Here is a 144,179-nt window from a genome sequence, read left to right on the forward strand (position 1 = left end):
TAGCCTCAACGAAACCACCATTTGTTTGGCTCACCTGTCAAACAGATAATCCCTCAGCATTGTGAAAACTTCTTTCTGAACTACACTGCAGATTTCAGTTCCATCTTCTGCTCTTCTCTGCCTGTGCAATCCATGTGTATGCCACGGGGGTGGGGCGGCAGCAACAGGACCTTGCAGTGGAAACCCAGAGTGGGGATCCTTATCTTAAGTTTAAAAAGAGAGTGTCTTTCACATCATTCAGAAATTACCTTCAGGCTTGACCCGCCCTCTCTCTCATGTCCAGATTCTGAGTCATGTTTGGGTGTGTTTGGTTCAATATTGCTTTGAAGAAAAATTGAAAAGAACTTCAGTAATAGGCTCCATTGCACCTGCAATGCAGTTATCAGTCCTGCCCCTTTAAAACTCCAGCAGGATGGAAGTGAGGTTTTGTTCTCGTTCAGGAATTGCGTGTTATATCATGGAATTCACCCTGCAGGCCAAGAGGAATTGTGGTGAGCTGAAACCACACCTCAAACTCTGCTTGTACCACAGACAGGACACCTTGGCTTTGGACAGCCTGGTGAGAGGGACAGGAAAACACAGTCCCAGAGGACACCCACTGAGGCTTCCAAGTGTATGATCCTTTTAGAACAGGTACACAAGTATCTACATAGATGATGCCCTGCTACAGTGGGCAACTGAATTACATGGGTGAAACCTACAGATAACATGCCCCCAACTCAGCCTGTCTAGAGGCCACAGGAGGGACTCTCTGCAAACATTAGAACTCTCCATGGCCTTCCCAAGCTTACAAAAATTAAATCCATTTAAAGCCTTACTTCCACCAAGGATCCCCTGAAAACTAGAGGCCTCCAGTGGAAAAAGTCTATAGCTGCTGAGAGCTGCTCCATTCCAACATGCTGAACAAAATATCTTTGTCAGCTACAGCTGCCCTCAGCCCCAATCCATCCTGTTATTAGATGCTGAGCTCCCTGCAGGTTTTGTAAAGGCAACAAAAGTTCTTAAAAGACAGAGGGCCTACAAGGCTTGGTAACCAATGGAAACCATAACGAGGTAATGGCGTGCCCCTTCTAGGACCTACTACATCTGGAGAAACTCAGGAGGGGCCCAGAACACAGCTGCAGAACAGTATCATCTTTGACATTACCAAATCCAACCTCTCTCTCAGATCATTCCAGATCCAGCTCATCCAATGCAGAGGCTGCCTGGCTGGGTGGTGAAAACAGAGCCATCCCACTCTGATGGTAATTGCAGGAGGTGTTAAGGACTTGGATTTCTTAATCTAAAACAAAAAGGCTCATTTGTTTTCCAATAAACGGCTTTAAAAATAAAGTACACATTCCTTTCTCTGAAAAACAAACTTCAAACACTGCCTAAAGCAGAACTACAGCTACAGGCACCGTCTCCTCATTGCAGTCAGTCCTAATTCACATTAGCAGTAGATTTCCTTTCCACGCACAAGACGACTCCTAGAATAGGCATCCACAAGCCTGCATCTCCGTTCAGAAGGCGCACATGGCAAAAACGAATGCCGTAATACTCCGCAAGGTCTGCACACCCAGCTTATAGTGGTCTGGTGACTCTACATCAGCCATTCTTCCTCCTTTGGTTAATTTTTTTAACACACTCCCCTCCCCCACTTTCCATTCACTACCCCCTCCCCCCAGTTATTTTTCCTTTTACTCCAAAGTGATAGTATACAATAGTGACAACTTAAATGCACTTCACAGAACAGATACGCTGCACCACAGGCGCGAATCACAATGACTAATGTGGAACGGATAGATTTGAGGCTCATACAGTAAGCAATCCAAACAAGCTGTGTTGCCCAACACCCCATGCTTCCAGCCAGGGTAAAAGATCACATGAATTCCTAATAGACCCACCTGATCCAGAGGACATCTTCAGCTGGGACATTTTGTTTGGACTACGCAGAAGATCTGTTGTATCACAAAGCCCACAATCACCTAAAATACTGTGTTGCTCAAAATGGAGCTAAGCATAAGGTACAAAAATAAAGCAAACTATGTGATTTACTATATATTTGTCTATATTTATATATGGATGAAGAAGTGGAGAACTCTAAACGCAACACAATTCAAAAATACTATCTCTGCTCCTGCTGTTTGATTCTCTCCACCTCCAACAGCCCCCCTCTCTAGCCTCCCGGATATTTTGGATGCATATTAATAAAGTACTTTCTTTTAAATACTTTTTATTTATTTCCCTTCCCCTTTAAAATAGAAAGTAAATATATATTTATATAGTTGTATATACACAATGCTGTTTTCAATACACAAAGATCACATATTTATGGGGTCATACAGACACTGACCTGTCAAGCTGGTTTAATTGTCGCCTGGTGTTTCAGAAACAACAGGGGACATACTTGCAGTTTCAGGCCCCAAGATCAACTTCTCCAAGGGAGATGTATAGCCCCTACAGGTCCGTTTACTCCTCAAGGGAGTTTTATCCTGTGACCTCAAGAGGAATGGAAAAGAAGCCCTCCTGCTTTGTGAGAGAGACCTTGGTTTTGGTCACTCAAAATCTTGGGCCAAACTCTACTCCTCTTGTTTACACCCAGGGGTAAATTGGGTTGCATGGTGGCACTGGGAAGCCAGATTTCAGCTTCAACTCTATTAATTTTTTTTAAAACTTATCACCAAAAGCATGCTTGCAACATCTCCCCAAGACTCAGACCAACCCACATCCTTCTCCCACCTCCTTCTCCCTACTTAAAGTCCTAAGCCATGCATTTATCAAACCCCCAGAGCCCTTAGTATTTGGGTTGGGGATGACCTCTCAGTTGCACGTGTCCTGAGGTTACCAAGCAGAACTGGGTGAGATACGTATTGCCATATAAAAGACGAGGAACAGAGACTCAGGCATTGAGAAGTCTACCCGGTTAAAACACAAGAGGGGGAAAAAATCCATCTCTGAAAAGATCACTGATAAGGACAGAAGAACAAACTGACGGAGAATGTTCTCCACATTGGAATGTATCCTGCAGAGAGGGCAAGGAAAAACTGAACTCACTTCCTAGGTTCCCCATCTCTCATCCAAATCTAACTGCCTCAAGCCCCTTTCTCGGAAAGCAGGATAAGGCTTTATGAGCATCCCCTGGACACTAATAATTCCATACAGGGATCTTTTTCCTACCACAAAAGTGAAATAGAGAGTGTGTGTGTGTGTGTGTGTGTGTGTGTGTGTGTATCCGCTAGTGCAAATTAAATTTAACTCTCCAGTTTACATAAATTGTGTGTGTGTGTGTGTGTGTGTGTGTATCCGCTAGTGAAAATTAAATTTAACTCTCCAGTTTACATAAATTGTGTGTGTGTGTGTGTGTGTGTGTGTGTGTGTGTGTGTATCCGCTAGTGCAAATTAAATTTAACTCTCCAGTTTACATAAATCTCTTGCAAGTGTAAGTCTTGCCAAACCACTGTTTAGTTTGAGGGCACACAGTCTTACACACCGAGGCCATCACTGCTTTCTCAGCTGTAATGAGTCTTTAATGCATTGTATTTACCATCAGCACTTTTGAAACATTAGTGAATTTAACTTCACAACCTTCCCTGTGAGGCACCATACCCGTCTGAGAGATGGGTAAATAGAGGTACAGAACAGGGAAGTGACTCACAAGATAATAAAAAGCAAGTCAACAGTGGAGATGGGAACTCAATCCTGATTCCCAGTCTTCCTGTTAAGACCACCCCTCCTCTGCTTCACCATGCATTCACCCTCTTGCAGAGCACCGAGAAAAACGTGCGCAGTGAATTCCCTCCAAAACCCTGCATGTGACAACTGACCACCCACAAAACAGTGAAACTGACTGCACACAAAGTGCTGACAAATCACTTCAGTTACTCGTCACCTTCATGGTGACCTATAACAATAGTAAGTATGACATTTCCAGATGACAATGTGATTTGGAAGTTGATAGTGACCCTTTCAAATACACCGTTCAAGAGTCTTGGAGAGCACACACACACAGTTCTAAACTCTGCTCTAGATTATGCAGGTGTAAATCTGCAGTAATGAAGTCAGCTGAGTTATTCTGAATTTATAAAGGTTTAAGCGAGAACAGAATTTAGCTAATTTTTTAATGCAAAAAACCTTGCACTCTCTAGTTTACACACACACACAATGCAAACTTCACTTTTCATGAAACAATTCATGCTTCCTCCTTTACGGATACAGTGTATGCTACTTTTGGATAGACCAGTGAGCATGACATTTACTGCTGCCTTTTTGGAGAGGTAAGGGGTGAACTAGTCCACAAGCTAGGGTGACGGGCCATTCAAAAACTTGCAGAAATACACCACCACCATGTTGTAATAGCATCACATCACTCTGGCACAGTGCATTGCACCAGTTCGGCATTTTGCTGCAATGGCACAAATGTTACAGCAAGGACAAATTTCTCAAATATAACACCACAGCTTGCAAGTGATGGCCTTGGGTGATGTTAGCAGTGGAAGTCTTGTGCTCAGCATCCGAGACTCTAAAACCACACGAACTCCCTCCGCTGCCCCTACCCCAAATAAGAACCCTGCATGACAGGGTATTTTATAGGGGTTTCATCTTTCCCTGAAGTTTCTGGCATAAAAGTCACTATGGGAGGGAATTAGTTTCAACTGAGCATTGGTGCAATCTGGCATGGAAAATGCTACACTTCTCAAATCAAGGAATAAAAGAAATAGGTTTTCATCTATCTCCTCAGAAGCAAGTTTCTGAAAAGAGCAGGTTTCACTTCTCATAAGTGACCAGAGAGTAAAATCAATCTGGATTTTATATTAGAGGACTTGAGTGTGTGTGTTTTTAAAAACGCTAAAAAAAGTCAGAACAAATGAGGTGCCATACTACATAGCAAAGCATTCGTTGTAGAGAGGATTTTTATATACATGCCTTTCCTGATCCTCCCCATGCGTCTACATGCTTCCTGTCTACAGCACTTCCTGTGCCCAGCAATTTTGGCAATCCAGTTTGAGAGATGCTCAGACACAGGCCCTCTACCCAAGGATGTAGGATGATCAGGAGACCACGTAAGCAGAGACATGGGGAAACAGACCTGGTATAGGCAAGTGTAAGTTCACTGAAGTCAATGGGAGTTGCACCTAGTTACTGAACCCCTGGAAATCTGTTCTCACACAGACTGGTATAAGCCTGGAGTAACTCCAGTCAAGTCAATGAATTAACACTAGTGTTAACGCAGAGTGAGATCAGAATTCAACTCTTGTTATCCATTCAATGGACATCAAAACAGTGAACAACAGAACTATTATTCATTACCCCTTCCCCAACACAACACAATTCCTGACAAAATGACTTCAACGCACGTCACAGGGAGCACACTCAGATCTTAACATGCAGCTGGCAGCAAGATATTCTCGATTCTCCTTGTATTGTAAGTATATCTGTTTAACACCACAGCCATCACCCCCGCTCGTGCACACACTGGGGTTAGCAATACAGACACGCAACTCTTTTCACGTCTCTCACACACAGATCCTGAGTGTGTACAACATGTTCATCTGCATACGTGCATGCATGCATCACAAAGCAGGACAGGCTGCTTTCAAAGATATCCTGAGGCCTCCTGGGGCATTGGCTTGGGCACCAGTGGCAGCTCACAGCCCTGCTGAAGAGTTAGCCCTTGCCGGCCTACAGGAAGCAAAGCCACCCCTGACTCCTGTGTTAAGAGCAGAAACTGAAATAAGCTGCCATTTTGTATTGCTAAGTGAGAAACTGCACTGACAGTCCACTTTCCAGCACAGCCACACGGAGAGATGGGTGGCACAAGTAATCAGTTCCTGGCACATACTGTTCCTGGTCACACGGAGACCTAGTAATGAGGTCTCTGAGGATTGCACAGTAAATGCTGTGGGTGTTCCATGCTCCAAATCACCCTTAGTTCAGATGCGAGGTAGCAAACAAGTGAGAACCCTCTCAGCCTAGCGACCCTGGGACTCTGTCCTGCTGGGATCACTTAATGCACTTCAAAACTATCACACGTCTGTGAGGAAACAAAGGCTCTGCCTGAGCAGCCACCGACTTGCCCTGCTCACTCCCCGTCTCACTGTTCAATGGCCCTCTCTCCCTGCCTGAGACTATAAGCAAGGCAAAGACCCAAAACAGCGAGTGAAGGTGTAGGTCTCTGTGGACGCAACAGAAAGGTGCCTCATGGGGCCAGGGGCCCAATGACTTTTAGTACAAGTGGCTGCTTAGCCTCAGTTCCTTCTCAGGCCAGATGGGGCCTGGGTTAAATGCCTTTTTCAAGCAGCTCCTCGCCCCGCTCCTTGGGCCAGCTAGCTTCAATGCAGCCCATTGCTGCCATCTTGGTTCCATGATTCGGTGATTTAAATTATTTGCAATGGCTAGAGAAAGAAGAACAGCCCGTCCTGATTTGGGGATAGAGGAACAAAATGAAGGTCAGGCCCTTGTGATATGGAGTAGCTGGGAGGGACTCTCCATGTCTTGTCTCTGTTCCTATCCCCTGCCCAGAATCTTAGTGCTTCTCCCCGCTTTCCTCCCTCTCCTTATCCCCAACCTCCCCCCATACAAAACATCTAACATCCTCCCCATCACCCTCAGCGTCCCCTTTACATGCAGATATATCAGAATCCTGTGCATCTACATCTACCTCTTCTCCTATGTTTCTCTATCTATTTATACAGCACTTATGTACATCTCTTTTTCAGTTCTTCAGAAATGTTCCTTTCTATACAAGGATCAACTCTCAGCTCTGGGCTGGAGTGACTGGTGAACCCCAAGAGGTTCACAAGAAGTGAGGAAACAGAGAAAGTTGGAGTTGATTGGTCCAGCCTCACTGGGAAAGTACTTCTGCAGCCTCCAAATCCCAGTATAGACAGGCCTGAGCCATCACGTTTGGACTTGGATCCGAACTTCTCGAAGTTCAGATGTGTTTGGATCCAAGGATTTGGTTCTTGCCTACCACTAAAACGAAAGGGACAGGTCACCTACGTGCATCTACGTGTGCGGTGTACTCGCAGAGGATGATACTGCGTCCTTTTGCTGATGACTCCTAGCCAAAAGCAATGGACAGTTGTTGACTCGGGCTGGGGTTAGTTACGTTTCCCAGCAGCTAACACTGAGCATTAAAATCCACCGCACCAACAGCAGCTGCCAAATCAAAGTAGTGCTCATGAGCCCTCACCATTTAGATAAAGAGTGCAGATAAGAGGGAGCCGCCCAAGCTGCTACAAACAGCATCTGTTAAATGAGCCAGGAAGTTTTACTAGTTTTTGCCTCTCCTATCTGGACTGTCAGGCCAGAAGTGTTGGATTTCTGCACTAGCGATTGCCAGGAAAAATTAATTCCGAAGGTAATCATCCTAAATTGGGCTCATCGGCCTGGCTCCCACCCGCCCCCCCCCCCCCCAACTTGCTCAGTGAAAGCTTCCACCAGCCAGATGGAAGGGCAAATGGGAAAGCAAAAGAAACTGCCACCAATAAACAGACCCAGCTCACATAGCAATGTCTGAAAACTCATTTTGGAGGGACTCCTCTCCTCATGGTTATTGAAGACTAACTCCTTCCACTGGAGGTTCTGTCCCTGAATGTCAGGACAGCCAGCAAGGATGATCCAGGGGGATCTCAGCTACCTCATGGGGACATAGGACAAAAAAGTTGAAGAAATACAAATTCTAACAGTTGTAACAAATATTAGTTTTCTAAAACCCCAACCAATCCACTCAGGCTGATGCTGTCCAGGGAGCAACTCTAAAACAGCAGCAGCATGAGACTCAAATGTGCTGGAGAAAACTAACCACGTCCATGTTCTCTCTCCATCCACTCGCCTCCTTAATCTCTCTGACCCCTTAAAGCCTTGGGGTGGGGAGGGACTTCTCTCTCCTCCTTTCCCAATAGTAAGTAGCAATTACAAAAATAGTTTGTGTCTCAAAGAGCAAGTTCAGAAGGAAAGCAAAGTCACCGGGCATAAAACACATCCGCGTCTGGAGAACCGGCCATATGTACCCCTGGGGTAACAGCACTGACTGCAGCGGACTTAAAGAGATGGATGTACCCACATATATTCACTGAGGGGAATGTAGTAAACCGCTTTAGGAGATGTCAAATCCCCATGTAGGTGTGCTTACTAATCCCTTACACCAACACCACAGCCGCTACAGTGGTGCAGCTCAGCACACCTCAGATAATACATTAAGCTGTGCATTACATATTCATTAGATAGCCATCAATTAACTCTCTGAAACTAGTTATTAAAATCAAGCTTCTGCTTTTATGAGACTGTCATTAGACCTCAATATACAGGGACAGTTTCCCAAACGTACATTTTTTAAGATAAATTTCTTTTTATAGTTATATAGTTTACTGAAGTTAATGGAGGGACTCCAAATTTACACGTGTGAATTGGGGACCATAATCTCACCATTTAGGGCCTCTGAAATCCAATTTCTTCAAGAATGTACCTGAACAAATGCCATGATTTTTGCTTATTGCCCAGACAATCTTGCACCTTCTTGATACATTGTACTAAGTTGGAAAAATCCTGCTCCATCTCTATAATGAATTTGGTATTACAGTTTAGGCTCTCTGCCAAGCCGACAGGGGCTGGAACAAGAGGAGGAGAGAATGACCCTCTGGCAGACTTAGGAGTGGTACTGGTGAGCTCTGTCCTTCAGCCCTCCTTGGCCAGCCCCATCAAATGTACATCACAACAGCCTCACCAAATATGCATTTTTAGTGCATCTTATCCTCAAAGGACTTTACTAATAGTAACTAATGAATCCCCACCACAGTCCTGTGAGGTAGGTAAAATATTATTGTCCCCATTTTACAGTTGGAGAAACTGAAGCAGAGAGGTGAAGTGACTGGCCCACTGCCACAGAGAGCCAGCAAGTGGCAGTGATGGGAACAGAAATCCTGACTCCCAGTACTATGCTCAAACCAGGCCTTTCAGTTCCATTTCATAAGGGATAACTTCACTTACCAAGCCTACATTACCTATGCAGTTCAGTAGCTATCACAACACAATTTCCTGTGATCTGCATGCATGCCTGACTCAGCTTTTCCTCCACACCTAACTAGAAACAGGATCATCATCTCCAATTCCCCCTGAAAGTATGTCTGAATCACAGTCCAGTGCCACGGAAATAAACTGAGACATCACAAACAGACATAGCGCCTTCAACATACTGAGAACTGCCTCCAAAACTCACAGCAGGAGAATGGAAGTAAATGACCAAGGAGGTATTCCAGTTGCTGTTCAGGTAGCAAGCTCCATACACTGGAAAATTGTCATGGATTCCCATAACCAGGACTCCCTGTATTAGAGAAAAGATGATCCAAGAAACCTGGGAGTAAAAGACAAGGTGCTCAATTCTGCATCTGGGGGCAGCGTATAAACACCCAAATCCACTTACTAAGTCTCCCTCCTCACACCAGTTCATTTTGCTTATAAACGTAAGATGTTCTCAACAAAGAACAGATTTGCAAGGCAAATCTGAGTTTCAAAGAGTTAGGCCTAAATTTTTCAAAACAAATCTGCAGGGCTGGCTGGAATGCCATACGATGCCTGCGCTCTGATGAGGTCAGGAGGACCCCCCCGCCAACTTTTACACAGCAGTTTAGTCCATTCTTCTCTTTTCTCAGAGGGGAACAACTAGCCCTTTGCAGAAAAAACTGTTACATCAGGCCATTCAGGTGCAATCATGGGAGATTACACATTTGCTTAACAAAATAAAGTGAAGGAGGAAGTTCTGCTTGGCTGCTCCTCCCCCAGTTTTAAAAGGAAGTCTAAGGTATAGTCATATTTAAATACTACTACTACTACTACTATTAAAGTCATAATCAAACTTTTCCTGCTTCAGTCAGTTGGTTCTGTACTTACACGGCTGACACTCGTATATATCTCCAGTACAACTTCACTGTCAATTTGCAGAAATAGTAGCAGTGCCACCTGCACTCCCATCCCCCACATATTGCTGCCCATGTCCTCAATCACCACACCTAGCTGCAATAGGAAAAGTTGCCAAATTTTTTTTTACATGACAACTGAGATTATGTGGAAATGGAGCTGAAGGATTGTGATGAGGAGCATTCTTACACAGAAAAATTCTACACAGCAGGAAAACCAAACTTCGCAAAAGGTGCAAAAAAAATATATGGATTTGATGTTATGATCTTGTAGTATTTACATTCTTGACAAAGCAGGAGTGCTCTGTAGAGCCAGATGAAAAACATTCCTGCTGTCGGCGGTGCCTCACTGTTCCCAAGAAACTTTGTTGCCTGGGATTTCCAGGAAAGCCAATAAAAAGGTGCTATTTCCATGGGGGATGGCCATAATTTTACTGATGAAACAGCAAAAATTTCTTACTAGGACAGGTTTACAGAAAAGGAATTTGGCCCAGGAATTTTTCTGCCATGTTAATTAAAAAGCTGGTGTTTGCAGCGGACCAAGAACAAGGCAAAGTGTTTTCAACGGGGTGGAAACGGGAGAACGGCTGGCATCCTTTGGCATGGCTCAACCATCCCAGGCTGCCAAGGTGAAGAGACCCCCTCCCGTGTAGGCCATCGAAGCCAGATGGTTGTGAAAGTAGTTTCCAGAATGAAAGGAGAGGATATTTGCTGTAGCATAGGCAACATTTGCTATAGTTGAAGGGAGCTAGTATTTTCTCCCTTCTTGCCCGGCACCTCCCCCTTCCCCAAATATCAACCATAATAGTAGCTAAGGTCAAAGAGACTGGGAGGAGGCAGCTGTAAAGGTTAACTAATAGTTTGAAAAAGCAGAGATGCTTCCACGAAGCTCACTGGTTGGATTTCCCTTTCCAGGGTCCTATATGGCTCACAGAGCTGAAAGAGATGGAGGGCAGAAGCTTCAGGTCTCTAATGGTTGAAGACCATGGAAAGCAGGGGGCTCTCTGCTCAAAGTATCTGCAAAAGAAACAGACCTGTAGAAGACTGACCAAGCAAGCTGGCGTATTCTGCCAATCATCTCTGCACCTAAGTCCTCTAGGGCTACGTAAGTCAGGACAGTGAGAGGGTCTTGGAGACAGTCATCCCAAGAGACCCAAGATACTGCCCTGTTAATATGAAGAGCTACCACGATTAACCCAGAAAGTGCTCAAAAAGTCAACATCCTGCTCCTTGCTTTGTAACCGTCCATGCAAAAGAAAGAAGGGTCTTTGCAAGCGAAGTGAAGTTTGCCCTGTACAGAGAGTCAGGAGAAGGCCTACGCACCTCATCAAAATAGAGCTTCAAGGAGACTTAAGTGGTGCGTAGATATTGTGCTACACCTCTGCACAGGGACCAATTTCACCCATACATAGCAAGCAGTAGTTAACAGCCTACCTCTGTGCAGTGCCACCAACAGGAGGGCGTCCAGAGTCTTGACACATTAGCATACGTGGGTACATACACGTGGGTACACACCCACAGATTGGGAACCTTGCAGGCCGAGGTTCCTGGAAGATTTTGAGGCAGTATCTACTGCTTCCTTCCCCACTGACAAAGTCTTTCTAAAAAACAGCTGTCCTGTTGGACTGGGGCTAGAAATTAGTTTGTTTTTTTCTCCGGCACTAATATGGGCTCAGTTTTCACACCTTGTGTGGAAGTGACATGAAATCCAATCCAGGCCTAGTTAAGTCTAGGGCAACCCTTTAAAAACACAGTAACCAAAGAAATACCCATTCAGTCCACAGGCAGAGTTGGTTTCTCACCTAGCCAGAGCCACCAACTGTAAACATGTCAAAATGCCCCAATCTGCACTCGAGATTCGGATTGTACTCAGAGTATCCTCCTCTCCCTTGTGAGCAAATTTGTCTCATTTTGGATGGCATTTTTTAAGTTGGAGAAAAAAACACTGTTTATCACAGAGTTCTCTCTGATGTAGTTTGAACCTCATCAGGATTTTGAGGTTTGACAGTGTTCAGTAATTTTTATTGTTGTTTCTGAACATCTGAGGAGACTGGAAACAAAAACCGTAACAAAACAAATCGTCTTGGGATATTTCTAAATTTCACCAAAACAGCTTGACTCACTGATATTGCTTGATCTAAACTGTTCATTTTTACAAAGCATCTGAAACTCTTGGATGCTTCTCTAAACCACTGAGCCCTTTGAGGTTCAACCATTAGCAAGAATAATAGTCAAAGCATGTGTTAACCATAGCAAGACTGGTGAAAATGTTGTGGCCATCCCACTTGAAAAAAATCAACCTTGGGAAGTATACAAGTGAAAATCCTGTGCCTTGGAGATTCTGTGCAAAGAAGTACCTAGGTCCTCCCACGATTCACCTGAGACCTTCTACATCCTGAATTCACTTAAAGCAAAAACACCCATGTGAAATACTTTAAGTGTAATTGTTTTATTCCCAGGCAGGCTACGATCTTAGCACTCCAGCACAAGGGAATACATACATGAAGACCTGGATGCACTGTTTGATCTTGCCACTTAGAAAGTGCCAAAATATAGGAATATAATAATACTTCACATTTATATAGCACTTTTGATCTGTAGACTTCTAGGTGCTTTACAAAGGAGCATAAGTATCATTATCTCCATTTTACAGTTGAGGAACCTGAGGCACAGAGTGGTTAAGTGACTTGCCCAAGGCCACATGAGTCAGTGGCAGAACCAGGAATAGAACCCAGGGATCCTGCCTCCTAGCCTCACATTCCATTCACTACACCAGAGTTGCCCCTCGTATATAGACCAATGCAATCCAGAGAGAAACTGATGGACAAATGAATCAGTCAAACTAATCTGAGTAGAAAACACACTCTGGTGAAGAACTGGAATGGCATTGGTAAAAGGAGGAGACTGTAACTCCTCAGACTGAATCCTGGGAGTGTTAAAACCCAATGCATCTATCACATTCATTCTAAAACTGGGGTGGAGGTGGAAAACGGGAGGGGACATATCAGCGACGTATTTAGAATGGATGCAAGGTGACAGAATTTGTTTCTATTGCTTGCAGCTAGAAGCAATTATTCCTCCGGGGACCAAAAGTTACCTTCCAAAAGCTCGCCCTCAGGCGTTGTTGTGTATGCCCTGTTTACATTAATCAGTGGGGCAATGGACTGGAAGATGCAGACTGAAGTTCACACTTTTTTGTGGGGGGGTACACCAGTTGAACCATTTCAATTCACACTCTACACAGGAAAAAGAAACCTGTTCTCTCTCCTCACTTTGCAGCAAAGGTTAAAAAATGCAAACACTCCTATAGTGAGATCTTGTATTCTAAGACTTCATTAATTTTACAAAGTGAAGTACAGAACATTACTAATAATAAATTGGCAATCTAACCCCCCTCCTCAAAGTTGACAAAGTCTTGTTTGAGATGGAAGATCCTTCGATATAAATTCCACCTTCCACCCCGATCTTTGCAGGTCTGCAAAGAGATGTTACCATAAATTAACAAGGTTTTGAGAGTGTGCATGTACGGGACCTTGCACGATTCCACACATCTACTTATTTTGGAGTTTGAGGGAGGCAGGGGCTGGACAGAAGTAAAAGATCATTTGTGTTTTTGTTACCCATCATCCTCAGGCAAAAAGGTGGAGAGGCAATGAGATTTTGCACTGGTAAAGTTTTTTGGGATTATTTTAGAATAATGCATTACAAAATTATCAGATTAACTGGGTCATCAGTTCCAATCTGGATTGTTCTGTGTCACTTATTTGTTTTCTGTGGAATCCAAATGATTCCTGTGAATTCAGGCCATTTGCTTACTTCCATGTTCCTACCTAAATACACACTGTATAAATATACATTGTAATCTGCACATTTTTTTTTAATCTATACATACTTTTGGAAACCAGGATGTAAAATCTCATCCCTCTTCTAGCACTCATAAAACTGAAGCCATAGCAGAGAGGGGGGGATTCGAGGGACAATAGATTCTTATGACAACACTGAGTTTGAATCCTTCTCACTCTGAGCCCTGCAAACCCCAACCTCACCTTTTCCTGTTCCAAATGGCAGGGGAGGGTGAGGCGAGGGTATTTTCCCCTCCATCTCTAATCTGGGATATTCCTCCCTGCCACCCCCACGGTCTGCACTAAATGGAAGGTGTCCTATGAAGGGGAGAGCCTCTCCCAGTGGCCAAAGACTGGATGTTAGGTTCCCTGGATGTGATACCAAACATTCAGTTTGTTGGTATGAGAACCCAGGCTGAAGCTCACACCCCATCTCTCCCCACATGTGTCTGTAGCTCATGAGATCTCCTCTCCCTCCTCCCCCCTCTCTTTGAACCTTCTCTGGCTGGCGCTATGCTAAAGTAAGGTGGCATGCCCGCCAGAATCATCGTGGTCCACGCTGTTGAGAATAGCTGTCTGGTCCTCAGGGAGCTGCCGGTGGCAAAGGTCATCCTTCAACGCAGAGAGGCGAGCGAAGGGATCCTGACGAGAGTGTCTCTTTTTCTTGCGGAGGGAGACCGCTTCGTCAGGCCACAGTACCTGAGAGTTGGGAAGTTGCTGAACCTGGGAGGCAGAACCATCTGAAGAGGAAGAGGGAAGGAGAAAGACAAGAGGATTAGTGATCTATAAAAATGCCATGAGCCGACATGGTGCTTTACAGAGTGTGTAAAACAAATGCCTGGACCCGGCCCTGAGAAGCTCACAGTCTAAATCAGGATAACGTACCAACCTCGGTGGTTTGGCTGGGGAGAAGGTTAACATAGGACGCTCAGCTGACGGAGGAGGGTTTTTGAAGGGATTTAATGGAGAATAGGAAGAGGAAGGTTGTTCTAAGTGTAGGGGACAGTGCAAGGGAAGGCACATAGCTTAGCGGGGGGGTAGGAGACAAAGGGAAGATTCAGGACAGAGGACCTGAGGAAAAGATAGGGGGCAGGAGGAAATGACAGCAGAGATGTAGGTGGAGAGATGCAGGAGGATCTTGAAATTAAATAGACAGAGCCACGAAAGGCATTGGAAGAAGGGTCATTCCAGGGCTCTCCAGATAATTTCAGGACTACAAAGGGAAGTTATCCCCTTCCTCTTCTGGGCTAAGATCTGGACTAACATCCCAAGGAAAAAAAAAAGAACAGGAAATGGGGCCTTCCATTTTACAGCTGAAAGGAGCAGGGAAGCCCCTGTTGGCCTCATGGAAAAAGAGCCTGCTTCCTTTGTAAGGAATTGTTGAGCAAGAGAATAAAACATAGGTTTTATAGTAGCTCAACAGAGACCTTCAGACCACGGGCCTGAATCAATTCCCATTAGAGTCAGAGACTTTAATGAGCGTTGGATCAGGCTTCAAACAGAGGATGGACAGGGAGACTAGTGGGGAGTCTTGTGATCCTCACACTCACTGGATTGTTTTCTGGATTTTGAGGAGCCCTTGGATGACTTTTTGGGCTTCTTTATCCGCTGGTATTTCAGAGCTTCGAGCCTCTCAGGTGCAGCAGCGTTCCCGGATGGAGATGGACGTTCTCTAGAAAGGAAAAGCAGACACGTGCCATCAGTGGCCCCCTGTCACACTCTGGCCAGAAGAATTCTTGGGTGGGGAGGGACCGGTCATCCTCTGCCACGGGAAGGAAAATGTGAGGAATCCTGGGCCGATGGAATAAGGTCAGCCGGCTGCACTGGAGCTAAATACGATGCTGGTGGAAACATGACACCATCTACTCACTGCCCTAGGGACAGCTGTAGTTTCCCCCACACACACACATACATACTTCCTGTCCACTGTTTCCCTCCCTCTCATTCCATGGATGAATGTAGGTCAGGCAGAAACAGGCAAAGTTTATAGAGAGGTGTTAGGCTCCAGCCCTGGTTGTTCCTGTGGACAGAATCAAATGCCTGCTGATGGCTAAGCTGTGGAGGAATTGAAAGAGCCACACTAAGACAACCGGTACCGAGGCTCACGTCTTAAAAATGCATTTGTTTCTGTAATTTCAAAACCATTAAAGTAGGTAGAAAGGGGCAGATCCTATGTCCGACAAGGCACTTCTGGGAACCCGCGTCAAGCCCCTTTAAAGGGAGGGAAAGCAAAAGGCGTATGGAAACAGGACAGCGGCACCCATGTTACCGTTATGCGCATCGCCAGCTATGGCAACAGTGGCCCAGACAGACAGAACGCAAGCGGTGACCCTTCCCTTCCCCAACCCCACAGCAAAAACAGGACCAAACGGCAAACAGAAACACGAAGCGTTTACAAGCCAGCATTGCTGGGGCTGGCAAGTTAGTACCCCCTTCCAGGATCACGGCTCTGAGCCACAACACACAATAAAATAAGAGTTGATGATAGGTTCTGTTTAATCTTTTGACGCCAGGCTTCGGATTTTCTTCCCCAGTAGGATAAGACAAACCAGGACTTTGAAATTAAAGTACTTCCAAGAGATTATCGGGGGGTGGGGGGGGCCAGTTTCCCCAGCCTATTTCACTGATTTATTGTATGGCTGGTTTATTCTTCCACCAAAGCCTGTTACAAGGTAAATATTTTCTCTAGAATTTGGTGCATGGGAAACGGGCTCTTTGCCTAAGGTTTATTTTGTGTGCACTTCTTTCTAGTCTGCTAGTCCTTCCCTGACTAGAAATTGGAAGCCAGGACACTGGGGCCAGGTGAGTATAGGAAAACCCTTCCCTCTGGACGAAGTCTGTCCAACTATATGTTTTCCAGTTTTCACCAAGTCTTTATTAACTTTCCCATACCTTTCCCCTGCCAGTTCTAGATTGAGGCACCTCTCCGCCAAAACTGAAAGTTTGCTATCCATCAAAGAAAGAGTCTGAGTCTTGACAGTTCAGGCCAGACTACAGACAAGGGCTGTACTGGAGCCTTCACACAGCTCAGTTGTGACCTGCAGTTCTCTTCAGCCTTGGAGCCCCTTGTTCTAGCGGAGTGCCACAGTCCTGACTAGCAGGCAGAGTGCCAAAGAGTGTGAGGGGGGGAGTGTTGAGATATGAGCACGTGCCCATAAGTGAGTAGGCCAGGTCCACAAAGTAGTTTTCACTGTGAGATCAAGCCAATACTTAAACCAAGCTCTTCTGAGATTTAATCCATTGAGCCTCCAATATATTCACACCTTTTGAAGTAGGAGACGACATTCTTTGGTATCATTACTGACTCACCACTGATCAAACTGTCTCAAAATACTGTACTTGCTAAGAGAGGGGTAGCTCGTAACATTTCCTGAATTCCCAGGCTCTCCTCGTCCTGGTAGTGTTATCAAATGTCAGCTTATCCCCCCATTTCCTGCTATAAGCCAGGTAAATGCTACGGTCAGACAAAAAAGTCTGTTGTTCTGCATCTCCCGAGGATGCACAAAGGTTGACCACACTTCACAGAAAGTTCTGAGAGGAAGAGGAAAATAAAGGCAACAATTATTTCCTGAGTGGCAGTTTCAAAGAGTTAGCACCAGCAAGGAATACTGCAATTAGACCTTCCGCACATCAACTGGAGGGTTCAAAGAAAGAGAGATTGGGCAATGGGAGCAAGAATGGGGTGTCTACGTGTCAGATCATGTACACTTCAGTAACACTCCCCTTAAAGGGTTAATCTGAACCCAAATAGCAGCTGGTCTTCTGTTCATACTTCACTGCATTTGAGATTAACCAAGAGTAGTCCAGCACTCTGGGATTCTCATTTGCTCCCATCAACTCCCCTGTGCTCATCGTCAAGGCAGCAGAAGAAACTGAGATGAAACCGATAAGCGTGGAGTTGATGGAAGATGACATGTTCAGAGAGGCAAAACTCACTTTTACATGCCTGCTGCATGGCAACCTATGGTGAAAAAGTGGGGGAATTCTAGTTTTCCCATACAAAGAGATGGAGAGAGCAAACAGGGCAGGCTGGAGCACCAGAAGCAAAACAAGATTTGGACAAAGACAATGATTACCTTGGCCAGTGCATTTCCCACAGATAAATGTGCCATCAATGGAGAAAATATGCAAGGACCTAAAGCTGGTCCGGTTTGCCTGACAGTCTGTGGGGAATCTACACTGCTAAGGGCCCTAAACCGAAGACACTCTCTTTCACTCGGATTGCAGTGTGAACTCTCCTCTACTGGCCATCTGGAGCCCTCACAGAGATAAATCCAATACACAGAAGATTCTTCCTGTCCAATGTGGAGCATTAATCAAGAAACCAGCCCCTGATCCAACAGCAGGTCAGGAAGAGGAGGATTTGCCTTTCCTTTCAATGCTCACAAAGAGAAAAGCAAACTACAAAACACACACTCAGTTAAGTTAAGGTTTAGGTCTTAACCCTGAATTTAAGACGCCTGAAATTGCATGCGTTCTTGGAAAGCACAAGAACTTGCAAGATACATGAAACCCTATCCTGCGTTGCAATCAGATCAGGTCTGGGGAGGACTGAAAGAAGCGGGGGTTGGAGTAGATACTTGGATTCTATTCTCTGCTCAGTCACTGAAAGAGCTTGGCCAAGTAACTTATCCCTCAATGTGTCTCCATTTCCTCATCTGCAAAATAAAGATAATGCCTACTGCACAGGGGGTTTTGTGAGGCTTAAAAATATTGCAACATGCCCTGATACAAGACATCACAGAGGAGTTAGGTATCTGTGGGCCGAACTCAGGGCATTCCATCCATTTAGCTGTGAAAATCTGGATGTGGAAATTCTTCTTTATCCTCATCCTGTTCAGCTGGTGGCATCTCATTGTAGTCAACATTTGTTAAAGGAAGGAAATCTGAGTGTTTCATATATACAGAACCGGGCGTCCCATTACTCAATGCCACGTCCCTCATTGCATTTTGGGGGTAAGGCCACAGTGGCATGGTGAGAGACTTTAGGCTGGGACAAGACAAGCTGACGTGGCAAGTGGCTTTTGTAGCAGAAGGTGCTTAGCTAGAATACTGCAGGCTGATGACTTCCAAGGTTTTTAAAGACACTGATATGACTGGCAAAGTTTCTTGATTTTGCTAACAGCACTGAGAAGCGTATGGAACGTAATGAGTAATTTGATTGAGCAGCTGGGAAACAGCAAATGCAACTGACGCTGTAAGGTTCAGGATACAAAACAGCTTCAATTAAATATTCGCCGCTCAAACACCGACGTCCAGATTTGACTAACGTGCAAAGAGACAGATCTTCAAGACCATGTCTGATGGAACAGCTGAAACTCCCCACAAAGCAGGCAGCATTAACTTCAGCAGAGGACACAACACCTTTTTTAGAAAAGCTACAATTCCCTCCTGTTGGAGCCAAGTGAGACTTTCACCCTCCTAAGATGGGCTAGATTTAGGATGTGTAAGAGTGATGGGGCTACAGTTAAATTCCTCTCAGGAAGCCAACGTTTGCCTCCAATGGTGAATACAGGGTTATAGCTTAATTTTAGAAGCTGGCGTCCCCATAACATCTCGCTATTTGGTGTACTTTGATGAGCTACACATTATTTTGTGCCGCTGAACAACAACTGGTACAGGCAATGCTAACGGTTGCCCTCCTCTGCACCCAGCTTACACACACATTACTCCATGCCTGATTACACTGAGTTTTCAGTTTTAGGTCAATGGGATACAAGCAAGTGCATGGCTGCTATCTGCAGGCAGCTACTGAGTGAACTTCTCCAAATGGTTCTGACAATGCAACTCAACCCTGACCAAGAGTGACCCATTATTCCAGTCCTGGTCTTCCACCACAAGGTGAAACAGCTTCTGCTCTTTAAATCCTGAGCCGAGAAGCAGTTCTAACTTGCAGCACCTATTCCACTGCTGGTCCCCACTGCCATACAACTATATCGATACCGCTCAGCGTTGAGCTGTAGCAGCCTCTGCCACTTCTGCCACATGCCTCTTCTAAGAAGGTATTAGCAATTGTGACATTTATGATGCTAGAAAAATGCCCACTAGAGATTAGGATGAAACTCCATCAAACTCATTTCCATTTGTTCTCTAAAATAGAACTTCCCAATCCCCCATTTCCAGCCACACAAAGCCAGTGCACTAAACCCATGTTTCACCATAAATAGAGTTTGATCTCAGGTGTCACAGATGTAAAGAGTGGACAATGGCAGAGGAAAGGACAGGTACTAGCCAACAGATTTATAGCCTCTCCACCACTCTTTCTTTCTGCAGTCAACTCCATCTCTCCTGTTGTGATTGTTTCTAAGACCAGCAAAAGACCTCTCACTCCTCCTGCCCGTTCCATAGTGTTTTGGGCAGAAGCCTATGCACAAAACCCATCCAGAATACACCACATGTGATGCAGAGGAACCTGTCCCTGCATTCATTCACTCTGGACCGCTGAGTCATAATAGGGCAAGGTAGCTTTAAAAACGTAGCAGGTATTTTCTACAAGGTTCTGAAGTGAACTCAGATCCCAGACTCTACAAAGCATCAGGTTTGGGTCAGAAGAACTAATGGAGAAGTTCTGTTTTCAATTTACCCACACTTCCAGATAAGCGCGAGTCAGAACCATATGGACAGAAAGTTACTGAAGGCGCCTCACAGTTATTGAGGGAGTGCACAAAGCACAATATCTAGAAGAGAAGAGCGAGTTACAAAGCTTGCATGCCTCACCACTCCTCCTTAGCGGAGCTAAAACAAGAGTCTCCGGTATCCATAGCAAGAAGGGCTTTATCCCTAGGTTAAAAGAGCAGCTCCACTAGTCCAACCCAGCAAAAAATCTCTGCTGTTCTTTAAATGCCTTTGTATGTAGGAGGTTAGAAGAGTGGCAGATGAAGCCTAGGGAAGAACTGCAACCTATCTCCATCAGAATGGGAAGCCAAGTCACAAACGGAGGCAGAAAGATCCCAGGGTGCAATATAACAGTTTCTCCTCACCACACACGTCTTCCCTGACTCTCTTCCCTTGAACAAATGGGCAGAGAACTTTAGCAACGGCTTGACAACTAAAGGTCTGGTCTGAAACCATCTAGACAGCCTATATCCCACAGGTTCAAATCCTGGCCAGGTTTACTCCATCCTACACCCTTATAAACTCCATTGATCAATATGGGGTTCTTTCATGCAAGTAAATATTACAAGCTAAGATCGGTTGTGTGCTGCATGGACGCTAAAGATCCCATGAGCCTTTTCTTAGGAGTAGGAGTTTCCTCTTCCCCTCCAGTCTTGTGCGGGATTGACTTCTGCCTCCATCCTAGAGGATGCTGTGGGTGTATCACTTGGGATCAGCTTAGGAGCCTTCAAAATCAAAAGATGCTGGAGAACATATAAGTCACACTCCCTTTCCAAAGAGCTGCTGCCAAGCTACGACCACCACAAGGAGATAAGAAGGAATTGACAACAGCAGGGAGCACACTGAAAAATGGCATCCCGTCTATAGGTCTGCAGACAACACAACTCATCTATACAACGGACTTCACCATGCTGACAGGAGAGGAATAAGGAAGAAAGAAGAAAAGAAGGGTGGGAGAGGAGAGGACAGGAAGAAGAAAAAAGATCAGAGGGGAAAAAAGATGATAAATGAAATCAGGAGTGAGAAAATAAAGAGAAAAATAAAATAAAATAAAATAAAAAAAACAAAAAAATCACTCAGACAAGAGGACTCAACTTCTCCAAGCGAGATTGGGTGTGAAACGCATGCAGAGGATCAGCACATGGACAGTCTTTAAAGGGGAACCTACTTGTTTCAAACTGAACCAGAGGAGTCATTGTCCTCCCCCCACTGGGGGTGGGGCAGCTTCCTCACCCATGGAATGGACATGGTTTTGCCACCTGCACCTAGGAGGCATCAGAGGCTTTGAGTACCAGGTACTGACTGTGCTGTCCAAAGGGAAGAGAGGAGCTGGGGTTGCCAGCACACAACAGCCTAGGATGCAGAGGTAGCACAGGCGCTCGCCTGCCTTCCCTGTGGTTTTTGGGTTTCCTACTGCAGTGAGATGACAGAACCAACTCTTCCCAGTTAAGAGACGTTCACGGCACATTGAATTCAATTAAAAGAAAAGGGAAAGTTACTAGTGCTAATTTGATCATGGTATAAATTACCCACACCCTTAAATAAAACTTGCTTGCCTTTCACACAGCAAGAGATATTTCAAAAGCCTTCCCACTCCAGCCATGCCAGGGGAATATAAACCAACACTGCATGCAGAGAGTCACTTGTATGCCTCTATTTGCCCACAACGGCCTGTCCTATCCAGCCTGATCTGCATGCATTCCCACAGCAGAGATCCCATTCATACTGCTAGCAGTGCCCGGCTACTGATGGGTAAGTCACCACAGAGCTCAAACCACATCTCCCCACCCCCTCTCTGTTCTTATTATTGCAGCATAAAACCTGGCTGGTCTGGTATAAAATTCCCGTGCCCCTGATCCACTGACAATTTTACAACCCTAAATCATAAAGAAATTACTTGGCTGTGCTGTTTATGGGATTCCTTTCTTATTAGCGTGCAGGATTTATTATCCCTCTACCTTCCCCATTCAAGATAATGGCTCGCTCCCTCCTCTAGCTGAAGGAGAACCTGACAGTGAACCCAGGTTCGACTACAATGTATTCTGCGCCCAAGTCCCAGAGTAAGATGCATTTCAGTCCCTGGTCATTGGGCCTTTGCTGACCGACATTTTTGTGGCTTGGCTGCTGTTGAGGTCTTTTCTAGGCATGCATGAACATCTCGGCCTGGAATCGGCGCGAGAAGAGGATTGAAAAGGTTTCAGGTCTGCCACAGGTACCTAGAGTGCAGTGTGAGGTCTGGGACAGAAAGTTTCCAGGGCTAAAAAGAACACCCTGAAAGGAGGATCTCCCTCTCGGTGGTTATGAAGCTCTCTGGAAAGGACTGAAGCCATCTGGTTGGCAGCTATGAGGGTAATGCTCCAAAAGGAGACAGCAGTAAAGATGCCACTGCTCCCTCTATCAGTTGCGCACTCTGCACTCTCTCCCAATCCAGATAGGTCTCAGTGCGACAGACCCACCAGTCCGACACCTCATTCTCTCCCCTGGTTGAATGTCCAAGTCTATTGCCCTCCCACTCCCCGCAACACAACCTCCAGACATCCCCATCTGTCTCCCTGATCACAATTCTCAGAGAGAGCTAGGAGGATTGTATCCCTTTGGGTATTACTTCCAGCTTTTGCTAAGCTGTAACACTACACCCAGCAGGTCTCTTATCCAGTCACACGGGCACATGCTTGGGCTAGACGCTGGATCTTTCACTTTGATAAGCAGCACAGGCACAGCAGCTGTGAATTTCTGGGAATCTGCTCCTCTATGGGTGCATGCAGGCTCTCAGATAGTGGAAATAAAAGTAGGCCTGGGACACTACATCCCTGGCAGCCAATGCAGTTGGTATTGGCCTGCGTGTCACTTCAGGTGACCTTCACTTCTGATCTTCAGAGCTAGTACTTGGTAACATCTAGCTTAGAGCACAAAAGGACTCAGTGAAAGGAAGAGGAGGAAGCTCAACCACTACAAAGGAGTCTGGAAACAAGTTCCTTTTTCTCTCTTCCATTTCTGTTCCAGGACCTCGCTATATCTGTGAAACTGCCCCCAGAAAGTCTCCATGAGGTGTTTTCCTGGAAAAATCTTGCAAGATTTGCTTAATTCACTGTAATCATAGTTGGGTTTGAAGCCAACATGCAAGATTTCATTGATAAAATTTCAGAGAGAGGCGAGGCTTCTATTGTAATTGAATTATTACAGTTCAAAACAAAAAGATTTAACACCGATGAGCTGAAGATATGCAGCGTACCACTGAAAACTGCAAAAGGAAAAAAAAAAAAAAACAGAACTTCTCCGGTTTAATACAATTTAGAAATCTTGGGAATGGAAGGGAGGGGGGAACGCTCGGCTGTTAATATCGGAGAAGTATTTTGAAATTGGGTTCTCTTTACTGAATTCATGGAATGAGATCGTGGTCCTAGATAACTGTTTGCTAGCTGCTGTCAAACTGAAAGCTACTATTAGGTGTTGCTGAACACATGCCCATTTCGTATTGTTAGTCTCTTATTTGTATCCATGTGATATCTTAAGATTTAATTGTCTACTAACACTGAACATTTATATAACACTTTCACAGACCATTTCTCACCACTCATCTGGGTAGGTATTACTATCCCCACTGCCAGAGGAGGAAAGTGGAAGCATAGACGGGTGAAGTGACTTGCCCAAGGTCATGTGAGTCAGTGGCAGAGCTGCTATTAGAACCTACATGTTCCTGGCTCCCAAACCTGTTCAATCCATCAGACCATGCATCTCCCTACAGAATACAGAACGAGGAGCTGTCTCCCCTCCTCACCAGGCTTTAGGATGACCAAATAGCAAGTGTGAATAATTGAGACACGAGGTGGAGGGTAACAGGAGCCTATATAAGAAAAAGCCCCCAAAAATCAGTACTGTCCTTATAAAATCGGGACATCTGGTCACCCTACCAGGCTTGTTCCCACAAAAGTAACAGCCATACCAAGTCTTTCTACTTGTATCCTGACTGTGGATAGGCACCTGTGAACCCGTGAGAGCACTGAGGCACTGCTGAGTGGGAAAACCCAAAAGCCACAGAGAACATGTGTGCAAAGGTTTTGTCCCAGTATTTTACAATTCCTTATTCCCCTTTAAAGGAGGAGATGGGATTGGAAAAGCCCCTTCCATGCCCCGCTCCCCGCCACCCTCCAACAGCCCCACGCCATCCTTTCGGACATGGATCACCCTTACCTATTGAGCTGAGGAGAAGCTTGTCTCGACAACACTGCCCAGATAGCTGAGATTAATCAAAAACAAAGCAGTTAACATCCGCAGGAGCCGAGCTCCGCAACACATCAGCACGTCAAAAAACGCCAAAAGGAGAAGTATTGGGGAAAGAAAAACAAACAAAAACTCCAAACGAAACAAGGCTGGAAACAAAGGGGAGAAAGAAATAGAAAAGAAAGAAAGATCAACAAAGCGGATGAAAACACTGCATAAAAGCGCAGACAGTGCTCTAACACAGGACAATTCTGTGACTTCCCTATACTTGCGGGGCCTCATTAAGGTGTCCTGGCTATATTAGATTGGTTGGAGACACACACACACACATATATATATATTCACACAAAGATGATATAATATATATATATTTTAAAGCCACAAGAGAATTGATTTGAGGTTGATTTTGTTACTACGGAGCCCCCTTCAGTATAAGCACCCCTCTCTGACTCATTCACCCAGTCTCCAGAAACCAGCAATCAACAAACGGGCTGAATGGGCTAATTGGGTTTCTAAGGATTTAAAGCTTCCAGGTACCAGAGAGAAGTAGTGAAATGCAAGGGGCACCGCAGGGTGAAAAGCCAGGCTCCCGCCCCCAAACCTTGCTCTTTTCCTGATGTGACACTAACCTCCTATACCTCAGCCAATGCTGGTTACACATGTTTGGACATCTCCTTTCCTCCTTGCCTGCCCCAGCTCCTCTCTCCACTGAGCTTAATAGTTTACTTCAAGCCATTGATTCCCGAGCTCCACGAGTTGAGGGATCAAGAGGTTAAACTCCACTACTTGAAAAATAGAATTTAAAACAAAAGACAAAAGGGATGGAAGGAAAACATCTACAGGATCTAAGGTGCTGCGAAAGAGACGAGGGAAAGAAGAAAAAGAGGCAGAGACGGAGTGAAAGAGAAGAAAAACAGGAAGACGCTTTGCCTGGCGCAACCCTGGTACCTGGAAAACCAGCCGCTGGAGTTTAGTGCAGCAGCCTCGCTCTTGGGGGCAGAAAATACCAGCAGCTTCCTGATTTCCATTCAGGTGAATTTCTTCTCCTGACATGCTGTTCATGGGACTAAGTCCTTGCACCCTCTCCCCGCCTAAGTCTTGGGGCTGCAGCATCGCTTTTGGAGATGGAGCGGCAAGGTGACCTTTGTGGCCATCTCTGTGGGTCATTATGGTCACTAGACTTTGTGGGGAAGGGCAGAAAGAAGCCAGAGAGCCAGGTACACACTGAATGTTCCAGGAAAGTCAAGAGCCAGGAAATAAGAAAAGAAACTGCCGGTGACCCTTGGTCACTTACCCAACAAGCACAGGTAACGAGACCCCTAATCTAGTTCCTTAATGGACAGGCCCTTTTCCACACATCTGAAGACATAGACACTCCCAATCCCAAAGAGACTTGCGAGGAATAGAGCAGCTGTTGGAGATAATGCACCATGAATGACCGACTGTTCCTCTGCCTATTTAATCTACTAACATGAGCAGTGTCCTAACGGTGCCAGTAGCGAGAGCCTCTTCAGAGCAGGGTCCTACCAATGACAACTGGAAGTCACCTCCAAAAGGGATGCTGCAGCATGTCCAGACCACCCCTATGATTTCAGATGATGATGATGATCATGATGATGATGGGGGGAGGGAGTTGGAGGAAATGGGTGAGGTGGGGTGGGGAAGGAAAGGCAGATAAAGGGAAGCTAAAGGATTCATACACTTACCCCGAAGTGGATAATGTTGTCTGTGTAGGCTCAGGTCTGAGAATCTCCTCCCCAGCCCTCCTCGGAGAGGGAATTTGTCCAAAAACATCCATACTGTCCCCGGGAAGGGAGGGGCACTGAGAGGAGGGGTAGCCAGTGGCCAAAGAGGTGAAGGCCATGGCAGGTCGGTAGCTGGGGCTTTCTCCCCTGCTGCTTTGAGCCGGGGAGCCGATCGACGGGGTGGACTTGCGGGAGAAGCTGACTGCTGCGGGGGGCTGCAGGGTGATCTCCGAAATCTCCGCTTGCTGGATGAGACCCGGTCGCGGTCTGGCACGTGCAGTCAGCTCGGGGGAGCTGTTGCGGGAGCTGAGGGGGCTTTGGGTCAGAGGGGAAAGCCTCGAAGGTTGTAGCACCACCTGATGTAAACTGGGCTCAGCCCTCCTGACTTGCCGAGGGCTAGGCCGAGGTCTGGGTTGGGGCTCATACCACCTGGTGTCCAGGCCAAATGTGCTTGTGCCACTGTGGCTGACTGACTCGGATGGTTCATGGTAAGGCAACACGGGTATGCCCATACCTTGACTGGTATGTCTTAGCTGCCCTTGACTCGCCATAGGTTGCATAGGTTTGTCCTGCCATTTGGTAGTGGTGGGCACAGAGGGTTGGCTTCTGCCAGGTGGCTTGCCAGTCCAACTCTTTGGTGCCTCCAGGGGCAGAATGCCAGGGTAGGATGCAGGGACTTGGAGGGAGGAAGGGGGCAGGCCCCTAGGAAGACAGGCCGTCAGCTGCACACACTCTGCCACCTCGCACTGGTGGAGCTGTTGAGGGAATATCATGGGAGAGGCCTCCAGGCTGCTGAAAGGGAACTCAGCCCTGCCCCATGGCTCAGGAGACCGGCCCCCTGTTGGCGTCTGAGTCAGGGGCAACGTGCTGTTGGAAGCATTTTCTCCATTCTCCTCAGGGATGGTGGGGTGTCCAAAGGGCCCCTCAGGGTGCAGAGGAGGGGAGGACATGACAGAGCTGAGAGGGCTGACCTCTGGCATGTAGAAGGGCGGAGGGTCCATCTCCCCAGGACTGCTGCTGCTGAGGTAACCGTAAAATTGGCTGTGGTGGAAAGGCCTCGGGGCTGGCGGTCTGGCCTGACCAGTGGCCTGCAGGTGGCTCTCCAGAGCACCTGTGCCCTCCAAGCCCCTGTGGAATCTGGGGCTGTACGCTGGTGGCTGAAGGTAAGATTCCTGGCTGGAAGAGAGAGGGGTCAGCTGAGATTTGAGGGCTGCCACAGATGAGGGCACAATGGGGTCGTCATTCTCTTCGTCTGACTGGCGAAACTCAGGGTACATGTCTGTCTCCTCCACAAAGGGAAAGCCCTCTATCCGGCGGGTCTTGAGCGAGGGCTCCATCTCTGAGGGGTCCATGACAAAGCGGCCATCAGGCCCACGGCTGATGAGCTCAATGGGGGTAGTAGCCTCGGCTTCAGCCTCAGCCTTGGAGACACTGTACTTCTTGCTGCTAATGGCCCTCTTGGTCTTCTTGTAAAGGGACAACTCCTTCTCCTTGCTGGGGCTCAGCATACGCTTGCCCTGCTGGCCTTGGTCATCAGAGGACTCCGAGGGGGGACGGAGTGTGCGGATGCTCTCGGGACTCACTTTACCGGAAGACAACCTGGACCACAGGGGAGAGAAACCAAAAAAAGGGGGTGGTGGTCATGGGGAGAGGAGAAAATCTGGGGCTTGCGCAGCAAGATCACAGGCCAGTTGGGCACAAAAAGAAAAAGCCTTAATTGTTCCCAGAAAAGGGAGGCCTGGAAGAATTTAGTGTGGGCATTCTTATGATGGCAGATGCTGGGCAGAGGCATGTGTAAGAAGACTAAAAACAGGTGGCCACTACTTCTCTCCTCCCCACCCCCACCCCCCGACTCTGCCAAACAAACAGAGAAATGTTTCATCTTCTCTCATCCCCCTCTCAAGCAGGCAATCCACTGCTATTTCTTGCAATTAGCTCCACAGACCCATAAGACTGAATGAAAACAGGTCCAGAGCTTAGCTTTGGCTAAGTACCCAAGGGTTTGTATGTTCATTTGAATTTTCTGAGCCTCTTGCAAAACTAGGCTGGGAAACTTCTCAGTAAGATGTTCTCCCTTGTGTGATTTCATTTCTAGTGCTTCATATTACAGTTGGGGAAGAACAGCACAAGAACATACCTCTTCTGGAATTTGGCAGCTTCTGATACCAGCTCACAAAATGAGAAGAAAAAATACTTATGATTTTCCCCCAACCCTGGAGTGTAAGGATTAAGGCTTGAAAAGGGAAGAAAGAGGCAGCTTCTCAGAAAAGTTTACCATCACCCCTTCCACCCCCACCACACATGCACAGAGAAGTCTTTGGACAAACACGATTAGACACACAGATTCAGCAGATCCAATTGAGATAATGGAGGCAAGGAAATTGAAAAGTGTGGTCTTCTCAGTGAAATGGAAGAGCCCACAGGAGGGAGGCGGGGCAGAGGACATCAGCAGAACAAGATAAAAAATACCAAGTGTCAGGGTCAGCACAGGTCTCTTGCATGATGCTCCTGAAGCTACCACATGAGGATCAGAGGCCAGACTATTACACTCACACCAAAGATACCCCCTGTCTCTATCTACCCTTGCTGGCTGATGCACTGAGTACTGCTGATGGTCTCTGGAAGGAGTTGAGAGCAGTGGAACACAGTGATCCAGGGTCTTTAATGGAGTGTGGGGAGGAAGATAAAATGGGGGAATCTTCAAGTCAAAAAGAGTTGCTCGTAGAACTCTAAATTTCCCAGTTAAAAAACAAAGGTGAAATATTCTTAGATATAGTGAAACTTGTTGTAAGGATCCACCACTTCTTTTAAGTAGCCACTGAAAAATTGCCAGTATAAGGCTAACAGCCCATTGAACTGCATTAGTAGGAGCATTGCCAGCAGATGGAAGGAAGTGATTATTCCCCTCTATTCGGCACTGGCGAGGCCACACCTGGAGTACTGCGTCCACTTTTGGGCTCCCCACTACAGAAGGGATGTGGACAAATTGGAGAGAGTCCAGAGGAGGGCAACAAAAATGATCGGGAGGCTGGGGCACATGACTTACAAAGAGAGGCTGAGGGAACAGGGTTTGTTTAGTCTGCAGGAGACAAGTGAGGGTGGATTTGACAGCAGCCTTCAAATACCTGATGGGGGGTTCCAAAGAGGATAGAGCTCGGCTGTTCTCAGTGGTGGCAGATGACAGAACAAGGAGCAATGGTCTCAAGTTGCAGTGGGGGAGGTATATGTTGGATATTAGGAAAAACTATTTCACTTGGAGGGTGGTGAAGCACTGGAACAGGTTACCTAGGGTGGTGGTGGAATCTCTAACTTTGGAGCGTTTTTTGTTTTCTTTTGTTTTTTTATGGACTCAGCCCGACAAAGCCCTGGCTGGGATGATTTAGTTGGAGTTGGTCCTACTTTGAGCAGGGGGTTGGACTAGATGACCTCCTGAAGTCTCTTCCAACCCTAATCTTTTATGAATCTAAGAATTCCACCTCAAAATAAAAAGTCCAGCACTACTCCCTTGGGAAAGCTCATGACAGGCTTCATTCTTAACTCCTTCCTCTGCTTCTGCTCTGAAGCCAGGCAGTCTCTTGCAGCCTATTCTGTTCCAAAGACTTAAGGAACACCAAAAGCACCAGACCCCAGGATCAGCAGATTTGAGACACTCAACATCAGATATTTTCATTTCCTGCGAGCAGCATCCCTACAAAAAGTGTCTCCAAAACTACCAGACAGAACACAGCCTGAGTGGCACCTCTAAGGCGGAGATACTTACGGAGACTCCAGACTCTTCCTGCAGTGGGTTATCGAGAGAGGAGGGTCTGGAAAAGAATAAAAGGGGGAGTGAAGAGAAACCACTAAAGAGGCGCAACTAGGCAGAAAGAGGAAACAAAAATCTTACAATCAACAGCAAGAAAAAAAAAAAAAGACACTTGCCAAAGGGAAAATTTTGGTTGTTCTAGTGCTTTAATAGTCGCAGACAACAAACAACTCCAGATAGTTTCCTATCCATTCTGTTATCACCAAATCATACACACTAGAGATAAAACAAAAACAAACAAGCAAACAAAAAAAAAAAGTGTCCGCCCTCCACATCCCCAGCCCATGTAAATTTCCCTGTGGGGCACCACTGTCCCAGTTTATACAACTTAAGTGATGAGGCTTCCACCACTTCCTTTGGGTGATTCTCTATAGTAGGGGTGGCCAAAACTTACTGACCCTTGGAGCTGGATACAATAAATCTTCAGACATTTGAGAGCCGCAAAACACTCAACCTGCCCCGTGGGGTGGCACCTGCTGGGGAGGCGCACCTGGCTGAAGCCCTGAGCCCTGACACCCCTCCCACCCCATGGATGCTAAAGCCCCGAGACCCCCTGCCCCTGCCCCTCCCCTGCAGGACAGAAGAAGTCCCAAACTTTCTTCCCCAGTCTGGTCAGCGGAGAATGTGGGGGGAGCACTGCAAGCTACACTTTAACTGTAAAAGAGCCATGACTTGGCCACTCCTGCTCTATAATCTAAAATGCAACAGTTCTCACGCTATATGATCCATGAAACACCAGTGATATGAGCAGCCGTTTTTGGTGGCCCTCAAAAGGAAGTGACTTGAAAACCAAGCACTGGAGGGCTGTGGGAAAGGAAGAGTCTGCAAGGAGGTTCTCTCCCCAAGAATGAAAAATCCCCAAACCTAAAACTCACTGGCCTAACAGATATCACCATTAGGAAGGTCCCCCTGCCATGTCAGCCTAGGAACCTGTCTCAGTTTCATCTTCATCCCCACCCTGCCTCTACCATTTCTGATCATAAGATGTTTCAGACCACGGCAGAGGCTCCAGTATAGCCAGAACGCATCTCTTCCCTCATGCTGCTCTAGAACACAAGCACTTTCTTCTTCTCCTCTCGCAACGGTGAGATATTGGGGTTCTCTCAAAGCGAGCCTCTAGACCTCAGCACACATCTGACACTTGTCAATTATTTAACCCATCTGCTCCGATCAGAGGTGAGAAATAGGTGGGAAAGGAAGGGCCAGGATCCAAACAGTCACAGCTGAAGGATAAAGTAAGGGCCAGCTTCACCTGAAGATGCTCGAGAGAGACCGACAGGGAAGAGGACCACAAAATGCCACAGAGGGAAAATACAAAGTAGCAGGGCTCACCTTTCTTGCGCTTGAGCTTGCGTTTGCGTTGTTTGTTGACAAAGCAGGCAGTTAGTGTGCTGAAGAGGATGGCAGCAGCCAGAAAGCAGATTGTGGCAACAATGCCCGCCAGCACAGGTCGGGCCAAACCATCCTCTGTCAAGTCAGGTGGGGGGAATATGTCTGCAGAAAAACGGGAATCCTCTGAGTTATAAAAGAAACTGTTCTCCGCAACCAGGGGCCTCACCACTGTTTGGAAAGTGAGGTTTGCACAGGGCATATAAACGAGGTGCAGAATTGGACAGTTCAGGGAACTGGTGTTCAGGTTCAGAGCCTTTCCCAACTAGGTTACTGGTTTAAATCAAGCTCAGAGTGGTGGTGAGTAAACATTTTGTTACTCTCAGATGCCTGGGAGGTGGCCTATGAGATGGGTCTCAGCCCAGAGCCTAAAAGTAACAAAGACATATCCACATCACAAAAAAGCATCATCGCTATTGGCAATCTACTTAACTGGAGAGCAGTTATACCATCGGCAGTAGTAGTGGAAGCTTTGCAGGGATCGCCTCTAGGAGTGAAAGGGGAATTCAGTCCCTGTGTCCCCGTTCAGTCCTTTGTCTTTCTGAGGAGACTACCAACAAGGAGACCAAATGTGATGGTAGTTCTCCCCCCGGCCCCCTGTTCTCATATCATGCACATCACTATGGTGTGCAAGTGCCCCAGAATTAACGTGCACACCTGCCTATTGGATATGCACTGAGACCCACACTATCAGTACTCACAGGCCACTAAACAGTTATCCAACAACGTTCAGCGTTTGCTGATTTGGCAGGATTGGAATCAGCAAACTTAACATTAGCTTATTTATAAGTGTGTGTACATAATTACTGGGAAGAGATTTTACATGATTTATGCTAACTACTTGATCTATCCACTTAGTTGTTCATATCAGTGTTTGTAAACCTGTCACTAGCACCAGCTTGTACACCTTTTGGGGCTCAGACAGTAGTAACTGACATTGTGTAATTACATCTGGCCATAAGCGGAGGTCAGCTACACACACCAGAGCTAGCAAATTCAGGCAGACAAACTACAAAAGAGGAATCTAATGTTAAAAAATCCAAAGTCAAGTATGCAACTTGCATCCAGCAAAGTGCCTCTGCATAACACCACTTGAGGGCAGTGCTAGCCTGCATTTGTCCTGTACCCAGCACAATTGAGATTTCATTGGTCTCATATCATGAGCTGATGTAATTTAGGTTCCCATAATTCTTATTTCCATCTCTCCTTTCCTGGATTATATTTCCTTGCTTCACAACTTGCTATTTTTTATATGGTAGGTTCTCCTGTAGACCCTGAAATATTCTTCTGTGCTGTGGTGTATGCAGGGCTGCATTGTGCTTTCTTGTGCTGCTGTGTGTTACAGTCCCTTTTGTGGAGCTACAACACTTTTGTTTTTACTCCCTGGTGCAGTATCACACTGCCATGTATGCAGCTTTCTTTTTCATGTCAATGATGCATATTTCTTGGGTTGGAGCACTGTTCTCAGTGCATGTGGCAGAACTGTGGTGTACTGGGGCTCCCTGGTTTGGACTGTGCTCTGTTATTTGGTACCATATTGTGCTCTGTTACAGTATATAACACCATGTTTTGCATGGGAGTTGCAGAATACTCCATTTCTTGTGATGTCAGAGGACCCTCAATTCCCAAAGTATCTGGCAGGATCAGACCCTGCATCTCACCACACTGCAATATTGCCTTCCCATGTTGCGCTCTGTGTTTAAGTTGTCTGGGGCTGGAAGGACACTTACCTGTACTGGAGACACCTGCAATGTTACTAGGCTCACTGATGAGGTCCTGCATGACAGCCAGAACTCGGAACTCATACCAGGTGTCCTACAGCACCAAACACAACAACATGAGCCACTAGTCCAGAAGCTTCCTTCAGCAATTTAGCATACCAAAGCAAATCAGGCACCAGGATGCCTTCTCCAGACCAAATAATGGGAATCCTCAATATTGTTCTACAGGGACTGCCCTTCCCCTGGGCTGATAAGGGAATTGGTTCTTCACTGGGTCTAGACTTTGGGACACCAAATTAGCCCCTACTGTGGAAATAAGTGACAGACATCCTAAAAGTATTCACCAAATGCTCTTCCAGGGCTGCAGTACAGATGGTGCACAATCAGTAAGCCAGGACAAGGGCCAATCCATTATAAAAACTAAAGTGTGCTCAGGCCACCTCTTACCTGAGACAAATCCTTGGCAAAAAAGTCATTGTCACTCCCCAAGATGGCATCGTCCAATATCTCCCACCTCTCCGCTACGCGGAACTCCATGATGTAATGGTCAATTGGAAAGCTGTGATTGGCTGGAGGAAGCCACGACAACAGGACTCCTTGCTGTGTCCGATTGGCTGTTAGGCACCTCGGTGGGGTAACCAGCACCAGTGGCTCTGGAGTTGTTACAGGGAATGCTGAAGACACACAGGACAGGGAGGGGATGGGGCAGAGAAAGCATTCCGTGAAGTCAAGAAAAAAAGTTCTACAACTGGCTACTTTCTCCTGTTCACTGCAGTGTGCACATGTTCCCTTCTCTTCTCTCATCCTTCCTCTGCAGATCCAACACCACCTGCAGCTGTGCTGGTTAGGATTTAAGCCTCAAGAGCTGTGACTCCACAGGCCTCAAGGCATACACCAACCCCCTGCAAGATTCACAGGAAAGGACCGCAGAAAGGAAGAGCACTAAGACCATTTTAATACTTTTTTGTAAGCACTGGCCATTGGCTGCTGTCTGAGACTGGGTGACGGACTAGAGGGACTCTGGTTTGATCCACTATGGCAGTTCCTACTGCTCTGCAACCATAGGTTTAAAGACATGCAGCTGCACAGGTAGCATCAACAAGGTCTCTTCTCTGAAAGATGCCAAGAAGTCTTTATGAGAAAAGGAACAGCCGCAGATACAAGGAAGCTAAGAAGAAAGAGGGATACGGTCTCAAAGTCCACTCATTCCTGGACCTTTTTGAGACCACCCACAAAAGAACCAGCGGGAATGGTGATTTCGTGCTGTGACCTGGACTGAGACAGGGTGTACGTTAGAACTGGTTAGTGCCAATGAGTTTTGGTTACTACCAGTCTGGGCTGCATGTGAAACAGAGACCTGGAGGTAAACGGTATTGAGGTATGGGACTCCTGAGCCAATAAGTCACCACTCAAGACAAAATTTCAACATTTATCTCTGCAATCTGGTGAAACCTGTGGTGCTTGATGACTAAGCCATGGGGCATATTGGTACTTGCCTGGGCAATGTCACTGGCACCGTTAACATGAGAGCAAGCCTACTGAATGTGACCAAAGGACCCTGCCTCATCTCACCACTCATCTCCATTCTCTTCATATCCAGGGACTCTGAGCTCCTTTATTATCCTCATGCTGTCTCAACTCACCTAGCGTGTTCACAGTGACCACCTCACTGAAGGCGCTCGTACCCAGTTTGTTCTGAGCCAAGACACTGAACTGGTAGGCGGTCTCTGGTTCCAGGGTGTCCACCAGCAACCAACTAGGACCAGTTGGTACCGGAAGAGACAGCCAGTCATGGGGTCCAAACTGTGCTCTCTTCATCCTGGCAAGAGAGAAGACAAACAACTCAAGTGGAGGTGCTTTTGAGAGAAAGTGTGAATGAATGAAAAGAAAGAGGACGGACAGAGAGAGCCAACCCCTTAAGCAATAATGGAACTACCCTGAACGAGGGGCTGGGTTTCACATACCAGCAATATGTGTGGACAAGGTGGTAAGATCGTGACGCCTACAGAAGTGAGTTGCCTTGAAATTGGGTCAGAGAAGAGAGACTGGGACAAAAGACATTTGCTAGGCCAAGGGGCTCTCTACACCCAGTTAGAAAAACACTTTTATTTATAGCGACACTCTTGTCAGCCCTCCCTCATTACATCAGGCCCTTAACAAAAAGCCCTTACAGTCTGATGATGGCCACAAATAGCACCTTCTCTCCCTGCTCTCTGTGGGTATTCAGAGTCAAATCCTGATTACTAGTCCTGACACAAGGACATTTTGTTACTTTTTATTCCTGTTGTTGCTGCCACAGCTATGGCAGAGAGAAGTGGAGTCTAGTCTGGCTCACACATCAGCAGCAAAATTAACCAAGTTCCCAATGCAGAGCAACTCCCCCCACCCTCAGTGCAACCCCATTGAGACCTGGAGCTAAATTGTGATAACCAGTACATATGAGCAAACCAGCAATCACTCCAAAGAAACCAACAGTGACACTGTGGATTTATGCTGAGGTGAAGAAGAGCAGAATTTTACAGACAATTAGCCAGATTCTCACTTAAACCAAGGCCCCTTTATGCTGCCGAAGCAATGTAAAAGTTTAAAAGTGAGAGGGAATTTTATTTACATTTCTGAGCAGTGTAAAGGAGCCTTAGCACAAATTAGAATCAATCCTAATGGGTTTAAGCAGGTATTATGAGAACAGAAAGGGTCCTCGACAACCTTCAGAACTGGTGATTAAGGATATGCCAGTTTGGGGCCAGGAGAATCAGTCAAGCTGGGATCTGATATCAGGATTACAGGGCTGGCAATGGTAGTTAGTGGGAACCCTTTACTCTCCCCTGCGAAAACAAAACCAAACTCTACACCTTTTCACTTGGAAACGAGTTAAAGTGTTTGAGACAAATAAGAAACATCTGGATGCAATTTTTAGAGTTATTTTTCAGACAGAACGGCACACTTTCGGTGCTATGTCATTTAATAAGAATAGCTACACTTTAAGAACATAGAGGGCAAATTCTCTGAAGTAAATGGAGTTGGATTAGTGGAGGATTTGGGCACAGGTCTTTATGTCCCATATTTCTTTCCCTTGATCTTTTTTTACCCTCTGATGGTGGCTACCGTGGCCACCCAGAGGACAGAGATTGCAGTCGCAATCCTCACAAAGACTTCCTCTGACTCAAAAACACATGGCTTTTTAAACTGTCAACATCTGACTGCCATAGCCACATAATAGAAGATCCAGAAATCCAGCCAGAAGAGCAAAGAAAAGGGGCAATTTTAATGTATCTAGGGAGATGGCAAGAATGACGAAGCTCATTCAGTCTGGGAAGATAGGGGCCTCTTGTTTCTCAGCCTGCACCTACCTCCTTCAACCACTATTGCTCTAGCTCCTCTATCCCCATAGTTCACTGGTAGCAGGCATCCTAGCATGTCTCCACAAAGGAAAGCTTCTGCCAGTGGATGGTATCATCCACAAAAAATAGGAACCTACCTGTACAGTAACTATTGTTCCTTGAGATGTACTGTGTATGTATACATTCCAGTGTGGGTGTACATACAAGCAATGCATTTGAAGCAGAGGGTTTTGCCAGCCGTACCCTTACGTGGCACATGCACCCCATTCACCCCTTGCACCAAGCCAGGGGCATAAGAGGGGTGTGGTTGCTGCCTCCCTTTGTGTTTCTTCAAACCACCAGTAAGCTGAAAAACAAAGTAACAGGGAATGGGGGTGGAGGGAGTTGAGGAGTATGTGCACGCAACACATCTTGAAGAGCAACAGTTACTGTACATATGAGTGAACATTTTTTCTCCTTCGAGTGATTGTGTACATATACATTTCATGGTAGGAGACTCACCAACAATTGCTATACAGGTGGAGGGACTTCAGACTACTCGAAGACAAACCACAACATCGACTTGTCGAATCTGGCACCATCCCAAGAGGCTTGAGTAACAGCTTAGTGCCCAGAGAAGTGACCATGTTCCGGCTTTACAAATACCCGCTATAGGGGTGTAACTCAAGAAGGCTGACAAAACGGAATAAGCCCTAGTGGAGTGGGCTGTTGTCTCTCCTCAAATTTCAGGAGAGACTTCTGCCAGATCATAGAGAAGCTTGATACAGTGCGAAATTCAGCGTGAAATACGCTGGGCTGTAACAGATTCTTGCTGAGGAACCTAGGCATACCTGTCTGCTGACTTCACAAAGGATGGGACAGAGACAGGTGTCTGCCAAAGGGTCTTCGTAGGTTCTAGTAAAGCTTCATTATTGGAAAGGTCAACCTTTTCAGGAGTGGTAGTTTGCAAAACATCTAATAGCGTGTGAGGATTGTCTTGCACAAGCTCTGCTTGTGTTACCAAAGACATGGCCACTCCCCTAACTAGATCTCGAAAAACTTAACATCCTCAGGAGAAGGTGATGCTGACTTTGGAGATACTGCCTCATCTAGAGAAGAGGAAGAGATATAGGTAGGGAACAGCTAAACTCTCCTTCCCTGTCTCCTCTTCGTCTGTGCGTTCCATTAAAGAGAGGTTGTAGGCTTAGAGAAGCGTCAACCCTAGGCACTATAGGAATAGGAGAAAGTGACTTTCTTCTGGATTGAATAACCAACAAGGTATCTAGATATTTTAAGAGCAGGCTAAGGGGCCAAAAGAAGCCAGGGTGGACAGTCTAGTTTGCTGTAGAATATTTTATATATATTTATTTTATAGAGAGAATTACAATGTACACAACACATGTAAAGCCACTAGGCTAGTCATCTGGGCAAGCCTACAAAGCAGGAGATAAGGTATGAGGAGAAGACAGATAATGCTGCAACAGAAGAAGAAAGGAAGAATGAAACTATGGAAGTGTCCAAGTGGGGAACAAAGTCACATGCACAAAGGAACTCATCATACACCAGAACCAAAAAGAGTGCTGCGGAGAAATCAGAGTGGATAGAAAGTCTTTCCTGTTTAACGAAACTACCTTAAAAAACTACAGCTCCCAGAATCCTGTGTCACACCAGCAGTTGGTATTGACGCAGGGAAGAAGCTGCTGTCAAAAATGTTTGTCTCATTCAGGTCTCCCTGCGGCATTTAACGCCACTGCCTTCACGCATTCCCTCCCACTGGCTCCTTATTGATGCCTGGCCCAGGCCTCTAAGCTATCCATCTCAGCAAGGCAGCTAAGTAACTGGAACGGCATGACACAGGAGGGGTGTTGGTTATAAATTCAGCACTGATCACTATCAAAGCATGGGGAAAGCTCTTCCTTTAAGATACTGCACAGACACAAGCAGCATGCTTGAGCTACCCAGCGGCTGTCCCATGGACTCTCTCCAAATGTCTCTGTGGAGCTGGACTTGCATTCACAGCACTCACTGACAACTAGAGAAGAAAGGCGGAAGGGCTGAAATGGAGTCCGGGCTACACATGGGACTAGTGTGTGATCCCCCTACTAGAGATATATTCGGAAGGTGCTGATATATTTACAAGCACTTTAAGGTCCTTGGATGAAATGCACTCTATAGGAGGGAAGGAAAGTTAATAATAAACGAGGGTTTGTTTTTTTTTTTTTAATTCCATTCTCCTTTCTCAGACCCATCAGGACAGCTAATAAAAGCAGAAGTAAATGACACCTTTTTTAGAAAGAGCAGCAGCCTCAGAGTCATGGCCAGTCCTCCTCTTACCCACACAGATTGTAACATCCACGACTGCATGTGAGCTCCTGGCCTCTGCATTAGCCTACAATGCCAAAGCCCCAGGCCAGGTCTCGCTCCCATGGAAGGTGCTGTTCAAACCCACATAATACTATCCTAAAGCCACACAACACACCACAAAGTCTCACTGAAATGTAGTTCCAAACATGGTGCACTTGGCAGGATGGAATTAACTTTTCAGCTCCCTGGAGCTTTATTCTGGTTTGTTCGTTGGAAGAGAAATTGCCGTTTTTGACAGAGTGGGTGAAATTTATAATCAAAGCATCCCAGGACAGCCAAAAGGGTGGGATATGGAACACTGTCAACACGGGGAGCTCAGCATAACAGGAGAAAACGTTAAGTTAGAAGGATGGTAGCAGCTGCCAACAAGGACAAAGCTGAGAAATAGGAGACTCCAAAGGGCTTGATCTGCAGGAAATGTCATTTTGAGGAGGGTCATAAATACAGCAGAGAGAAGAATGCATAACCTTTGCCTGGATTTCCAGTCTGTGAAGGAGAGGAGGGCTCGCATTGGTAAGTGGACACTATGAAAGAGCAGTAGCTCTGCAGCAGACAAGCCTGCTTTGGCTTTATCTCACCAATCCATCTGGCACCATATCCCACAGGGTCTCCCTGGCTGACATGTAGGGTGACCAGATGTCCCTATAAAATCGAGACAGTCCTGATTTTCGGGTCTTTTCTTGCATAGATTCCTATTACCCCCACCGCCGTCCCGATTTTTCACACTTGCTGTCTGGTCACCCTACTGACACGTCCCATGAGCAGCTCATACTCAGAGGGATGACCTTCTACAAGGAAAGTGGGCTCCTCCTCCTCTACCCAGCTGTAGTTCCCACACCACATCGGACCTATGGGCCATCACCACTGTGCAGTCCTTACACAAGGTTTGGGGTAATATCCCCCTACTTACACTTTCCCCTTCCATTGTTTTTTTTACTTAAGTCTCATTTTGTTTGGGATCTCAAAAGCAGATGGGGGATCCTGGCTTCTCAGGAAGTCGGCAAAGAATCAGTAAAGGAAGCTGGCAGCAAACAGCAGCAGCTGACATCCTCCTACAAGGTGAGACGTGTTTCAAAAGGAAGGAGGTTTAATCATTCCTTCTCAAGGACATTTTAATCAGAGGCAGTTGTGTGAATTCTGCACTCTAAGCTCATTCTCTTGCTTGTTCGGATCTCTTTTCCTCCCTCGTCTCTCTCTATCCCCTTTCTTTTGTCCCCCCATGCTACTGCCCAGCCCCCACTTTTCGAGCTCTGGTACATTGCTCTGTCTCAAGCAGAGCAGAATTTATCATGGGAAGCATGCATCCAATCTACACTCTATCAGAAGACTCCATCTGGCTACATTAAGAAAAGAAAGAATGAACGAACAAACGGGGGGGGTGAGGGTGGGAGGGCAAGGGAGGGAAGAGAAGAAAACCATGGCTGAAACAGAGAAGGTCATCATCACCTTTACGTTTCAGATTTCAGTTGACAGAGATCCTGAGAAGGAACAGAGGGCGAATAAGCTCAGCATCCAAATGAGAGACTGGCCTGTGCTGCAGCCTACCACGATTCTCATGACACCGGTAGACTGCAGAAGCATCTCCACAGTCCACTCCCCATGGGGAAAAGGAAGGCTGGCTTAAAGAGCAACGCTACTAGGGGGGCAGGGGGAGGGCTACTTCATTCACAAGTTGGGAGTGTGAATCTCTGACACTTATGCATGAGTCACACCACCATAAGCAGCCAGGTGCATGAATCCTGGTGCTACCATGCAGGTCCTTCTACGCCAGGAAGCTGTAAATTGAATGCTGGCACTAATCCCTTTACTGTGGGCCTCCTTGTGCTGGGATGCTGGATGTGTGAATCTTGGCACTACTGCTTAACGTGTCAATCCAGAAATACTCAAAAGCTATCAGAATTTGGTGTTTACTCTGGACAGGTGTTAAGCAGCTTTTTAAATCTAGCAACCATCAACTGTTATGGCCAATTATTATTATAAAACAGAACACTACTGACAATTCAGGTAGAAAATCAGAGTCCCTTTTGTTGCATCATTTGTTTCCATTAAGCAACTGTCTTCTCCCTTAGAGGTCTTCGATCCTTCGCAGAGCCAGTGGGAGCAGGAAATGGCCTTCACCCTTAGTGTCTCTCCATAGGCAGAAGTGCTTTTAATCTCAGAACGTAGGGTCCGATCCTGCTCCATTGAGGCCAGCTGGAATTCCATCTTTGACTTCAATGGGAACAGGATCGTACGTTGTGGATGTGCCAGTGGGAGTAGGATGCAGCCCCCTTTCATACAGCTGTGGTGGCTCAGCAGGGCTAAGAGGACTAAAAATGTAACGAAAACCCACTTGCCTCACTGAAGTCGGCAAATAGGAGACATATTCTGTGCATGTCCTCAGTGGTATTATTAAAAAGCTGGGAATGGGTGACAGGGGATGGATCACTTGATGATTACCGGTTCTGTTCATCCCCTCTGGGTCACTTGGCATTGGCCACTGTCAGAAAACAGGACACTGGGCTAGATGGACCTTTGGTCTGACCCCGTCTGGCCATTCTTTTGTTCTAGGACTCTGAATACCCGCAAGCAATTGTGGAGTGAAGAGGTGAACTTTTGATATAGTCACTTACTTGAGAGTATACTTTAAAGACTCTATATTTTCTCTCAGTGATTTGGCTGTTAAGCATTCAAAACAGGATTTTCAGTACATCTTTAACAAGGTGCAGGTGGGAATAACATGAAACACACAGGTGGGAATTAATGTAAAAATGTATTTCCCCTCTAATATAAGCAGAGTACGTTTTCAGGGCTGACAGAAGGACCAATGAATGGCGGACCTAGAGCCTTCTACAACAGAAACACATGCAAGGGCAAGAGGGTTGACAACTGTACGTGTCAAGACTTGTACACTTGTCTCTCAGATCCATTGGCAGCAGTGATAGGAAGGGCGGGGGGAGAGAGTGTCCACCAGGATGAACCCTCAACTAAGCAGCAGCAGAGCATTCAGCAAAAAATTATCAGAACCCCCCGCCCCCACTCCCATCAGGTCCCCACACTTCAATTGTTCTGGGTCACCAGGGCTCCACAGAGCACGTATGTCTCAGAGGATGTAAATGGGTGTAGCCCCATTCAAAACAAAGGAGCTACACAAATTTACACTGGCTCGGAATCTGACTCCATGCTTTTCACAGCCACCCTGGCCATGGGAAGCTCCCCTCACCCACCCTTGCTTAGAAATAGCAATGCCCACACCTGGCTCCAAGTTCTGGCTGAGGAGAAAGGAAATGAAGCAGAGAGCAAAGCATGCTGGGATGACTCACAGAGGGCCGTACCAAACTGAGAATGTCTGCTCGTATCCACCATCATAGCCAGGCTCCCAGGAGACGTTGGCAGAGGTCATGGAGACCATGACATGCACACTGCCCGGGGCATGAGGGCTTGTGCCTGAAGGTAGAGAGAAACTGAGTGTAAGAGGCAAAGCAGAGAAATACATATATGCATACGTCGGGCCAGTCACCAGAACACCCAGAAGAATGGTAGCCCTTGGACTGCAGAATTTATGGTTGTTTAAAGACACAACAGGAACCTAGAGAAATGGGAGCTTATTCTTAGAAGTGGAAGGACATTTTCCCCTGCCTCTGTGCGCTTAGAGAGAGACTTAAAAACTTTACTTTCAGGAGGCAAGAGGTGTCCCATTGGAGAATGCATTCAGATAGGTCAGTGGTGCAGACCACTTCTGTCTGTATAGGTGGTCTGATAATGCAGAAAAGGGGCCCATTCCAAGCACCAGCTTCTCCCAGCAGAAAGCATTATTAGGAAACATCAGTAGCTGTGTGTGCCCAGCACACCTGTCACATTGAGTCTTCCCAGCAGGCAAGTCCATTAATTAGAGTAACCACAGAGGAACATACTTTAGTATCTGGGAGCTAACAGGATTAAGAAACCCTCAAGATTTAACCCAATTGTCTTCTAACCATGCCGCGGCAGGGGAGGACACACTTAGCCAGCGAGGAGGGGAGCCCTTCAATCTGCCTCAGGACGTGACCATAATAAGAAAGGACAGAGATTTAAAAACAGCACCACTGGAGTGTGAAATTGAAGGAAAACATTGCTCTTCTTTTCATGAGAAGCGTCCCCGAATAGTGCTTATCATAGACAGAAAACATGAACCTCTCCTGACACAGAGAAGCACACCCCTGCCTCCAAATTATCCAACAACCAATCCATTCACAAGCTGAAAGTCCAGGTAATCGACTCGCAAACAAAGGATACGTCTATACTACATATTCATGTGTGACTGTAGCCCACCAGGGATCCTGGGTATGTGCTTGGGTTACTAACCCGCACTCAAATCCATGTTGCTGTACCTTCAGTCACGTTACCTGCAGTAGCTAGATTCAAGTTAGCACCGGTATACCTACCCACGCTACAATTACACCTTAAAATTGCAGTGTCGATGCACCCAATGCCATCAGGGAGCCAGCTGCTGGAGATGCAGGGCTCAGATCAATTCAGAACACAAAGGAGGGTAGGGAAGGCTAGGAGAGGAATCCAAAGCTGGTTTTCCCCATCCTCCCTCCCCACAGTCATGGATAATGTCCTATATGGAGGGCACCTGAAGGGACTAGTGTTGTCCTTCCCTCTCTAACCTCATCCCTCCCACTCAGCATCTTTTCCCACCCCTCAGCTGCTCCTCTGTTTCCCCCTCCATCCCCAACCTCCTTTATTCCAGCTCAGTCCTTTCCTTCCATGATCCCTTTGCCTGCTTATCCCCTTGCATGGCCTTCGCTCTCCCACCTTCTTGACCACACCTGCTCCTTTCATTCTATTTCATCAGACTCCACCCTTCCCTATTCCCCTTCAGTTATCCCCTCTTGCCATGCCCTCCCAAGCCCCCTATCTCTGGCCCATCAGCCTTTGGCCTTCTCCTACCTATGACTGTAAGGTGAGTGCTGGCAGTAATGCTTGTGACTACGTTGGTAGCGATGCACTCCCACTCCCCATGGTCATCCTTGCTGAGGGATCGGAACTGCAGGCTGCCACCTGGAAGGGTGTTGTGCTTGCTTCTACTGGGCTTCCCTACCTTGAGCAAAGAACAGAGAGAGCAGAGGGGAAGAAAAAAAACAACAACTCAGAAGAGCATTGCAAGGCAGTGGCATGAGGTAACTCTGTTAGCTAGGCTCTACGGGCGAGACCCACAGAATAACAGCCGGGAATCAAGAGGCTCCAGCACTTGGGGCTGGCTACAAAGATCGGCAGATGGCAGCACGTTTACGGATTTTAAGTTAAACATGCCAGTTAAAATGGCAGGATAATTAGACATAATGCATGCAGAACAGAGCTCTGTTTACAACTTGGCTACATAAGCATAAACACACAGACATACACACACCACGGACCTCAGAGGAGATTCAACCTGGGAGGTTCAGCATCCAAAGCACAAGTCTCTCTAGCACTTGAGATAAAAGAGAACTCCTTTAGCTGCAAGTAGCAGGCTATTGTTGTCTCTGGTGCCAGCCACTAGAAGAAGATATGATCACACGCACTAAGCCAGAGTTTTAATGTCAGTGAGGGTGAGTGATATGGACTTTTGATTGCTCCTGTTGACACTTTCAGAACCCTAAAATGAGTAACCACTTCGTGTCCACTGGAGTCTGCAAATGCACCATTAAGAACAAACCTGCCCCATTTTAAAAATGTGATTCTCTACCTTTTACCTGGTTCTAAGTTTCCAGACTAGAGGTCAAATTTGTCTCAGTTGCAATGGTACAACTGAGCAGAGTATATGTCTGTATACGAATGCTTTAAATAATACTCTGATTTACCCTTAGAAAGTAAATTGTAACCACACCACAGCGTTCTTCAGTAAAGGTTCAAAAGGACATTTCACAAATAAGGCTACCAAGGTGTGATGCAGTAGGGACTGTCTGGGTGGGGAGTGGGAGAGCAGGGGAGGACTTTAGGGGATGGACAATGCCAGGGCCTGTAACCTGAGCTAGGTAAGGGAGGGGAAAGGTCAACACCTTTGCCCGGGAAGGGGATAAAGGAAGGGGGTGGCAGGAGAGAAGCAGTTTGAGTTTGGGCTTGGGGCTGGATGGGCGGAATTCAGGGTATCCTAGCTAGGATCCAAGCACCCTGAAAGCCCAGAAGGACTCGATGGAGGGGTCCTGACTGTGCCTGCAAGCCCTGCTATAACCTGTGTTCCTGTTGTCCAATAAACCTTCTGTTTTACTGGCTGGCTAAGAGTCACTGTGGGTCCCAGGAAGAGGGGTGCAGGACTGGACTCTCCACACTCCGTGACAACTGGTGGTAGCGGTGGGATATACTGCACCCCGTGGACGGCGCTTCCTGCAGTAAGTGACTGGGGAGCAGTAAAACGAAGGGGTGATTAACCCCTGGGAGTGTGTGCCCAGTGAGAAGGACTTTGCAGTAACAGGGTCTCCCGGGGGATTGCAGCGAGCGATCCCAGGGGCGGAGGAGTCTGCAGCTCGACCCTGGCAGAGAGGTGGTGACCTCAAGAAGGGCTGGTGCACTAGGGGTCTCCCAGGAAACCGTGGGGAGCGGTGAGCACCCCGACCTGTGAGTGGCCAGCAGGAAGATGTATGCCAAGCAGGCGCAAGTGTAACCTGGTGGAGCTGTGCAAGCAGAGGGGGTTGCGCCCAGGGAGACGCACCAAGGACCAGCTGATTGCCCAGCTGGAGCAGGGAGACCGCATGAATGAACGGAGCCCTGTCTCTGAGGGAAGCAGCCAGGCAGATGCAGCGCAGGCACCAGGGTCTGTCCCCACTGGGAGTGGTCAGCTGGCGGACGAGGGCTTCCTGAGACCTCCCCTTCCTAGGCCTAGGGGAAGGGCGGGGAGGAGCCCAGTGTATACCGAGGGCACCGTGACACCCCCGGCCAGCAGAGGATCCTCCCGGCAAAGCTCACCCCCCAGCAGGGGATCCTCCCGGCGACGCTCGGCATCCGTGGAGCGGATGCGGCTGGAATATGAAAGGGAGCTGAGACGGGAGGAGCTCGGGTTAAAGAGGCAAGAGCTGGAGGAGAAGGCGAAACAGTGTAAACATGAGGAGAACCAGCGTAAACATGAGCGGGAGGAGAAGGAGAAACAGCGTAAACATGAGCTGGACCTGGCCCAGCTGAGGAGCAGTGAGGCCCCGGCTGCGGTGAGTGAGGGGGGACCCAAGCATACAAAGAGCTTTGATAAGCACTTGCTGCCTCGGCGTAAGGAGGGGGAGGACATAGATACCTTCCTGACGGCCTTTGAGAATGCCTGCGAGCTGCACAGGGTTGACCCTGCGGAGAGGATCGCAGTTCTCACCCCCTTACTGGACTCCACAGCCGTGGAGGTGTACAGCCGACTGAAAAGGGCGGAGGCAGGGGACTATGAACTGTTCAAACAGGCCCTGCTCCGCGAGTTTGGGCTGACTCCTGAGATGTACCGGAAAAAGTTCCGGAGCCAGCGTAAAACCCGTGAGGTCACATACCTACAACTGGTCAACCGGGCGCAGGGGTATGCCCGCAAGTGGACAGCTGGGGCCCAAGCTAAAGAGGACCTGCTTGACCTATGCATACTGGAGCACCTGTACGAGCAGTGCCCATCCGACTTGAGGCTGTGGTTGATGGACCAGAAGCCGGAGAACCCACAGCACGCAGGCCAGCTGGCCGACCAATTTGTGGACAGTCGGGCAGGGGAGAGTCTCAAAGGAGCAGGCCTGCCTCAATGCAGAGAGAGAGTCATCATGGGACCTCCCAAAGAGGGCCTATGGAGAACCCCCCCAAAAGGGGAACATCCAGCGTCAGGTCCCTCCGACCCACTCAAGGGGACCCACGAGACATGGGCTGCTATCACTGTGGCCAACGAGGCCACATACGGGCCCAGTGCCCCAAGCTCAGGGACAGACCAAGCAGACCCAACCCGCAGAGGGTGGACTGGGTAAAAACCCAATCGGAGGAGGGGCTACATTCCCAGGAAAGGGGGGCTGGCAACATACCACCTGTGGATGCTCCAGGCTCCAGGTTTTTGGTTTACCGGGTGGGCGCGGGGCTGCCCCTCCGGAAAGAGTGCATTGTTTCCCTGGAGGTAGATGGGAGGAAGGTCACTGGGTACTGGGACACGGGTGCAGAGGTGACGCTGGCCCGGCCCGAGGTGGTGGCCTCAGATCGGATGGTGCCCGACACCTACCTGACCCTGATGGGCGTGGGCGGGACCCCACTCAAGGTGCCCGTGGCAAGGGTACACCTGAAATGGGGGGCCAAGGAGGGCCCCAAGGATGTGGGGGTACACCGATATTTGCCCACGGATGTGTTAATGGGAGAGGACCTCGAGGACTGGCCTAGTAACACCCAGAGTGCCCTGGTCGTGACTCGTAGTCAGAGTCGGCAAAGGGCACTGCACCCCGACAACGGGGAAGGTACTCGACCCGAGGTGCAGGACCCTAACCCAGGGAGTGGGGAACGCCCAGGGGCACGGTTCACAGAGGCTGCGGCCTCAGACCCAGCCAGCAAGAGAGAGCCGGTCCCCATCCCTGTCCCAGCTGCTGAGTTCCAGGCCGAGTTGCAGAAAGATCCCTCCTTGCGGAAGCACCGGGACCGGGTTGACCTTGGTGCAGTACAGACCATGAGGAGAGGTTGCAAGGAGAGGTTCCTGTGGGAGAAGAGGTTCCTGTACCGAGAATGGGCTCCCCTAGGTGAAGCAGAGTCATGGGGGATCAGGAGGCAGCTGGTGGTTCCCCAGAAGTTCCGTCACAAGCTGCTGTACCTTGCCCATGACATCCCTCTCGCAGGGCACCAGGGAATCCAGCGCACCAGGCAGAGGCTGCTACAGAACTTTTACTGGCCTGGGGTCTTTACAGATGTCCGACAGTACTGCCAATCCTGTGACCCCTGCCAGAGGGTGGGGAAGGCCTGGGACAAGGGGAAAGCGGCTTTGAGGCCTTTACCCATCATAGAAGAACCTTTCCAGAAGGTGGCCATGGACATAGGGGACCCCTCAGCAAGACGACCCGGTCAGGGAAGAAATACATCCTGGTGGTGGTGGATTTTGCCACTCGCTACCCCGAGGCGGTGGCCTTGTCCTCTATTGAAGCAGACACAGTGGCAGATGCACTGCTGACAATTTTCAGCCGGGTGGGGTTCCCCAAGGAGGTCTTAACGGACCAGGGGTCCAACTTCATGTCGGCCCTGCTCCGGTCCTTATGGCAGAAATGTGGGGTCCAGCACAACTGGGCCTCAGCGTATCACCCTCAGTCCAACGGGCTGGTGGAAAGGTTCAACGGGACGCTGAAGATGATGCTAAAAACATGTATGAACCAGCACCTGCAGGATTGGGATAAGTACTTACCTCATCTGCTGTTCGCGTACAGGGAGGTACTCCAGGAATCTACCGGGTTTTCACATTTCGAACTGTTGTATGGAAGGCGGGTAAGGGGGCCCCTAGACCTGATGAGGGATGAATGGGAGGGAAAGGCCGCTCCCGAGGGAGAGTCAGTGGTGGAGTATGTCCTGACCTTCCGGGAAAGACTGGCCGAGCTCATGGGCCTGGCCAGGGAGAATCTGGCCCGAGCCCAGAGGAGGCAGAAGGTCTGGTATGACCGCACGGCACGGGCCCGTGCCTTTGCCACCAGGGATCAGGTGATGGTTCTCATCCCCGTGAGGAGAAACAAACTCCAGGCCGCCTGGGAAGGGACCTTCAAGGTTATCAAGCAACTGAATGAGGTAAACTATGTGGAGGAGCTGTCAAACCGGGCACATCACCGACGGGTGTACCATGTGAACATGATGAAACCATACTATGACAGGGGGAATGTGGTGTTGGCCGTGTGTGGACATTGGGAGGGGCAGGGAGATGACCCCTTAGTGGATCTATTCCCTGGGACAAAAGCTGGTTCCCCCCTGGAGGCGATTCCCCTCTCTGATCAGCTGACCCCAGCCCAGCACGCTGAGATCAGGGGGGTGCTGCATCTATACCGACAGCTGTTTTCCAACCAGCCTGGACGCACTAATTTGACTGTCCACCGGGTGGAGACCGGGTCACATCCCCCTATAAGATGCTCCCCTTTTCGGGTCACTGGTAAAACTGCCCAGGATCTTGAAAGAGAGGTCAGGGACATGCTGGCTTTGGGGGTGATCCAGCCGTCTTCCAGCCCTTGGACCTCGCCAGTGGTGCTGGTCCCCAAGAAGGATGGGTCAATCCGGTTCTGTGTGGACTATCGAAAGCTCAATGCCATCACCGTATCTGATGCCTACCCTATGCCCAGGCCTGACGAGCTCCTAGACAAGCTGGGAGGTGCTCAGTACCTCACCACTATTGATCTTACCAAAGGCTACTGGCAAGTGCCGCTGGACGCAGATGCCAGGCTGAAATCGGCCTTTATCACCCCTCCGAGGCTCTATGAGTTTCTGACCCTGCCCTTCGGCCTCAAGGGAGCACCGGCCACTTTCCAGCGCCTGGTGGATCAGCTACTGAGGGGGATGGAGAGTTTTGCCGTGGCGTATATTGACGACATCTGCGTCTTCAGCCAGACCTGGGAGGACCACATGTCCCAGGTTAAACAAGTCCTGGACCGACTCCGAAAGGCTGGGTTAACAGCAAAGGCTGAGAAGTGCAAGGTGGGGATGGCTGAAGTATCTTACCTGGGCCATCGGGTGGGGAGCGGCTGCCTGAAGCCGGAACCAGCCAAGGTGGAGATGATCAGAGACTGGCCTGCTCCCAAAACCAAAAAGCAGGTCCAGGCCTTTATTGGGATGGCGGGGTACTATCGAAGGTTCGTGTCCCACTTTAGTGCCATTGTCATAAACAGATAGCTAAGGGTTAATGTCTCTTTCACCTGAAGCACCTGACCAGAGGACCAATCAGGAAACCGGATTTTTTCAACTTTGGGTAGAGGGAATTTTGTGTCTGAGTCTTTGTTTTCTGTCTGCCTGCTTTCTCTGAGCTTTGGAGAAGTAGTTTCTACTTTCTAGTCTTCTGTTTCTAAGTGTAAGGACAAAGAGATCAGATAGTAAGTTATATGGTTTCTTTTCTTTGGTATTTGCATGAATATAAGTGCTGGAGTGCTTTGATTTGTATTCTTTTTGAATAAGGCTGTTTATTCAATATTCTTTTAAGCAATCGACCCTGTATTTTATCACCTTAATACAGAGAGACCATTTGTATGTATTTTTCTTTCTTTTTATATAAAGCTTTCTTTTAAGACCTGTTGAAGTTTTTTCTTTACTTCAGGGAAATTGAGTCTGTACTCACCAGGGAATTGGTGGGAGGAAGAAATCAGGGGGCGATCTGTGTGTTGGATTTGCTAGCCTAATTTTGCATTCCCTCTGGGGGAATAGGAAAGTGCTTTTGGTTTCCAGGACTGGGAACAGAGAGGGGGAGTCACTCTGTGTAGTTTCACAGAGCTTGTGTCTGTGTATCTCTCCAGGAGCACCTGGAGGGGGGGAAGGGAAAAAGGATTATTTCCCTTTGTTGTAAGACTCAAGGGATTTGGGTCTTGGGGTCCCCAGGGAAGGTTTTTCAGGGAGACCAGAGTGCCCCAAAACACTCTAATTTTTTGGGTGGTGGCAGCAAGTACCAGGTCCAAGCTGGTAGCTAAGCCTGGAGGTTTTCATGCTAACCCCCATATTTTGGACGCTAAGGTCCAAATCTGGGACTAAGGTTATGACAGCCATAGCCACCCCCATCACTGAACTGTGCAAAAAGAGGAAGCCAGACAAGGTGATCTGGACTGAGCAGTGTCAGGAGGCTTTCCGGGTGCTGAAGGAGACTCTGGTTAGTGGCCCCGTTCTGGCAAACTCAGATTTTGACAAACCCTTTATGGTGTTCAACGATGCCTCAGACACGGGACTTGGGGCGGTGTTAATGCAGGAGGATGAAAACGGGGAGACACACCCCATCATGTCCCTGAGTAAGAAACTGCTACCCGGGGAACAAAGCTACGCGGCCATCGAGAAGGAATGCCTGGCCATGGTGTGGGCCCTTAAGAAACTGGAGCCATATCTCTTTGGGCGACACTTCACCCTGTACACCGACCACTCTCCCCTGACCTGGCTGCACCAGATGAAAGGAGCCAACGCCAAGCTCCTGAGGTGGGGCCTGCTCCTGCAGGACTATGACATGGACATGGTCCATGTGAAGGGAAGTGCCAACCTGACAGCGGATGCGTGTCCCGGAGAGGGGGCCCTAAACTTCCCCAGGTCACTGGGCAGAGTGACCCTGCTCAGTTCAATCTTGAAGCGGGGAGAGATGTGATGCAGTAGGGACTGTCTGTGTGGGGAGTGGGAGAGCAGGGGAGGACTTTAGGGGATGGACAATGCCAGGGCCTGTAACCTGAGCTAGGTAAGGGAGGGGAAAGGTCAACACCTTTGCCCGGGAAGGGGATAAAGGAAGGGAGTGGCAGGAGGGAAGCAGTTTGAGTTTGGGCTTGGGGCTGTGTGGGCGGAATTCAGGGTATCCTAGCTAGGATCCAAGCACCCTGAAAGCCCAGAAGGACTTGATGGAGGGGTCCTGACTGTGCCTGCAAGCCCTGCTGTAACCTGTGTTCCTGTTGTCCAATAAACCTTCTGTTTTACTGGCTGGCTAAGAGCCACTGTGGGTCCCAGGAAGAGGAGTGCAGGACTGGACTCCCCACACTCCGTGACACAAGGCTGGAACCATTCGTGAAAAAAAGTCTAGGTGCTTTTTGTTTGGTTTTAAATGGAGAAAAAAAGGTGACTCTCTCTCTTTTGATGGCCGAGATGCTGGGTTACATAACCAGTGACATTCACACCCATAAACTCAAGTTGTACAAATCCTAAACTGCTTCCAAGTCCTCATTCTCCACAATGTGTGCATTGCTTTTCTGTGGATTTCTTGTGCATAGCTTTTTTGGGATTTACTGGCCTTCTTTGTAATGTTATCTTTCAACACCTGTAAAAGGGTAGATTTTTTTTGGGGGGGGGGGCGGGTTGGGGGGAGGACCAGGGAGATCAACCACCCCAAGTAGCTACTAATGCTGAATCCAAGGCCTTCAGTGGCTTCGCCACAGAAGCCAGGTTTGAGTTGGCAGGAGCTTTCATGAGCCTGTACTGTATGTGAGGGCCTTTGGTTTTATGTTTTCTGGTGGAACTCAGGTAAGTCCAGACTAGTCCTGACTGAAAGCACCAGAGGATGACATACCCAGGAAAAATCAAGGCAAAAGAAACAGAAAAACATATGGGGCAGAAGGGGAGGTGTTGAAAAGCAGGAAAAATAAAAAAGAGCATTAAAAGAAATGAAGGAGAAAGGAAATAAGATGGACAGGAAGATGCAAATGTTGTAGAGCAGTGAGCAAATCACTTCAATTTCTCATTTTCTTACCCGTATCCATTGAGGTTTGCACTTGGGCTACTTTATTATCTTCTGCCTCGAACCCAGAAAAATCAAGGGTGATGCCAGCTGTGCATGGTCTTCCACTGTGAGCCAGCACACCCTTGCACTGACTGCCCCAACATGACTAAGCTAGATGTGGCTTAATGCTTGGGAAATCCCAGCCTTGTGCATCATATATGCAAGGCTGGAGAGCTCCACAAAACAGCAGCAAACAGAAGAAAGAGCAGTAAAAGGATGAAAGGCCTGGGGAGAAAGTCCTGCAGTCGGGACAAAGACCTAAGCAGGTCCCACTGGTTTGACTGTTTTTCTATAAGGAGAATGGAGACTTGAGGGAAGGGGCACACTGGGTAGCATGGGGGGGACCTGGGAAGCCCACAATGAGTGACTATATTGAACGCCGAGGAATGACTTTTGGTGCTACTGGTAAACAAGAAGCTTGTGTATTTGGGCAGAAGATCCAATCCAAAGGATGGAACTCTCCATCCCTAGCTGCCAGACTGTACAGAAGAAGGGGGAAAAAGGCTGCCCTTCAGGCCAAAATCCACCGGGATATCACAGCCGCTGTCACAGAGCCATCCCATGACTTGCCAGTTCAAGAGCCCTGAATTAAAGCAGGATATCGAGACATTATTATGCCAATGCAGGCCGCATTAAGGGGCACTTGGGGACACAACTGAGATCAAAAAAAGATTTGGAATGGAAAGAAATATTTGTGCACCCTCCGGAGGTGTTAAAGTAACAGGCTGATTCCTCACAAAGAAGAACGCACGTGCAGGAAAATGCCCCAGGCTGCAGAATATACATTCCATGAGGAAACCAAAGCAGCTGCAGGACTGCACTAAAAAAAGCCTCGTAGCTTCCACCGAGTGAGGGACACTTTCAAAAATGCAGCCACGGGGGAACCCCTGCCCTACTGTTGCCAATGCTCCATCTGCTGATGCAACCAACACAGCACAGTCCCAGTCTAGCACCCCAGGAGGGTTATTCCATCCTGCAGGTGACGACCCCAGCAGAAAGGATGGGGATCCTTCGGTGGGTGTTCCTGAAGTTGATACCAGTGTGCAGCAGCCAGAGGAAGGGCGTGGGGGCTTGCTCAGCTTTGCAGATGCTGCTGTGAAGGTTTCATGGTATTAAACACTTGTCAGGAGCTGGGTTTCCCCCACCCACTTGCGGGACAGGACAGCAGTGGTGCAGCCCGAAGCAAAGCAGCTGTACCTGCAGTTTGTTCTTACCGGGACAGAGTGTGGCTTTTCTGTCTGCAATATTCATCAAAAGCCAAAGGCACTGCAGATTTGTCTGGCAGGCCGGGTACCTTTCTCCAAGCGATGACAGGAAAGGGGTCTCCTGCAGCAGCACAAGGGATCAACAGCTCCCTCCCTGCCTCTTGTCTGTACTCCCAGCCTGGTAGCACCGTGAAATAGGGTGGGTCCTACAGTGGAGGGAAAACTCAAGTAACCGTCACCAAACACAACTGGCATGTGTACACACAACTGCTTCTTGAAGATCTACTCACAAATCAAGTTAAGAGCTAGTGGGGCTTCATCAGGGCAGAATGATTTAAATAACCTGTTTTGGTTTTTTTTTAATTCATTGATTTAAAATCAGGTTGGGGCTTTGCAAAACGAATTGAAAATGTGTGCTTCAGCAAAATAAGCTTACAGCAAGTTATAAATGCTGGGGAAGTTTCTAGAGGAACATTCTGCTGGGTATTATCTCTGAGTTGTACATAACTAAATTGTACATAAATAAAAATATTGGACATTAAGGCCTTGAACTTGCAAACATGTAAGCAGCTATGTAACTAATTTTTTCTTTACGTTGAAAGCTTTAACAGGTTTACAAATCATTGCCAGTTAAACATCAAAATAAAATGTTAACTATTACAACACTGAGCTTGTCTTTTTGTTTAAAAAAAAAGATTATGTGGGAACTTTACTCCCAAGAACAGTCTCGTAGACTTCATTGGGAATACTAACGTGCTTCAAATTAAGCACGTGCATAAGTATTTGCAGCACTGAGGGCTAAAATTGTATTTTTTTATAAAATCTTAAAATGGTAAAAATCTTTGCTTCGATTGTGACTTTTTTGGACTCACTGTCTTAGCAAATTTCTTGTGATTTTAAAAAACCCACAAACCAAAATTTTCAAAAATAGGAGCCTAAGCCCATATTTATGCACCTAATGTGGGGTTTTCAAAAACATCTAAGTGACTTAGGAGCACAAGTCCCACTGACTTTAAACTATAAACCCTGATGGAGACGTATAACCCATTTCAATCACTGAAGCTTTCTTAACTTGCAAAAGTTCAATATATAGGAAGGTAGTGCGGGTCACAAATCTAGCACAGGCTATTTGCTAATCAATTTTGTGTTTGAGCTTGTGTTTTTCACACAGTGCAACCATTACTGAGGAGACATGCTTATTTTTTTTCAGCACACATGAGCACTTGAAGTATGAAACTTTGTAGAAAAAAAGTCTATGTAAAAATCTGAAACTCTACTAACTATTCGAAAGCTAGCTAAAGTACAAACCACCCACTGCAGCAACTAAAGACTATACAATGGAAAGAACTAGTGACATGTAATTTTTTAAAAAATAATTTCAATATAAAAAAACTTCATTCTTAAAAAAAATAAATGATTTTTATCCATCCTGCTTGTTATAAAACACATGCATGTGCATCAATCCCCAACACCACCCCAGAGAACTCTTCTTTGGCATGATAATTCCATCATTTAAGAAACTACCAAAAGTTTTCTGATTGCAAGGAATCGAACAGGTATGTTACCTTCAGTACCAGTCGGGCAGGGGGGGACTGGCCCATCGTACCCAGGGCATTATAAGGCACACAGGTATAAGTGCCGAGAGCTTCCTCTGTTACCTCCTCTATTCGGATTGACCCGTCTTCCAGCAGGTTCCAGCCAGAATACTGCAAGGCCAAGAGATATGGAATTACCATGAGGCCAATAGAAGTTATTGCTATCCATGATCCCCAAACATCCCCTGAATGTTGCCTGCAATGCTTCTGCAAGCTGTCCAAATCTTATTACAAATAAATATGAGAATGGATTAATGAGTCCCTGTAATTTCTGGACTGGAGATCCTGTGTGTTGACTGAGACCCTTTAGTCTCTTTTCTGCTCTCATCTTGCAACACCTTCAAATATAGCACAGCTGCTAATGATAGCTCTGTATCAAATGGGATCCCCTCTGCAGATCAGTAAAATGAGACTTTCATGGTCAGGAGTTTGAACCTCTGTTCCCTGGCTGCAGAGTTTATACCACTCTAGGACTTTTTCTTTTTCAGCTCCTTGAATTTCTCTCTAGATTATGAAAAACCCACTAAGATGCCAACCAGATGATTAGGATAGTTTCTTCTGGCCCATTTGGACTAGATTAGCATAAATGGTCTCCCTTCTGGACTTAATCTGTGAATCAACCACATGTCCCCTCGAGTCTGCCACAAAGCCAGGCTACTCAAAGAGCATAAAAACCACCTTTAGAAGCCAATATACTGCAATGGAACATCCAGATCATGCAAATATTCTTCAAAGCATTCCAGAGCTCCTTAACCTCTATAGCTTCCTACCTCTAGGGAGCAGGGGCAAAAATGGTCTCATTAAGATACTTAATTTAATTTGCAGTGTGACATCCTCTCTTCAGAGAAGGAAAATACCTGTACTGTATACCAGGCCCACCGAGGCCATCATCCAGGCACCAATGAAGGATTGCTGTCTAATTCACTGATGAATGTGTTTTATTCAATGTAGTTTGTATTGTTCCAAGCAATGGAGATGCCAGCACTTCTTTCAGAAGGACACCCTAACCAATCTCCATCTCGGGAAGTTACTTCCTCCTGACCTTCAGCTTGAGTTTTCTTTCGCTCAATTTCAAGCCATTACTCCCAGTCCTTACTCCTGGACCACCCTAAACAACAATTCTGCCATTTAAAGATTTGTACCAAGTCACGAAACCCACTCAAAACGTCATTTGAACAAGTTCTTTTAAACCATCCTGAGAGAAGTCATGTTGCTGCTGCTGCTTCTCTGAAATTCTTCCAACGCTCCACACAATTCTGATTCAGCTCCTCAGCAGTGGGGAGAGACACAGAGTTTGAACTTAACGTGACAACTGCTGAAACCAATTTCGTCAACAGAGCTGCAGCCAAAGGCAGATGTGTTTTTTACTAAGCTAACATTTCTCCGGAACATCCCAGTCTCATGCCAGGTGCTTGGTGACAAGTGGCACTGAAATGGTGAATCCCATCATTTTGCTTCTGTCTATTTGCTGCATACAGGCTATGGCAGAGATTTTGATATACACCTTCCATTATATTTAAGGTAACGTGTCTAAATCCTCTAAACTGTTTTGAAAAAAAACCTAAGGTAACATATCCAATGTGTGTAAAACACTTAAGATGTTATCTGTAACAACAGTTTTAAAGGCAAGACAGAGTGGCAATGTCACTACCTCCAGGAATTTACAATCTAAAGAGACACTTAGAATCACACACAGAACAAGGGTTACTCTCCTTGCGATTTCATAAACAAAACAAGTCTCTTCTGAACAAAGTGAGGTTTAAATACGGCTTTAAAAATATGTTCGTAATCATTTTGCGGCTACCAGCTGTGATAGCTAGTTATAATGGATCTATCTGAATGGTATAAATCTATTGCTATAGGGAAAGTCGTTGGCACAGGGCCTTGGTAATGGTGTATGGAATACTTTGCCGTGGGCACTAATGTAAATACACTACCCAGATCAGTAGTGTTCAGAAGTCATTACTATCAGCAGATGAATTGGTGGGGGTCCCAGTCCATTCTCTTTTGTATCCCCATTAGAGAGGGAAAAAAAAAAAGTCATCTGGACAACTGGGCCTTTGTTATTCTCCTTGGAGAGGTCAAGGACTCAATGTGCCAAGAGACTGAACTCCTCTGAGTCCTAGCAATGGACCCAACAACAGAGCACAGTTGAGGCAATATGGGGGAGGCAGGTATTGGCAATGTTAGTTCCTGTGCTGCGGACAACAGATGCTTGTCTCCAAGGCTACTGACCCAGCACCTGCCACCACTCCTTTTTTCTGGTATTGAAATGCATGCAGTGCCCAGGTTAAAGGGGTCAAGAATAATAGAACCAGAAGGGACCTCAAGAGGTCATTTAGCCCAGTCCCCTGCACTCAAGGCAGGGCTATCTAGACCATGTCTATCTCACTCACCCAAACAAACTGAAAGGAGACCAGTATCAGAGGGGTAGCCGTGTTAGTCTGGATTTGTAAAAGCAGCAAAGAGTCCTGTGGTACCTTATAGACTAACAGACGTTTTGGAGCACGAGCTTTCGTGGGTGCATCTGACGAAGTGGGTATTCACCCAGGAAAGCTCATGCTCCAAAACGTCTGTTAGTCTATAAGGTGCCACAGGACTCTTTGCTGCTTTGAAAGGAGACCTTTCCCCAAAGAATAGTTGGGGCAAGAGTTTATATTCACAACTGAAATTTCTGAATTTCCTCCAGCTGACAGCAGCCATCTTATGGAAATCACATCTGAGATGCCCATACCACGGGAGGCTGATACCAGAGATGACAGGCCATGTTCTAGATCCGCTGCGATCCCTGGTTTGGTCAGAATAAAAACTTGAAACCTTTAATATTTAAACAAAACTGTAAATATTGAATGTTTAGTTTAAAATATTAAAAGCCTGAAGTCCTTGCTCGTATTGTTATACCAGGATTACAGCAGGATGGAGACTCTTTAAAAGGGCTTTTAACATCAGCCTCCCATAAAATGCCAAGTCGCCAAGGTGGTCACTTTAACAGCAACACTGGCATTAGGTTTGTGAGGATTAGATACTGCACCGATAGAAGCCATATAAGAACCTAGACCAAAGACTCCATGGTAGGACAAGTTTAACTGGCAGATGAGGTCCAGGTTTTTTTTCCCCGCCTCCTGGTGAGAAAGGTGGTTTTACAAAGAGCTGCCCCTGAGCTTGTCAATATTTGAAATAGAAAGCAGGGCGTGGCTATAAACACTCACAGGGGGTGAGTCTGAGACGGAGGGAGATTATCCATCCCCACATCCGCATAAAGGGCATATTTTTTTCAGTGGAAGAGGGGTTACTGCTGGAAAGAGCCAAACCATTAAGTCAGATTCCTAATTCACATGCCTTCTAGAAAGTCAGACAAGTTCCTTTCCCCCCACTCCTTTCCTTCATTCTGCTTCTCTTTCTCCTGTTTGCTGGGGTTTCTTTAAGTAAAATACACTTGGTAATTGTTTAAAAGGGTTTTCCTCTGCAGCCTTTGAAACAGACCACACCTCCTCCCCATGTCTCAACTCAGCATTTCTTCCCTCTCTCTCCCACCCTCACTTCTCCGTCCTACTCTACACTATGTCCAGTCTTCTAGGGATGGAGGCTCTAGGGAACATGGGCCCTGATCATCCTCCAGGTGAAGGAGGGCAAGTGGCAGAATGTACATGTAGGAGAGCTGAGAGCCCTGGCACTCAGCACAAATGGCATAGTTCTCCTTCAGGTTGTTTCGGTCAAAAATAGCATGCGTCTCTCTTTTGCAGTGCATAGTACTGAGATTTGTTCTGGGGCAGGAGGCTGGCACCTTCTGTTTAACTGAAAAGGGAATAAATAGTGGGAGGAGGTTGGGACATTTACATAGAAGTGAGAATTGTCTCTAGGAGGTGCTAAATGCCAGCAGTTCAGGGCTTAATCCTGGAAGGTGCTGAGCACTGTGCCCCCCATCCAGCAAAGCACTTGAGCACCTGCTTACTTTTAAAGTCCCACAAGCAGCCCAGTGAAGCAGTACTGAATGGGGGAGGCAACCTACTGACAAGGTGTGGAAAAAACTAATCTACTCAAAGCTTTTTTTGCCTCTGTCTTCACGAACAATGTCAGCTCCCGGATTATTGCACTGAGCAACACAATACGGGGAGGAGGTGACCAGCCCTCTGTGGAGAAAGAAGTGGTTCAGGACTATTTAGAAAAGCTGGATGAGCACAAGTCCACGGGGCCGGATGCGCTGCATCCGAGAGTGCTAAAGGAGTTGGCGGATGTGATTGCAGAGCCATTGGCCATTATCTTTGAAAACTCATGGTGATCGAGGGAGGTCCTGGATGACTGGAAAAAGGCTAATGTAGCTCTCATCTTTAAAAAAGGGAAGAAGGAGGATCCAGGGAACTACAGGCCAGTCAGCCTCACCTCAGTCCCTGGAAAAAAAAAAAAAAAAATCATGGAGCAGGTCCTCAAGGAATCAATTTTGAAGCACTTCAAGGAGAGGAAAATGATCTGGAACAGTCAGCATGGATTCACGAAGGGCAAGTCATGCCTGACCAACCCGATTGCCTTCTATGATGTGTTAACTGGATCTGTGGATATGGGGAAAGCAGTAGATGTGATATACCTTGACTTTAGCAAAGCTTTTGATACCATCTCCCACAGTATTCTTGACAGCAAGTTAAAGAAGAATGGGCTGGATGATTGGACTATAAGGTGGATAGAAAGCTGGCTAGATCGGCGGATTCAGTGGGTAGTGATCAATGGCTCCATGTCTAGCTGGCAGCCGGTATCAAGCAGAGTGCACGAAGGGCCAATTTTGTTCAGTATCTTCATTAATGATCTGGAGGATGGCATGGATTGCACCCTCAGCAAGTTTGCAGATGACACTAAGGAGTGATATGCTGGAGGGTAGGGATAGGATACAGAGGGACCTAGACAAATTAGAGAGTTGGGCCAAAAGAAATCTGATGAGGTTCAACAAGGACAAATGCAGAGTCCTGCATTTAGGATGGAAGAATCTCATGCATTGCTACAGACTAGGGACTGAGTGGCTAGGCAGCAGTTCTGCAGAAAAGGATCTAGGAGTTACAGTGGATGACAAGCTGGATACGAGTCAACAGTGTGCCCTTGTCACCAAGATGACTAATGGCAATACTCCTACTTATATAGCCCAAAATGCCAGCAGATGGAGGGACATGATCATTCCCCTCTATTCAGCATTGGTGAGGCCTCATCTGGAGTACTGTATCCAGTTTTGGGACTCACACTACAAGAAGGATGTGGAAAAATTGGGGCTGGAGCACATGATTTATGAGGAGAGGCTGAGGGAATTGGAATTTAGTCTTCACAAGATAAGAATGACGGGGGATTTGATAGCTGCTTTCAACTACCCAAAAGGGGGTTCCAAAGAGGATGGATCTAGACTGATCTCAGGAGTAGCAGATGACAGAACAAGGAGTAATGGTCTCAAGTTGCAGTGTGGGAGGTTTAGGTCGGATATTAGGAAAACTTTTTCACTAGGAGGGTGGTGAAGCACTAGAATGGGTTGCCTAGGGAGGGGATGGAATCTCCTTCCTTAGAGGTTTTTAAGGCCCGGCATGACAAAGCCCTGGCTGGGATGATTTAGTTAGGAACTGGTCCTGCTTTGAGCAGGGGGTTGGACTAGATGACCTCCTGAGGTCACTTCCAACCCTGATATTCTATGATTCTTAAGCCCTTTTCTGGATTAAGCCCTTCATTCTCAACTTTATTTTAAAAATCACCACAAACAAGGGGAATAGGCAATCTGGCCATTTCCAACTCAACAGAAAACTTTTCCACCACAAGAATCCATAACATTAAGGACACACAAAGGGAGACATCTACACTGCAAAAAAACACTTGCAGAGGCAGCAAACCCCAGAGCCTGGGTTAATGAGTTAGGCCAGTGGTCCCCAACCTTTTTCATCTGGTGGGTGCCGGATGACGAGCTACCGAGGACTGTGGCCAGCAGAGAAGCACCCGCCGAAATGCCACTGAGAAGTGGCAACATCAAGAGGCGTCGCCGCCAAAAATCAGCAGCATTTTGGCAGCGACGCCTCTTAATGACGCTGCTTTTCGACAGTGACTCATCTTGATGTTGCCACTTTTTGGTGGCATTTGGGCAGATTCTTGTCTGCCCGCCAGTACATGGGTGCAGATAGATGCCCCGGCAGGCACCATGACACCCGTGGGCACCGCTTTGGGTACCACTGAGTTAGGCTAACCTAGAGGGGTAAAAAATAGCAGAGCTGATGCTCCCTCCACGTTACAGAGCCCAAGCTGCAGCCCAAGCCAAACCTTCGACACTTACTTTTAGCTCCATAGCATAACCCCCTGCGAACCTGAGCCAGTTGACTCAGTCCCTGAGACTAGCTGCTGTGGTTTTGGGGGGTTTTTTTGTTTTTTTTTGCACAACAGTCGTACTCTTAGCACACTTGTATGACAGTCCCTATCTCAGGGCCACCTGGCGCAAGAACCAACAGGCAGCTCCTCCCATTAACTGACTTCCAGTGCCACATGCTTTTGACAAGTCGGCCCCAGATCGCACCAGCATCCCCACTTGACTGGCCCACTCTGAACCAACTGCTACAACCTGTCCCATTGGGTCCCTGTGGTACCCTGGCCTGACCCTGTGCCAACCAACTACCATACAAACATGAGAGACAGGGAAACAAGGTTGAAGGCCAGCCCAGGCTGTGTCCCCCTCAGTCCTCTAGTTCCCCTGCTGCTTCCCTCCTTCCTGTGCTCCCTCAGCCTGGGGAGCCTGCTGCTGAGAGGGGTAGCTCAGTGCCACTATGGGCAACCCTCAAAGCACCCTACAGGGGCAGGTGGAGGGAACAGTCTCTGGTCTCCGGCCCCTGCAGCACAGCAGAGGCAACGGTGGCAGCAGCTTGTGGGGAGGAGAAAGGGAAAAGAGACATGGAGAGAGAATGGCTGACCCTATGTATGCATGGTGGTGAGGGGCGTTCATGGGGTGGTTGGCAGCAGCGGAGGGAGTATTTCATGGGCAGACGGGCTGTTATAATTTTGCCTGTCCTCAAGGGCACCGGTCAGGTTGGTGAGTGGAGATCGAACTGGGGACTTGTCTGTCCCACTACGGTGGCTGAACCTTCCCTCACAGCTCCCAGTGTCATGCCTGCCTGTCCCGTTAACTCCGGACCCACGGCCGCACGCTGCCAGATCCTTCCCCATAGCGCCCCATGGCGTCACAGTTTGACACAAAATAGCCCTGTTTGTCTTTGCCCAGACACAACTTTACCTTTTCGAATCGCAGGGGGCGTCCATCTTTATTCCACTTGACGAAGATGACTGGTGGTTCTGCCTCCACCGGACAGCGGATGTAGCCATGTATCCCAATGGGAACATATAGGATGGGTGGCATGTTCACCACACGGGCGGGATCTGGGGGGAGTAATAGGAAGTTATTTTCAATCACCTTACCCTTCTTTTCCCTTCACATGAACAAAACTATACGCCGGGGTGGCCTGACCGCTGCTCACTAGCTGCATGCAGCTCTTTTACCGTTAAAGTGCAACTTGCAGAGCCCCCACGATCCCCCCATTCTCCACCTACCAGACCAGGGGGTGAAGCTCAGGGCTTCTGCCCTGCGGCAGGATGGTGGGGCTAGGGGCTTCTGCCAGACAAGCAGTGCCTGCTGAGAGTGGGGGGGCTGCGCACAATTTAAATGTTCAGCCCACCCCAACAGCTTGAGTCATGCCCCACTTCTTACCCTTAATGGCCACTCCCTGCAACTCCCAGGTGTTAGCTCCCCGTGGAGAGGCAGCAGCAAACAGCAGGGAGGTGCTGCTGCTCTCTCTCTGCAGGGAAACGCAGCAGCAAAAGCAGTGGCTCTCCCTGCAGCTCCCAGCTGTTGGCCACTGCTTCTCTCCATGGCTGCTGTTCCCAGCAGCTGTCATGCAGGGAGGGGACCCAGCGGCACCATGTGACCAAGCAGGGCCAGCAAACCTTGGCAAAAGTCTGGGGTGGCATGTGCCCCCCTCCCCATGTCGTCTCTGGCTCCTACCCAGCAGAGAGCGAGGTCTCAGGGCTTCAGCCCCATAGGGCATGCCTCCCGCAGGGCTGAAGCCCAAAGTCCCAGCAGGTACACCCCAGTTCTCAAACTTTTCAAGATTGTCGTACGCGGCTCAGAGGGTCGGTAATTTTGGCCACCTCGCTATACGCTCTTTTCACTGTACCCTGATTTGGAAGGGTCAACGTTATTGTTATAATGGAGTGCAAAGCCTAAACACTAACTCTGCCGCATCCATTACCCTCCTGGCCCTGGAAGACCATTATCCTTATAGTCCCATTATCCTCTTCGAATCCATTAAAAATATTTAGAATTTCTATTGAGCCTTACGTACTCAAAGCATTTCACTTTGACCTCCCTACCCTAAGCTGCAGGCCCATGTACAATTACCGTTAAAAGAAAACTACACATGCAACATAATTACATGTGTCTGCACAGCACTATTAAAACACTCTCTCTCCTGCAAAATCTAAGCTCCTTCTCACTAAATCTCAACCACTCAGGCTTTGCAACTCAGTACACTGTTGGATCGAGGAAGTCCTACCATCAAGGGCACTCCCTTGAGAACACAGGAAGCTAAACACACACAGGGCATAGTAGCAGTGTGGGTAGTCCAGCTAGAGGTGGCATGCAAAGGAAACAAAAACAAAACAAAGACAACCCAGGCTTATGCCCTGTTTTGCTTCTTCGTGTCAAATCACAGCAACAATTAATTCAAAGCCAACAGCTAACTAGTGACTCCAATGTTTTAACAGAGGTGGTGAGCCAAGCTGGGAACCGCAGGTTGTCTGACCCCCATCTCTGCTCACCATAGTGAAGGGATAGGCACTTACACCATTCATTCCACAGATCCACAAAAACCATGCTACTTGAAAACAGCTAGTGAAGGAAATACACAAGAGTTGAAAGAGAAAGTAAAGAGAGCCCACTGCTGAAAACCACTGGGGAAGGAGAAGAAAAGGGGGAACAGCCAGGAAGCCCCTATTTGAGGGGGGTAAAGAGAGGAGGAAGATCCGAGCACTACTAAAATGAAAGCACCTGGAAGGAAAAGGTGTTCCCCTTGAAAAGATGAGATACCAAAGGGCACACATGTTCTTCCCCAATGTCAAATTACCATCCCCAGGTGCTACCTAGCTATTTATAACTCCCACCTATAGTATCTGCATATGAAATCAAATCCCCCCCCCACCCCTTCTCCTTTTGCTGATCTAGCAACCCAATCACTTGCTTAGTTTCCAGTTCCCCAAACATTACATAGAGAGGAAACGTGTTAGGTGTCAGTAATTCCCCAAGACAAGCACAGAGTAATGGGATGACTCTGCCATTGTCAGGAAGGAAGGGGGGAGGGATAGCTCAGTGGTTTGAGCATTGGCCTGCTAAACCCAGGGTTGTGAGCTCAGTCCTTGAGGGGGCCACCTAGGGATCTCGGGCAAAAATCAGTACTTGGTCCTGCTAGTGAAGGCAGGGGGCTGGACTCGATGACCCTTTGGGGTCCCTTCCAGTTCTAGGAGCTTGGGTATATCTCCATTACTGTATATTATAATACAAGACTGATGGGAACATGAACAAGTCAACAGGGAAGAATTAATCCTTGTTAGCTGGGATTTGGGGTGGAGGTTGTTTGTTTCCTTCCATCCCCACCTCCAGATTTGATGGCTGGCCAGTAAGGGAAAAAACAAAAACAAGAAAACTGCAGAGATATTAAAGGCTGGAAACTGAATTATTAAAATCCACATTATTGCTTTTTGGCTGTGTCCTGGGGCCATTCAGCACTGATATTTGCAGGAATCCAGGTGCACATACGTGGAGCAGGGGAATATGAGACTGCTGAAGGTGTTTTTATTCCACAGGCTCACTGGCTGACATTTTTAACTCTAATCACTCTCTCCAAACTGCCAATATCCAGCCAGGAGCTACCAAGGTCATGTAATTGTGGCAGTGGCATCGTAACCCAGATTGGAAAGTAGTTTATCATATGCAACTTGCTTTATCCCCCTTTAGTTTAACATCATGTCTTAGGAAATGTAATCAACAAGACTGGACAGCTCAAGGGATCAGTAATGGCCTACAGAGCCTTTCACTTCTAGGTGACTGGCTGAAATCCAGCCTAGTTCAGTAAACACCAAAAGCTGTACCATCTGATGGTGGCTTGTGTGAAACAAGTTGTGGTTTCAGTCTAAAGTCTAACAGAAAAGTGATCACCACAATAATTGCCCACCCACTCCTCTTGTTGAGATATCTTAGCAGAGACACCAAGGACTTAATGGGCCCTGGAGACCAAATTCCCCAACTACTCTCACCACCAGTCTTAAAGTTGATCCTTCCAGACGAGAGAGATGAAGCGCCCTGACTCAACAGCATATGGGAAGTTTGTGCTAACATTGCCCCAGCACTGCTAGGTAAGGAGGGAGAGGACTGCATTCTCCAAGGCTGCCAATCTGGCACTTGTCACCAGTGCTAAATTTACTTCCAAAAAGTAGTTCTCTTTTAAAGGAAGAAAGTTGACCCGTGTGAAAATGAGGCACTCTTGCTCACAGAGCATTAGCAAAGATCCCAGAACAAGGATAAAAGCAGGTGTTTATTCCAACCAAGGAACTGGATTATTGCAAAGGGACGCCGAGCACGCCTTGTAGCTTTAAATGACAAAGTATAAGAATCCCTCTCCACATCTCCAGGACTCAGGTGAAAGAAAAACGTGTGCAAACCCCATCTTTGTATGCCTGCTCTCCATGGCGGTTTCTGATGGTTATGAGACCTGAAGTGAACTTTGGATCAGTGGCAGGATAGATTTGATGTTGTGAAGGAATATACCCTCCCAAAAGCAGAGGTCTGTCTAAACGCCTCTGTAAGCAGTTCCTAAACTTGCATCCTTTTGAACAGGGGACTTTGTGGGGACAGTTCCCTGGCTCTGAACTTTGCTTCTCTGTGAGTTCATATAAGAGAAGGAACTGGCTTCTTATGTCTCCCAGCTCCTTAACGTACGTTTATTAATGATCCATCCATAGCCTGAGTCTACTGGCCTTCAAGAGGAAGCTTCAGACCAATGGGTTTGTTCAGACTTTTGCCTCCCCTTATAAAATCAAATGCTACAGTCTTCTGTAGTAACAGGCCAAATCAACACAACAGAACCTAGCTCTTCATCAGTGCATCTGAAAACAGTTCATACGGGAGGTTTACTGATGGGGAAAATGAGGCACAGAGAGGTGAACTGACTTGCCCAAGGACAGCCAGCATGCTAGGGAATAGCAACCACGTCACCTGAGTGCCAGGCCAGTGCTCCATCTACTAGGCTACACTGCCTCCAACATCACTCTTGTAAGCAACAGCCATTTGGACCCTTATCACAGAACGCTGTAGGAGGGGAGGCATGTTAAATGTGAAGACATTCCTTTCAGAGTCTGTCTCTCCAATTTATTTAGATCAGTTACTGCTTTGTATTTCCTGTTTCCAGGATGCCAACACACCCGGAAGACAAGGCAGCATTAACAGGTTTTTATAATTATGCATAAAAATATAAACCACACACACTTGATATGATGTGTCACGGCCCTACTTCCCACACAGAACAAGACAGAATACAACTGATAATCAAGACACTATTATTAGCATTCACAGCCATCAGCAGTCAAGTCTGATACTCTGGCTGGCGTTTGAAAAGCTGGAGAGTTTGGAACAAATAGTAATCTTTGCACCTAGACACATTAAAAAGGAGCGCAATCCCATCCATCAATTTTAGGCATTTCAGTAATGCCCTTCACCGTCATATCTGACGCCAGCAAATTAGATCTACATACCACTGCCCAGGACAGACAGTCACAGTGGTTCTATACACTCCTCTCCCCCATTTAGCAACGTCCCAGATCACAGCTAGACCGCACAAGGTGCAGTCATTTATGCCAGCACAGAGTGGGTGCAATCTCTAACTTTCTAATCTAGCACCACTTTATCCCCACTTTGCAGCGGGGTATGTGCCTGGACAAGATGCAGGACAGTGGTGAATCAGGACACGAGGACGCTGCATGGAAGGTTTGGGGTATTTCATATGTGAACGTATGCTAGCATTTCCTTGACTTTGGTTCTGGTGGAAAAACTCTGGAATAAAGATGGGTCGAACGTTATGCTTCAGGGCAAGGTGTTTGGAAAGTGTCTTGTACATTGTGGGTGCCAATACAGGGGATGGATACCTAAGCAAGGAAGGAATCCTACCCATGCTGCCTGGCATTAAGCTGTTAGCTGGGAGTAGGGTATTCATCTTCCTCTGAAATATCAGCTATTGACAGCATGCTGTACTTGATGCATCAACTGTCTGATTCATTACGGCAAATGCCAGGTACCATTGCATTAAACAAAGTAATGAACCCACACACTCTGCCAGCCAGCCTAGTCTCATCAGACCCAATAATCTATTGTGATTTTACTCCCCTCCACCTCACTCCATATGTTGCCTTCACATCACAGTAACCCAAAAAGTTACACTGGGATAGCACAATGAATGCCTCTAGGCAGGATTACGACAAGGACATTATCTAAACCATCTTCTTCCCATAGCAGAAATGGCCCATAGATCCCTCAGGCCTCCCTGCCCCACCATCTCCACTCACACTGCACTGTCAGGTAGGCAGAGGCTGACGGTGAGCGGCCAAGGCTGTTGCTAGGAATGCAAGTGTATTTCCCAGTATCGTCTGATTTGACACGGAAGATGATCAGCGTCCCATCAATCAGGATCCGGACCCTCAGTTTCAGGTCACTGCATGGGGTGAGAGAACAGAAGGGAAAAGGAGGAGTGAGGAGACAGTACTGGGTTCCCCTCACAGAGAGAGGGGAGCAGCTCTCAGAGCCGGCCGCAGGGAGCTGTCAGGGAAACCTCAAGGGCGGCAGTGAAATGCCCGGATAGGTGCATTGGCCCAGGTTGGGGGCAGAAGTGCATTGCTGGAAGAGTATCCCGATTCCCTGGGGGACGCAAGGATCTCTGGAACAGCAGACCCCTTCCTTTACTGAGAGATAGAGAGAACGGCTCTGCGACAAGAGGCACTCCTCCCAGCACGGACCGAGAGGCCAAGAGCCAAGCTTACTTCTTGAAGTAGACGTTCTCCTCCTCCCAGTACCAGGTGTAGGTCATGTTCCCCGGATAAGCCTCGGCCTGGCAGGTGAACAGGGCATCCTGGGAGATGTTGACGGTGATGTTCTCTGGAGGGGAAACGATGAAGGGGGGTCCTGAGGGAGAGCACGAGAAAACCAGTTACCTCAGCCGCCAAAAAGCTCAGGCTATGAACAGCCTCTCAGGGAAGAGGCAGCATCTCTCCCCTTAGCACATAAGGTCCAGACACCTGCAAGCACTTCTGTGTATTCAACTGGCCTGGCTCCCACAAGACGGGCCTTCAGCCCAGAGCCTCTGCCAAAACACAACTAGATTAGGGATAAAGCTCTTCGCACTGGGGCAATTCTGATGAGCCAAGGCCTCCTGGAAGAGAGAGATTAATGGGTGCCCAGCACTACCCTAGGAGAGGGCTCTGTCCCTTTAAAGGCACGCAGGGAGTGCTGTCAGAGGATCATGCAGACACAGCAGAAAGGGGGGTAGTGGGGACCGGAACAGGGTTAGACTCCAGAGCAGCAGAAGCTCTGACCTTGGTCTAGATGAGAGGACAGAGCTTCCAGCTAGCTCCTCTCCGGTGTCTCCCCCCAAACTCCTCGCCAAAGGGCAGTTTTAATCAATGCCACGGGAAGAGCTCAGCCCATGAAACAGACACTCAATATTCAGTCTCTGAGATCCCCCTCGGCAGGGAAGAGGGGAAGGAACGGAAGTGGGGAGGGGATGGGGGGGGCGGCAGCAGGGAATACAGACAGCTTAACAAAGCACGCTCTGTCAATGTCATCCAGGCTGGCACCCATCCTGCTGCTGTTGCCAGACCAACCACACTAACACAACATGCACGGCACCCTCTGTTAACCTCTCCATTCATTGAGTCCACCCCCAAGCTGTCTCCTCTCCTCCAACCTCTTTCCAGGAACCAGCACAGTGCTTTTTAACACCACCTGTGATGAGAGACGGTTACTCAGTAGCAAGGTCCAGCAATCAGGGGTATGGTAGCACATGCTTTTCTAGTGGTTAAAGCAAGGAGGACCGGGAGCCAAGTTTCATAAGTTCATTTCCAGCTTTGCCACTGGCTTCCTAGTTGACCTTCAGCAAGTCATTTCATCTCAGATTCCTTCCTTAAAAAAAGCACACACAGGAGTGCAGCAGCAACCTGCCTGGAACACTGTGTGGATTAGTCAGTTAATGTCTGCAAAGTGCTTTGAAGATGGGAAATAGCATACAAGTACAGAGCATTATTAAGTGCTTCAATAGGTGTGAAATGCTAAGCTCCCTTATCTTGCAGCAGAAATTGACCAAATAAAAGATTTATACAGAGAGAGGAAGCAGGCCTGCAATGAGGATGAGACCCAGCAGGTGTCATTTTTATTCTGCACAGCATTTTCTGGTGTTTTGCAAGTCTTCCCACACTTCTTAAAATAAAAAAAATAATCAGAACCTTTCTGTTAATCGGGACAGCTGCTTTATCAAAGAGACAGGCCCTCTGCCGGGGTGCTTCAATTAAGCAGATTTTGCTATAGTATAAATGGGATGCAGAACCATTAGGTGCTAACACAGCAGATGTATGCCCCGCATGCGCACGCATTCACACACACAAAGTCTGAAAGGGGCTCTGGGCTCCTCCGGAGTGACAGCCCGACCCAGTTCTTAATAAAAAGGGGTGTAGACCCATCGGAGAAGTGATTAATGTAGAGTCCCACAATGCCACATCTCCCACAGACCAGGGATTCACAGACTGAAACAGGGGCTCACAAACATTTTCATCCTGTGGCTCACAGCTTAAGGGAGATTGTCTAGTGGATGTCTGAGCCGTGACTTTACGTGGGAGTGGTTCATCTCCCTCCCCGGCGATCACGTGGCATCCCTGTGGCAATTGCTTCTGGAAACAAAGTATTTATGTATGTTTAGCTTCTTCTAATGCAATTTTAACAGCTGCGAATGAGAAGCCAGCACGTGATCAGCTAGCTCAGCGCAGACCTCCAGCAAGTGCTCCACAGACCACAGTATCAGCAGAACTAATCCAGATGGCAGCATGAAGCCACGGTCAACACTTGGAAGCCTGACTGACCATGTTACACAAAGCTTTAAAGGCAAAGTGGAGGGCACTGCCTGCTTCCCCATAAACAATGGGGTTTTAGATGCTTTAGGGTACAATTAGAGCTATTTCACACTTCCCTTCAAAAAAAATAACTCCCCCCATAAATAAAACCAAATGACAGATGATCAAGAGCTGCAGGTGTGTCATGCAGTTTCTGGACAGGTTGCGGGTTGCCACCAAAACAAGTACTTGTGGGACAGTCCTGACGTGGACACCATCAAACCTGGTAGTCAGTTTTGTATCATGTTGACTATGGTTCGTAGGACATTCCTATCATCACCTCCTCCTCCACCACATAGCATTTCTCAGCTGTAGGCCTGAAAGCAGTTTAGAAAAGCAGGCAAGTATCATTATCCCCATTATATAAGCAGGGAAACTGAGGCACGGGGAGGTGCTGTGACTTTCCCCAAGATCACATAGGGTGTCAGTGATAGAACCAGAACCACAGTCTCCTGGGTGTTCAGTCTGGCACCTTATTGACTTCAACACATCACCTCCCAAAACAAGTTTGGGGCAGACAAATGTCACGTTGTGCCACGGAACAGCCCTCTCTAAGCACAGTATATAGTTCAGAGGACGTCTGCTGAGCAAAGGGAGGGAAGACACAGGTATATGCAGTCTCAGACAAATCAGCATGAGATATGTCTCTCAAGGCTCAGGACAGGTCCTGCTATCACTAGACTCTTGCGTATATTGTAGGATGCTGCATCAGCCATCACTTCACATTCCTTGCTTTGGTCAGTTGAGCTGGCAGCCTGTAATGTTATTTAAACATCTGGGATTTAGGCTTATTTTCCTTGCTTATTTATTGATGGTATTTTTAATGGATGGCTGGGAGGAGGCCACGTCTCTCTCGCAAGAGGCTGCACAGGCCGGAAAACGGGCCAGGTCAGTTCCTACACCAGAGCTGCATACTCCCCTCACAGCCCTTTACCGGGAGATGCTGCATAAGCTTCTCACTCAATACACCAGGCTGTACAACATGCCTTATTTTATACAGGCCTAGACAGCAGAGAAGAGGCTATCATTTATCATGTGTATGTACCGCACCTAGCGCAATGAGGCCCAAGCTGTCTGAGAAATACAAATGTTTAATATAGTGGACTGTATAGAATGATAAATAAATAAAAAATAAATAATACTGCCTAAGCTCTTATATAGCACTTTTCCCCAGCAGAGCTCAAAACTTTTGGCATTTCCATGGAGCTTTAAGCTTAGGATCTCTAAGCGCTTTACAAACATTAACTCATAAAGCTTCATAACCCCAATGTGAGGTAAAAACTCCCAGTTTCATAGTTAGTGAAGTTGAGAGAGTGACTCGCACTTGTTAGCAACAGAACCTGGAATAAAACCCAGAATTCCTGACTCCCAATCCCCTGCTCTAACCACTAGCTCATGCCGCTGTACACTGGATCACATGGAATACCCCTAAAAGAATGATGCAAAGCCAAGAACACAACCCTGCTTTCCTACTGGCTGCTATATTTGTCTTCAGCCTCAAGGGAAAAAAAAATGTTGTATGCTGCCACCAGAATCTCTATCTGTATCAGCCACAGGCAGCTGAACACAATCATTTTTCCCCACAGCATATGTGAGCAATGCTGATGGATGGGCTTTCCCTGGCAGCATGTGACTGGCTGGTTTAAACTCCCATCATTCCTGTAGCCAGTCAGTAACTGACAAGGCTCTCGAGTGCCAATTCTAAGGGCTCTCTGTTCTCTGCCCAGCTTTCCGGAGACGCTCTCATTGCAAGGCTAAGCATGGCTGAAGCACAGGGCTTGGAATCCCCCAAGGAGCTTCCCATGAGAGGAATTACCTTGTACAAGCAGGCGAGTGGTGTGCATAGCCTCCCCTTGGATGCTGTAAGCCCGGCAAGTGTATGCGCCTCTGTCTTCCCGACTGACCGACATGACAGTCAAACTCCCATCGCTCACCTGGACCAAGAACAAGGGAGATTTCAGCACACAAGAGCACTCATGCTAACGCTCACCCACCTCACACCCCTATCCTAGAGCCTCACAATGGTGCACTAATCCACACAGTCACCCATTCCCAGGCTGGTGTGCACACACTCACTGTTGGCTGTTCAGAATTTTCTCTTTTGAATTTCCCTGCCTTCAGCCATGCACGGGGGATGAGAGATTGCGGGAGGCCAGGACTGAATAAGGACTGGGCTAAGGTCCATTGATAGAGCATAGGTAGGGACCAAAGGTATCTGCGTGGCAGGCTCCCCTCTCCCCAGGCCATTTGAACAGCTGATCTCTCCATTGCCTTGCACATGTTCAGAGCAGGTTTTCTGACCCCATGGTACTGAGTCCTTCCCATCCGCCAAGCCAATGTCACGCTGTCGCAGTGATGAATTATAAGCCTGCCGCTGCCCTGCTGCCCCGGCCAAGGGACTACGCCGACTAGAACACATCTGTCGGCCTTTCCATCCGGATATCCGGAAAACACTTCACAAAGGGGGACTACTCATTACCCCCTTGTCACTGCTAGGGAAACTGGGGTCCAGTGACTTGCTCAAGGTCACATAGTGATGCAGACCCAACTGGGAACCCAGCCTGACTTCCAGCCCCCTTCCCTAACCAGGGGGCCACGCTGTCTCCCAGGAAGGCTGGTCTCTCCTTCCCAGAGGTGATCTCCTTAAGGCCAGGCTTGGGTGCATTGGCAAGGTAGTGCTGAGGAGGAGCCTAGATAGCCCTGCCTGTGCTGTGCTGGTCCCGTGGATTAATAGCACTTCTGCCTCCAGGGCTGCCGGTGTGGTACTTTTCACTAACCCTTAAGGGGCCAAGTTCTCTGCAGGTGTAACTCCACCGACTCCATTGCAGAGAATCTGGCCCAACAACTCCATGCCTTACTTTTATACAGGGACTCAAGTTGCTGTAAGCCAGTCACAGACTCCTTCCCTGGCAGGGCTGAGACACGAAACCAAGACATCATCACCTGCGGTTGCTGCTTGGCGCCCACTACCACCAACTGCATGCTCCTCAGTTTGCGCAGCAGCTTCCTTTCCTGCCTTTCCTCCTCCTCCTCCTCCTCCTCCCCTCCATGTCAGGAGTGGGGGCTGCTCAAGCCCTCCAGCGATTCATGTCCATTACTGCTGGCAGGTGAGAGATTGCCTAGCGAGGAACTGCCAGCACTCAGCTGGGGAGGAGATGTGTAATGGTCATCCCCTACCATCCCCATTTCAATTTCCCCCCTCCTTTCTTCCTCTAGGCAGGCACATTAGCAGAAACCTGTCCCACAGGGGCTGTGGTGCAATCGACAGTGTTGTACAGAGCCATTATCAAACCTGCTCAATTTCCCCATCCTCTGCTTAGCATGGCTGGGCTCCTGCCTCTGATGGCATCAAGGGCTGGAGAGGTGGGGGAAGGGCACAGCTCCTCACTCCAGGCACTGGGCAAGTGGCAGAGAAAGGATACAGCTTCCGCTATGCAGAAGGATGGGAGGGAAGCAACCCAGAGGTAACGCAACCCCTCCACCACAGCGAGAGCCTCATCCCACTGCCATCTGCCCCCCCTCCCCGACACTCACTCTGCCTCATCCTTCTATTTCAATTAGTAACAAATTATTCCTAATGACTCTCATTAGTGCCTGCGCTGATTCCAATGCTCGATTTGCCAATTACAGCTGTATGGAATCCCTGGCTGGGCTGAGGATCAGAGGCTTCCGAGGACATCCAGAGAATCTCTTAGGGGCTGGGACTGACACAGGAGGGGACATATCTTCCTAGTTGACCCTGTTAAGTCACGGGATCCCCAGTGCAGCAATCCCAAGGGACTGCCCCCCACGTGTGCCTGCCAGCACTCCCCTCCCCACAACACCCCACACACACCTCCCTCCCTCAACAGAAAGATTTCCAGCACTGGTAATGAGAGGAAGAAAACTCATGTCGAATCCACAGACTATATGAGCCAGATCTGCTCCCTCTGAACCCAACAGGTTTGGCCTGTGCCTCTCATACACAGCCACAGCGTCCAGGGCTGGGATAGGCCTAGCAGTGCCTGGGTTTCAGACCGAAGCTGTGGCATCCACAGCTGCCGTTCAGGACGGCCCGTCCCTTCCCTCGTTGCAGGTTCTGATGGGACCCGGAGCTCCTGCCAGCAAGGTTTTTGCATCCCTACATGTAGGTAAGAACCACTGCCAGCCCAGGAAGGAAAAGCCACCGAGCAGCACTGATAGGTACAGAGAGGGGACAAGACGAAGCAACAACATAGTCAAGACTGCGGGGCAGGAATACTGCCCCCAGCATGGGGCGGATGAGCAGGGAGAGGCGAGCAGAGGATTCATTGACTGGTACTCTACATTTCAACACACTCTGGATTTCAAACCCACATTTTATAGAGAACTGGAAGACAAAAAGGGGAGGGGGAAGGGGAGACTCAGCAAACTGAACAGATGGACATGTGGAGATGCACAAATAGATAGCTGGATCAAGCATTTGCCTGGTCCCAGCCAGCTCCTCCATTCCAGATAAAGTAAGAGTGAAGGGCTTGGCTCTCCTCCCTCCCATACCAGGCTGCAATTCCAGGGAGTTACTCCTGAGTCACATCAGGGGAAAGCAGGTGAAGAATCAGTCTGGAGTTTGTAGCAACTGAGGGCTTCCAAAGCCGCTTTTCAGAACCTCCTGTAATCCCATCCTGGGAGAAGGAAACCTGAGCAGCTCCCACAGGCTGCATTCAGGAAGGCGTCTCATCAGCAGAGAAAACCTTCTCTGAGAGGCACGGGAGCTCTCTGGGGGCCTGGCACCTTCGCATGGGTTAAGTGTAGCCAGAAGGAAGATGTAATAAAACAGATGGGGGAGGGGGTGGAAACAAGATCGGAAAAGCAGTTGCCTGTATGGCAACCAGGCCTAGCAGGCTCTGGGCACAACTGCTGCTCCCCAGCCTTCATGGCAGTGACAGGCCAGAGGAAGGAAAGTCAAGGCTTTTTGATGCTACCTGCAGTTCACAGACAGGAGAAACTGAATCTCAAAAGGCAACCAAGAAACAGACTGTGGAGGGAGGGGGAGTGCTGAGGCAGCAAGTAAAGCTCCAGAAACACCAGCTGCTTCAGCAACATCCATATTACTCTTTAAGAAACCCTGATTGTGCCACCTCCTGTGGTCCTCTGTACACTTCAAGCCCAATCCGACCCTGAGAGCACCTCTCTCGAGAGCAGGGGCAGCTGCTCCCTCAGCGCCACAGGCTATTGTTTGATACTAGCCAGAAATCTGATATATGAAGGGGCTTCCTCTGCACTGAGGCTGAGACTCTGCAACTCAGTGCAGTGGTGGCACGCCAGGCTCTCCCGCCACAGGGGTCAAGGTTAAGTATTTACAGCAGCTGACCAGGCCAAGCACTTACCTGGTATTTCTCACTGGCACCTAAGAGGTTCCCTTCTCTCAGCCAGGTGACAATAGGTTTGGGGTTCCCGAAAGCCATGCAGGTCAGGGTGACGCTGCTGCCCTCCTTCGCTTCTACGTACTGAGGGGGTGTTTCCGTGAAGGTGGGGGGAGCTGCAGGGGAGACACAGAGAGGCAATGCTGCATTCAGCAGAAAAACACCATCAATCCATCCTGGCCGCTTGCTACACGCCGGGCCACATGGGATGGTCCACCTGCACATGCCCTTCCTGGAGTGCAGACAGACAGCAGCCAACAGCCGTGTACCAAACACTTGGAACAAATCATTCGACTGAAGCCAAAGACAGCAGTAAGCAATACAGTTGCATGCATGGTCTTTAGTCATTTACCCCAGCTGGAAGGACGTTCAGAATAAAAATCAGAAGCCGACCATGAGTCACCTGTCCTCATTAAACAGCCACCTTTAGCAGGTCCCTAGCTCCCTCCATCAGAGGATAGCAGCACACAGCGAACAGCGAGGCCAACCACTTAAAAAAAATGCCCACCAATTTGAGATGCCTCTGTTTATAGTTAAGGCTGGTGTTCGAAGGTGCTGAGCACCTGCAGCTCCCTCCCGCTGACTTCTGCTGGATTGGGAGTGGGGAGGGAGTTCAGCCCTTCTGGGCATCACCCCAGGGGAGGGACACTGAATACCCAGAAACTGAGGCTACTCTTGAAAGCACTGGCCTAACCAATTAAGTCTCGTAACCCTCCTGTGAAGTACACAACTGAGGTACAGCGAGGTAAAGTGATCGGCTCCACGTCACACAGCTATGGTTGAGTGCCAGAGCCCCAGCTCCCTCCTCCCACTCTGGGTGCTCCCCCATTTACAGTTCCAAGTTACTTCCCCCCTATTATGCATTAAGTTGTTATTGTCACAACACATGAAAACACTGCACTGCAGAGAGAGAGACTCCTTCCGATTCAAGAGGCTGGCAGTATTACAGCACGCCCCTAACTATCAGGCACAGTTAAATCCCACTTTCTAGGAAGACATGTTGGCAATTTAATCTACGCTGAAAACAAGTATATGTGGTTTCCCCCCTCCCATGACTATTTTTTCCTAAGAAAACTAAGTGAGCTAATGTGCTCCAGAAGCACTAAAGCCCTCCATCTAAAAGCAATTCTGCTTATACTGTATGGCTGGGCCTAGAGGATTGAGATAATTATTTCTGTTATTAAACCCCTGTGTGCTCAGCACTGTATGAAATACAGAGAAACAAGTTCTGTGGGACAGGGCGCATGCAGCCAACACAAGGCTATGGGGCACGCAGACAGGCTGTCTTTGAGGAAAGCTTGCGGGAATAATGGCCACAGGTTCTCTTGGAAACAGACAGCAAGGGAGAGGAAGGGGTCACCTTCACCTGCAGCTTTCCAGGGCTCACCACACTTCACTCCTGAATGGGGAGGATGCCATAGGAACTAGCCATACAAGGGGACAGAAGGAATTAGCCCGTGCCATGAGAAAGGGGCAGGTATTCCTCCCAACTAGCCTCCACTACATGCTGGGCTACCATTGGCACCTGACACAAGGGAGAGGAAGCAGCAGCTGAGCTGGTCCTGTGGCAGATGCTGTGGGAAGGTACCGCAGCACCTTCTCCCACCTATGCAGCTTCCAAGAACTATTTGCAGCTGAGGCCAAGTGCGGGCCCCACTCAGGCACATCCCCCGCCTGTCCCAGTACATATCAAGCCATCAGGGAAGCACATACCACCTGCCCTGCCCCACACAGGTCTCCACAGACAGGCACACCAGCATCCAAAGACACTCACACCCCAACACACACACCGCCTGTGTTCCACTCCTCCACCTTGCCCTCCAGTGGGGCACAGAGGGGTGGGGGGAGGGAAGAGTCTCCAAAGCTGTAGGGTGCAGGAGGTAAACCCCCTCCCCTCCCCCAAGGCTACAACCACAGCCAGCCCTCCTACACACAGGGGAAAGAGCACCAGGCTCCACTTCCCCAGCACTGACACGTGCTTTTCAACCTCCGCTCCTTATGGGGCCTTCCAAGGACTCTGATTATTAAGTATTGGGGGCAGGAGAGGGAGGAGACACTGTTTTGATTAAAGCTCCATCCTGTTTGGATCATCTGCTTCCCGGTGACTCAGTCTGACTTGCTCGAGTTAATAACCGAGTCAATCTCAAACCCACTAGGATCCTGGGCTGCTCCCTAATGAGGCTCAGGACACATCCCTGCCTATCTTCAAAACTTGCTCTGCTTCCTGACCCAACCCAAGCAATCAGACTGCAGATGTGCAGAGGGAGGAGAGCTGCGGGTTGGCGGTGGGGGGGGGGGGGGCAGAATAACTTGAAGAAAAGGAAAACATAGGGATAAGTATCATCTGATCGTCCTGATCTATCAGGCTGTGGAACAGACTCCTCGAGGGAAGCAGATTGGACAAAGCACTAGAGAATGGATTGGAGGGAGCGACCTTGCATCAGCCCAGGACAGCATGATCTCATCTACGAAGTGTGCCAGTGACTAGCCGAGATCCACAGGGAGGGACCTCCCAGCCCTCCCGATGAAGTGGGGGTGGGGAAGAGACCATTCTCTAGGCTCAGTCGTGGGTACTTACTCACGACACTTAATCCCGATCTGGAGGGAGGCATTACTCTTTGCCAAGGTACAGGAAAATTAGACTGGGGGCCTAAGGGGGATAGGAAAATTCCAGCCATAGTCCGAACATCCTGGGTTGAGCAAAAGGACCTTACATCCATGCTCTTGGATCTGCACTCAAACTAATGTCTCATTTCTTTAGTTCCTGAATATGACAAGACGGAATCCTAACCCTCTAGGGCAAATGAGCCAGCCCACAAGTTAGTTTACTTTTTGCATTTCATTAATTTCAGACAGACAATTAAACTAGACTGATTGGTTTCACTTCCTAGTTCTCCAGCCACAGTGCTGCACTGCACCAGCCACAATGCTGCAGCGTTTAAGCTGTGAACAATGCAGGGGAGTGTTCAATGAAACTAATTCTCTTCTCACTGAAAGTCATGAAAACTTGTGTTTTATTACTTTTTAAAAACCACACAAAATTTAGACTGGGGTCTCCACAAAGCTGCCAATGTCCCTGTAAGCAGGTTGCCACTTCCTACCAGCAACTCCCAAGTTCTAATACATTGGGAATGGAAGAGAACAAAGGCAATTTGGTCAAAATATTTGCTTTCAAATGAATGGAGACAAATGATGTAGCAGTAAGGTGCAGCAAAGGGAGTCCAAGCCCAGGGGATCTATTCCTGATTCTGCCATTGACTCACTTGTGTGATCCTGGACAAATCACACTACCCAGAATTTTCTAAGAGTGATGTCTGACTTTGGCAGCCTCCGATTTTAGGTGCTCAGTTTGAGACACCTGAGCACCAGCAGTTCTCATTGACTTCAGCTGGAGCAGTCTCACACTGCTTCTGAAAATTAAGTGCAAGCCCTAGTCATCTCAAGTTGTGCACCCAAACCTTGAGTCATCATAAAATCAGAGACCATGCTGGGAAATGCTAACTTGAACGTCTCCTGCCTCAGTTTCCTCATCTGTAAAATGAGAAGAATGGTACCTTTTTCCTAGGGAACTTAAGCTTAATTTATTATAGCCAAATGCAACCTTTCGCTATACCCATGCATCCCCATGGACTTCATGTCCAAAGGGTTGCACAGGTGCCTCTGGGAGCACATTCTGACTCTGTCTGAGCAAATTATTTTAAGGCATTTGGATGAAAGATGTTATATAAGTGCAAAGGGCTTATTAACAAACCAGGGCAAGTTGCACTCTCTCATGCCTTCTCCCTATGCCTAATTTGGGTGGCAAAAGCTATTTAGAGAGGCCACTAACTTTCCAGTGTGTCTTTTAGTTTATTGAAACTACTGCTTTGCCTTTCCCCAGAACCATCCACTCAAAGATCTGAAAGTTCTTTACAACCTATCAAGAAATTCAGCCTTGCCTTGGGAGGTAAGGAAATATTATTAGCCCCATTTTACAGCCAGGAAGACTGAGGGTCTGCAAGGTTAAGTCATTTGCTCAATGTTACGAAGCAAGTCAGTTGCAGAGACAAGAATAGAATCCAGCAGCCCTGACTCCCAGACCTTTGCTCTCATCATTATGTCATGATGTCCTGCTTTTACACAGACAGAAACGATCCCAGAGTTACTTATTCTAAGCTAAAAATAGCATATCCTAATGTGACAAATTACTAGTTACTATATAATTTAGCACTAATAAAAAAGAAAGGTAATTTCACAAAATCTGAGTTTCAAAGCAAGATTTAAGTTTCCAACTAATTTATTAAAAAAAAGATGATTCTTTTCCCAAGAATATTTCAAAATGTAATTTATTTTAAAAGCTCCACATAATTAAACCACGTAATTACTAATACAAGTTGGTCCCTTTTTTAAGTAATGATCTCACCCAAAATAAGTCGGGATTTTTTCTTCAAGTGAAGAACACATAATTGAGGCACAGGGTCCATAAGAAATTACATCAGAACAGCCACACTGGGTCAGACCAATGGTCCAGCTAGCCCAGGGGCAGGTGCTTCAGAGGGAATCAAAATAGGTAATCAAGTGAGCCACTCCTTGTCATCCACTCCCAGTGTCTGGCAGTCAGCAGCTAGGGCAGGGGTAGGCAACCTATGGCACGTGTGCCGAAGGCAGCACGCAAGTGGATTTTCACTGCCACTCACGCTGCCTGGGTCCTGGCCACCAATCCGGCGGGAGGGGATGCTCTGCATTTTCATTTAATTTTAAATGAAGCTTCTTAAACATTTTAAAAACCTTATTTACTTTACATACAACGGTTTAGTTATATATTATAGACGTATAGAAAGAGACCTTCTGAAAACGTTAAAATGTATTACTGGCATGCAAAACTTTAGCTCAGAGTGAATAAACAAAGACTCAGCACACCACTTCTGAAAGGCTGCCGACCTCTGAGCTAGGGACACCCAGGGCATGAGGTTGCATCCCTGATACCTTGGCTATTAGCCATTGATGGACCTATTTTCCATGAACTTATTGAATATTTTGAACCCCGTCATAGTTTTGGCCTTCACAATATGCCCTGCCACAGGTTGACTGCGTTGTGGGACATTAGAGAAAAATCTAACGAAGACGTTATAGTGCACTTATCGGTGCAGCAAATTGCTGGATAGATCTGCTCTCCTTCTCTTGGTTCTTGGTCCAGAAAACTTTACCTCCACTGGAAAAAAACGAACGACAGGCTGACTATTCCAGCCCTGGGCTCCCCCAACGAAGCTCGGCCAATGCACCTCAAGTCTGAGCTGCAGCAGTCCCTGGCTAGAAGCTATTTATTCTTCTTGAATAGCACTGTGTAAAGGGAGAGTTTCCACTGGGCCTTGCTCAGTGGCCCTTCGGCTGGAAAAGAGCCCGTTTCTTCTGATTTGAGGAAGCGCACACCCAGATATTGACTGGGAAGAGGTTACTAGGATACTTGTCATAGGCATTCACATCTGGGACTTTTAACCAAAGCCAAGAACTTTGCAAGACGCAGGCAGGCATTTTTCCCCCTACCCATTGCTGCTGAAGGTGCCAGCTTCTAGACGAGATGTCAAACTGAAATCCCCACCATGTGTGTCCCTTCAAGATCCTTGGGAACCTTGTGTGTAAGGGGAGGGGTTAACACCAGCCCCTTGCTAGCTAATAGCATCTTGGCAACCTGCAGTTTCAACTGATCTCAGGCGTCTATTTCCCGCCCTTCGTATTGTTGCGCGGTGCCACCGTGCACTATTAAACAGCTGCCCTGCTCCACTCCAGAGGTAGGAAAAGCAATCCGCACACAGCCGCTGGCCACCTCATAACAGGATTGCAAAGCTTAACTAGTTAACGCGTATAAAGCATTTGCAATTCTGGGACAGGAAGTGCTACAGAAGGGCGGAGTGTCACTAAATAGGCAGGTGATGTGTAAAACTTGTCATTTGCTCCTGCTGGTACACAGCTATCCTGGTCAGCAGCATCCCTAGCTATTATCTCTCTCATCGCCAGATCAGCTCTTTCCTGTAAATCCTGACCTATAGAACTCCCTGCTATTCCAGTCCAAGGCCTCCCACACAGGACTTGGAATATACTTTGAACCTGTCCCCGCTATTCCAGGATGGGGCTACCCCCCACACTGCTCGGGTAGTCCTGACCTGCAGCCGCCTGTGGGTACAAACTGCCAACTTGAGATAGGTTTCATTTATGTGTATTACTTAACCCAACCTGAAATCCACATGCAAAGGTGTACAGCAGCAGCCTGTGCTGGTGCATCGAGCTAGAATACAGTCTGGTGGAGCCATCTCCACTCGGATCGTCACAAGGCACATTTTGTTCTCAAAAATCCTGCTCACAGCATTACCCATGAGTTCAGAGACCACAAACAGAAAGAGAGAGAGAGACGCAGAGACAGATTTTTAAATAGGAACTAGAAGAATGAATACATAACAAACCAAGGCAAAAAAAAAAAAGGGGGGGGGGGAGGCTAGATTCTGATCCTCTGACACATGCTGGATTTTACTCCTTCAAAAGTTCCATGAAAGCCAATGAGACTACTCACAGAGTAAGTGCTATCTGGCATAAGTAGGAGGATCAAAATGTGTAACCCCCATCCTCCCATTTCTCTTTACCTCTTTCCCCTGGCACCCTTCTGGCTCTGATTAAACACAATAATGAATGGAAGAGCATTCCTTATCCAATTCTTTTCTTTTCAGTCAGATTCTCAGTCTCAATGGCGGGCTTATTATTCCAGTTGAAAGCTTGGAGCCCAAGGGAGGACCTATGCAATATGTATCATGCGCTCAAACTTGCAGGCTGCCAGTGCTGATCTCTGCAAACAAACCAAGCACCCATACGCAGCCCAAAGAGAATGCTTTTCAACCTCATAATTAAAGTGTAGTCAATTCTCAGGTTCAGAGCTACTCTACAAAAATGAGTCCAGTTAAACCAAACAAAACAAAAATTCCATTTTTGAGTTTAATTCAGTTACATGGGTGCAACTCCTGTGTAGACACACACAACTCTTTGGAACGGATCAAAGTAAACTACATCAATATCAACCAGTGTGAACAGCTTTACATGCACCCACACACACTGGCACAGGTGAAACTCAACTGATTTAAAAACTGATTTTAGTACAAGTGGGGCCACTTGCATGTTGGCAAGGTCCAAGTGCAATCTCCCAGCAGGCAGTTCCTCTTCCCTTCACCTGGACTGACTCCAGTGGCTCAATCTTGCAACATTCCATGAGCAGTATTCTCACAGAATACAACAGGAGTACTGCCAGTGGAGTGCTTGCAGGGTCAGGAGCCAGGCATCCAGATTCCCCCCATCCAGGGTGGGATTCAGTCTTGTCTCAGCAAGACATTGCCACCTGCTCATCTGATCAGCTCATTCAAAAGCAGTGACAAAAAACCTCGCTAGCAGAATGCAGATAACCAGCCCACAGTTCCCCCAGCTGCTCTGTGGGTTCAAAGCAAATCCATCCGAGAGACCTTTCAGCCAAGGGCAAGCTATAAAGAAAGGTGACAAAGGCAGAGAGGGGAGCTGCCATGTACAAGTGTTTCTTACCTTCATTGGTTTTCCTCTTGCTAACACAGACAATATATATGCTACACTCCCACTCTCCCATCCCACCCACAGACCCTCCTGCAATCCCAGTCTGCCCTGCACCTTTCAGGTGTACCAAATGCACAGTAAGCCCTGACACACATTCCTTATGCTAATATGCATCGGGCTGTCCTGGGGTCCTGCTTGGAAGGCTAGACCTGCCCCCAACTGGGTTATTCCCGGACTTGGCTGATTGGTCCCCGACTGCTCACTAGCTAAAATGTCCCTGGATTTACCCTAGTCTGAGCAGCTGCCTACCTCTGTCACAACACAGCTCACCTGCCTTCTACCTCACAATGACCCAGGACAAGTGGTCCAGTGAATAGAGAACAAGCCTGGGTTGCTGGAAGCCTGGGTTCAACTCCTACAGCAACGCACACATCCTAGGTAACCCTGGTCAAGTCGCTTTATCTCTCTGGGCCTCCATTCCTCAGCTGTCAAGTGGACAGCATTGTGCTTCCTTACCTCACGGGGGGTTGTGAAGATATTGAAGGCTGGTTCTCCAATACCACAATGGTAGGGGCTAGATAAACACAAGAAATGGACAGCACTAAATGCCTCTCTCTTCCCTCCCCTGACCCCCGCTCCTCATCGCATGACGAGGAGGAGGGCAGCTCTGAGCCCTTCTCCTCCCAGAGAGATCCATAGACACCACACAATGAGCCCAGGACACTCTGAAAAGTGCTGCTCAGAAAACCTGGAGAAACAGCCCTGAAACAGGAACTAGAGGAGGGGCAGCAAAACAGGCTGGTAACAACCTGTATTGAGCTGATCAGAGAGGGGCTGGGCCAGAAATTGGATGGGAGCCTGTCATAACTTAGTCCCAGATTTGGACCTTAGCGTCCAAAATATGGGGGTTAGCATGAAAACCTCCAAGCTTAGTTACCAGCTTGGACCTGGTACTGCTGCCATCACCCAAAAAATTAGAGTGTTTTGGGGCACTCTGGTCCCCCCAAAACCTTCCCTGGGGACCCCAAGACCCAAATCCCTTGAGTCTCACAACAAAGGGAAATAAACCTTTTCCCTTCCCCCCCTCCAGGTGTTTCTGGAGAGATACACAGAAGCAAGCCTCTGTGAATCTAAGCAGAGGGATTCCACCCTCTCTATTTCCAGTCCTGGAAACAGAAGTACTTCCCTCTTCACCCAGAGGGTAATGCAAAGTCAGGCTAGTAAATCTAACACACACAGATTTCCCCCTGACTTCTCCCTCCCACCAAGTTCCCTGGTGAGCACAGACTCAATTCCCTGGAGTTCCCCACTAAAGATAAACTCCAACAGGTCTTAAAAGAAAGCTTTATGTAAAAAGAAAGAAAAATACATAAAAATGGTCTCTCTGTATTAAGGTGACAAATACAGGGTCATTTGCTTAAAAGAAATATGAATAAACAGCCTTATTCAAAAAGAATACAATTCAAAGCACTCCAGCAACTATAGACATGTAAATACAAAAGAAAAAACCCACTTTGTACTCACAACTTGGAAACAGAAGATTAGAAAGCAGGAAATAGAAAAATCCTTCTCTAGCTGAGAGAGATTCAGGCAGAAGACAAAGAACTCAGACACAAACTTCCCTCCACCCAGAGTTGAAAAAATCCGGTTTCCTGATTGGTCCTCTGGTCAGGTGCTTCAGGTTACTTTTTTTTCAGGTGAAAGAGACATTAACCCTTAGCTATCTGTTTATGACAGAGCCCTCCAAGGAATCGCTACATGGAAGGACACAAGGACACATGGAAAGTGGTACTGCTGACTCAGTGGGGCTCTTCCCTTGTATTAATGCCAGCACTGCTGGCCACGTAGAAGTCAGGTCCTGACCAGCTGTGGTCATTAAAGACCTGTGGTAAATTTGGGGAGCTGTAGGCATGTTACATCCCATTACCCCAACTCTCAGTACAGTTTTGATGCGGGGTATAAAACTGCCTCTTTTCCCAAATAGTTGTATAAGTACTACTGTTAAGCAGCTGCCATGTTCCACTCCAGAGGTGGCTGCATTTCACTGCAGCATATAGGGATCCTTTCACTTTATATCCTTCACCTGTTCCACAGGTGTCTTTTGAGGCTTCAAACAACCAGTGAAGGGCTTGGAGACCCTCCTGGTAATACTTCTCCATCCCTTCTCTCCCACCATCTCCCCTCCTCCCTCTGATCCACTCCTCTCTCTCCATCCCAAAGTCACAGTTTAGGATAACCCTGGATTCCTGGTGCTGCAGTATTGGCTGCTGCAAGCACGGCCTGGGAAATGACAGCAGATGAGGCCCTGAGGCCCGTTCCTGACAGATGGCTGCTCTCTCCGTAACACAGGACAGGGGAAGCCGGAGATGATGGAAGGACCTAGCTGGCAGTTTCAACAGAGATACAAAGGACAAGGGAGATGCTTGGGTGAAGGGAAAGGTCTTCATTAGTGGACAGTGCAGACCAGACAAGAAAGCAGCAGAGCTCTGGGACTTGGTCTCCTGGGATTCTGGTCAGTCACATGCCAGGAGCAGATTTACCCAGAGAGACGCATGCAGAGGGGAAGCCCCCCGCACCTCCTACTTACCATTGACTGTCAGGTGCACCCAGCTGCCGTTGTGGAAGGTGTCGTACTGCTGATCCAGCATAAGCACTTTGCACTCGTACCAGCCCTGGTCCTCGGAGCGAATCTGCTCAATGCGCAGGGATGCCTTGTCATGAAGGCTGGCACGGCCTGGAAGAGACACGGACAGAGTCAGAGGGACTTAGCTCTCGGCTGGGAAAGGGGACCCTGAAGCCGCAGTGCAGCATCAGCCTCATACCTCAACCCACCACTCAACACCCAGCCTCTCGAATAGCACTTACAGAGGCTGCAGAGAGTCCACCTTGCCCCGAACCCAGGCTCTCTCTCCACCACTGGACATTGAGGCCAGGCTTCTTCAAAAGGGAAGACTGATTTCTCTATTTTTGGAGGCCCAACACAATGCACCACAGGTCCAATTTTCCAGCCCAGCCCTCCCCCAAGAGGAAGCTCCAACATGCCTTCGTTCCGGGCTAGCTCACATCACTACACCGAGGGGACGGGCCACGAGACAGAAGCCCTTCACCTCTAGTTCAGAGTCTATTCCATGTGTGCAATGACTCAAAGCTACCCCCTGCAGTTGTGGGGCAGCCCGCATTCTAGGGGAGCCTCACGACTCAGGTTTCAGTGGGTAAGTGCTCCCACCACAGAAACCACCAGCCCCACCGGCACAGCCCCTAGTTGACCAAGGACTAGATAGAGCACAGAGAGCCAACGTCCCCTCAAGGTGATGGCTCCACGGCAGCCTTGAGCCATGCGCCGAGATCTGACGTTGAAAACTGACTCGCAGCAGAGCAAAATGCAAAGAAGGTACGACCTGCGACTGGTGCGCAGGGTTGGCGGGGAGGTGGAATAGGACAGGCAAGGACACACTCGCAGGCCAGAGCGAGAGGATGAAAACCCCAGCCACTCATGATAGAATCATTTTCTTCCTGGCCAGAAAAGAGAACCACACAGCAAGCCGCCAGCTAGTTTCCCTGCTGGACACCCTCCAGAGACTGCCAGCTCCCCAACCACGCTGCTTGCTGGGAATCTGGGCTCCTGGCCAACTCTCACCTTGGAGCGACGGTGCTGGCTGGAAGCGGAGGCACAGATGGGGTATTTGAGACTCTCCCTTGTTCCTAGGGTGCACACTCACACCTTATCCCTCCCCTTCCTGGAGAGCACAGCAGGGAATTGATATACCTACCTGCAGAAGGAAAACATTCCCTACCCCCATCCCCCGCCAATACCTCCTCGGCAGTAGCCCCTTTATCGTCTGCCAAGTCCCATGCTCAAGCCAACTATACAGCTGTGGGGTGCCTCCCTGCCTCCTGGCCAAGTGACTGCTCTCCCAGGTCCTGTTATTCTCCCCATCTCACTGGAAGATCATACAGGGACAGTTGTGCATCTGCACGGTTTCAGTTTAGGGTCCCCTCTCCCCTCCCCTGTGTATACACTGCGTCCACACAGGGCTGGGATCAAAGCCCAACTGGTAACAGGATCCTTGCTCCCTCTCCTTCCCATGCTTCAGGGCATGGATTGTGCTGCATCGATTCTCCATTCAAAATGATTCCCTCCTCCCCTACCACCACCATGAAGCTCCATGCACTACCTGCAAGAAACAGACACCGCACCTCCACCTCCCTACTGCAGCAAGGGGCCGATTGGCAGCAGCTGGAAAGGATTGGTAGGGCATCTAAGGAGATGCAACAGCATCTCACCCCAGAGCTTTGCACACTTGCTACAGTCACCAGAGACCAGGTCAAAGCCAGGGATGACCCCTTCTGCACCTTGTCCCCCCCGCCCCACTAGGATGACCAGCTGCTGCTACATCTGCGAGCTGCCTCCCTGTTCTGATCTGCCTTGTGTGATCCTAACCCTCCATGGGTCCCAGCAACCACAGGCGGCTGCAGGGGACTATAGGGTGGCGAAGGGATGCAGCCTAAGCCCCTAGAAAGCCAGCAATGGGCAAACGGGGCTGCACAGGCCAAAGATCCCCATGGGAAGCAGGCCTATGGAGCCACCCACATGGACAGCTCACTGCCCGCTCTCCCCTTCCTCTTCCCCTCAGGCAAGTGGCTCGACCAAGTCAGGCCAGTTTCCTTGCTGACTCAGTTTCCCCCCTCCCAACCTGCTTTCTAGAGGTGTGACCTCCCGCAGCCCCCAGATACCCCAGCAAACGCCCCAATGACCACAATGGGAGCCGCAGAGACCTGGTGTCTGAGAACCTCGGGCTCTCTCAACAGCTTGGACGCTGGCCTTGTACCCTGGGGATCTCTGGATCCAGCACCACCTAGCTCAGTCCTGCCCTACTCACCCAATTCAGTCTCATCTCTCCCTTCCAGGGGCATCCCCTGGAACTGAACACCCCAGGGGCCAGGGCAAGACGCAGTGGGAGGACTAGTTCCCCTTGCTGCAGAGAGGGCATCAAGCAAGCCTCCTGCTCCAAAAGCAGCAGCCCAGGCTCTCCGCTGTTCCCGGGGAGCAGCAAGGCCTGCCCTTGGTTTTGCTTCCTTGGCTCCTTTCGTCCCACACAGCCCAGCTGGCTTCCCGATGCTGCCGCTTAATTAAAACCAGCCGGGTGGAAAGAATGGAATGAAAGGGAGAGAGGGAGAGAGACTTTCCTGGAAGGGGGCAGAATGGATACAGTCCTGTGCTGAGCAGCCAGCTCTCAGTGCACTCCCGGGGCAGCTCCTCACACGCCGTCAGCATGCTGGGGAACAATGCATAGGAATGCCCCTGCCCTCGGATGGCGGTGAGGGCAGGGTGGGGGGTGCTTCAGGGCTGGAGGACACAGTGTACATCTGCCTCAGCCCACGGCAGATTGATCGCTCCAGGTGAAGATGCTGAAGCACCAAGCCCAGTGGAAGTGCCACGGCTGCCCCATCCCCTCTCAGCACAGGAGCCCATGGCTCAAAGACTCACCTGCATACTCTGGGTCCACATGGGGAGGGTAAAACCCAAACTTGATGAAGATGGGAATGGGGACTCCGAATTTGAACCACTCCACCACATAGGGAGGGGGCTGCCCGGTCAGCGGATGGATCACGTCGCATCCCAGGATCACGCTCTCGCCAGCACGAGCTGTCACAAACTCGGGTTCCTCCCTTGAGCCGTGGGCACCTGGGAGGAAAGAAAAAAAGAAAAAAAAAAAAAAAACACAGCCAGGCAGAGTCAGTGGCTTTTATTGCAAGCAGCCTCTCTCCACATTCCTGCAGGTCCACGTGGCGAGACTTTCACAGGGCACACTAGGGCTTGGGAACCAGCAGTTGGGCCTGTTGAGGAAACGGAGACACTCCCTCTAGCAGCTGAGCTCCCTACCACCACGCTGGGGCGTTGAGAAAAGGAGCGTGCCTCAACTCTGCAGCAGCAAGTCTGCCACAGCACCATGCTAACGAAGGGCGCACGGCCAGGCTCTAACGCTAGCAAGCCGGTAGCACAGTGCCCCTGATGCTAGCCGAAGGCTAGGAGCAGACAAGGGCAGCAGGGTCACATGGAGGAAAGCCAGCAGACTAAACAATATCCCACTCCACAGGCCTCTGCTGCCGCTTGCCATGGCGCCGAGGATGGGTCGTGCTAGCCTTCCCATCAGCAGTTTGAGAACGGGAAACACCGTCCAAGCCTAGAGAGTCACGGCATCCAAAGGGCAACATGTTTCCAGTAAGCCCCTCCACCCCGCCGGGAAACAGCGGCTTCCACAACTGAGACACACACTGTCTGCCAACACTGCACACGGTGCCAGTGCAAGAGAGTGACTCGACTTCCAGACCTGCCAGAGGCACCCCTCGCTCCAGCTACTCGCTCTCCTCCCAGCGACTGGCCCGAGAACAGTCCACTTCCCACCAGTCCCAGAACTCTGGCCGAGGGGGCTGGGTCCCCCACCTGCTCCAAGGGCATCTAAGCCACCCCTCCCCACCTCGTCTGAGCCAGAGCCGGGCCCAAGGAGACAGCTCGCCCTGCAGCCACCGGTTCGTTTGTTTGGTTCATTGGATCACCGGGGTTGCTAGCTAGGCAGATTTGTCATGTGTGTTGCCCCCTTTTCGGAGAGCCACAAGCAGCCACTGAGCATGCCCAAAGGCTGCTGCAGAGCATCTCCAAGCTGCTATGCCCAGGGCTGGCCTCTTGACTCAGAAAGGAAGGGGAGCAAAGCGGGGACACCAGGGGCAAGAGACCGAAGGGAAGTGGCTGGGAGTGTAAAAAGAGCAAGGACAAACGTGATGGATAGATGCTGCCTACTGATGGCCCCATCTCAAAGTTCTGCCTGCAAATGCGAAAGACCAGGCTGTGGGTGCAGAGAGCAGACTATGCTCTGGCCTAGGCCAGTAAAGCACGGCAGGGGAGGGAGTGGCCCCCCAAGGCTGCCCCCTGAGGCCTGCTCCCCCTGAGCACATAGGTCTGTAACCAACTGCCCAGCCAGCCCCCCAGCTCCTCCTGCCCCCTCAGCACATGGAGACTCCCTCCAAGGTCACCTTCTTCCCACGCTCCCCACCCCCACATGCAGGTGCCCCTGCCTCCCATTCTGGAGGAGAAGGAGCAGGAGGAGGATGGGGAGGTGCAGGCCGGAAATGCACAGCTCTTCTATCAGCTCTGCATTGCTTAATATCATCTTCAGGGACACCACTCCTCCCTTCAGCAGGAGAGACATCCATTCATAAACCCACTCGCCTCGCCAGCCAATTACTGCAAGGAGCTACAAACCCCTGGAACGGGCCTTTCAAAAAGGAAAAGTGCTGACACCATCCAGGCTTAGCCCAACGGGCGGTGACAGCGTCATTAAAACAGATGCTCGATGAACTGGACACCCCAAGAACCCGCCTGACACATCCATCCCCAGATCCTGAGCCAGTCCTGCCCTGCCCTCGCAGCCGCCCCACCTGCCACATGCATCTCCCCAGAGCCAGAAGACTTATCCCACAGCTCCACATCTCCCTGCAATGTCCATACCCCACTAACCTGCACCAGCCACATCACCCCTCCCAAAGACCAAAGCTAGCCTCCACAGTCCAAACACAGGCATTTTCTACCTCTCCCCAAGCCTGCTGCCAGCCCCTTCCCAACCGCTATCAGGAGCCTGCAGCTAACCCATTTCCCCTTGCAAACACAGGACTCCCCGCAGGCTTAGCAGGATTGGATCAGGTCAGGTCACTGCAGGAGAGAAAAAGACCCACGTGCTGCAAAGAATGGTGCTGCAGCTGCAGATGGTGGTGCTTTCATTTGAGTCAGCTCTGACCCAAAAGCCCCAGGGCTGAGGCTAGGGGGTGCTAGTTTGCTGACAGCGCAATCTTTCAGATAAATCCTAAGACCGAAGGCCCATTGTGCCACTGAAGTTCTGGCCAACTTCTACTGGGGATAACTCACCCCTCTGCAATTTCAACGTGGAACAACTATGCTCCCCCCAAGGCAGGCTGTATTTCAAGGCCAAGTAAAAGCAAGCCCTGGCACTCTTCATCTATAGAGCTCAAAGTGTGTTACAAAGATCAGCATCTTTCACTCCAATTCCAGGTGGGGAAACTGAGGCAAGAAGCGACACAGGAACTTCCTTGCAGTCACCCAGCAGGCCAGTGGCAGAAACAGAAACAGAACCCACATCTCTAGAATTCAAGTCCAATGCTTTATCCACTAGACCACACTGCCTCCCCTACATGGCCCCTCCAAGCTTGCACAATCACAGGGGTAGTGCAGTGATACAGCAGATACATGATTTGCAGGAAAGGTGCAGGGCTCACACCTGCTCGCTGTGGCACACCCGCTCCCCCCCTTCTCCATCCTCTGAGAAGACAGAGAACCAGCTGCCCTCCTACAAGTGCTGGGAGGTGGGTGGGAGCCCATACAGTCCTACCCTGCACAGCCCATTCAAGGGGTCTCTCCACAGCAGGAGCTGTGTGGTAAGGCCTGGGGGTACCATATTCATGGCACACAGGGCCAGCCTCCTCTGCCAGCCAGCCTCAGCATGACGGAGGCAAGGAGAGAGAGCTTTAAAACCCTTTGCAACCTACAAATTCCACAACCTTCACCCCACCAGCCTCCACACAATCTTACCAACCCAAGTCAGGGCCGAAGCAGCGGTTAGCAGTCCCTGCTGCTCCTACACCATGCCCCACAGCACCCTCTGCTGCAAGAGGCTAGCTTTGCTGTTCCTCTGAGCCCCTTGCTGCAGCCAGCGCCGCTCCCCAGTGCATCTGTTACAGTGAAATGCTGGAACTACAGTAACTGTGAGCTCCCCCAAAACTAACACCTCTACAAAAGATGTCTGCAAAGCAAGGCTGGGGCTTAAGAAGCCGTCCACCACATCACAACTGGTGCGCTGCCCCATTCCCTGCAGAGACGCCTGCTGGAAGAGGCTGGGGCTGCTGTGAGCTCCCCTACAGCCCATGCCATTCTCCCAGGGGCAGGAGAGCAGCGGTTTTTGAAAGTTCCTTTCAGTCAGCTCCTGCCTGGATCCTGCAGAAGGCAGAGCCTGGGGAATCAGGGAAGCGGCTCCGTGGTACTGCAGCTTCGGGTATTGGAGCTTTTATAGCGTGAAAAGGCTCCTTTCCGCATGCAGCCAGGAAGCTGCTCAGGCTGTTGCTGCCTCTGCCAGTGAAGAATCTTCAGTCTTCAGGGAGGCATGTTCCCAGATCCTTCGCTCTGCTCTTCAGGGCCAGCTTTGATTGGCCAATAGTGACATCACTGTTTTTCCACAACAGGAGAGTAACATCACTGGTTATTTCTGGCTCAGACACAAACGTAAACCAGCAAACGGCCCCCACGGGCCCCTCGGGGCCCCTGTGCAGGCTGATAATCAAAGTCCCTTTGGGGACACAGGAGTCAGGTGGATTTGGCACCGTGGTAAGCCGCCGTTTGCTGGGATAGTGTAGGCAGCAGCCGAAGACTCGCTCCTCTGCAAGCTGCGCCAGTGCAGGAAAAAACATGCACGAGAATTATCACACAAGGCCACCAGCCATGAGCATAGCACCTCTACAGCTCCTCAGCCCAGGCACGGGGACAGGCGAAGGCGATGGGGTGTGTAGCCGGAGGAGGAACGTACCTGGGGTGACGTGTAACAGGCAGAAGTGTGGCAGAGGGGTGGTTGGGGTGCAGGTGTATTAGGAGGGACCTGGGAACAATAGAAGGGTTTGTGCTGCGTGCATGCTGAGCGGTAGATAGGGTGCCTAGCATGTGGGCATGGAGGGGCCACATCTCTCGCCTGGGAGGGTAACTGCTCACTTGGGTCATGCACACACCACAGGTGCATGGCTGCAGACCACCACTAGGGAGTGAGAACATGTCTAAAAGCAGAGGGGAGCCACGCAGCAAGTAGCTGCAGCCTTCACCACTCATCACCATCCCATCCCCGGGCTTCACACCACCTGTGCAGGATTCCTTTGCACCTCCCTGGGCCTCATTATCACTGCATTTCTAATGAGGCCAAGGCTTTTGCACCTCATCAGCTGATGGGGTGACTTCAGCTGTCACTCCACCCCTGAAATCTGCAATACTTTGAGGGGGTCCTGGGACTGGAATCCATCCTCTCTCACTCCAGTGTCCCGGGGATGTTTCCTTCTGTGCTACTACCCTCTCCTCTACAATGCAACCACCCCACGCTGTGAGGAACCCAAGTCATGGCTTACTAGCCACAGCTCTGGAGCGGCTCCTGCTTTCAGATGCCACAGCAGGCTCCGCACAGCCTGGCGGAGATACGACACAGCAGCTGCAGCAGCAAGAGGGAGGGGCTGGGGGTCTGCACAGGGCATTTGAAGGCCAAACCATTCTCCTTAGGCCTCAACCGGCATCTGAGATCAAACTGCCCAGGAGCCTGGTCCAAGCCAGCCTTCCTTCCAGCATGAGAAATCATAGGGTTTGCCCGGAGATTCCCCCAACCACCTGCCTGGCTCCACAGCATGACCATCTCCCGGCATCTAAAAGGGACAGCAGCTACCACATTCAAACTGATGCTGGTGAGAGCACCTTGTGTGAGCCCAAGCTAGGACAGAGGAAGGAGGGGCAGGCTGCTCGGCTCGTCAGAGCAGCCCTCCTGGATGAGGGTCCAATCCTGCACTCATGCTAATCTCCTTCAACTGCAGGGTGGGGAGGGGATGAGTGGCTGAGCAAGAGCTGCAGGATTTTGGTCTCCCAAAATTTGACAGCCACCCTAGTCTGGGGGCAGAGGTTGTTACCCTTCTGCCCCATAAGAGAATCTGCAAGACCTCTTTGCCAGGCCCCAAAGTCTCAGGGTATGAGGACTTGCATTCATCCTGCCCCCCGCCCAACAGGGAGAGAGCAGGTTCCCACGTCCTTGCCAGCCCAGTGTTCCCCGGCTAGCAGCTTGTGCAGTGCAGAAGCTCGGAGCCCATCCAAGCCTTCGCCGGTACGCAGCAGCTGCAGTGTCTCCCTAACACACAACTGGAGCCCTGCCAGCACACGTAGGACTTGATGCACCTTGGCACAGTCCCCAGCTCTCTTATCTCCAGTCAGCACCAGCCCCTCCATTCACCTGAGGAGCATTCAGATTTCCACACAGCCAGCAAGAGCAGCAGAAGGGCAAGGGGAGGGGCTGGCCGGAGGGGAGAGAACGACACCACCATATGCACTGGCAGGGCCAGTGGTCTCGTACTGCCTCCTATGCCATCCAACCCAGGAGCACTGGTGGGATGAGTCTGCCAGGCCTCAGCCGTGCCATCCCAAAGGGTCTGGGCAGCGTGCGTGAAAGAGCAGCCAAAGAAGGCTTTGATATTTGCTTACACGCCCCAGACACAGACTCAGTGCAAGAGACCCCTGCAGTCAGCGGGAGTGGATGGTGCTCAGCACCTCACAGGATCGGGCCAGGAGACCCAGAGGCTGCTTGCCGGAGGGAGAAAGCACCATAAGTGGCAGCCTCCTGCTCTCACCCAGCCCCAGATACCCAGCACTAGCGGCTCTTGGTACTGACACAGCACCAGCTCCCATCTCCTTCAATTCCAGCAGCTCCCTTCGCCAGCTCCAGCTTATCGCCCTGAATTTTCATCTCCGTCTGGTCCAATAACGCTCATTTCCTGCCCCCACACACGTCGTCAAGCAAACAGTAACCTCAGCCAGGGACGCCGTGTGCTGGGAGCAGCGACGGTTCTCAGCACCTGCCTCTAGGAGCTCACAGCTGGGGAAGCTAAACCCAGCTCAGGGGGCTTCACCGAGAGCAGACCTCTGCTCCCAACCAAGCGTGGGGACGTTGGGGTGCTGCCCCCACAGCAAGAGGAAAGAGGGCTCTGTTGGTAAGGCTGAGAGACTAGGAAGTGCCTTGAACCCCACCGGCTACAAGCAGGAGCTGGGCTGGCCCAGCCTGGAAGGGATACCAGGAAAGGCAGCCGGAGGGGAGGAGCAATGCCATAGCACAGGGCCCAGTCCTTCCTCAGCTAAGGCCAGGCAGACCCAACAATGGTGCCCATCCTAGGAAACTTGGTCATTGGCATCACCAGGCAAGGAGACTGCCTGGCGCTGGGTGCTGGCCAGGAGAGTTCTGCTGAGCCAATACTCCCAGCTTGGCTGTAGGACAACCCCTTGCTAGCTCTGATGTCCCAACGTCGCCTGCTGCACTCCAGGTCTGAGGATTCTGCTCCTGCTTTTCGGCATCAGGGCGCATGGATGTGCGCAGGCCCCATTCAAAACAAGTCTCTCCCCACAGCTGCTGAACCTGTTTCAGAGCCAGATTCCAACCAGCCCACACCCCTATGGCTTCGGTGCAGTTTGGCCAGCTGCAGGGGAAGGGACCAACACCAGCCAGCTGCAAACTGTACCTTACCCCACGCCAGCAGATGCTGTCCCCACCCTGCGCAAACAGGGCTACAGCACTCAACGGGTGCCTTCCTGTCACTCCAACTACGGTGCTCACATGGAGAGCCACAGGGTTAGGGGATCCCAAGAAAAAGCCGCAACCTCTGTCATACACTACAGCAGGACCCATGCTCCCACCCTCCACAGCCGAGGGTGCATCCACACAGCAAACAGTGCAGAGGCTTCAGCATGGGGAACGCAAGCCTGGCACGGACCCCGGGAAGGTGCTCAGCACACTAGCTCCCTCTGAATCCTACGCTGCACTGTCTTCACCTCTACCGTTACCTGCTTTCAGTGGATTCAAGCTAGCTCAAGCAGGCTGACATGCCCTCAGACCCCTTCCGACAACACCCTCCACTGGCAGAAGTCCTCTTCGTTCATGCAGCAGCAGTGCAAGCTTCATCCACATTGAGGCACACTGCTCTACCAATCCAGCCCCGGAAGGGGCTCTCTCGAAGGACTCAATTGCGTTTCAATGTGGCTGTGAAGAACTGAGCTAGCCAACAAAGCCTACTTTGTGGTCCGCGCAGACCTCAGCGCCTTGTGTCAGCTACTTATGCTCCTGTGAGAGCACAGCAGGCAACTCCCTGCCACCGCCACCCTCATAACGTGGGGATACTGGTTTCAGTGCTGACTCGAGGAAAGAACACTGCATAAAGCATGACCAGGGCTACCTCCTGCCACAGCCAGTGGGCTCCCATCTGACTGCTGTCCAGGCCTGATGCTGTTTAGCTTAGATCTGATGAGAGCACAGCCCACGCTGCTCTGATGGCAAGGGACCAAGGGTAGAGGAAGGAGGAGCTCCCAGCCCACCACCTGGCTCCAGCTGGGAATAGGTGAGTTTCGACTGGAAGCAGATGCCCCAGTGCCATGTCAAGCAAGACAGCCGACTGATCCCCACCATGGCCATTCACAGCCAGCCTCTGGGTTTCTCGGCACGATTAGCAACTTTAATTTGCTCTCGACCCGATTGTATTTCATGGCCCTTCCTCGCAGGGAGTTTATAATTCAATCTTCTCATCACAAAAGGGGAAGAAATAGCAGCAGCAGCAGCAGCTTCTGCAGGGCCTAGCAGAGAGGAAAGAACAAGCAACAGCTATTCACAGGATGGATACCCAACACCGTGGTACCACCTTTTCCCCACTGCCCAGGGTATCGGTCAAGAGAGGATGGGGGCCACGTGCCGGAGCAGCTCTGTGATTCCTAACATTATGCCTTACAGTGCCTCCTGCTGAGTGAGGTTGGGACTGCAGGTGCTGGAAGCGCTCTCCGCTGGCATGCAAGGAACAGTATCACGTTCAGGATGACACCAGCCCTGATGTGTCAAATCTTTCTGTTCAGGGACTGCTGAATGGCTGGGACAAGACAGCCCATTCTCCAAGGCAGCTTCAAAGAGGCTTTTACAGACGAGAGACAAAAAATAGCACAGGCCGTGTAACTTGAGGCCTGATACAAAGGGTCCAGTGACGTCTGGAAGGAAGCCATTGCCCCCGGCTCTGAAAGCACAGACGATGGCAAGCAGAATAACGAGCCATTTAATTATAGCCTGCACCAGTTTAACACCATCCTCCCTAACACATCACAGCACACAGGCCTCTGAGCAGGTGAGGGGAAGGGAGGGGAGGAAAGGAGAGGGAAGTATGGGAACACAGTGCCCAGCTCAGGAAGGGACTCTCTGGCCGTCTGGGGAAGTCCCAGGGTGCTGCAGGAAGGGGTGCTGGTGAGTCAGCTGTTCGCACTCTTCCCTCATCGCCCTCCTTTTCTCTACACTTGTGCCAGTGACCTCCCATGCTCTGGCTGTTGGTGTTATCCTGATAACACTCGCAGCTCTGTATCTCCCTCTCCAGCCTGTGGTCATCTCCCCAGTGTCTCCTTGGGGGTGCCCTGCTGCTTCCGCAAACCATGCACCACAAACGCAGATCCCCTCTGCCCACTTCACCCCTTCCCCTCCCACCTGAGCTCAAGGCTGTCTGGGACTCCTCCCTTTCCTCACCACCAGGATCCTCCCACTCCTTCCTCGCACACCCACCCCCCACTTCCAGAACCAACATGTGTTTCGCGGCCCGATGCCAGGGGCAAGAGGCCATGCCATCTCCAACCTCTGTCTCTGGAGCCTCCCCTCTCCCAGCAAGTAATGCAGCTTCCTCCTCCATTGCTCTGACAATGTCTCTCCCACCCCCTGCTCCTCACTTCTCTCCACTGGCTCCCCGTCACTGAGAATGAAGTTAGGAGGAGGGGTTTGAGCCCAACCCCCAATGCTCCTCACCTCACTCCCTCCTCCCATTCTCACCTCCCTGTGCCTGGAATGGTCTGTCTTCCTCATACACCTCCTCCAAAGCCCTCTCCCTGCAGCCCGTCCCACCCCTTGGATTTCCCCTCCTGCCTCAGCCCCTTCTCAAAGCCACCAGCATTGAATAGGCTTCACTCTCTCCATAAGATGCCGTCCGTTATGCTGCACTGCTTGAACTCCCTTTCTTGGCCTGTCATCACGTCGCAATGCCTGAGCCTGCAAACTCCGAGGCAGAAAGCGTATCTCTGACTGGCTAGGCAGAGCCAGGGCACTCTATTGATTGGTGATGGCATTTGGAAAGTGTTTTGGGATCACCAGATGAAAGGGGATTCATGAGCATCAGCTATTATCCTGTGCCCAGAAGCTAAGGTGATGAGTTCTCTTCAACAGACGTCCCTGCCGTCCACCTCTACACGACAATCCATCTCTGAAGATCACCGTCCCATCCTTCAGCTCCAGGCAAAGACAACTTGATTTTCCAAGTTGCTGAAGAAACACTGCTTCACCAGGAGCTGCAGGTGCTCCGCCTCTCTGGAAATAAGGCCATGAGGGGGCTAAGACCAAGGGGTAAACCAGAGTCATCCACGTAGGCAGCCGGACAGCTAAGAAGCGATGGAACAAATCCCTGCAGAAGACTCTGGGACCTGAAATCCTTCCATAAGGCGGCAGCAGCTAAGTTGGAGGGGATAGACTGCACCATCCCCTTTTCTGTTGGAAAGATGAGCAGAACAGACAAGAACTGTCTCATGCAGAGGTAAATGCTCCCTTTTCCTCCCTCCCTTCTAATTGGCCTGGCAATAAGCCCTTTCCAGGCAGCATGGCCAAAGCAAGGAATTTCCACCCCCCGCCAATCAGGAGAGAGCCAGGGGGAAGCCAGTGTCAGCTGGGCATGAAGATTCACAGCCCACCCACAAGCAGCAGAGTCTGTTAACTTCAGCTCCAAGAAGCAGCTCATTAACTAACAAGAGGGGAATAGGAGTGTGTGTGTGAATGGAGAAACAGCCACATAGGAAGAGCACAGCTGAGAACGGATGAGTGAACACACAGGAACGCGAGAACCAACAAGGCAAATGGAGAAAAAGCATGAATGGAGAAAGAGAATGGACGAACATAAGAGAGAAGGAAGGAATGAGTGGGAAAGAGAGAACAAACAAACAAGAAAAAGGAACGCACGAGGGAGCCTGAGCAAGCGAAAGGCATCCATGGGTGCACACGGGTGTTTCAAAAACATCCCCATTTCAAACGGAGCCGGCACCAAGTGACTAGGGGCCCAGCACTATGCCTTTTCCTGGGCTAACACCATTTGAAGCCGAATGAACACGAGCCCGGTTTGAAATCCCACTCCCTCTTTCCAAGAGAGGAAAGGAAGAGTCCAGGCAGGTCAGAGCCACCTGATGGGCCTGGTGCTCTCCCACTTGCAGGGCCCATGGATCAGCAGGATCCACTACACACACCTGCAACTTTGCCCTCACAGTTGCCAAGTGCTTCGTGCCCACTGCTGCCCAGGCCCCAAACAGGCTTGGCACAGAGGGAGTGGGCAGCATGCACATGCCCTGCAGTAGCCTCTGGAATGGAAGTGCTAAGATGTAAGTGTCATGGAGTGTGGGGGCGTCAGGGCCCTGTACCCCTCTTTCTGGGACTCAGTGACTCTCAGCCAGCCAGTAAAACAGGTTTATTGGACAACAGGAACACAGGTTACAGCAGAGCTTGTAGGCACAGCCAGGACCCCTCAGTCAAGTCCTTCTGGGGTTCAGGAAGCTTAGTCCCCAGCTTGGGATTCCCTGAATTCCAACCACCCAGCCCAAAACCGAAACTGAACTAACACCCCCCAGCCAGCCCCTTCCTTTGTCCGGCTTCCCAGGCAAAGGTGCTGACACACCTGGTGATGCAGTAGGGACTGTCTGCGTGGGGGATGGCAGAGCCGGGGACGACTTTAGGTGAGGGACAGGACCTAAGCCTGTAACCTGAGCCAGGGAGGGGGGAGGGCACCGTGACCCCCCCGGCCAGCAGCGGATCCTCCTAGCAAAGCTCACCCGCCAGCAGGGGATCGTCCCAGCGAAGCTCAGCATCCGTGGAGCGGAAACAGCTGGAATGGGAGAGAGAGCTGGAGGATCTTGAGAGACAGAGACAGCATGATCGGGAGGAGAAAGAGAGACAGCGTCATCATGAGCTGGAATTGGCGAGGCTGACGGGCAGCGGGCCCGCGGCAGCGGTGAGTGAGAGGGGGCCCAGGACTGCACGGAGCTTTGATAAATGTATCCTGGCCCAGTGTAAGGAGGGAGAGGACATGGATGACTTCCTGGATGCCTTTGAGACGGCCTGCGAGCTGCACCAGGTTGATCCTGTGGACAGGCTCTGGGTTCTCACTCCCTTACTGGACTCCAAAGCTGTGGCATTGTACCGTCAACTGGAAGCGGAGGAGAAAGAGCACGATGAACTGTTCAAACAGGCCCTGCTGCGTGAGTTTGGGCTGACTCCTGAGATGTACCGGGAAAGGTTCCAGAGTCAGGATAAAACCCCTGAGGTCTCATATCTGCAACTAGCCGCCCGCATGGAGGGATATGCCAGCAAGTGGGCAGATGGGGCCCAGACGAAGGGGGACCTGGTTAAACTGCTGGTACTGGAGCAACTGTATGAGCGGTGCCTGAGGCTGTGGTTGAGGGACCAAAAGCCAGAGAACCCGCAAAATGCAGGGTGGCTGGCCGACGAGTTTGTGAAGAGCCTGTCGGGGGGCGGCAGGGAGGAGTCCCAAAGGAACAGGCCCGCCACAACGCAGGGTGAGTCTCACCCTGGAACCTCCCAAAGGGGGAAGAGGGAGAACCCCTTCCCAAGGGGAATGCCCAGCGTCAGGGACAACCGATCGGTTCGAGGGGACCAACAGGACATGAGCTGCTATCACTGTGGCCAGAGGAGCCACATGCGGTCTCAGTACCCCAAGCTCAAGGACAGACTGAGCAGACCGACCCCACACAGACAGTCCCTACTGCATCACAGTAAGTGAAGGAAAATAGGTCAGTTTCTGGTAGCTTACAGAGCTGGTATCTAATCGAAAAGCCAGTGAGGTAACCACATGCAGGGCTAGGCTTCACCTCCATGTGAGGAAAGCTGTCTGTCTGCCATCCATTACAATTACAAGCACTCAGCTCTTGTGGGGATCACCCCCAGCCCTGCTCTTTGCTCTGGATTCCCTCTCTTGCTTGGTTCACATACCTGGCTAGATGCCCCTGTCTCACTAGCAAGTTTCACTCTGTCTGCACATTAGTGGCCTCAGCCCAGAATTACCCTTCCAGTCTATTAACTTCCCCTCTCAGAGGGAGAGTGAGGAGCACAGGGCTCAAAATCTTGCAAGAGATGCCAGCATCCCACACCTTTGCGGCAGGGAAGAGGGACAAGGGGGGAAAGCTAACTGCACCTCCAACCCAAGCCGTACATTTGGGGACAGTTCCACGCAGTTACACATTTAGGATACCTTCAGGTACTTAACTACATCTGTGATCTGGCAAAAGAGATCATGGAAATGGGGCAACATCCACAACAGCAGAGGGTTCTTCAGTAACTCTGCCAGATCAGGGTGGGGTCACATTTTTTAGGTATCTGTTGAGTCTACAAAATATGCACGCATACCCATGGTGCACTCCAAAAAACTTGCCACTTACAGCACTATAGATACTAGAGTGACAGGTGCTAGAGAGATCAGTGTCACCAGCTCCCAGAGTTTTACGAGTCTCACAGTATTGGCTGTTCTTCAAAGCCCCAGCTCCTGATGGCATGTGATCAGGTGAGAATTTCAGCTTCCATTTACAAAGTAAGTTTCTGGCCCTTGTGTTTGTGAAGAAAAGCTTGAGAACATGACCCATATGGGACCTAAAGATTAAAAAGCCAGAGGGCAAATGAAAAGAATCTCAAAGGTATTTAAACATTTCATGATTTCTGTGGTCTGACACGTGATTTTTGAATGGTTGCAATTGGCCCTACGGAGAGATACAGAAGAGATGTGGGTACCAAAAGGCCCCATGCAACTCCATGAATCATGTACACAAAGTACCACTCTGCAAGCGCCACTTTGCATGGTGGGCAGACAAATGCAGGGTTGGCATGTATGCCAATGCTGCAGGAGTGGCATGGGTGCTCACATTTCAAACATGGCCCTGATGGAACTTCCACACACAAACAGGCCCTGCTGCTCCTGGGCAGTTCAGTGCATACCCAATAGAAGTAACTCCACTCCTCTCTCTCTTCCCTCCCCTCTCTTCCCTCCCCCCGCAGTCCAAGGATGAGTAGGTCCTCTGCACTCCACAGCCCATTTGGTGGAAATACAAGGCAGCAGCAGGAGGCGGGCACATCACATATGAGGCAGCATCTTTCTAAGCAGACACTGTCAGTCTGTTGTAGGATCCATTCAGGTCTCAGAGGTGTTCTGATAGATCTGGTAGCTGATTTCACACCTGCACTGTGGATTTTCTCACTTCTCTGGGGCATGGTGGGGAGAGAAAGAGCCTCTTGTTTGCTACAGCTCTGACACCTTGGACCCCACCATCCTGGTGGACGCATCTTCATGGCTCTACTGCCCCATCGTGAGTACTTTCAACATCCCCATCACCTCCAGGGCACAGAGTGGCCATGAGGGATGTCCAACACTCTGGATCAACACAGAGACATACCTGTGGACTGCAGCGTCAGACCCTGAGCTGGGACATGACAGATGGAATAGTGGAGCAGAGCAAATGTGCGGTGACAGGTACTGTATTTGTGGCTGGGTGCATCAAATCAGCAATGACAGGAAAGGCAGAACTAGGGCCTCTGTACATTTCATGGGGTTATTTCAGTCCATATGTAAGGCATGCCCATCCCATGCTCTGTCTAGGTCCTTCTAATAAGCTTTAGAACACAACACAACCACGCACACGCTATTGTGACAGGACCTTTTAGGAGTCCCGAGAGAGAACATGCAGCAGCCCAAGTAGTCAGGTCCCTTGGATTCCGCTGCAAGCTCGTTCCTGGAGAGCCTGGACATCAGGATTCTTGGGGGCTACTTGAAGCTCCAAGGGAAGCACTGTTTTGCAGTAACTGGTGAGGGGGGACTGGGAGTCAGGACTCCTGGGTTCCATTTCTACCTCTGCCACAGACTCATTATGCTCCTTTGGCCAACGCACCCAACTTCTGTGCCTCAGTTTCCCCTATCTCTGAAGTGGAGACATCACCTGCCTCACAAATAGGAGTTCATGAGCAAGGCTTCACTAGCGAGATCAGGGAGGAGACACCCTACTGCTGTATTTCCATAGGCTCCCTAGCACATGGGCACATCTCCCATCACTCTGGTCCAGTAGAGACATGTTGGGCATTCAGAGCTCCTGCAATCCCTCCACCTAGCCAGCCTGCTCCTCCTCAAACTCCCTTCAGCTGACAGAGGGGAAGGGACATGCACTCAGAGCTGCTCTGCCTATCCCAGGAGAGCCACCCAGCCCATGACACAGACAGCCCTTTCAGCTCATCTGGATGCCTACAGGCTTCAAATATTCAAAACTGAGTTCCACTGCTCCACTTGGCCATCTCATTCCCAGGTTTATCCCAATGGGTCAGAGCCACGCTGGCTCCCTCCCTCTTCACCAGGGGGCAACAGCAGCAGTTCAACCGATTCTCCAACCCCCAGATCTTTCTAGGGTGCCAGACTGATGGAAGCACATGGGACTCCGCTTGCAGGGTGAATCCAGGCCTCACTTCTGACAGACAGTGTCCAATAACAGGCGCGTTAATGCTCTGTCACTGGTTCTGCCTCGCAGCTGTTCTCACTTTGGTGCCGAGTTGCTATACGGGGGGGAGAAGAGAGGCAGAAAGGGGTCGAGAAAGGTGCATCAAGCCCAGCCGAAAGACCCTCTCAGCCAGCTGGGCACATGGGACCCACCTAATAACAGAGAATCCCTCAAAGTTCCACTACAAGTGGGGAAGAAAAGGAAGGACATTTCATTGGGTGGGCTGCTGCTAACCCCAAAGGTTCAACCTTGCCATCCTCTTGCTACTAATCTCATACGAGAGTGCATTCTAGGCCTCTGAAACAGTGCAAAGTTGGCAGGGGAGTGGGGTCCTGTGTTTAGAGCAGGTGGACTGGGAGTCAGGGCACCTGGGTTCTACGCCTGATCCGGCAAGGCAGAGCAGGGCAGGGCAGGTTCAGAGTCTAGATCCCCAAGTCTCATTCCTGGTTCGGGGTGCTCAGATCTCTGGCCTGCCCCTCTCTGTGCTCAACAACCCTTGTGAAAATGGGGATAACCCCAACCACCCAGGAAGAAGGCGAGGCTGAGGAATTCTCATGCAGCCAGAGGGGCTTGGCTGGGAGACTCTTCACATCCATAGCAGGCAACTAGTAGACTCATTACACACGCTGCCTGTGGACCAGCACAGCACAGGCACACAACCGGGTAAAATGAACTCTGGCGCTGCCCTGGGGCAGCCAAGCCTTCTCCCTGAGAGCCCCATATGGCAGATAATGGATGAGACACCAGTCCAGGGAAGCCAGAGAGGAGCAGCAGACAAACATGCTCCCCTAATCAGTTCTGCCTGAATGGTGACATGAGCCTTCCCTCCATCCCCCAGTGCCTGCAGAGTTGTCTGAGCGCTTAATGCCCCGCTGGTGCCCCGGGACGCCGTGCAGCAGGAGGCTCCCGGAGCGTCCAGCACACTGGAGCAATGTCTCCGCGCTCAGCCAGCACAATCGCAAGGTTCACTTGAGGTCACGGGAAAGCTCAGAAGACGCGAAAGCACCATCCCACCAGAGCGTGATGTTGATGGCAGGGGGCCCTGCGCACAAGTAATTAACGGGCTCACTGCCACTCCACAGGGCCAGCTGGGATTCTGACAACAAGCCTGAAAGATGTGCCTCCCTACCAATCAGGGGCCAAGAGACCAGTGACAGATGTGTGTCCCCCCCACCCCACTCCACCACCAATCAGAGGCCTGGAAGTCTTGATCCCGCAGGCACCTTGACCAATCAGCATAGAGGTACTGCTGACCCATCTGGACCTGACCCTCCCCTCCACCCCCAACCAATCGTAGCCCAGTTTCTGGAGAGAGTCGAGAGGAAAGATGCACAAGCCACAGAGCCCAGCTGCGCCATGCTACCCACAGCCCAGGGCCGTGATGATTTATCCACCAGACATACCCCAGGGTGGCATGATCAGCCCAACGCAAAGCTCTCAGAGAGCAGTAACGAAGAGGCCTGTTCTCACCCTGCAGAGCAGTGCAAGAATCCACGGTGCAGAGATGAAATCTGCTTTGTCACATCCCATTCACAGCATCGAAGGCAGAATATTGCAGGGATCGGGGACAACAAGCCACTGGCATTTCATCAGGGGGAGGCACTAGAATGCAGGAGGATCTGCTCTAGGAAGAGACTGTAAAATGGCAAAAACCCTGCTAACTAGGAGGGTAGCAGAGAGCTGGAGTCCATCTGCCTCCCTCCCAGATCACATCACCAGCAGAACATGACAGGAGCGAGTGGCTCGGCTTGAGTGGTGGGGATTTGCTCAGCCAGTTAGAAACTGCACATGACAAAAAGCTGCAATTAGCTGCTCAGTCATCTAAAGAACTATTGAGGAAGCCTGGCTGACTCTGCAGGCTGCCTGCCCTTCCCAACCAGAACACTGGCTCGCTGTATTGCTGCTGGGGTATCTGTGTCGTTCTGAGGGCACCTGCCTCCCTGACCCATTCCTCCCCTTCCCCGCCCACCTGAATCCATCACCCAGGATAACAGCCCCCACTCATCTCATAATCAAGGACCTTCCCCCTCCCTCCCTCACTTCTCTGCCTCAGCTCAGAAGCAGCATCTGGGTTTGAAGCAAGATTCCTACTTTTTTAACCTGATTTTCCAGATGGATTGGCTGAGACATACATAGGTCAAGTGACTTGCCTCAAGGTCACACATCAGAAATGGGAGAAGGATGGAGGGGAAGACCTGGAATAACCAGAGAGGACAGCTTAATGATCTATGCATCAGGTTCAGAGTAACCAGGCTCCCTGAGGCTTCAGGTTCAAACCCCTCTTTCCTCTTTCAGAAGCAGAGAACCATACAGCAGAGGGGACAGGGCTTTCACCGGTGACCCTCTAAGTAAGATCATGTCTCCTCTATGGTTGCATTTAAGTTCACCTGGCACCATCCGAGAGTACAAGATCATGGCAGTGTTCTTAGGCCTTCCCAGCCAGTATGCTAGACAGCATTCGTATCTTCTACCCACCATTTCTTTCCAAAATGCTGTTTTGTGGGTCCCAACCACTACCCTCCAGGCCACATGAATGAGAGACAGGGATTATACAATCAAGACAATTCCTAGAGAAATAAGTGTGGTAAACTGTAGTTAAGTATGTAAGGGGGAGTCATTGCAGTAGGACAGAGGTGACAGCTGAAATCAGGGACCCTTTGCACTGGGCACAGCACACACACACACACACACACACACAGCGCACCCCTGCCCCAAGAACTTGCAATCTAGGCAGGCAAGACAAAGGGTGGAATGAGAGACTTGGCCAAGGCTGCACAGCTGGTCAGTGGCAGAGCCAGGCCAGACCCCAGGTTTCCTGACTCCCAGTACAGTTCCTGACCCCTAGTTTGAGAAACCCCTGGTCTAGTGGGCAGGGATCTTTCAGGGAGTCACAAGGTTATTACATGGGGGGGGTCATGAGCTGTCAGCCTCCACCCCAAACCCTTCTTTGCCTCCAGCATTTATAATGGTGTTAAATATATTTTAAAAAAAGTGTTTTTAATTTATAAGGGGGGGGGTCGCACTCAGAGGCTTGCTGTGTGAAAGGGGTCACCAGTACACAAGTTTGAGAGCCACTGCACTAGACTATGCTGCCTCTGCTGAGTTAAATGCAGAAGTTGTTAAAAATAAAATTCCCCCAGAAAGCACGCGGCCAAATGCTGCAGTTTTTAAGGTGTTCACCTATAGCTCAAAACACACACTGCCTTGAGATCAGAAACTACTGGACACTGAACACCCATCGGAACACTGGCATTCTTCTTCTTTACTCATTCAAGCAGCAGCCATGGTACCTTGCTTCTTCCTGGAGCAACCTCCAAAGAACAGACCATGGTTACCTAGCACCTGAAGGACAAAGCCTCTAACCGCTCCCCTCACCACTAGGCTGGTGTCTCCTGGTCACTCTGGGGATTAGCTCTCAAGGCCAACGCCTCCTTCCATAATTTGCATGTCATTGCTCCAACTCTGTCTCCCTGGTTAACAGCCCCTCTCACTCCAGGAACCACAGCGTCATCTTTGTGACTCAGCCCCACAACCAGGTAACTTGCAATTCCCCCCTCCCGCCCGTCTGGGGTATATCGAAGTCTTTCCGTCAGCAGTCCTAGGCAGTCTTCCCATTCACTACCTCAGGTCTATGCCACACCTACCGTGGGTGGTAGGGGAACCTAGGCCCAACCTCTGCTCTGGGTTCCAGTCCAGGGACCCTCAACTCAGTATTTCCTGGCTTTCCGCTCCCAGCGCTCATGACTCCTTCCATAGACTGCTTCCCTCTACTCTGGTTCCCCTTCTCTCTCTGGGTGTACCAGCTCCAAACCCTCCTCCCAGGGAGTGACTGCCCTATCTGTTACTTGGCTTCATGGTCCCCACTTGCTCCTGCACAGCAGAGCCAGCTTTCAATTCTCTCCCTGGCTCCTCCTCCAGCAGGTGCAGCCTGCAGTTAATTGGCCTATTTGACCATCTTAAGGCCTATTAGCCCTGTGCGGGGTGGATACTCCATCACACCTCCGAAACACAGACTCCACATCCTCAGCAAGTCCCACTGCAGGATTCATGCCCCATGCCTTCTGGCCCAGCGAACGTGGTCAGAGACCCACTGCTTACCATGGGACTGCTCTGCCTATTCTGGGGAGGGGGGCCCCTTTCCCCTTCAAACACACAGAAAGGGAGCACACTCACAAAGATGCTGTGCTGATATCGATGGATTAGCTTTGAGGTTTGGTATGTGCTAAGATCCTCAAGTGCTTTGCAGCTGGGAATTAAGCCGCAGCATCCTGGTGAGGTTGGCATTATCCACACATCGCTGATGGGGAAACTGAGGCACGGAGATGGGAGGTGTCTTGCACTAGGCCACCAAGCAGATCAGTGACATAGCCGGAGTAGAAGCCAGAACTCCAGCCCCCATCTCGTACATTAGTCCCAGACCCAACTCTCCCGTTAGGAGATAACTTGCCACCAGACACAACCCATGGCAGCACTCTCCTAGTTCCAGATGCACATGGCAAAGGTCCATCCCCACATACCAGTGCTTCTCAAGGGCAGCAAAGGAGGGCCTTAGTATTCTGCCACAGGCTACCCACACCCTAGCCCTCCCCTGTCCGACCCAAGCCACAGCACACTGCTAAGACTAGCACAACACACAGCACACCTGCTAAGACTAGCACAACACTGACCCAGGCACAACACAACAGCACAAAGCTGCCTGTTCTGAAGCATCAGTCCTAGTCCCCTTGCAGCAGTAACATTCCAACCCCCATGCATGAGATGATCCTTCTTCCCTCTGAATGTGAGCACAGTGCCTTTAAGGGAGGCAGCGCTCTGCTCTGCTGGCGAGACAGTGACAGCTGCCAAGCAGTTAGTTGGGTGCGTGCAGGTCAGCCCTACAATCAGGAGTGCTGGAGTCTGGTAGCCAAATCTGCACACAAAGCAGGAGACACCCACGAAAGGGAAGCCCGTACAGAACAAGCATCCCCTGGGATCCGCCTCCAGGGCAGTGGGACACAAAGGAAGCGCACACATGCTTGCCTACATGGCTGCCCCTAGAGCCGCTCGCACATGCTCATCCACCAGCTCCCCCCACCCCTAAACTCAGCACTGATCAGCTGCGGCAGGAAAGTCAAGCGGAAACAACCTCCAGGGTCAGAGACCTGCTTCAGACTCAGCCAACCCCAGCGAATCCAGCTGTCTGCATGGTGACCTCACACAAACCCTTCTCCCCACTCAGAGCAGACCCCATCCCACAGGGAGAGTGGGGTCTCTCTAGCGGCTGGTGCACCAGGACCCTATGGGAATGAATCAACACCCTTGAGGAAACAGGAGAGGAGCAGGTATGAGCAGGCACGGCCCAGTGGGTGCAAGTGGGGTGTGACGAAACCTATAGCCCAGCCAGAGCCCGTCTGCCTCCTGCAAACACTGGTAACCAGATACTGGTGGTTTCTATTGCCAGTACATATGAAACTAGCTCATGTTTACAGCAACTCCGGACACAGCGATTTTATAACCCAAAAACTAATAACTCCAACACAAACACTTTGTACTCTGCCAGCTTAGACACCTGCCAGCTGCCCCCTCTTCAGATTCCAATCTCTGCCAGCACGGGCACTCCAGGCCGAGCAGTGGACCCAGACACGCACCCACCTCCTCAATCCCCTATTCAGGGCACAGAGCCACTGCTACAGCTCCAGAGGGGGCAGTTCTCAGAGCCCTGCCTCCTCTGGTCTCTCCCCGGAGGGGATGCCCCCATGCACGGAAGAGAGGAGTAACAAGGCCTCTCGCTAGACAGAGAGCTGGGGTCATGGAGGGAGATGGGGCCTTCCTATCCATGATGCCTCTTTCACTGAGGATCCCACGGGGCAGCAAGCCAGCAAAAGGCACAAGCTGCCCCTCCCCAATCAGTGAGATGCTACCAGGCTGAGACTCCAGCAGAGACATTCACTGCCACTGGGGTTGGGCGATTACATTGCTCTTTGATTAGAGGCTGGGAAGTAATCAAGATAAATCCGATTAGTCTTTGCTCCCCACGGAGGTTGGGGAATTACTGGTCCCCACTGTCCCTCTACTAGACATCAGGGAGGGGGAGAAAAGATCACCCAAGTGTTCAGCCACTGAGCAAAGATTAAAAGATAGATGTGGAAATAGCCCAGCCTGCCCCAACTCTCCCAAACCCCACGTTCTATCCAGAGGTTTCCTCTTTGTGGCTGCAGCACAGAAGAGGAACAGGGATGTCCCAGGACCCAGACCTCACTGGGTGGGTTTTTCTACAACATGCAACTAAACCAAACCACCACCACCACAATCTGCCCTTATTCCCAGTCTGACAGCCAGTCATGCACCTCCCTCTTTTTCTGAGCCCCCAGGCCCTGGGGACACACTAGGGGAAGGGAGAAAGCCATGTCCACAAAGCTTACGACCTAGGATGTGCTAACTCCAGAGCTCCCCCATTTATACTCAGTGAAAATCCCACTGCCAAGCCCTCCCACCCAACACCGTGCAAGGTGCATGGGGCCAGATGCACAATCCTGGCAGATGGGGCCCAGTACAAACGCTCCCATGAACTCCCAAGCAGGGTGTTGAGATCCAAGGCATGGAACACCACACCGAGTCCTTGGCATGCCATTTCCCAGCCCCCTGTGCTCTAACTCACGCAAGACAAGGTAAGAGATGCTGCTCCAGCAGGTGCAGCCAGGACCTTCAGAGACCCCGAGGCTCAGAGTTCAGCATCACCTTCTGCAGCCCCTTTCAGCTGAGTTAAGCAGCCCCACCAGCTATGATCCCTATAGCACCAGAGGAGCAGCCTGGGGACAAAGCCAGAGTAGCTCCTGCAGATTGTTGAGAGAAATGTCAGAGTTTCAATCCAAACCCTCAAGGATGAAGAAACCACCCACAACTTTATCCTTACAGATGCTCTCCCCTTGCAGCTCCCTGACAGATACGGCCTTATTCCAATGACAGCTACAGCAACGCCACTGAACCCAGGAGAGTCTCCTCTCTGTGAAACTGGTGTAATATCAGAGGCCCACTGAGCTGACCGCTCCTTGTATTATTCCTTCTCCCACTCTGTGGGATCCACGCTGTTACTAAAGCCATGGTGTGGGCCTCCTAGCCGTCTCTGAAAGCTGGGCTGTGGTGGCAAGGTCACCAGGCCAGAGAGGTCCTTGCTGCCCTCTCTTCCCCTGGAGTCCCCAAGTTGTAGGAAGGAAGGAGCATGGCACTGGGAGCTACTTTCAGTGAGGGAGGAACCCACAGCTTTTAGCAGAGGCCTTAAATGATCCTTCCGGTCCCTGCTTGTTAAGCCCTGCAATCGAAGCTTCTGATCCAGGACAAGGGATGGAGAGATGTTGGGGGAGATGTGCTATGCCAAGTCATGGGGCTCCACACTGGAAAGGGAGCAGCATGGAGTCTTATCACCCAATGTTACCAGTCCCGTCTTGAGAGATTGCACTGCAAAGGGCCAGTTCTGCAGCGGCGGGAGCACCTGAGTGCATCCCACGCAGATGGAGTGATGGTCTGTCTCAGGGCCATGCCATGACCTCAGCTACAGTGATTCTCATTTACATGAAGAGGGTCGAACTCCTTGTTGAGCTGGAGATAAGGGAGGGAATTCCCTGGAAAGGCAGAGGAGGGTCACCTTACAGGGCAGGGACAATCACCAAGTCTTGTAATTAACTAAGGCACGGGATCAGGGGTCAGGATCAGTCAGTGCTGATCCCAGCTCTGCGACTGGCTCTCAAGACAACTTCATGGAAGGCACGGCCCCGCTCCGTGCCTCAATTTCCCCAACTGAAACAAGGAGATAACAATGCTTTCTCCCATCATTCATGCTTCTCAGGTCTTTGAGAAGCTCAGACAGAAGGCACGGTAACAGGCAGAGAGCCCAGCCCAGCCCAGCCCACCTGCCCTGTCTCCTGTAGCCTGATTCTCTCCTTCTTCCTGTTGGACAGGAGACAGAGAACACAAGGGAGACAGCTACACACCCACCTCCGCCCTGCAGCAAAACTGATGGACAGAGAAGGGCAGACCCCCAAGTAGCCAAAGTGCAGACTCCCGGCTAACACTCAAAGAGATCAGGCCAAGGGCAGGACCACAGAGCCAAAGTAGTCACAGCACAGCATCCTGCCGTCACCAAGTGACTCCTCAGCACGTATTTCCTCATCTGGGGCACGGAGGGACTGCACTGCATCGGTTCACTGCCAACTGGCCACCCCTCAAGAACCTGGGGAGGGCTGCAGAGGCCAGAAGCAGGCAGAAAGGGGGAAGAGAAGCAAAAAAGACAGCAGCCAAGGCGACACAGTGTTGCCCTTAAGAACTTCAATCAGTGACTTAGGAGCACTGACGCTTATCAAAGGGGATGTGAAGGAGACTCCAAACCGTATCTACTGCACGCTGTGATGAGGCATCAGCAGCTTTAGCAACAAGGGGCATGCACACCTGCCCACAATTCCAGCAGCATTTATTTGCTGAAGAGCAGCAGAAATGCAAAATATGTCAAGCTCATGCAGACAGCTGCCTAGCTCTGTCCTGCTTCAGAGCCACAGGTTAAGGGTAAGACCTTGCTGGACTGCACCAGCAGAGATGATGCACATGGAGGAATCCCAAGGGGATATAGAACAGCTCTCCAGAGCCAGGACTCTGAGGCCCAGCTAGGCATCCCTCCAAGACGGTGCTTTTTAACCTTTTTTCATTTTCAGACCCCTACAAAGCTGTGGACCCATTTGGAAATCTTAGACAGTCTGTGGAGCCCCAGAGGTTCGTGGGCAATAGGTTGAAAACCACTGCTCTAAGAAATCACACAGAGCAGCCCTCCACAGACAGCTCTCCCCATCAGCCTGCCCTGCCTGAGAGTTCAGGGAGAAATTCCTTCCGGACCTCCTGCGCACACAACCCCTCCACACACTGCATAGGACACATACTCAGGGCCCTTGCTGACCTCACCAACCTCTACCATGCTCACTCATGACACACAACACACACACACACGCTCACGGGCCCCCTTGCACACAGGACAATTATGCACAGGGGACACCCCCACAGCCCTCAGTGTGCATGAGAGAGAGCTTGGAGCACTGGGCCTGACGCAAGATTTGAGGCCTAACGCAGAAGAGAACCACCAAAGTTAGGCCAGGATATAAAGGAAATGCCAACAAGTTCACTGTTCAGTACACAAACCTGGCAAAGCTCTTGCTAGCATACTAGGCACTGAATATTTACGTAAACATATTTCAGCTGGTACAAATGCATTTTAATTTAGTCCAAGAGAAGATGGTTTAAGGAAATAAATAGGGATGTTTTGTTCAAAAACAGAAACAAAAATGATACATGTTATAAAACATGTAGAGTAGGATGTAAATTGTTTATTCCAGTTTGTTTTTGTTTATAATGCTGGAGCACTTTGCCTTAACCGTTTGTCGTAATCTCAAGGTCTACTTGGTCAGCTGCCTGCGCAAAGCTGGGACAGCACACGGAAAGAACACACTATGCACAGTGCACTCACACATCACACTCACTCATATCACACCGGCTCACTATACACAGCACATGCACGCACTCTCCTACCATCCACAATAGACTCACTCATGATACACACAATGGCACTCCAGCCTCATCAACATGCAGACTCACTACACACAGCTCGCCCGCCCCACGCATAGTCTACTCACAGTCTGCTCCCACGCATTATTCATAGTACACTCACTCAGCACATCTACTCTACTCACTCATCACACACACCCCCAATGCACATGTGCACGTATACCCGCACACACGCATGACACCAAGTCCCTTGACCCCCATCAGTGCACACGCTCTGCCCTAGAATTCCTGTTTCCCCATGTTTAACATGCAGGCGCTGCCCCAGGTGGGAGTTCCTCGGTCTCCCTATGGCACTCGCAGAGTTAAGTGTCCCTTTCCGCTCAAGAAGAGAGCAGAGTGCTTCTCCGCACTCGCACCTCGACCCTCCAGCAAAGAAGAGATTCTATTCATGGTATTTTTAAGCAACAAGAACTTCCCCTCTTTATCTCTCCATGAGACAGAGGGTTATTCTGGACCTGCCCCTGCAAATTATCCTCCTGCTCAGCAGACCCCAGCATTTCAGTTAGTGGAAAGGGCTTGGCCAATTCTTTCAACCAGCTACAGATACCAAGCGCAGCCCATCATCAGCAAGGGAGAAGCACCAACGTACATGGAATAACCATGGCGGAGGACATCACATCACATCCTTAACTCAGCATATACCTGACATCAGGGTAGGGCGCAACAGACCCTGCAACAATGGAGAACTTGGAGAGTAGAGTTGCCTATCAGCAGGCCCATATCTGAAGGCCATTACACTATTTGGCCTCAGAGTACATCAGCCTAACAGAGGCAACCATTCTTCCCTGCGCACCCATCTGTCTGCCTGTCTCCATCTTTTGCGTCTTCGATTGTAAGCTCCTTGGGGCAGGTACTGTCTGGTCTTTTTGTTCCGTGTTTGTGCAGCACCTAGCACTGTAGTCCTTGACTTGGGCTTCTAGGTGCTACCGTAATACCCAGAATAAACAGTAATACGGGACTGAGATGCCAGCTTTCCTTATACTTAGAAGAAATAATACTGGCGGCTGTCAGGAAAGGGTCACTTTTAATGGCGACCACTGCTTACCTGCAGGGCTACAGCTTTGGGTTCAGGAAGTGGAGAGGGGAAACCTGGGTCAATTACCACTCTTGTCCTTTGTATCCAATAAGCATACAGGCAATCGGAAAATTATATGGAGGGCTGGTGGAAAAGGGCTACTATAGATATTCTTGCAGTAGCCCACTGGACTGCTATGATTCATTCGTGGAGATGCCCATCTCACTTCCAAGCATTAAGCTCGCCAAGAAGTCAAGAATTGTGTTTTCCATCGAGCTCCCTTGATTAAAGGCATTTGCTGAAACCGAAGTAGTCATCTGACCTCTTCAGCAATATGACCTATTGGTCACCACTGGCTGGAAGGCGTAATAGGCTCAGCTGGCTGAAGACACAGCTCTGGATCCACAGCTGTTGGAGCTAAGAGACCATAACTCTCAATGAAGTTGAAGGGGTTTGCTGGTGACAGCCAAATGAATGAGGCAATACAACTGATGAGGAGGAGTGCTATCAAGTGGCTGAAGCAGGAGATCGGAAAATCCGGACTCCTGGGTTCTATTCCCAGCTCTGCCTTAGTAACCTCAAGCACATCTCCATCTCAGTTTACTGATCTGTAAAATGGAGAGGATACCACCCACCTCACAAAGGGAGCATTTGAGGCTTATTTATTAAGTGTAATGCTCCTGGGGATCCAAGCATGAAAGCCACTGGAGAAATGCCATTAACGACCAGGGCAGGCCTGACATTGCTCCAAAGCCCCTATGCCTAGAGAAAGAGGGGGATGAGATATACTCTTAAAATATATATATATTGGACACCTTGCATTGATCACATCCTACTGCACCTTCACTAAAGCAGGGAAGGGCTTTTAATCAGGAGAAACTTTACCCCCCTTGAGTGGCAGGTCTGGTGAGGCCTCTTTGGCCCAGTGAAAAGCAGCTGAAGAAAGAAACCTATAGGAAGCGTGCCTCCTGTTGGTGTGGGCGAGAGATATCCTGGCTTCCTCTCCTTCCCTCACACAGGATCAGTCACTCAGCCTCCTCACCTTCCAAGCCACGGCTCATCTGGTTCACTTCTTGAGAGAGAAAATTCCAAAGCCCCCGAGAGTATTTCTGCAGCATTCAAGTGACTCCAATCCCGAGAACACAATGCACAGCGCTGTGTGCATGCTAATGTTTCATAAACTTCATGAGTTTTGGTTGACTGCCCTCAGGGCGGTCATTTTAACATGATTAGCATTTTCATAAGATGCTTGAGGAGCTTCTAGCTCTTTTTCTGCAGATTCCTTAAAAGGAGTAAAAAACCCTGTCTTGCCAGGCACTATTAGGAATCATTTCAAGTACTTAACTATCATACATAAGCAATGCACATGAAAGGAGTCTCATCTCATTCTATAACTGGTAGCCGTATAGCAGAATCGCCAGCCCATTTTACCAGCGCATCACTAAAGGCAAGGACCTTTGCTCTGAAGTCACATCTCTGAATAAGATTTCGCATTCCCCTACCTCTCCACCACCTCCCAAACAAGCCCACTGCATCGATTTCAACACCTCCTATTAGAAGTTTGCACCTGTCATTTGATCACAAGCACCTACAAGTCCACAACAGATTGGAAAAAAATGTTTCCTACCTGGCATTTGCTACATAATTAAGTTTGCTCAGCTTTAAATTAAAAAAAATACATGGAAAGGACTCAGTTTTCCCCCACTTATTAATTCTAGGGCTTCAAAAGAGGTCTCTAAAGTCATGTCTTTCTAACACAAAAGGTGAGCCGTTACCTGGTGACCAGCAGAAACAAATTCCTTCTCTGCTAAACTGGATTCCCCTCCTTTTGCTATTTTTCTTCAGGATAAAAAAAAGAGTGAATAGCCCGCCACCAGCTCCCTAGTAGCATTATTAAAAGGGCAACACTGAGTGCTCACTTTTAAAAAAAATTGTTGGCTAATAAAATAACGTTTTAACAAACAAACAAAATGTATTGGCCAAGTCTACATTTGTCTACCTGGACTTTCTCTACAGTCTCTGAAAGCTTTCCCCACATCTTTAAAAACGACTAGGGGGCGGGCGGGGGAAGAGAGAAAAAAAGAAAGAAACCACCGCTCTTAAAAGCTCAAGATGCTCTTGTAGCAAAGAATACGATAGGCTACAAATAAAATACCAACTCATGCTGCTTCTGATGCCTCAGAAAAGTATGAGAAAAAAAACTCTCTCTCTCTAGCCTGTTCTTTCTTCTAAGCATCTTCTACTGGTCAGACCAAAAGGTTTCCCTGCAGGCAGCCTCTTGAAATACTCACACAACTAGCTTCCCGGCACCCAAATCAGCTTCTTTAGATTTGCAAGTTTATACCATTCCCCTGACAGTGCCTCCTTCCCGGAGTGAAACTTGCAACAACAACAAAAAGGCTCAGATGCTTGCAACTCAGGGGTTGCGGGCAAAATAATAAAAATAAAATCAAGAGGCAGAGGGGCAGGCAGACTGAGAGGCTATTTGCTAGAGGAAGGAGGACTGGAAGACAGGGGGGGAAACAGCAGCGAGATGCTGCACTTCAACTCACCTTGAGCTGCAAGTCCTCTGGTGGTGATTACACTTGCTATCAAAGTGGCCACATACCAAATCATAGTACTACCGACCATCAATAAGGAGCATCATCCTATCTCAAAAGTGCCCTTCTTGCTGGAGACCATTCATTGCAGAGCCCCTGGCTGGTGCAAAGGATCCTCCTGGTGCCCTTTTCATGCCCTCATCCCTGGATCTTGCTGCCTCCCCTCCACTCTCCCCATCCCTCCTTTCCTATAGCAGCCCCCTCTCCCTCTCTCTGACATGCACCAAGCACCTGCACTAGTAGCTAAGGCACAGCTCAGCCAAAGTCTCAGGGCGTAGCCTAGCCTGGGCTCTTTAGCTCCTCTGGTCCGCCCCCGCCTGGCGTCTATTGGTCGGAGGGAAAGAGAGTGGGCGTTGATTGGCTTGGGGCGCTGCCAGTGCCGGGGCGGTGGGCAGAGGGAGGGAGGCAGGCCCCGTTTCAAGGTGGGTTGGAGCGCGCAGAGCACAGAGCCGCAGAATCATGCGCATTGCCAGGGAGAAGGCGGCGGGATCGCCTTTCCCCCCCGCCTGCTCACACGGCATGGCAAGGGCCCGGCAGGACAGGAGGGGGCTCCCGGGCTGCAGAGGCGGGCAGGGCCCCTCGCTGGCCCGGCAACTTCGTCTGCTTCTCCCTCGCTTGCTGATAGTTCTGGGCGGGGAAGGGCCACCCCCAGCCTGCACCGCTCCTCCTTGGGCCACCCCCATCCCCTTGTGTTCCCGGTACCCCATCCCCACCCCCTGCACCCCCACTGTCACCCCCATCCTGGGTACCCCATCCTCCCTCCCCTGCACCCCCGCTGTCACTCCCAGCCCATTGTTCTCCTGGTAGCCCATCCCCACCCCCCCTCCCCTGCACCCCCACTGTCACCCCTAGCCCCTTGTGCCACCCCCACTGCAGTACCCCAGCAGCCTGTTTCCTCCTCCATCCCCACCCCCATCCCCTGCACCCCCACTGTCACCCCCATCCTCAGTACCCCATCCTCATCCCACCCTCTCCCGTGCACCCCCACTGTTACCCCCAGCCCCTTGTGCCACCCCCACCGCAGTACCCCAGCAGCCTGTTTCCTCCTCCATCCCTGGAACCCCAGCCCCATGCCAGCCATTCCCCTGCACCCCCACTGTCACCCCCAGCCCCTTGTTCCCACCCTCTCCCCTGCACCCCCACTGTCACCCCCAGCACCCCAGCTCCTTGTTCCCCTCTCCCCTGCACCCACTATCCTCTTATTCCCCCCTCCATTCCCATGTCCCACCGCAGTACCCTATTCCTCTGTTCTCCATCCCCCTTTTCCACCTTCTTTCCTGCACCCCCACTGTCACTCCCATGCACCTGTGCCCCCTCCATGCCCCTGTGCCACTCTCTCCCCTGCAGCCCCAGTCACCCCAATCCCCCTGTTCCTCCTCCATCCCTAGAACCTCATCCCACTGTGACCATTCCATCCCCTATGCCACCCCTATCCCAGTACCCAATCCCCAGAACCCCATCCCACTATGCCACCCTCTCCCCTTTGGCCACACTGTGCCCCCAGTACCCTCTTCCCACTGTTCTGCCCTTTCCCCTGCGTTCCCCTTCTCCACATGCCACCTCCCTGTCTGTGCCACCTACTTCCCTCCACCCCCACCCCACTGTGCCACCCCCACCCAGTGCCCACTTCCGTCACCCCGAGCCCTACACTCCTATCTCTATGCCCTTCACCATTTGCCTTCCCCACTCTGCACAAAGAGGTGGTGCCCTGTCCTCTTTGTTCGTCACCACTCGGTGTCCCCTTCTTTGCTACTCCCTCTCCTTATCTTTCTTCAAAGAGGGGTATGTGGCTACCCTCTCCCAGCAACCGGCTAGCCCCTCTCCTTGCTCTTCCCACCAAGGGCCCCTCTGTCCCCAAGCCCACTTCCCCCCACCCGGGGTCATCCCTCCCTCCAGGAATCTGCACTCTGACTAAAAACCTTTTCCCATAGACCCAGTCACTCCACAAGGGAAGCTTCTCCCCATAACAAAACCACCCTGCCCTAGGAGCCAGTGGAACAGGTGGATCTTAGCTTAGGTGCCCACCACACATTAAGCCAAAGCCTGGAGAACAGAGGAGACCACCTGACCACAAAGCCACACACCCCACCATCCTCTCTCTTCTATTGGACCCACACTCCTCCTCCCTCATCAGCCCCTAGCTTCCTCCATGTCATCTGGAGATGGTCCCCTCTCCTGTGCTCTTACAGATAGAAGAGGGGGCATAGTGGACTAACATTCTCACACACACAACCTCTATGGCGTAACCAAGGAGCCTGCATCCCATCTGCTCTCTTGGGAGCCGGCGGAGACCCATCCCACCCCCATCCCTCTCAGACCCAGAAGGAAATATTGAGAGACCTCCTCCCTGGCCAGCAGGATCCAGTTCCAGTGGCTTTCTAGAACAGCCACATCTGGGGAGAGCTCCCTGCTGTTAAAGGCCTCCCTGCTTCTAACACATAGGCTGTAGTAACTGAGGAGCTGCCATGCAGTAGGGGCATGGTGGGGGTATTTCTGCCACCTCAGGGATAGCTAGAAAGGAGGCAGAAATACCTCTGGAGAGGAGACTAAGACCAGGTTGGGTGAGGAGAGGGCACTCAGATTCAAGAGAGAGGAAAGGTCTTGTAACTAAGATACTGGACTGAAACCCACAGCTTCAGTTTCTACCTCTGCCACAGACTCCTTGCTTGACCTTGGGTGCATCACAGGCAGGTTTAAAGGAGTGCTTAGCATGGAGCCGCTCCCATGTGGGCTCCATAGCACCCAATACACGGAGCTCTTGGGAACAGCTGACCACTCACTTGGACATGCACAAGGGAGCTGAAACCTTTGGAAAAATCTGACCCTTCTCTCCCCCTTGCATGCCTATCAAGAAAAGGGAGTCAGACATCCTCTTTCTCCTAACCTTCATCTGCCCTGTCCATTTAGATCAGGGGTCCCCAATGCAGTGCCCATGGGGGCCACCTAAATGCGCCCATGTCTTGGCCAGCAGTGGAGCATCCACCGAACTGCCACCGAATTTCTGTGGCCTGTTGGTGGCGAGCCTCTCAATGACGTCGCTTGTAGGCGGCAAGTGGCATCATCAAGAGGCGTCGCCGCCGAAATGCTGCAGAAATTCAGCATTTCAGCAGATGCTCCACCACCGCCACAGTCCTTTGTCTGGCGTCTGCCAGATGAAAGGTTGGGGACCACTGGTTTAGATTGTGGGATCTGCCAGGTGGGAAGAGTGTCTCACTATTGAGATGTACAGCACCTAGCACTGTGGGGCCTTCCAAGCAGTACCATACCACACCACCAGTAAATCACTAACTGGACATAAAGGGAGCAGCAGAGGAGGTTGCGGGTGGAGGAGGGGAATCTTAGTGGGTAGATAAGAAGGACTTTGAGACAGTGAGTAGAGACCTCCACCCCTTTGTTCCTGAAGATGCCCCACAAGGGATACACACTTGCCCCCTGCACCATCCTTAAGAGACTCACCTCTCCTGAAACACATCACAGGGGTAAGCAGGGCACTCAGCTTCCTGGCAAGATGACAAGGAGGCAGTTTGGGAGTCTTTGGAGCAGAGAGCTGTGAGGAGAGAGAGGATCTGGGCCCTGGCTGGGAGTGGAGAGGCATGGATTGGGAAAAGCATGTGACTTTGTGAATACACCTACAAACTGAACCTGAGACCTGGCTTCCCACCCAAGCTATGTTTGCAATGGCCATGTTAGTTGTGTGTTACTTGGGGATTGGTTTTGCATTACGGATGTTCTTCCTTTCAGATTAATTTTCATCCCTCTTGTGATCCCTGGAAATAGACAGAAAAGTTCCTTAAAGCAGATTGTTACTGCAGTTTTGAGAGCCATGGGGGAATAGGGCAAGACTGGGGAGTAAAAAACACACACCCGTTTCACTAGCTTTCTTAATTATGCTCATTAAGCATCAAGCTTTTAGATGGCCTGATGAAGGCAGTTATGGGGAGAGGGACCCCGAGGCCAGAAGAGACCTTGCAGAGGTTCCCACCACTCATAGCCCAAGTTCGAAGGAGTTTGCTTTGCTAGCAAACCGAGACTTTTAAAAATTCTGACTAGTGATATAAATGGAACTCTTCAACAGGCTTTGGATCAGGCCTCCCATGACTCTCCCTCAACCAGATGTCTCGTCTTCTCTTAACTCCCACCTCTGTTAACGTCAACTCAGGCTGGTGGGCACAGTGCACCCAGCAACCATGGAAGCATGGTCCTGATTTTCAAGAAGTGCAAGTGATAGTCACTCAGCAATATGAATACTCTGCACTTCGTAAGCCAAGAGCCTCATTTTCCTAAGGCATAATACCTACAGCCCCCATTATCCCTTGGACACCAGAGCAGAGCCCAGAAGGTACATGGGTTTTCAGTTATGTACACAGAACACTGGACAGGACCACCCATTACAATAGCAAACAGGACATTTTATCAAGCATCTTTCATACCAGCTGTAGCCAGTCCTGCTACAGAGTTAAAAAAGATACACTTCTAAAGGGAAAACCAACAGGAAGGAAGAAATTTTGAAGAGCAGAGAGAAGAGGAGTTTTGGTGCTTTATTTATACTTATACAAGTTGTTAGAGTCAACATTGTAGGTTCCAGCTTTAAGCAATAAAAAAATTCTTCCTGTCCAGACACGGCTACTCCTGGTGTTGTTAGCTAGGGTTTTGCCCCCATTCTAAGAAAAATAAACACACCAATTACACATATACTAAACACAGCCAGAGCTGGGAGGCATCAGAAGCATCATTAGTTAGCCTGTGATAGATGGAGCCAGACCAACCTCGCTCCTGGTATGTGGCTTTCAGAGCCAAACAGCAGAAAGAAGGAGCCATCATCATTCATCGAGAGACTGAAAATATGTTTGTCAGTTTGGAGAATGGGGGTCGGTTCACACTCTTGTTTTTCCAGTCTAATTTCTTAATTATATGAGATTCTTTCCCTGCTGTTTTCACACTTCATCTCTATTTGTAGCTGTGTTTATTTAAATAGAGATGGGAGAGTCCCTTGACTCTGTGTCTGGTTTTGGGATCAAGCTAGGATCAAACGAGGACAATAGGTCACATGGCATCCTTTAGGTAAGTGGGTCTCAATCAGGACCCCTCAGAGCTCCCACACAACCTGCTGGGATCAAGCCAGAAGACCTCTCCCATTTATCCATATGAGAAAGGCATGAGGGCCATGGGCCACAGGTTTAGGTCAAAGAGCCAGGCCAATAGTTAACTGGACCAGAAGTAATTAACACACAAGTTCCAGAGACCAGCTGAGCAGCACTTGCAGCTGTCACTGGAGTCAATGGGAGACACCAGTGTTCAGCACCTGAGGATGGCACAAATCTACTTCACTGGGGGTAGGTGGGGGTGGGGGTGTTCTTGCCTGTCCAGAAGGCCAGCATGAGGCTTTTGCACTAATTACATCCCATAGGGCTCAGACGAGGAATCACGAGACCTGATTTCTATTTCCTAGGGCTTCAGTGGTGCATACTTTATATTACCATAGCCCATGGACCAGAACTCCCATCATGCTAGGCATTGTACAAACACACCCCAAAATGCTCTTTAGCCAAAGACCATACAGTAGTGCCTTGAGCCCATCCTCAGCATAGGGTTGAACCCCACCCATTGCAAATGGAGTTTCAGGCACATGGCAGGTTGGGTCCCAGACCTGATCCCAGTTATTATTGAAGCTTGTGATAGTGTAACTAGAGCCAGCTGGGGGGGTTGGCACTTGGGCTAAGCCAGGGGCTTGGCTTAGCCCATAACTTTGATCAAACTTCACATATGGCAGAGAGAGAGAGAGAGAGAGAGAGACACACCCCATCCCATCACAGGAACAAGTAGTCTAGGACACTAGCCCTGCGACCCTCTATCCTACCACCCCCACAAACCTCATGCCATGGCAGACACCATGCCAAGACTGCCAAAACACACCCATGCCACATCCTTTAACTTCACCCCCCGCAAGGCAGCCCCCCTGCCCCCATCAGCTGGTCCCACAACATAGAACCTTAGACCCCATCCCCTCTGGAGACAGATGACCAGTTGGGACAGACAAAAGGTACCATGGCTTTGATGGGGGACACGCACTCGTTCCTGAAGCTAGAAATGTCCCTGCCCAGCGAGCTGGGGCAACTTCAGGGTGTAAACCTCCATCGAGGCACTTTTTAAATAACTGAACTTTCAGCAGCAAAACGAGGACATACCCAGCTCTCATCTCTCTCTCCCCTTTCCCCCTCGCTGACCTGTGGAGCCTGTCCCCTTTGGAACCACTACCCACTAATCTGTTGCGCTGGCTGCCTCCGAGGAGCCATAAAACCCATATATTCAAAGTCATTGGGAGAGAGAGAAAAAAATGACAAAAAAACTAAACAAACTTACCAAACATCAGGATTGAAACTTCAATAACGTGGCCTTTCCCTGCTGCTTCTATCCCACGACCAAAAATACACCACAACCATGTCATGCTAATTATGGATGAGTCAGTTGACAACTGGCCACTGTTAAATTTAAACCATCTTTAAATAACGAGTATATAAAAAAAAGTTGGTTTTTTTCCCCCAAGATTACAACCAAAACACTTAGAATAGATTCAGCAGCAGACTCAGCGGTGCAAACGCATGTAGCTGCATATGCATCAATAGAGCTGCACTGATTTAAAATAGCTGATAAGCTGCCTCTGTGCATTACACAGAGCAGAGGACTGGCCAGGATCCTTAGAAAACACCTGGGCTCAGATTCTGGCCTCTCACATGCTGAGAGAGATGCAACAGGGTCAGCTTACTCCCTTACCCATCACTGTTCTGGCCAGGCCTCAGCTCCCTTTCTGTAAGTCAAACAGTACCTAGCTAGGGCTTCCAAATTATTTTCTTTTCTGGGGTTTGGTTTATTAACAGACCAAGTTCCATGCAACACAAGCCTGCTCCTGAGGGCTGTCTTTCTAAAACCCCCTACCACTCCTGACTTCTTCCAGAGGGATCTCAGAGCTCTGCTTCATGCAATCCACAGAGGCAGTCATGTGATCCCATTCATTCATGTGTTCAATCTGGAATCCCCCAAATCACCTGCTTTCATGGGACTCTGAAAAAGAGGCATGCTGGCTGGGCCTTGCATGTGCCAGAGGGCCAATCTCCTAGTAATGGTGGACTGGCAGGACCCCAGGCCTCCATCACAAATGAACAAGCTGAGGCCCTGATCCTGCAAACATTTAGGCACAGAACTGGTGGGACCACTCAATGCGTGAAATCCACCCCTGCACTGGGGGCCTGGGTGAGGTCAGTATGACACTTAAGCCTTCAATGGGGGCTTAATGTGCTGGCCCTGTACCAATGGGGAAATTTCATTGTATTTGCATAAAATTACTCACACGTGTAAGTGTTTGCAACATCAGGACATAATGTCTTAGTGCTTGATCCACAGAGAGATCTGTATCCTACTTGTCAGGAATCTGCGTCCCATGTTTGGGGGAAGGGCACAGTGTCCCACAGCATCCCACATTTCAGAGGGTTCTGTACCCCATGCATCAGATCTGATTATCTCATAGCTGTCCTCCCCCTAGCTCAGTTCTCAGAGCAGGGGGGCTCCCCATCCATGCTGCATCCCTGAGAGTGATGGGATCAGGGCTGGGTGCTTTTTTTTTCCCAGACACACAAGTCCCCTGAAAATGAGAGCTTAAAATGGAAATGCTGAGCCAGCCCTAAGTGTCACTGTGAATACAGCAAAGCTGTGATCTGAAAAACAAAACAGCCCCTTGACTGAGCTTTTGAAGGACAAATGGTCAAACGGGCTCAAGTCTGCATGTGGCTTGCGCTGGGTCTTTTCTATTAGGCGCATTTCTCCTTTCACTTTCCCTGGGTGATCAGCTGTTCATTCCTGGCTCATAGTAGCAGCTGGCTTGCACAGGCGACTTCTGACATTCCTCTCCTCCTCTGGCACCAAGTCTCCGAACAATCCACCTGTGGTATTTAAAGAGAGACATGGTAATTCATGCAGGGAGGGTCAATTGAATCAGATTTGCAACTCTCCCTCTCATCAGCCAGTTTCTAACATATGGAGCTAGTCATCAATCCCACCAGTAGACTGACTTGTAGAACAGTCACCATATCAGGCTGTAGGAATCGTGTGTCATGTCTTAACCTCATCTAAGGATTCAGCTTTGGTAACAAAACCCAGTCTTATCTTGTCAATTTTCTAACAAAACCATCTCTTAGTCTCCCCTCTCCTCTGCATTTCCACCTGGCCCAGAGAAGTGGGGAAAATGCCTTCTGATGGAGTGGAGGCAAGTTCCTAACGCTTCAGGGAGGAGGAAAAGCAGGATTCAAGCAGTCATTGGGCCCAATCTTGCAAGCTTTGTTCACGTGCGTGATATTTACTTACGCAAAAAGTCCCATTAGGATAAATCCTTACTGCCTTCCTCACATGAGCGGTCACATTCACTTCTGTGAGACTCCTCCTCAGGTGAGTAAAGAGTGTAACTTGATCTCGCTGTGCTGAAGTCAATAGCAAAACTCCCGTTAACTGCAGTGGAGGCAGGATCTGGCCCATTGTGCATAAAATACCACAGGCCTGACCCAAAGTCCATTGAAGTCATAAAAAAATGGGTTTGTTCCTGCTGGATGCTGAGCATGCTCAGTCCCACTGACTTCAAAAGAAACTGAAGGTGCAAGATTAGGCCCCAAATTTTCCAACTCAGCTGGCACCTGGGTCACAGGCTGCATTATCCATGGAGATGACTGGGACGGTCAGACCTTAACAGTTTTATTTCTTTAGTGAGGTTATCCAAACCTCATCGTCAGAGAAAATATCTGAACATTACAGAAAAATAAATCCCTGAAAGAGATAAATCACTGCCCGTCGGATCCTTCCCTGGGTCTAACCCCGGATTCATCTTCACTGCCCCATGCAAGTAGATTGCAGGGCCTCCCCAGAGACACATTGGCATCTGTGGGGTCTATGCTGGGACAAGGGCCCAATGCAGGATCGGGGCCTAGGAAGCTGGCCCTGATCGAGCAAAGCACTTGAGCGAGCGTTGACTTTACGCATATGCTTAATGCTCCTTGATGTGGGTAAGCATGCTGAAGCGCTTTGTTCCATTTCAGCCACAGTTAGAAAACAGCCTCAGGTCCTTTACACAAAGTCTTAAAAAAAATTTCCTATAATCTCAGTTCCTTTTGGCTGTTTTTTCCCCCCCTGCATCTGTAAAACACAAAAATCAGAAGAGAGTCATTAACCTTCCTTCCACTGTGAAGGAAGCTCAAACCCAACAGCCTTGCCAGGAAGCGAAGCCGACGGGTTTAGCATCACTGGGCTGAGATTCACCCCCATGCAGGCCAGGAATGAATTGCTCCCTAACTAAACTAAGGGAAGGGCTGCAAAGAAAAACAGCCAGCCTCCACGGGGAAAGGGGAATTCAGCTTTAATATCCTTGCCATGGTAATAACTTAGGGCTGAGTCATAGTTCTCAGCCATCAGGGCAGGGAAAGGCTGAGCCAGGGAGCCCTGCAGCAGTGGTGAGGGGGACCATGTCTGCATAGGGCACTGGGGACAGCATATAGAGCATTGGCACTTGCTGCACCAGCAGCAAAGTGGGAAATGTGCATTTCCCCACAGCGCTGCACTCCCACCACTACCTGATGCCCTCAGTGCACTCTGAGGGTGCAGCCCTGATAGATGCAGCAGCTGCCCCACTTGCTTTCAGTCCATGCCATCAGCTGCATTGTGCACAAGTGCACTAGGATGTTAGGCCCTGCGTGTGGCTCTCCCCCCGCCCATACAGCATATACATTCAGGGCAGCTAGAATTTGCCCCGTAGGGCATCAGCAGAAACACGGGGAAAGATGCTGAACAAGATATCCCATACAGAGCCCGACTCTCCTGTCACTTAGAGCAGTTTGCACTGCTCCAGCTCAGCTTTCTTCACGGCAGTGACTCCTCACTGTTCCTGGGCTCACAGGGTGGAGAATCAGATGCCCTGATTTGTATCTGCCCGATGTCCCTTTCAGGAAAGCAACACAGAGCTCAACCTCGGAGCAGATGGGTTTTTGTAAGAGGAAATGGAGGTGAGAAATTCTGGCGTTCACATGGGTCCTACATTCTCTGCACAGCAATGGGTGTAAATTGAAGGCGGTGGGCCACTGTCTCCGTTACCCTCCATCTTGGGTAGCCGTCTGCCCCAGTGCAAAGTGAGTTTAATGCTCTAGCATGCCCATTTGCACTGGTGTGAAATGACGACAAGGATGAGGCCTGTGGAGAATCAGGCACAACGTGGCTACACCTACAGCAGCTGACGATCTGGCCCCAAAGCTACTCCCCTTCCTCTACAGATTGCAACAGCACAGCACAGTCATGCTGAGACATTTCTAACCCACACATACAGCATCTCTGATTGGATGAGTAAACCCAGGAGCTCCATTGAAGGCAGAGGGGTGGAGCTGAAGCATGTTCTGTTCAGTGACATTAATTGCACTGTAACTGCTTTCCATCTCGGATGTAACTGTGGTGTAATATTATCTAGATCATGGGCTCATGCAGCAATCCCAGCACTGCTACATTTGCCACCTACATAATGATGCACTGGGACGATATGTAATCAAACAGGGGAGCCACAGGGTGAGTACAGTGCTCTTAGACGGCTTACAGACCGCACTGAGACCGGGCTGACTTCATTCATTATGACGATGACAACGATACTTTGTACATCTCCAGCGCTTCTCATCGGAGGATTTCAAAGACGTATGAATTAGGCCTCACAACAGCCCTGGCTGTCAGGTAAGTAGCATTATCTCCATTTTTTTTTTCCACGTGGGGAATCTGAGGCACTGAGGTCCTCATTTTCAGAAGTGCTCCGATCCCATTTAGGCTCCAAAATAAAATGGCCAGATTTCCCATAGTGCTTAGCATAGTGGGAGCTGAGCTGTTTGGAGAATCTGGCCCCAATTTTGGGTGCTGAACACTTGAAAACCTGGCCCTAGAGCATTTTAGAAAATCTTGTCCAGCGAGAGCAAGTGACTTGTCCAAGTCATCCAGGGAGTCAGCGGCTGAACGGGGAGGCGGCGTCAAAGCCAGATGCCCAGTTCCCCCTTCTAATCTCTAGACCCCGCTTCCTTTCCTGATCCCTTAACACAAAGTACTGCTGTTCCTGAATCACAGGACCTGGATCTCTAGCACCAAGAGTCCCTGCCCCCTTTCACTGCTCCCTGCACCACCCGTCCTCATAGGGATGCACAACGCCCACAGGTGAGGAGACCAGCCCCACTGTGACTGTCAGGCTTCCAGGAGAGACACGCTTCTAATAGATGAGCCCAGAGGGAGAAACTCCTACTGTCTTTTGGAGCTGTTGCCTACCAATCACCAGGGCTCCTGGCCTGAGATACAGTGATGTGCAGGATACACAAATGGTGAGTCTTGCTCCCCAACTCATGTGGGCTCTGTAATTCCAGCTGCTAGAGCGGGAGAGACCAAGAAACACCTGGAAAACGAAACATTCCTGCATCACAGCCAACAGCTCCTGAAGGTTAAATCTCCAGCTGGCAGAACCTTTGGACAGTAACTAGGGCCAGGGGTTCAGTTCCCAATTGGCAGAACCTCCAGACAGTGACCAAGGGTTCCCTCCCCAGCAGGTAGCAGAGCACAGGAAAGTGAGTGAGACCCTCTCCAATACAGAGGAGTCCTGACTGATAATTTGAGGTTAGATCACCTAGCTAGCTCTTCACTGTCATCTGAATAAGGAAAAAGCCAACTGAAGAAGTGACCACCTGCTGAGGTTGCAAGTGCATCCCCCTCTGGCAGGAAATGAAAACCGGGGGCTGAGCAGAGCTGATCTCAGGGTGTGGACTATACAGGCACTGTGGACAAAGCTGGGAGCAGCAGGTGTCCAGCTGAGGAGTCTTATAAATGGACCTACAACTGTACCTTGATTGTGAGCATGAGTGTACATTCCTAAGACGTCACTATAATCTACAAGTGTTGGTGAGAAAACGTGCAGAAGAGAGAGAAAAACTGAATTGGTCCAAACAAAAAGGCCAACTGATTCAAGGACTGTCCTAAGATAATGCCTGGTAAACAAGAACAGCATGAGACTGAAAATCAATTAACCAAAACTGGTGCCTCAGAAATTAGGCCAAATGGGTAGACAAAACAAGAGAAGGGGCCTCTTCTTCCCATCACTCCCTTTTGGGTTTCTTAAAAATAAGATTTTAGGAGGAAAATATGGATTAACAGCCAGCGGCTACTGCTACGCTGGCTGACTAGAGGAAGTGGAAGGAACTAGATTCAGCATCACAGCTGCCACCCCAACTCTTCCTGGGACCCTAAACCTTCACTCTAATCCAGAGAGAGGTCCTGACCAGACCAGACGGAGGGAGCCCGATGACATCACCACCTCTACTGTCTCCAGCTAATCCCAGCCACCACTGGGAACGTGAGACTGTCACTTCCCCACACACACCTGCCCCATGTGTCCTTTTCCTTCTCTGTCTTCTTTCCTACCTCTCCCCTTTTGCCTTCTGTCTAAGGAGTCTAGCTTAGCTGGCCAAGAACGTACATTTGTCAACACTGCTGTAAGCCACTAAATGCAGAGCCCCAAACATACCTCTGCTAGTACAAGTGTGCCAGGTCTCAGCGCGTCTGACAAGATCATGTGCTGGGCCTGGTTTTTCCAACAGTGAGGTTGCAAGTCAAAGGCAACCTCAGAGGCAGAGATTTTCTGTCTTTGCTGTTTGTTTCTCTCCCGCTTTTGCCTGCATTTATCTGGCTTTACCTGCTAGAAAACAGGATCAGACTTGAACAGTGGCAGTAATAGCTCCAGCCCATTTCAAGTCACCATGTCACTGTCCCCCAGACAGTTACCACCATCTTTGATCATAGAATCATAGAAGATTAGGGTTGGAAGGGACCTCAGGAGGTCATCTAGTCCAACTCCCTGCTCAAAGCAGGACCAATTCCCATCTAAATCATCCCAGCCAGGGCTTTGTCAAGCCTGACCTTAAAAACTTCTAAGGAAGGAGATTCCACCACCTCTCTAGGTAACCCATTCCAGTATTTCACCCTCCTAGTGAAAAAGTTTTTCCTAATATCCAACCTAAACCTCCCCTACTGCAACTTGACTTCTGTGGAGTCTCGCAGCCCGAACCCGAATGTCTGCATGGCTATTTTTAACGCGGCAGCCCGAGCCCCACGAACTGGAGTCAAATGGACTCTGCCACAATCCCACTCATGGGCACTCAAATGCAGTAGACCTTTCACCTGCATCTTGAGCTGATAAATCCTGGGGAGCGAAAGGCCACAAGCCAACTTCTCTTCCTTTCATTCATGCCCGTTTTCCTGGAGGCTGGCTCCTTGATCTCTCCTGGGCTGATTCTCTGCTTCCCGCCACATCAAACTCAGGGAAAACAGGCTGAGATTCACTCTGCAATCATCTCTCTCCTCTGCTGACCAAAGAAGCCCAGCTGAACTTTAAACACGGTTGCTTCCCTCCCTGGCCTTCATGCCTCATGGGCTGGAGGAACGGATGGCACCCAACGCAGATCCTTTCAACAGCTGTCTCTCCCAGATCCAACGCCACTTCCGAGGGGCCAGGCGGCTTCAAAGAGAGTTCAGCTCGGAGGAAAGGCACAGCTCTCACTGCTGTGTCACTCTGAGGCCAATAGACAGACTGCAGGAAAACAGCGTAAGGATGTCATGTGCTTTCCAGCTGATGCCCTAATGCCCCAGCTGCAGAGAGGAGAGAAGCAGAACTGCCCCATTAGACAGGCTTTTTGAGCAATGATGTCCCAGGCCTTCCCACGGGGAAGTGAGAGCTGGTGTATCTAACCCAGCGTACCCTGTCTCTTGTATTCCCAATGACATCAGGGAGGAAGCCAAAGGGTTTAAAGGAACAAGACACATGGGTTGGAGCAGGTGAATGGAGTGAAGAGAAAGGGGTGGGGAGGGAAAGATAATTAGACTGGGGTGAAAGAGACAGCAGGATGGAGAGCAAGAAGGAGAAACCCAGGGGAAGTGTGAAGCGGCAGAAGATATGGGGAAAACAGAGGAAGAGATGGCGGGAGAGAGAAAAGGAGAAGGGAGGGGAAGTGAGGTGAGGGAACGGAGAGAACGTGGCAAGCAAGCGAGGAGAGCGTGCATGTACCTCCATTCAGACCTCTCCGAATGTGATGAGCTGGGAGGAGCCTATGAACAAGGCCAGGGCTCCATGACTGGAGATCAGCTGGCTGTAGAAGGGGTTATTTATGGCCTGTGCTTGGCCTCCAGTTCACCCTCCACTTGGCATCTCCAGTTCCATCCTGCAGACAAGAAGCACAAGGGCATCACTGAATGACAAGAAGGCAGCCAAGCTGATCATTATTCAAGGGGCTCCCCAGCCTCTCAGGGCACCTCCCTGGGGGCAGACGACAAGTCCAGGGAGATGAATACCAGACAGAATCACCCCTGCTTGAGGGACGAAGGAGGAATGGGACAAACAGCAGGCTCTGAATCAATGCAGCCACATTTTTGCCTCACTCTCCCTTCATCTTTCCTTCCTTCCTTCGGCTGCTGTTAGGCCTTTCCAGGGACTATAAAGCACATACAAAGGAAGTGAATCCTAGTAGTTAGTGCAGGGGAGGGGGCTAGGAGCCAGGACTTCTGGGCTCTATTCCTGGCTCTGTGACCTTGGGCAAGTACCTTCCCAACCTGCAGGTCACTCTTCTCCTTTGTTAAATGGGGCTAATGATATACCCCTTGGAAGGCGGTTTGTGTTCGCCCTTGGCTCCCTGCTGACAGTTAGCCAACTGGGCAGCCCAGCCTGCACCCACCCTGCTATGCAGCAGGTGCCACCATCTCACCCCGAAGCCTTTGCACCGAGGGGCCCTGCAGATTCCAGGACTTGTTTGGGAGCCTGAGGTGCACTCTGCTCATGGGAGAGCTGAAAGAAGGGTTTCCTCCCCCCACGAGAGGGCAAGACAGGGCAAGCAGGAACAGGCTGTTCAGGGCTGCTGGTACCAATACCCCTCAATGAGGTATCCCGTTTGGCCTGGGCCAGACACTGCCCACACGAGGCCTGGGCCAGGCACTGCCCACAACAAAGCGATTTCTAGGATGCCAGCTGGGAGCTTCAGAGAGCAAGACACTGAGGTGCAGCAAGGCCGGCCTGTGGCAGCGGAACTAGGGGAGGGAGCCAGCAGAGCAGGGGATGGGTCTGGCTGGGAACAGCCAGCCCCCCCAACCCCTTTCCTGGCCAGCACCCAAGGTTACTCAGGGGACACGGATGGTTCAAGACATTCCCCAGGGAGGGGCTGGGATCAATGCAGATCGACGTTCCTTTCAACCCAAACACCATTGCTGGATGTGTGTCACTTTGAAACTCCCCAAAAGCTGTGTTTTGGTTCAAGGGGACCCAGATTTTACTGGGGCATGTTGGGGTCAGCTACCAAACCAACAAACCAGTTCTTAGCTCTGCTCGAGCTGGGAAAGAAGTCCTGCTAGCGCACAGGGCTCTCTGGAGACTGGCCAAGAGGCTTCAGGAAGCTCAAAGCAGCCTTTGTTAAGGCGTTCAGGGACAGCCACTGATGAGGGCCCAGGTGCACATATTCATGCCCCTCCCCATCCACTCTGGGTGCTATAATAGCCCTCCCCTCATCTGGGCCGTGCCTGCAGATTGCCCTCAGCTCAGCACATGGAAACAGTCTGAGGTGGCTGCTGGGTGGGCTGAGTTTGCTAGGGCTCCTGCATGGCTCCTATGAGGCTGGGTGGGCTGAGTTTGCTGGGTCTCAGTATCATGGGACGAAGTTTCACAAATCCCCAGTGCAATGGGCACTAGCTCCGTGGCTGCTGTGGTAGAGATGCCAAGCCATGCCTGGGCCAGAGAGATTGATCTCCCTTGTTACTGCTGGAACTGATCACCTGGGACAGGGCTGAGGCCCATCGGCAGGACAACTCACTATGCGCCCCTTCCTCGCAATGAACCTAGGCTGTAGGTGAACAGGACATCAGTCTCTAAGGGCCTTTCACCAACATCCTGCACTCTCTCTCGCCATTTCTTTCTTTTAAAGAAAAGGGCTCTTGAAACTTGCCCACTGTCCCTTCTTTGCTCAACCTCACCCACGTCCTCTGTGATGCAATACCGAGACATTCCAACCAGCTCCCCACTGCAGTGTTCCATTACAATATCTTCCCCCTTTTAAAATGATTGTCAGACAATCAGGAAATCCACCTGTAACAGGATTACTCTGAGCACACAGCATGCCCAAGCTGTCTGCACTACCTGAGCCTCAGCCTATTAGTCACGATAGAGACACAAGATAGACTTGCACCAAAAAGAGGAAAAGAAAAAAAACACAAACATCTCCCTCTCTGGGGGGTGATGGTGAATAGAGAGGAAACCTCAAGTGACAGAGGCTATTCTTGATTGTAGATGATGCTCAGATGCTACAACAGGTGGGGCAATACAAGAACGAGAACCAAATTGAATCAACTACAGAGCTCCCAAGAGAAAAAAAACTCTGCTATAGATGACAGAAAAACAGTTTTTCTAATCTCCTCTAAATGGGGAGTGTTTAGATGATATTCACTTCCCCCCCTACAAATGAAATAATGCTCAGCCCTGATCATTTAAGTTCTTTGCAAACAAACACTGAATCCTAACCCCATGCTTATCCCCATTTCACATACAGGAAAACTGAGGCATAGAGTGAGGTATTCCCCACTGAATCTGTGGCAGAGTGGGAAATAGAACTCCCAGCACCAGTTACATGCTCCAGCCACTGAATCACATTTTCTTCTCTCTACAATCCATGTTTTAAAGTGTTATTGGCCACGTTTGTCTTCCAACCCGCAAATCTACCTGCCATACAGCATCACCAGAAGATGCCTCATTTCTCTAATTAGCGGCGTCTTTTTCTTTAGACAATTTTAAAAAAACCTGGATTATAGTCGACATCAAAATGTTCAGACAGAGCGTAGACTGAGTGCACGTGGGGGTCTAGATGAAAGGTTAGACACAGCCTAATCTTCCAGGATTGCTATACTGCTAAGGGACTCGACAGGTACCCAAATGTTCCTTCAAGATCTTGGTTTTCTTAATGCCAAACTTTTACCCAGCACCTTGACCCAAAATCATGCTGGCTGTGCAATCTATGGACTTCCCCCATTTTCACCCGAGACTCGTGTAGCACTTGGCCAGCACCACAGGTCAGTGGCCAGCAGGTGGCGCTAGGGGGAAATCATATCTAGCTAATAGCTGCAATAATGATAAACACAAATCCATAAATCATGCACAAGGATTTTGTGGTGCTTTACCCACCCCTCCTACTTTGGGATTGTCCTGTGGTCGCACTGCTCAAGCAGCCAGGCAACGCACCCACCATCACTCAACCAGGATGCATTTCTGGGACACAAGGACCATGGGCAGGCTGAGACCCTTGGCAGAGAGGATCCAGGAGGGAGTGAACCCAAGCAGAAACCCCTCATGCCAGACGCAATGCAGCTGGTGGGGAAGGAGACTGAAGCAAGTGGTTCTGGGTAGATTCAGCCAGGTTGCCTGCTGCAGATGGAGTGACCAGGAAGGGATGGGGCAAGCCTACTCTAGGCCACACAACCTGTTCCTTGGGCTGGAAGGACTAAGCAAGGGCTTCGTTCCCTCTGCAGGTCTCAGCAGCAGGACAAGCACGTGTCCACGTGGGGAGATGAAAAGCCCTGGAGTCCAAGGACAGAGATTGTGCTGCAGGGCAGAGAGAGACGTAACCCCTGCAGATCTCCCTCAGCTTAGTGCCTGCACAGAGGCATCCCAGTGGGGGCAAGGATGGCAATACTGGAAAAGTATCAGAGGGGTAGCCGTGTTAGTCTGGATCTGTAAAAGCAGCAAAGAATCCTGTGGCAACTTATAGACTAACAGACGTTTTGGAGCATGAGCTTTCGTGAGTGAATACCCACTTCCTCAGATGCATGTAGTGGAAATTTCCAGGGGCAGGTATATATATGCTAGCAAGCAAGCTAGAGATAACGAGGTCAGTTCAATCAGGGAGGATGAGGCCCTGTTCTAGCAGTTGAGGTGTGAAAACCAAGAGAGGAGAAACTGGTTCTGTAGTTGGCAAGCCATTCACAGTCTTTGTTCAATCCTGAGCTGATAGTGTCAAATTTGCAGATGAACACCTTTTTTTGCTGCAGGATGGCCACCTTAAGATCTGCTATAGTGTGGCCAGGGAGGCTGAAGTGCTCTCCTACAGGTTTTTGTATATTGCCATTCCTAATGTCTGATTTGTGTCCATTTATCCTTTTCCGTAGAGAAAATACTGGAAAAAAAGCACAGCGTCAACTGCATCTGCCTGGAAGTGCGCATCTTGCCTTTCCCTCTGGATGGGAAACCAGGCAGGACCTGGCCGCTGGCACAGACATTCACTCTTCTGTATCAGTGGTTCTCAGCCAGGGGTACGTGCATAGGTGCAGGAACTAGGGGTGTGAGAGGTGCTGCAGCACCTCCCGGTTTGGTACAAGGTCCCAGCTGCCAGCCCTGTGCCCCAGGACTCCACTCCCTCCCCCAGCTGTGGCCCCAGGCTCAGCCACCTTACCCAGTCAGCATTCCTCCCTTCCGAAGCCATGGCCCTGCTCCTGGCCCCAGCTCTAGGGGGCACTGAGGGGCACAGACAGAGGTAAAGGGGGGCACAGCTCAGCACCCCCACTCTGAAAACTGCTCTAGTGCCACTGGGTACACAGACATCTTCCAGGGGGTAGATATATGCCTAGTTTTACAACAGGCTACATAAAAAGCTCTAGCAAAGTCAATATAAACTAAAATTTCATACAGAATGACTTGTTTATATTGCTCTCTACTATACACTGAAATGTAAGTACAATATTTATATTCCAATTGATTTATTTTGTAATTATAGGGTAAAAGTCAATGTGTTAGTAACAGTGTGGCTGTGACACTTGTATTTGTGTCTGCTTTTATAAGCAAGTTGTTTTTAAGTGAGGTGAAACTTGGGGGTACACAAGACAAATCAGACTCCTGTAAGGGGGACAGTCTGCTGCAAAGGTTGAGAGTCACTGTTCTATATTGCAGGGGATGCACCAGAAGCCCCAAGGGCTGTGGGGAGCTGTCCAGTCTTGGCATTTCTATTGGCATAGCTAGTCCATGTCAAGCATGGAGGTGGTTTTGGCTGGCCTGCTGGGAACTAGAGGAAGAGCCCCTCCCGTATGGGCTGTGGCCTTGACTTCAGAGCAGATGGGCTCAGTGATTCAGGAAAAAAGTCAAATGAAAAACAGAAAGGCTGAGGGGGGCTTGCTCCCTTCAAGAGGGGAACAGCCAGTCTCAGAGTCCCAGAGCACTGTTCCTCTGGTCTAGATGTACACAGCTGAACCTTAGCTTTTGCTTATCCATCACCTGCCAGATGCTGCAAGATAGGTGCATGGGGGAGGGCAGGAAATGAAGGACCTAGTGAAGGAAGGGCCAGCTTTCTCACTGCCCAAAGATTTTTTTCTTTCACATTCCAGTCTCTTGCTTTTCATGATGGTCCCCCACTCTGTGCCCTGCACCACCCCTCTTGGGCTGGGACCAGATGCTCTTAATATAAAGACAAATAAAGGTTGACCAATTCACCCTGCAAATGCCTCCAAGCAACAGACTGTTTGGGTGATGTTCACCAAGGAAAGGACCCGACTCTGTGGGGTGAGATGAGTTGGGTGGGTCTCAGCCCAGGTAGCAAGAGCACAGACATTCACTAGGATAGGCGAGGCCAAAGACTGAGTGGGCTGTGGTTCCAGAGCACTCCTTGACTCAGAGCTGAGGCACGCCAGGCTTCGGTTCCATCTCCAGCTCAGGGCAGGGGCTGCAGCAGGAGAAGGCCAGAACCCAGGGTAAGACACCCTAATCAGTTCTGTAGTTCCCCTCCAGCCCACGAAAGGAAACATACAACCACCCTCTCCTTCCTGGTATATTTTGGCATGGAGGAAGGAGGAAGAACATTGCAATAGCTGCAGTTTCTCCTCGCTGGGGTGGAATTCTGTGGATCAAACATGTAGAAAAGGGGATGGATTGGTACTGATCCTTTGGGATATCCCCACCTGGCCAATCCCCATTCAGTGTTCCAGATGATGCATAAAGCCCTCAGTCCCTGTCCCATGGGGAAAAACCTCTCTCAAACCTGAGCCTGTTCACGCACTAACCCAGTGAGCAATCAGTGCTCTCTGCATGCCTCTAATCCTCTTCAGACCCTGCTCAGGAGAGCCTGGGGGAGGGACCCTTTACAGGGCAGGTGGAGGAGAGATTTAGGAAAAAGAAGTAGTTGATCCAACCCTCCTCCCTGTGCAGCCATGCCAGAATATTATTTATAGCTTTTTCACTATCTGATCCTGGCCAGCCCAAGCCACCCACTCCCCTCCTGGCCCTGGGAGCAGCAGGACCATGGACAGTTCACAGTGCATCATTGAGGGCCCTGCCCCTAGTCTAGAGAGCATAACCCCCATAAGAGATCTGCACAGAGCAACTTCCACAGGTTAGGCCAGATCCTGCCCACTCAGCCATGCAAGCTGCTAAACCAAAAGCAGCTTCCTTCTTCCTTGCCATCTGCTGCCTGCCCCTCTACCAAGGAGAACGTGGCCCCTGATTCCTGGATCTGTCTATTCCAGGCTCTCTGCCATAGCAGCAATTCTGTTCTCATCTGCCACAGTGTACAGGACACAGGTCGGCCCCGAGCCCCAGCCTCCCTATAAGCACAGCCCACCCGAAAGGCCGAACTCACTCCAGGTTCTGGCTATCACTCAGCAAATACAGCAGCTTCAATCCTGGCAAGCATTGAGCACCTTCTGAGCACTGCTGAGGTGCCCCCATTCCCACGGAGTTCATCAGGAACCAAGGGCACTAAGCATCTTGTTGGATTGGTCGCAATCCCATGTAATGATTCCAAAGCATGCCCAGCCCAAAGTGCTGGGAAGGTAGCACGTACTAGCAATTAGAGAAGGGTTCCAATCCAGGATCTGGCACTGGCCCACTGTGCAATCAAGGGCAAGCTGTATCTTTTTAGGCCTCAGTTTCCTTATCTGTAAACTGAGGCTAATGACATCCCCTCATGGGACTGCAAAGCTGAAGGAAGTAGTTTTCAAAGTGCTTTGAAACCCTTGGGTAAATGCTGTTGTAAGAGAGCATAATAAATATTCATCTAATATAACGGCCAATCCTGCATGGACAATTGTTACGTGTTTGTCAGTGGCAACAAGAGCTGTGTGTTGTACACACTCACAGTGAGAAACAGCCTCTGCCTCCAAGACCTTTCAATCTAAGTAGACAAAGTGTGTGGGGGAGAGGGAGAAACCAAGGCACAAAGGGGTAAAGTGAGTCGCACGAGATCACAGCAGGCCTGCGACTCAGCCAGGAATAGATGCAGGGCTCCCCATTCTAGCAGCAAATCCACTGGTCCAGAGAACACCTAGACAGCCTTTCCTAGCTCATTGTCATGGGCTAGGCCATTTCTCAGGGGGCCTGCAGGTTGCAGTCTACCTTTGGCTCCCGTGCATGGAGCTGTTTCACACACACCACAGCCCCAGAAGAGCACTCAGGCCCTGGTGCTCCGGCTTGGGGCCTGTCTGATTCACCACCTGCGCCCTAGCTGCTGAGGGGCAGAGACCACCTCCTTGACATCCTCTAGCAGTAGTTCTAGCAGTTGCCTCTTACTCTCTTTCCATCTTCCTCCTTTCCTCCCCCCAGGCTCATGTGACCTAGAAACCAAGTGCCATAGGAGAACAAGCTGTGGAGCCCAGCCAGCTCAGAGCACAGCTTGGCCCTTCCCAGTCTCATCCACTCCCCCCCGTCCCCAGGTTTGTCACCAATGCTGCCAGGGGACCAATCACTCCGGCGCTGGGAGGTGCGGAAACAGATCGAGACACTACCAAGAGCTGTTTAAGTCAGCCAGGGGCCAAACCCACAACCTGTATGTACACAGGCAGTGGCTGCCAGTTAGATCCCACATAGCACAGGGGAAAAGACCCCATGACCTGCTTCTCCCAAAGTAACAGTCACCTTCAGGGGCAGCACTGGTCATGAGAGAGAGAATACCTAGGGAGTGACGTTACGTAGAACGTGACAGCCGCCAGCTGAGTTTCTGGGAGGGTGGCTCCAGCCCCTAACCAGAGAGGAGGGCTCTAGGTAACTCTCGACCTGCCAACCCCTCACCAAACCATGGAGCCAGCAGTGCCTGGGCCTATATCTCAAGAGCACGGCTCCATCGCTAGCACCTTCTGCACTGTTCCCGGCGTCCTCCTCTCATGAGGTCACCCGCCGCGGCCTAGTCACATGCAGGCCTACTAGGCAATACAGCCTATTCCTGAGGTTGCTAGGATTAAGCAAAGGGTTTGTTCCCTCTACAGATCTCTGTGCCAGGCACTGGATGGGACTTTGACACAAACAAATGGCAGTAAGGCCGAGTCACGACGCAGCACGGAGACACGAAGCTGGGAGGGCACCGGTGTTACTGCATCTGCCCCCCCCGCCCTGCCCCAACTGGATCATAGTAATGAGCCATGGCAGACACCTGGGGCTGTTCTCAACAGCCACTAGTGCCTCCTCTGGTCTGGTTTTTAACAGCATGGGAAATGGGCTGCCAGCCTGCAGTGGTGTGGCGGGGGCAGGAGGGATGGACTGAGGTTCTGTACGGGAGAGCAAGGGGCCTTCCATCTGGGGCAGCAATGCATCAGGAAACTCCCTAGGATGGAACTGCCACTGAACGCCTCCGAGGGTCTGTACAATGGGGAAAGCCTGATGGGGCCCTGCAGTCCACAGGGCAGCTCCTCCAAATCTCCATCCTCCCCCTCCATGGGGTTATTTATCCTCCCTCAGCCCCCAGGAGAAGCCCCCTGCCCACCCCAGGGCCACTGTGACTCAGCACACCATTCATTGCTAGTCTGATGCTTCCTCCTGGCCACTCTGGAGATTAGCTCATGTGGTCAACTCCCCTTGCCATGGTCACACGCCGTCGTGTCCTCTCTCTGGTTTGTGCTCCCTCTCACTCCAGTACAGCAGCATCCTCTTCATGACCCAGCCCTCTGGCCAAGTCACTCAGCATCTCCCCCACTTCTGAGGTACATTGAAGTCTTTCCTTCAGCAGCCCCAGGCAGTTTTCTCACTCATTGCCCCATGGTGCCAATCCTTTAGTGGCCAGTAGGGGAATCTGGGCCCGCTCTCTACTCGAGGTTCCCTGGACTGGAACCCCAACTCAGCAGTTCTGGGCTTTCCTCTCCCAGCCCTCACTGCTCCTTCCCTGGACTGCTTCCCACCACTCTGTCTCCCCCCCCCCGTGTACCAGCATTAACCCTTCTCCTAGGGAGAAAATGCCCTTTCCCAAAAGCCCTGTCTGTTGCCAGCTTCCTGGCTTTTTAGGCCCCACCTGTTCCTGCACAGCTGACCCTGCTTGCAATCAACTCTCTGCTCTCTGGCTCTTCCTCCAGGTGCAGCCTGTGGAGTTAGTCAGCCTACCGGGCCACCTTAACCTCTCTTGTATTTTGTATCAGAGGGTAGCCGTGTTAGTCTGGATCTGTAAAAGCAGCAAAGAATCCTGTGGCACCTTATAGACTAACAGACGTTTTGGAGCATGAGCTTTCGTGGATGAATACCCACTTCCTCAGATGCATGCATCTGAGGAAGTGGGTATTCACCCACGAAAGCTCATGCTCCAAAACGTCTGTTAGTCTATAAGGTGCCACAGGATTCTTGTATTTTGGTTTCAGTAGCCCACAGAAACCCCAGCCAGGATCAAAGCCTCATTATGTTCAGTGCTGTAGCTACAGAGTGAGGGACAAGCCCTGTCCCAAAGCACTAACATCTAAATAAACAAGACCGCCAATGCATGGGAGGAAGAGAGTATCATCCCATTTGCAGCTGAGCACCTCAGGCGCAGAAAGCCAAAGTGACTGGCCCGCAGTCACTCAACACCCCTTTGGTAAGGCTGCTCAGCACAGACTGAATTAGGACCATGTCAAAGGATATGGCCCCCACCCCAAAGAGCTCCTGATCTATCCAAGCCAAGAAGGTGGCTGCACAATGGGGCCCTGAGCCTTGGTTGGTGTCCTTAGGTGCTAGCCCAGTCCAAATAAGCAGCCAGCCCCATCCTTTAATGCGCATTTGAAGTCACTAGCATTTTGTTAGCATTTACTTTGCTCACTGCCTTGTCTCGGAGAGCCGGACTTGGAAAGCAGAGGAAAGCTGGCTGCAGAAAAACTCCTGTAGACTTAATTCTAGCTTTAATATTCCTGGGCCTAGGGCTTGGGACAAGTCCCGTGCTGACGTCCCTGCTCAGGAACAGGGGGCTGAGTGAACGGGGGGGGGTGTACCTCAGAACTGCAACAGTGTAACCAAAGCAGTACGTCCAGCCCAGTGCTTGGAGAAAGGACATTTTTGAATTATCTATTGCTCCATTTGTCTCCAGCCTGCACATCAGTCTAATCCCTGGGCTCTCAACCTGGCTATCATGAATAGGTGACACCCAGCTCTTCCCATCTTGCTACGCTGGTTAGATCCTAGCTAGCTGGGATGCGAAATCCTTGGGCAGGAACCCATGCTCTAGCCAGTCCATCCCCTTCAGATAGCAGGCTACCCTCTCACCCTTCTGGAAAGGAATCCTGGGGTGGGTTGTGACAGATTATGGCAGAGCCACCAGATTTCAGCCCCACTTGGCTTTATGGGTACCTTTAACACTACCGCAAACAATATGACAGCCAATTAATTCATTACCAGGCCTGCTTGTACACCACACTCACTGAGCAACAGCAGACTGGATACAGGTCTTTAATAGAGAACAGTACCAGTCTGTCTCTATTAGCTCTCCTAAGAAGGCCATTCTCCCTGACTTCTCTCCCCTCCCACCTCTCCATCTTTGTTCCTCTTCTGTCTCCCTCACTCTCCTTTGCCGAGGAAGGTCACTGACAGGAGCCATCCCTCCTGACAAGGGGCTACAGCCTGGATCCCACAAGACCTTCCTTCTCTGGTTTCATATAACAGGGGATCAGACCGCTGGGCTTTTTGCTGTGGTATCCAGCCTCTCAGCCTGGCCAGTTCCAGATGCTCTGAAGGAAGGCAACTGGGGCCAGTTCTGCAGTTCTGTCCATCCCAGGCTGGCTGCGGGGAGTGGAGATACCTACCTGGGGGCTGTGACAGTCAGCATATACCCTAAAGCAGAAGATTTGCCAACCCCGATCTTGGCGTGCAGCAACTAATATTATGGCCCATAAATCCATCTGATTCTCCCTGTACATCCCGGTGTGCTGCCTTCTCTCCCTCCCTATCCCAGGCGTTGTGTTACTCATGCTTCACAATGACGTTTCCTTCCCCAAATCCCCTTTATTTATAGCCTCCATGACCTTTTCCCGAGCTCACGTACTCCCTCTTCCTCCCCTACACCCACAGCTCCAGACACGCCCCCCCCCCACAACCACCCCCAAACCCAACTACCACACTCACTAGCGTCCCTCCCCAACCCCACAAGAGCAGCTCTCCCTTGGTAGAAGTGCTCCTTACATCTAGTAGAAGGATCTTACAATTAAGTGGTCTGCCTCCCTGCTCTTTCAAATCCCAGATGGTCTGTAATTCTTGCCGGGGAGTGTCAGAAAGGCCTTTTCATCGGAGCGCCTATAAAGTCAGAGCTCTGGGAATCAGCTGCCTTTTGCTGCGTGGGAGGAACTTGCCAGGCAGTTGTGGAGAGGGCAGGGGAAATGGGACTTTAAACACGCTGGTTGGTTTCTTTCACAGTAGTTTAGTGCTTCAATGAAAGGTCTTCCCTCCCCACCCCCTGACCCCACGTGCTGCCAAGAGTTCAGTGCCACTGGAATTCTGGGATTTTGCTGTCATTTTGATAGTGGTTTTACTTAGCAATATGTTGGGTTGCATCTGCAAAATATACACTTTGGGGGTTTTAGGGTGGGAGGGAAGGAGTAGAAAGCGGGCACTAGTTAGGGGAGGAAGGATGTGATCAAGGTGCAGAACCAGGCAACAGAATTCCTGGGTTCTGTTCTCAGCTCTGGTGCTGAATCACTGGGTGACTTTGAGCAAACATCTCAGCTCCCTGCCTTGGTTTCCCCATCGCTAACAAATCCCACTTTCCTCCCCCTCCAGGTAGGGAACTGGCAAGACGTAGGTCATGGATGTTTAAGTGCTTTGCGACCTGCTTATTGCACATGCTATGGTGGGAAAAGCATAAAAACACAACAACTTAGATTTTGCATTTCCCAGGGCCTCTTCTGGTGTAAATCCCCCTTTGTTCCAAGTAAGAATCTGGCCCTGTGATCCTCCTCCCCATTTCCATCTTCTTTCTTAATCCCTTGGCATAGTCCATCACAATCCTACCGTCCACCCCCTCCCCACTCTCCTTCCCCTCAACCCCCACCCAAGAACCTGCATTGTGGCTAGCCAGCCTGCATGGCAGTGAATCAGAGTCAGAGAGAGAAAAAGTGTGTGAGAGAGAGAAGGGAAAGAGGCTAAGATCTGTCCTGCCCCTGACACCCACCCAGACAATACCCCATTCTCACCTTGGTAACTATCCAATTGGCTGCAGAATCCATTAAGCAGCCTCTGATGCCCATGTCTCATGGAGGCCTTGGCGCACACTGTCTCTGCTGTTCTAATGACTCCTCTCACACTCCTGCAGTCGGTCCTTCAACCAAATTACAATTGATTCCTCACTCCTACCCAATCAATGGCATCGACCAGCACATCAGAAAGACAAATCCGAGCCCACATCTCTTTAAGGAGCCGACGGCCTCTCTACACGGAGGCCACAGCTCCTTCAGGACTCATGGTACAGCAGCTGCCCACCCAAGCAGCTTCTCCAGCCAGCCCTGTGTATTTCACATGGCTGTGCTAGTGAAGCGGGAGTCCAGATCCATTCAGGGCAGCGGCGTGCGAGCAGCTAATGGGTGAAGTAACAGCCAGGAGCTGAGCCTGCACCGCTGAAGTTAAGAGGAGACTGCGTGGACATCGACAGAAGTTAGGTCAAGACCCTAATCACTAGCCACAGAGGGCCCACTCTGCACTGGCTAAGGGGTGCCAAGGAGTGACAGCAGCATGTGAACCAGGGCAGTGCAAGGTTACCATTCATGCTGCTTTCACCATCCCTCCCCCTGTCTGGCTGCATGCTGGGTTTGTGGCCCACTGGTGTCACAAGCTGGATTTCCTGCACAAATGCTTTTCTTCAAGGACAGTCTCCTCCCAGGCCTGCATGATGGAGTGCAACTGTGTGGTGAGGATATTGACACTCCGGGTGAGCGAGGATCCAGAACCGAGGCTGCCCACCCCAACCCAGCCTGCCTACTTCTAGCTAGCAGAACAGGGCACAGGACAATTTCTCCAGAGGACAAGCAGTTATAGCTGAAAGGCACCAAACACACTCCACCAATGGTCCAGAACACAGATCTTGAGGCTGCATTTGTTCGATAGAGTCATTTTTGGTCAGGAGAACTGAGCCTGTTATATGCTGAGTGC

At 49.9% G+C, this 144,179-nt stretch overlaps 1 protein-coding gene across 6 annotated transcripts; it reads right to left on the reverse strand.

The window, feature by feature from the left end:
* Positions 1 to 10,041: 10,041 nt before the first annotated feature.
* IGSF9B (immunoglobulin superfamily member 9B) lies at positions 10,042 to 116,976 on the reverse strand. 6 transcript variants are annotated; one of them, XM_050921532.1, is made up of 20 exons: positions 116,720 to 116,976; positions 88,670 to 88,867; positions 85,769 to 85,915; positions 75,604 to 75,755; positions 72,075 to 72,192; positions 68,141 to 68,282; positions 67,670 to 67,815; positions 62,298 to 62,440; positions 55,031 to 55,171; positions 53,555 to 53,671; positions 43,833 to 43,983; positions 42,233 to 42,344; positions 34,878 to 35,053; positions 33,682 to 33,908; positions 33,244 to 33,328; positions 31,457 to 31,618; positions 30,080 to 30,125; positions 26,281 to 27,918; positions 15,289 to 15,410; positions 10,042 to 14,478 (listed from the first exon to the last, which is right to left on the reverse strand). In XM_050921532.1, the coding sequence occupies exons 1-20, from the start codon at positions 116,796 to 116,798 to the stop codon at positions 14,255 to 14,257; spliced, it is 4,326 nt and encodes a 1,441-aa protein (XP_050777489.1). In that variant the 5' UTR covers positions 116,799 to 116,976; the 3' UTR covers positions 10,042 to 14,254. The 6 variants fall into 6 exon arrangements, with proteins under 6 accessions (XP_050777489.1, XP_050777488.1, XP_050777492.1 ...); XM_050921531.1 differs by having other exon boundaries at positions 42,221 to 42,344; XM_050921536.1 differs by lacking the exon at positions 10,042 to 14,478 and adding an exon at positions 24,545 to 24,590 and having other exon boundaries at positions 15,330 to 15,410; positions 42,221 to 42,344.
* Positions 116,977 to 144,179: the final 27,203 nt, after the last annotated feature.

The sequence above is a fragment of the Gopherus flavomarginatus genome, chromosome 13, assembly GCF_025201925.1.
Source record: "Gopherus flavomarginatus isolate rGopFla2 chromosome 13, rGopFla2.mat.asm, whole genome shotgun sequence".
Lineage (NCBI taxonomy): Eukaryota > Metazoa > Chordata > Testudines > Testudinidae > Gopherus > Gopherus flavomarginatus.

Excerpts from the sequence above, each read along its gene's own strand:
- IGSF9B (XM_050921531.1), bottom strand. The coding sequence starts at position 116,798 with ATGGTCGGTAGTACTATGATTTGGTATGTGGCCACTTTGATAGCAAGT. Across the intron at positions 88,868-116,719 it reads CAGAGGACTTGCAGCTCAAG|GTGCCCACGGCTCAAGGGAG; the intron begins GTGAGTTGAAGT and ends CTTTCCTCCCAG. Across the intron at positions 43,984-53,554 it reads CTGTCATCGCTTGGAGAAAG|GTAGGGAAGCCCAGTAGAAG; the intron begins GTACCCGGCCTG and ends TCTTTGCTCAAG.